Consider the following 144,179-nt stretch of genomic DNA (forward strand, 5'->3'; position numbering starts at 1 on the left):
TATCGGTACACTAATGCTTATCAACTGTCCATAATCACGAAGTAGCCACTAAAAAGCAAGGTGTCTATGACAAATGTAGACCCAGAACTTATTGTACATAAATCTGTACATACTCTAATTAAGCATATTTATAGTTATGTTGTATACCTTAAAATGCTTATCTAATAGGAGGGTGAGCTTCTATCCTGAGTTTGAGCCCACAAAACTGAGTTGAAGTTTATCACATGACTGCTTGTACAACTCAGTTTATATCGTTGCATATTCTTATTGTTTTTTGCAATGAGCTAAACCTACACTGTCTCTAGCAGGATATATGCAGGAGTTGCTTCGTTTATATCAAAGTGAAGGGACTGAAATGTTACACTAGTGGTGAGATCTCTTTTTCTTTTTGGTTTTTAATTGAGCTGTTGATGTCATCCTATTATCTCTATAATAAAATGTGCTAACACTCACTTGTGTCTTAATTTATTATTCTGCATAAACAAACACAACGAAAGATTTAAAGTTACGAAAATAACCCTTTTTTTCCAAACTTAAGTCATGCGAAAACTGAGCTCTGTTACCAGATTTAATTTGCAGAAATATGCCAGTGCTGCAAAAGCTGTCGTTTCCTTAGCAGAAAAGCTAGCTGCCATTATGCACTGCCCTGTTTTGTACATGCATTAAGAAATATTAAGTGAAGTTCTCATATTTACAGTACAATTCACATATAGTTACACACATACACGTGAGCCAAGAAAAATCACATTTAAACAGTTCCACAGCTTTTCGTCATGTGGACATGTCACTGAACAAAAATGGTGCAAAGCCAGCATGTAGTACCACTGCATTCCTGTCTGCAGCCGCAGTTCAAAAAACACACTACTGTCGAGGCTGATTTTCTGATACCCTTTTGACTGAACTATTAATAGCTGTCAGACCTATGTACAGTAGAATTCATATTACATGAACTTGATTACAAGTCTGGTTTATCTGCACGGGAAAGAACACATGAATTAGAAAGCTTTGAACTGTGCACAATACATGAATCATAAATCACAGCTGAAAAACTCATGAAAAGAGAGGAACAGATCAAAGTTTATTATTATGTTGTCATATGGCACAGAGGCAAAGCCTTGTGTCACGTGGAGCTGAGAGGTGAACTTTTCATCACAACAAATTCCATTTCCAACACAAAGCTTGTTTGTTCATAATTCCACATCACTGGGCTTCAGAGTCTTAACGTTACCATTGAGTAACAGGTAAGACGCGATTCCTGAAGTCTCTTCTTACCCCACACACAGTACATCACGAATAAACCACGACACAACAGTAAAAGAATGTGCAGCATTGGACTAATCCCCTAGTGTCCCATACTGCAGTAGGGTTATATCTCTAAACCAATGGCTCGGAGGATTGAGTATTGAGATATTCCTAAAACTGCTGGCATTATATATGTGCAACTGTTTCAATCAGAACGATAGGGATGAAACTCAGCAAAGAGTTTGAGTTTCTGTTCCTTTACATTTCAAAGTGTTTGTTCCATTCACTTTTGCACATAGTAAGAGGATTGACTCTCACATTATAAGACTCCAGGGTCTAGTGCTTTTCATGGATGAGCAAATTGTTTAGCTAAATGGCATACTGCTTTTTATTTAAGGCTGGGTTAACAATTCTTGAATCTGTTCATGGAATACTTACCATTTTTAAATATCTATATATTTTTTTATCTATACTATTAGCCACTTTTTCACTTGTCCCCCTTTTTCTGTGTTCTGGATTTGGTTTTGTATACAATACTTTCTGATATATTGTACAGACAACGCAGATTAAAAGAAACTGTTTCTTCCTGGTGTCTAATTACTTCCCATGTGGTTGAGCTGAGCTGCATCACAGGAAGTGATTTAATACCAGGAAGCAGCAAACCACCTCACCTCTATAGCGTTACATATACATAATCCAAACTGAAGAGGGCAGTGATATAGTAATACCGCTAATACTAATAAGAGTTACAAAATATACTTAACAATTATGGTAAGCACTCATTTAATAGCAGCTTATCCATAAATGTAAACACTTAAGCCTTGTTTGTGTGAACTGCAGCTAGAATTGGTATACATTGACACGGCATATATATATATATATATATATATATATATATATATATATATATATATATATATATATATACTGTATATATATATATATATATATATATATATATAATCTTAAAATAAAACCTTTGTTTTCAATCGATATAAAATGACTACTCACCCAAGGCAGCTTTCGTTGTCATCTGACTCATATGAAGAAATGATTTCTTCTTCTGGCTGTCTTCCTTCAACAAATAATCCACCAAAGAAAAAAAAAACTTTTAAATACACCCGTCCTGCTTCTCCTCCACATGACAATGCTGCTGCTTCAATCCCTGCTTATCCAGCTGTGCCCGCTGCCATTTATCTTCGCTGCGCTAAATCAACAAACTTCTGAAAGCCCTTTCAAAAAGGATTGCCCACTGAAGCAGGGTGTGATTGGGCTGCTTTATTTGTTTCATACTGCAATTCCATATCAGACGAGTCTGCTGTTCTCCTCAAACAACTCAGCAGAAATCCAAACTAGTCAGTTCACAAGCTGCCCCCGCTATATTGCAAGCTTCTCTCCCCTACGATTCAGCATATACAACCAGCTTTCAATTTCATCTGATCCTTCCTCCCATTTGCATTATCAGTTTTAATGATATCAACCAACTCATTCATCCTCTATCCACCTCCATTCCTATAGTATCTGATCGCTTGATGCTCTTGATAACAGGATCTCTCGCTTGGAACTGGCAGTCGTTACATCCTCATCAGTAGAGCACCAGCTGTAGCGCTCGCCTCTCCCGCTGCTTCAGCCACATCCACACCTGTTCTCAAGCAGCCAATCTTTGGTGACACCTCTACTTCAGGATCCTCTGCTGTTTCAGTAGTTAAATTCACTCTCTCTCTCCTCAACTGAGATGGTCTCAATTCTTATTGCAATTTTGGGATCACAGGGTAGTTGACTGTGGAGATCTGGGGATCTTCGGCTGTGTAAAAAACGCACTCTTGGAGAATGTGTTTGTTTTTTCTGTTTTTCGTGATCTCCTTTGTGAAGTTTATGCTCATCGATGACAGGAACTGGACTAATATTTATTTAATATTGTTGGTCTCTTGGTCAGATATAGCGGTACCATTTTTATGAGTATCATAAAGCCTTTTCAGCCAAAGCAGCTTCTCCGCTAACATTGGACAATACAGTGATTGACTGGTCTCAATCCGATCCTGATCCCTTTAATAGATTCTTCAGCAATCTCTATGCTAACGCTTTCAGTTTGTGCTTCCACCACCCTTTCTACCTCTGATGAGGAGACTGAAGAGGTGGTTGCTTTTGGACAAGGCCTCAAATTATCTTCACCTGCTCTTGACAACATTTGTATTTATTTATTTATTTATTTTTAGGACTCATGCGCCTACAGTTTCTCCTATTCATTCTTCAGCTCTGCCTGTTTTTTCAACAAGCAAATATTCTCATGGAAGACCCATCAAACATTCATGCGGCAGTCAGCTGTGCAATAATTTCAGTTTTGTGGCGATGCTCATTCAGGTTCCATCTGCCCTCTTTCATCCAAATGATGTTCACTTTCTCCTTATATCTCCTCCATCAGCCTCTCTAGCTGAAGCACTCCTAGAACTCAGGTCTCTCTTCTCAGCAGTCGGCATCCCCCTCTCACAGGGGAAAACCATCGGTCCAGTTCACTCTCGAGTTCCTAGGAATAACTTTGGATACTATTCGATTGAAGCCTGACTGCCTCCCAATTAATTTGGAACGCATTCGCTCCCTCATTCAATCCTTTCAGATCTCTCCCCTACAGCACTGGAACGGCCTTTCTCTGTGTTACGATAACTTCAATGCTGCCCCCCATGACCTCTCACTCCATACGGATGCTTCTTCTATTGGTTTGGTGGTATTCTCTTAATCAATGGTTCTCAGATGTCTGGCCCCAGAAATAAAAATAATAATAAAAAAATAAAAATAAAATAAATCTTCCTCCTGAGTTTAAATCCCAGTCTTACTTGAAGTATGCTCTATTGTCGTTGCAGCTTATCTTTGGGGTTCATTTTGGCAAATCTATCTTAATCTTTTGTGATAATCAATCTAGATCATATTAGTAACAAAGACTGTTCCTCTTCCCCTATAATTATGCAATTTCTCTGCTGGCTAGTCTGGATTTCAGTTATTAATAATTTTATTTTGAAGCCCAACACCTTCCAGGTATCGCTGATAACACTCTTTCTCATTACAGATCGCACAATTCAGATGTCCGGCTCCCTCAGCTCAACCCATTCCTCCATTTAGCAAACTGGCTTTCAACTTTTAACATTTGCAATCTTCTGTCTCAGCGCATTCTAAAGCTGTCCTTTCTCCCCCATTGTATTCTCCCATTCATTCCATATAGGTGCAGCAACATCAGCAGCCAAAGTTAAAATCAACCAGTCCTTCTTCAGCAGTGGATTCTTACATTCGATCTTCTCTCCTGGATATTATTTCCACTCAACAAGTATTGCTAGCATGCCCGGAGTGGGGACCGTCTCTCCGCCAGGACCACCAGAGGTTTCCTCATACAAATGCAGGGTTTTCCTCTTATATATAAATAGATATATAATTGCAATTAATCAAATTTGTAATTAATCACTAACTTTCTTTTCTAACTAACACTTTTCTCTCTTCTTTGCATTGGTGGTACAGTTGTGGGGAGCCGAGGGTCCTCTTTTGGGGGCAAGTGAAGCTCACTTCTAGACCTTAGAGGCCGACTACGTTGCCTCGCATTCCGAGAGGAAGGTTCCCGCTGGCCAGAGGCTGACCCCCAACCAAATAACTTTAACTATATTCGTTTTCCATTCTCCTGCTAATCTATTCATTTGCACCCATGCCCCTCAGAGATCAAGCTTCTCCCAACTTCCGTGCTAGTCATTGACTCACTTAGTGAATGTGGCTCTTACAGCTGGGGGTAGGAGACCCCTGGCCCTCTTTATGTGTTTATTTCTTATTCTCATTTCCAGCGCTTTTGTTCAGCCTGCGTGTAGATCGCAAGGCTCTCCATGCGGCCTCTCTCGACTAGATGACTCAGTTAGCCAGGGAGACCTTGGTTCGTCTTCCTATCCTTCCTTATTTTCCCTATGGGAGAAGTTCTCGCTTCCCGGCCTTGGAGGTCGATCGGTTCAGCCCCAGCGAGGGCGGTTCTCTAAGTAGTCAAGGGGAAACCCTATTCTGTTACTAAGTCACAAGCACACAGTCTTTATTCTAGTAGTCCCTTACGCAGGCCTGGCTCCTGCCTCATGAAATTATATATATATATATATATATATATATATATATATATATATATATATATATATATATATATATATATATATATATAGTACAGTGCAAAAGTTTTAGGCATGTGTGAAAAAATGCTGTAAAGTAAGAATGCTTTCAACAATAGACATGTTAATAGTTTATATTTATCAATTAACAAAATGCAAAGTGAGTGAACAGAAGAAAATTTTTGGTGTGACCACCCTTTGCCTTCAAAACAGCATCAATTCTTCTAGGTACACTTGCACACAGTTTTTGAAGGAACTCGGCAGGTAGGTTGGCCCAAACATCTTGGAGAACTAACCACAGTTCTTCTGTGGATTTAGGCAGCCTCAGTTGCTTCTCTCTCTTCATGTAATCCCAGACAGACTCGATGATGTTGAGATCAGGGCTATGTGGGGGCCATACCATCACTTCCAGGACTCCTTGTTCTTCTTTACGCTGAAGATAGTTCTTAATGACTTTCGCTGTATGTTTGGGGTCGTTGTCATGCTGCAGAATAAATTTGGGGCCAATCAGATGCCTCCCTGATGGTACTGCATGATGGATAAGTATCTGCCTGTACTTCTCAGCATTGAGGAGACCATTAATTCTGACCAAAACCCCAACTCCATTTGCAGAAATGCAGCCCCAAACTTGCAAGGAACCTCCACCATGCTTCACTGTTGCCTGCAGACACTCATTCGTGTACCGCTCTCCAGCCCTTCGGCGAACAAACTGCCTTCTGCTACAGCCAAATATTTCAAATTTTGACTCATCAGTCCAGAGCACCTGCTGCCATTTTTCTGCACCCCAGTTCCTGTGTTTTTGTGCATAGTTGAGTCGCTTGGCCTTGTTTCCACGTCGGAGGTATGGCTTTTTGGCCGCAAGTCTTCCATGAAGGCCACTTCTGACCAGACTTCTCCGGACAGTAGATGGGTGTACCAGGGTCCCACTGTTTTCTGCCAATTCTGAGCTGATGGCACTGCTGGACATCTTCTGATTGCGAAGGGAAGTAAGCATGATGTGTCTTTCATCTGCTGCAGTAAGTTTCCTTGGCCGACCACTGCGTCTACGGTCCTCAACGTTCCCCGTTTCTTTGTGCTTCTTCAAAAGAGCTTGGACAGCACATCTGGAAACCCCTGTCTGCCTTGAAATTTCTGCCTGGGAGAGACCTTGCTGATGCAGTATAAATACCTTCTGTCTTATTGCTGTGCTCAGTCTTGCCATGGTGTATGACTTTTGACAGTAAACTGTCTTCAGCAACCTCACCTTGTTAGCTGAGTTTGGCTGTTCCTCACCCAGTTTTATTCCTCCTACACAGCTGTTTCTGTTTCAGTTAATGATTGTGTTTCAACCTACATATTGAATTGATGATCATTAGCACCTGTTTGGTATAATTGTTTAATCATACACCTGACTATATGCCTACAAAATCCCTGACTTTGTGCAAGTGTACCTAGAAGAATTGATGCTGTTTTGAAGGCAAAGGGTGGTCACACCAAATATGGATTTGATTTAGATTTTTCTTCTGTTCACTCACTTTGCATTTAGTTAATTGATAAATATAATCTATTAACATGTCTATTTTTGAAAGCATTCTTACTTTACAGCATTTTTTCACACCTGCCTAAAACTTTTGCACAGTACTGTATATCCCACACAATCCTTACATTTAAGTTTCTTGATTAGCTGATACAACATATTTAATAAAGAAAGCCACTTTTAAATACAGATAAACAGTTCATCTAATGATGCCCCCCCATTTTTTAAAAATAAATAAATAGTAATATCAAATGCCCATTTTCTTCTTTCTGAATTACCCTTCCTTCTCACCTTGAATCTGTATTGTAATCCCTCTATTGGTAATTATAACCAGAATAGTCCTTTATTACATGTCTATCATATTGAGTAAATCGTTCTGCACTGTATCCTGGTATTTTAATTGAATATCTATGGAATGGATGATGCATTCCATCGATGTGTATAAAAACACATGGGTATGCTTCTGTTTGTGCGCAGGTAAACATGCAGATCAACAGCACCCTTGGGAAATAATTGATAGGAATGAAATAAAACATATTCATTCCTTTCTTAAATTGGAAAGTATTTTTGGTAGTCTGGATTGAGGAATAGTTTTAAGACACTTCATTATACTCCTCCGAAGAAAAGCTTCTGTTTTCTCATCAGTGTTGCCTCTTTACACCCTGTAAATGTTACTTTATTACTTTTACTTCCTTAATGTAAATCCTGCCTTTTATTTTCAAGTCGTATTAGTCGTTATTCTGATTACAGCAGTAGTTGGCTCCCTGGTTTACTTTAGACAATTGTTTAAAAGTGTTAACCAAACATCCATGGTTATTTTCTATGGTTTTTGCTCAAAATGTGGGCTTTTAACTAATGAACTTCAATTGTATTTAATACGATTCTGGGGAATACCAGCACTTTATATCATTTTTAAAATAGATACATATTTAGAGAGAGATTAAATCCCTCACTATTTTCATTTTTAGCACTACTCACAGAAAAATCATTTTTCTGTCCAAAACAAAACATCCAGAATGCATTTGTTCTCAACCCCTGCCCTGCCCTGTCATGGCATGTCACCCACAGCCAATCAGCAGCCTACATGATGACCAGGGAACCCACACAGGAGTCTATGCTGAATTCAGAGGTGAACCCAAGAACCAGGCTGAGGTATTTACCAGAACATACCATAAAACATGAGAATAAAGAAGCTGACATGATGCAAGAGATTAGTAACATTTACAGGAAAAATTACAGCACTAAAAACTAACACAATTTACTAGATCCAACATTCAAATGCAGGGGTCTTTTATTATGCCCTTTTGGCGAAAACAGAACAGATTAAAGAAAAAAACCTGTATTTGCTGAGAGTTTTAAGCTTTGATATTTAGCTTGCAGCTCTGATTCTTGGTAGTTTGCGAGAATCACAGTATCCCAAGGTTCATAGTCAACACAGTGTTTGGAAATTAAGTCATTGGGGACTCCATCTCCCATCAGCCTTTTAAAGCAATGAACAGTCACTGTGTCTTCAACAAGCCGTCATTCCAAAAAAACATAAATGAGAGCTGACAGCTAATTCCAAGGTGAAAACACTCACACAATATATAAAAAATGGAAACACCTGGGTAAATGTATCAAGTATATTGAAAGCAAGGGCTTCCACACAGGTGTGGCTCATGCGTTAATTAAGCAAATAACATCCCAGCATGCTTAGGGTCATGTATAAAAATGCTGGACAGGCCTGGTTGCCTATAATTATGGCTAGCATGGCTGCAAGAGGAGACCTCAGTGACTTTGAAAGAGAGGTGATTGTTGGGGTGCGTTTGGCAGGAGCTTCAGTGACCAAGACAGCTCAACTTGCTGATGTTTCACGAGCAACGGTGTCTAAGGTGGTGTCGGCATGGAACTCCGAGGGAAAGACATTATCAGCAAAGGGCAACAGTGGGCGGAAGAGCATACTCCAGGATCGTGATATCCGTGCATTAATTTGAAGTGCAAGGCAAAATAGGCGAGCAACTGCAGATCAAATTTCAACTTGGGGCGTGAGCAGCCAGTTTCATCAAAAACGGTCCGCCGAGAACTCCACAGAGCGGGATACCATAGTGGCCCAACGCCCTATTAAGTGACTTTACATTGGTGTTTCCATTTTCTTGTCCACTACCTGTATATATATATATAAAAGTAGTTGTCATGCCATCAAAAACCTATAAATACCTCCAATGTTTTGATTCAAACACAGGCTCCCTTGAGAAAGATATGTACAACATATCGAAACGTTGGGCAGCTGGCTCTTTGAGCTAAAATATATATATATATATATATATATATATATATATATATATATATATATATATATATAAACACACACACACACACAAATACAGGTTTCCAATGAAGTGGGGTTATTTCTTAATTACTGTAATGATTTAATATTTCCAGGAGTTAACCAAGTACAGTGGTATACATTATGCTACATCTGATAATTATATGCAGGGTTATATTTCAAACGTCAATAGAGGCTACTCCATGAATGTTCAAGGAATTATCCGGCGAATAAGAAAGGCCAGATAAACTGTTGTAATATTGTTTAAGGCGATCTTCATGAGTTAGATAAACACAGCAGCTCTCCATGTACGTTCATGGGCTATTCTGTTCATATAACAGAATAAGTACCATGTATGGAAAATAAGTTTGACCCTAAATTAATCTGCTGAATTCAGAAAATTCAAGCTCAGGATCAATTTGGCACAGTGCAATTTGCCCAGCTATTCTGCCGTTGGATTTTAATCAAGGTAGATTCTAAAAAGCTACTTCCTATATTTCACCCCTTGTATAATGATACTTCTTTCCCAAATGTAGTTGGTTTAACTCAAATGCTGGTCATGAGTTTCATCTCCAGTATCTATGAAATGTATGAAGATCTACACAGGTGGATTACTCAAAACCACTTCATAGAAATAATACAGAACCGCACTTGACAAAAAACATTCTCATGGTGATACAATTAATGAGTTTAGTGATTGAAAGAATATACATTACATGTTAAAGTCATTTTTTATACAAAGCAAGTATGTCTAAATGTGCCTCTCTACAAATCCTAGCGCTTGTGAAGGTGACAATCTCCCAAAACACTGCTTATTTTTAAAAGACAAAAGAAAAATACCCCAAGAAGTTGCTCCAAAACATTATGAGAAGAAAATCAACACATTTAGACTCTTGACACTATTTAACAATAACACACTGTTATTTATGTTTTACTGGATTAGTCTGAAATGTATTAAACTGTTCTAGGCTGCGTCTTTAACATTCTAGAAAAGTTTGATGCATTCAGAACACCATGTTATCCAAACAGTAAATAACTGCCAAGTTAATTCTTTGTAATATGGCCTGCTGTATCAGGTAGCATTGCTTGAGATGGGTACCAAACCTAGGCCATTCAAAGAGCCACGTGTCCAATGAAGAAAACCGAGGAAAAACACATATTCCAAAAAGTTATTATACAGAGTAAAAATAGAGGATTCTGTACTTCCATCCATGATAAGAGAAACCATTCATACACTGCTTGTGAGTCGTACAGCTGATTCCAGTTTCATGTGCTGCTGAAGATATGCTGACCAGAATATGTAGAAATGAGAACCAATCCAATGAGCTAGCTTGAAATGTCTCTGCTCAAGAACTCTCTATTTCTATTAGCAAAAATACCATGCAGGCTTGTCGAAATCCATCGTGGGATTATTATTAGTAGTATTATTATTATTATTATTATTATTTTTTTTTTTTTTTATACATTTTTTTTTTGAGAATTCTTTTAAACATTAAAGTCATTCTTTTTTTATTTTGTTTTGTTTTTTTTTACATCGGTAAGGTCTTTTACATTTCATTGTTTTTTTCTTAAATATGTTCAGTAGTCTCAAAAGCCAGATTTCTGTGCTCTCAAAGTATGGCCCAAGCCTCCTGGGAGACGCACATCAATTCACATAGTATAACCAATAGACTAAATTGAAAAATCCAAACATTATAGGAAATATGATTCTCGACCACTTGTCAATGGTGCTGACGTCAGCCAGGTCGGGTATTTTTAACTTCAGCTTGGACGAGCGCCTTCGCAGACGGCAGTTGGCACGAGTGCGGGCAGCGCTGCGATCGAGAGTGGCCTGTCCAAATCCATCCCGAGCGGCCAGCTGCTTCCTGAACTGGACCCCGGAGCTGTCCACGGACATGACCGAATTCCTGGAGTCACTCACACTGCTGGCCACTTCGGAGGGCAGCGCCTCATTGTTAATTTCCAGGGTAGTAAGAAGAATGTTTCCGTAAGGGTCAACCTGAAATACAGACACAGGAAAACATCAGCACACAAGCCTCTAGTCTAGTGGTGCACTACACTGTGCTGACTGCTTTAACAATCCAGTGTGGACTACACTGTGCTGACTGCTTTAACAATCCAGTGCTGCCTTACACTGTGCTGACTGCTTTAACAATCCAGTGTGGACTACACTGTGCTGACTGCATTAACAATCCAGTGTGGACTACACTGTGCTGACTGCATTAACAATCCAGTGCTGCCCTGCACTGTGCTGACTGCTTTAACAATCCAGTGTGGACTACACTGTGCTGACTGCATTAACAATCCAGTGCTGCCCTGCACTGTGCTGACTGCTTTAACAATCCAGTGTGGACTACACTGTGCTGACTGCATTAACAATCCAGTGTGGACTACACTGTGCTGACTGCTTTAACAATCCAGTGTGGACTACACTGTGCTGACTGCTTTAACAATCCAGTGCTGCCTTACACTGTGCTGACTGCTTTAACAATCCAGTGTGGACTACACTGTGCTGACTGCATTAACAATCCAGTGTGGACTACACTGTGCTGACTGCTTTAACAATCCAGTGTGGACTACACTGTGCTGACTGCTTTAACAATCCAGTGCTGCCCTGCACTGTGCTGACTGCTTTAACAATCCAGTGCTGCCCTACACTGTGCTGACTGCTTTAACAATCCAGTGCTGCCCTACACTGTGCTGACTGCTTTAACAATCCAGTGTGGACTACACTGTGCTGACTGCATTAACAATCCAGTGTGGACTACACTGTGCTGACTGCTTTAACAATCCAGTGCTGCCCTACACTGTGCTGACTGCTTTAACAATCCAGTGTGGACTACACTGTGCTGACTGCATTAACAATCCAGTGTGGACTACACTATGCTGACTGCTTTAACAATCCAGTGTGGACTACACTGTGCTGACTGCTTTAACAATCCAGTGTGGACTACACTGTGCTGACTGCTTTAACAATCCAGTGCTGCCCTGCACTGTGCTGACTGCTTTAACAATCCAGTGCTGCCCTACACTGTGCTGACTGCTTTAACAATCCAGTGCTGCCCTACACTGTGCTGACTGCTTTAACAATCCAGTGTGGACTACACTATGCTGACTGCTTTAACAATCCAGTGTGGACTACACTGTGCTGACTGCTTTAACAATCCAGTGCTGCCCTACACTGTGCTGACTGCTTTAACAATCCAGTGCTGCCCTGCACTGTGCTGACTGCTTTAACAATCCAGTGTGGACTACACTGTGCTGACTGCTTTAACAATCCAGTGTGGACTACACTGTGCTGACTGCTTTAACAATCCAGTATGGACTACACTGTGCTGACTGCTTTAACAATCCAGTGCTGCCCTACACTGTGCTGACTGCTTTAACAATCCAGTGTGGACTACACTGTGCTGACTGCTTTAACAATCCAGTGTGGACTACACTGTGCTGACTGCTTTAACAATCCAGTGCTGCACTACACTGTGCTGACTGCTTTAACAATCCAGTGCTGCACTACACTGTGCTGACTGCTTTAACAATCTAGTGTGGACTACACTGTGCTGACTGCTTTAACAATCCAGTGTGGACTACACTGTGCTGACTGCTTTAACAATCCAGTGTGGACTACACTGTGCTGACTGCTTTAACAATCCAGTGTGGACTACACTGTGCTGACTGCATTAACAATCCAGTGTGGACTACACTGTGCTGACTGCATTAACAATCCAGTGTGGACTACACTGTGCTGACTGCATTAACAATCCAGTGTGGACTATACTGTGCTGACTGCTTTAACAATCCAGTATGGACTACACTGTGTTGACTGCATTAACAATCCAGTGCTGCCCTGCACTGTGCTGACTGCTTTAACAATCCAGTGCGGCACTACACTGTGCTGACTGCTGTCAACAAAATTATATTTCTACTAAATGGTTGATCATTATTATACAGCTGTTTTGGCATCAAACCTTACATAGAGTACTTGTTACTTATAGTTCCATAATATTTAATACAATATTTTGCAGTAAGCTTGCTGTTTGTGTTGCATTTGAGATTATAATTTTTTTGTTCTGAAAAAAAAAAAATCATCACTCAGTTTCCCTCCAGTGACCCCCCCCCCCCCCCCCCCATCGCGGTGTGCACAGCATGGGGGTCCGCGTGGGGACAGGGTCTGCTGGGGCTGTGTAGTGTGACGGAGACCCTACAGCCCGAAGGAGCTCAGGCATGGGGTGTGGTGAATTAAGCAACATGGGAAATTAAAGCAAGGGGAAAATGTTGCCAGTTTTATTTCAATGGTAGATTTTTAAAAAAATGCTGTAAGTAAGTAACAGGTCCCTGCCCTTAATTATCTTCAGAACGTTTGCATTCTTAAGAGTTCAACTTTTCATTTCTTTTAAGTTTTCTTTTATCCTCTTTGGATAGTAACAGCCCTAATACTCTCTGACAGGCAGGAAATCTTTCCCACAATTTCAGTAGAGCCGGGTGCTGTGACGTGGGCTATTTGTAAAGTAAAACTACAACAAAAACCACTGGAGAAATGGAAAGTTCAACTGTGCAATGATACAGCGAACAACTGAAATGGTACTGAAGCTAATAATGGGAAGGGAGATGGGTTACACAATGCTGCTTCAGAACAATATGAAATACATTAAGGGCTTATTGACTAACAGACAGCACCCACTTTTTACAAGTTGTTGCTGTTTAACTATTTGCTGAATCTCAACCAGAACTACAGAAAGATTTCTTAATGTATATACCCCAACTTTTCTTTGTTCTTCGAGATACAGATTCCTTCGCTGTGAATATGACCTGATGGTGTTGGTTTGATACTGCGCTGAAATGGATTCCTTTCAATGTTGAAAAAAAACAATGAAAAAACATCAATATTAATATAGAGAAGCAATGAAAAATGCAATAAAAAAAAGCATACATGAATATCATTACTATTTAAAGAGAATTATTACAAGAAATAGTTTCGTAAGCATGTGCACATTTGTAGTGAAACGGAATCAATTAGAATTAAATACAAAATGCTTGGCTAAAACCACAGAACGGTGCTCCTCAAAGTTGTGTCTGTGACCACAGTATTGTGCCTGCAAGGGTTCCTAAAATAATACAGTAGAATCTCAGAATTACGAACACCAAACTTACGAACTAACCGCTCTGCTGAACAGTGTGCAGTGCAAACACAAAGGCACTCCTATACGCGGCGTGCTGCTCATGGAGAAGGCTAAACTACTGTACCAACAAATGTATCCAGACAAAGGTGAGGCAGATTTCAAAGCAAGTATGGGCAACTGTACTAGGAACATTTTAGTTTTAAACAAAGAACAGGTTTCTTTTTCAAGCCAAAGGAGGCTGAATGAGCAAGCTGCATGTTTAAAATAAAAACAAGCACTACATTAATGCATGTTTTCATTGACATTTAAATCTGTTTTTTTGCTACAATGATAACTTAAATTTAGCCTTTTTTTCCAGGTAATGTTTTAAAGACTTTAGAACTATAACAATATGTATTGCATTATTGTATTATTCTCCAGATTGAGGGTGTAGATAGCAGGTATACACATGTATTAAAACCGTTGAAAACTCATTTTCAGAGTTACGATCATTTCAGACTTACAAGCAACCTCCATTCCCAAGGGGTTCTACTGTACTGCAGTATGTATGTATTAGGAGGGGAACTAAAGTCATTACAATCTACCACTGTGCTCTCAATCTCTGCTTCTGTGCCATTTGATACATCTGTCATTTCATTTCCTTTTATTTTAGGATTTGAAATAAGCAGTTAGAAGAAGAAAAGAAATCCCCTCAACCTTATGAGAAACACACAAATGTGCCTGTGGTCAAAGAACTGTGAGGATCACTGCTATAGTGATGTCATACAAAATATGGCAATAAGGCAAAGCAATGGAGGATGAATTCAAGCGTGCCCATGGTGTGTTAGATATGCACTTAGAACTGCACTTTCACTACCCTTTGCATTAGAACCCTGTCTAACTCATTTGAAATGATGGATGCGTATTTTTAAGAAGTGCTAAACATATTACAGATATTTACTGTTAAAGCACAGCTAACAAAAGAATTCCAGTAACCAGTGAAACGATCTCACGTTTCCTACATGAAAGACAACCACATCAATAGTAAACTGTTATTCATTTAAAACTAACATTTACCAAAGCACTTGTAAACTTTCACTCTTGCACTTAGAAGTCACATGATTGGCGACTGAAAGAGTTGCATTCTGGGAGTGGACCTCAAATGTTGGCGATTCTTCTCAGTTACAAATCACTGCACTTTCTGTGTTTTCAATTTCTCTGTGTTCATTGTAAGTGAATTTACGAGAGCTTTGGGATGATTTTGTTATGGCAAACTCTTTCATATTGGAAATTAAGTTACCAACGAATTGATATTAATTCATATTAGGTTAGAATTATTGGAGCTATTTTCAAAGCTCTGTTTCATACAGTATGTGGTTTAAACCCCCACAAAATCTGCAAGCTTCACACTTTTTCCCTTTTGAGGGTCCTGCAAAAGTGCAGAATACCTCAGGACAGTATTTACTAAGCAGTTCATTTAATCAACACTTAGTGAAAAAGTGAGCTAGTGTAATAAAGCAGCAAACAAACAGACAGGCCTGCAGACCTGCTCTCGCAGGCGCTTCTCCTCATAACGAGGCCGCTCGTTGTTTGCCTTATTCAGCTTCTCGTTTAGTTTCTTCTGCTGCTGGGGGCCCCGGCCAAAGAAAACGTAGTTGACGAAGGCGTATTCGAGCAGGGCCAGGAACACGAACACGAAGCAGCCCATGAGGTAGACGTCGATGGCTTTCACGTAGGGGATCTTCGGGAGAGTCTCCCGCAGGTGGGTGTTGATGGTTGTCATGGTGAGCACCGTGGTAACACCTGAAATCATGAATGAGAATGAACCCCCCTTTACATACAGCAAAAACACAATCGCTAACGCTGCAGTTTAACGAAGAAAGAAGTCAGAATATTACTGCTGAAATTCAAGTCATCTATACAGTATTATATGGAAAGTGCTTTGGTCTTTTCAACACTTTAGGGTCCGCCTAATGTTAAAAATTCTGCCGGCGACCTGGCCCTTTAACTAATTTTACTCAGGCACTGTAAGAGACAGCCCTGCTGGTGATGCACCGTTCCAAAGAGCAGAGTGAGAGCTTCAAAACAAGGTCCTATTCGTGTATTTCCGGCATTGGACCATGTCAGGAGAAAGCCGTGAATGAGAGTGTTTTGCAATGTTACTGCTGCACTGTAAGACAGACCTACCTCAGTGCAGTAGACCAACATTTTCAGACAAAATCTTTACAAAAGATTTTCAATTGTTCATTTTTTTTGGTTGCTTTTGGTCCCTTTTATATATATGGCCATAATTCCTTTATTTATTATCCAATTTGTTCAATTTTTTCCCCCCATGTTCCCTACATGTTGAAGTTTCATTTTACACTGTCAAAGTTGAGCCATGCTAAAAGACATTTTATAAACAATAAATAATAGTTTATTTCTGTGGTTTTCGTTTTATGTACTAAACAGGGTGAGCCTAGTGTGTGCACATTCATTTCATGTATGACATGTACCTGTAACCTTTATAGTTAATGAGTTATAGGCACAAATCTAACAACAGTAAAAAAAAACAGGTGAAAATAGCTTGGACCCTAAAGTGAGCTTTGTGTAGCTTTAGCTCCGAGTCTGACAAGCAGAATCAGTCATTTGGCACACAAATAGTCTGAGCTTGTCTGGTGTTTGTTTATCCACACACTGTTGTGCTATCACTGAATAACACGATGTAGAATCCCAGTGAGAATGAATGACAGGAAGATTCCACTTGTCATAACATGTCGATATTCACACTGTAATTACACATGTCCGAATCCAAATTCTTATTTATATTCCTTCCTCACTTGGACTTTCTTTAAAGAAAAAAAAGAGATACTTAAATGATTACAATTAAATGATTAAATATATACAATTTAATTTTTTTAAAGCTGCAAATAAAGAGATTCTGAAGACTGAAGAGATTCATTCATCAGTGCCCTCTGTTCACAGCATGCAATCCTGGGGTTACAGTGTGCTCTCGAGTGAGGTAACCTTTGAGACAGGGCCACTGTTCATAGCATGCAGTCCTGGGGTTACAGTGTGCTCTCGAGTGACGTAACCTTTGAGACAGGGCCACTGTTCACAGCATGCAGTCCTGGGGTTACAGTGTGCTCTCGAGTGACGTAACCTTTGAGACAGGGCCATTGTTCACAGCATGCAGTCCTGGGGTTACAGTGTGCCCTCGAGTGAGGTAACCTTTGAGACAGGGTCACTGTTCACAGCATGCAGTCCTGGGGTTACAGTGTGCTCTCGTGTGAGGTAACCTTTGAGACAGGGCCACTGTTCACAGCATGCAGTCCAGGGGTAACAGTATGCTTTCGAGTGAGGTAAGCTTTGAGACTCACCCAGGGCCACTCGCGCAGCAGAGGCATCGTAGTTTATCCAAAAGGAAACCCAGGACAGGATAGTAATAAGGATAGAAGGCATATATGTCTGCAGAATGAAGTAACCAATATTTCTCTTTAACCTGAAACTAAGAGACAACCTTGGATAGGAACCTGCAACAGGGAGATAAGGCATGGTATTAGCAGGGCAGAGAAACATACAGCATGCACAAGTTTTTCATGTTAATGCTTGCATGTACACTGTACAACATTTCACTTAATTTTCTTATATCATTTACTGTTGTCTACCTGTGCATAAGCACAGTGTCTATTAAGATAATGAAGGTTTGTAGTTCATTTAATAAATAAACACTAATGAATGCATTTATTGTCAAAGTCTTGCAAACGTTACCTTAACATAAAAATAATTTGTCATATTTTGCTATCACAAAACAAGATGATTCTGTGTCACTGCAGTCAGAACATGCTATTCCCACTGTAGTGTAGGTAAATCAATCCTAGCCAGGGGGCGTGGTCTGGGACGTGAGCGCACAGGTGTAAGTTTAATGGAGCGCTAACTGCAGGCTGTACAAGGAGATAACCGCCTTGTGAGTGGATACGATGCCAGGCAGTCAAGTATTTTATACCAGTGAAGGAGGCTATTGTCTCCAAGTACAGTGCTACCCTGTTATAATGTGAAAAACTAAGAGGTTTTCTTGATAAGAATGACTCCAAAAAATGTGCTGTGCTAAAGAGTGAGACAAGCTGCTGTGTAAATGTGCTGCTGTGAGAGTGCAAGACTGTTTTTGGTGTGGCCCAGGCTAACAGGGGCCGGGAATAATCATCCCTATAAACTGTGGATTCGAGTAGCTACAAATTGTGTGTGTCTCCTTCCTTCATTAATTTGGTTTGTGGGCATTGAAAATAAATTTCGGGAACAAAAATGCCAATATTCGTTATCAGGCAAAACACAAATAACGCAGTCTCCTAATTATGGACCCAGACACCCGCATTATAACGAGGTAGCACTGTACATTCAAAGTGTCGTCTAGTTGTATCTATTGTCTTGGTCTCTCTGTCTTCTACAGTCCTGTTTAAATGACACTAGGCCATGTTGTTTTATCTTTGTGATGTTTGTCTATCCACACTATGCCATGTTGTTTTATCTTTGTGATGTTTGTCTATCCACACTGTCCATGTTGTTTTATCTTTGGGATGTTTGTCTATCCACACTGTGCCATGTTGTTTTATCTTTGGGATGTTTGTCTATCCAATTATCACAGGACAATAGGATTTGGAATCCCATGAGATTCCTTCCACTTGGTCCCCTTTGCAACTTTATACAACGTGAGGACTGTCTGGCAATATTTCCTGCAAAACCATCAAAATAATACAACAGTATTACATGGAATATGTTATTCTTAAGAATGTAAATGATTTATCTTTTGATTCTTTAAGCTTTTTTTTTTTTTTTTTAAATTTAGTCGTCGCCAATTATTTTACCCCGATTTTCACCCTAATTTAGCATGCCCAATTATTATCTGTATCCCCGGCTCACCGCTCACAACCCCCGCGCCGACTCGGGAAACGGAGGCTGGAACACGCATCCTCCGAAATGTGCTCCTGCCAAGCCGTCATTTTTCGCACTGCAGATCCACAGCAATGCCACCAGACCTATAGTACCGGAGGACAACACAGATCTGGCAGCTCCGCTGCAGAGCCACAGGCGCCCTATCGGCCACAGGGGTCGCTGATGCGCGGTGAGCCGTGGATTCCCCTGCCGACCTAAGCCCTCCCTACCCAGGCAGCGCTCAGCCAATTGTGCGCCGCCCCCTAGGAACTCCCGGTCACGGTCAGCTGTGACATAGCCTGGATTCGAACCTGCAATCTCCAGGCTATACGGCACATCCTGCACTCAGACTGCGTGTTGTTTGTGCGAACTGAGGCTGATGGGGAGGAATACAACAGTTTGATCCATGAAATAAAATTGTGACCAAAGCCAAACCTGTGCAGAGTAGCGAATAAATAATCCCACTCAACACGATCGAAAGCCTTCTCTGCACTAAGTGAAACAACAACCTCAGGCAAGGGGGAACTTGGAGCATACAGTATATAACATTAAAGAGTCTTCTTAAATTAAAATACAAATGTCTACCCTGTACAAACCCTGTCTGGGCAGAGGAGATTATAGAGGGGAGAACTGATTCAAGACGGTGTGCTAAAATCTTAGCAAGAATTTTAAAGTCTGCATTAAGCAGAGATATAGGACGGTACGAACCGCATTCAAGAGGGTCTTTATCCTGTTTCAATAGTAATGATATGAAGGCTTGGCGTAATGTTGGGGTTAAAGACAGAGACGAAAAAGATTCTGTAAACACATCACTCAACAAAACAGATAGACTATAGCTACATTTCATGGGAAACCCATCCGGGCCAGGAGATTTACCACTCTGCATTGATCAAACAGCCTGAGTTATTTCATCTGAAGATAATGGTTCCTCTAGGTAAGCTTTAGATTGTGGATCAACAGTCGGAATAGAAAGGTTCTCAATTAATAAAGGATCTGAGGACAATTCCGATCTGTAGAGAGCAGAGTAAAAATGTTTAAATTGATCATTAATCTCCTGCTGGTCTGTTGTAGGCTGGCCAGATGGTACATTAATTTGTGGGATCAGATGTGAGGCTGCCGACTGGCGTAACTGGTGTGCCAAAACTTTGCTGGCCTTGTCACCATGTTCATAAATTACAGATCGAGATTTAGTCATTAATTATTCAGCCTGCTTTGTGGACAGCAGGTCAAATTCAGTTTGCAAGGACAATCTTTGTTTATAGAGGTCTGGATTTGGAGAGTTAACATGGTGTTGATCTAACAGTAAAATAAGGTCAGTTATTTCAGACAGCCGACCTGTTCGGACTTTATTTGCTCTTGCACTGAACTGATTTGGCCACGTAAGTATGCCTTTAGGGTTTCCCATAGAGCAGTCGAGGATATTCCAGGAGTTGAGTTTGTAACCATGAAAAGGTCTATATGGGAGGAAATAAACTGGGCAAAGTTTGATCTGACAGCAGGAGGGGGTTAAACCTCCACGAGCGACAGGGTTTTGTCAAAGTCAAGGGGGCATGATCTGAAATTATAATGCTATGGTAAGTACACAAGTGGACCATGGGAAGCAAATTAGTATCTATAAAAAAAATCAATACAGGAATAAGTTTGATGGACTGGTGAAAAAAAGGAGTACTGCTGAGCTGATGGAAAAAGTAAGCGCCATTGGTCAGAGATACCACAGGTTTCAAGAAATGAACGAACAGCCAAGGCCGATTTAGAGGGAGGGGTTGGATTTGTGGAAGAGTCTAGGGTGTAATGCACAGTTCATACCCCCCCAAGCAAAAGGTGGTGTGTGTGCATGTCAGGTAGAGAAGATAGAAATGTGCTGAAAAACTGGCTGTCATCCCAGTTGGGAGCATAAACATTGGCTAAAATTAATGGGCGGTCAAAAAGAGTACCAGTAACAACAATACAACGGCCATTTGGGTCTGCAGTCACCTGTGAGGCAATAAATGGAATCGATTTGTGAATTCGTATTGCAGCTCCCTTAGTCTTGCCATTAAACTTGGAGTGAAAAAGCTGCCCCACCCAAGACTTACATATACGAAATTGGTCTGAGTTTTGGAGATGTGTTTCCTGCAGTTAAGCAATGCCCACTTTAAGTTTTTGAAGGTGAGAGAGGACTCTAGCGTTTTATTGGTTGATTAAGCCCCTTTACGTCCCAGCTTATAACATTAAGTGGGCACCCATTGCTGCCACTAGTTTAGGGATATAGAGAAAGCAAGAGACTGCACATGCATATATTCTGTAGAGTAAACATCCCAGAGCACCCTGTCCCTGACCAATACCAAAAAGCACAACAGAAGAGAGAAAGTACATTGAAATAGACAGAAAAGGAAAAGAAATGAGATTGTGGTTCTCTAGATTATCAATTTTAGCACAGAGCTTGAGGTTTTCAGAGAACAGCAAGGAGCAGGCCGTTTCAACTCCAGCAAGCCGGTGTCAAAAGGGTTAATGTAATCCTCCACCTCTCACACTTTCTCTGCGAACTCCGACAGTGTGGCTTGAATCGGGGCTATAGCCATTTGGATTTCAGACCTAAGGCTTGCGATCTCATCCCTTATGACCTCCTTTACGATCTGTCTGAAGTCTTCAAGCATGCATAGCTGCAACTGGGACCGGCAAGGCTTCCTTCTTCTGATGGCTTGTTTTGGTGGCATTACAGGATAAAAGTAATTGACAACAGCAGTAGATCAAATAAAATAAAATACTAAAAGTTATAGCTAACTTAAAATAAAATAGTAAACAGACAAAAAAAGATCGATAGCAACAGGATTGATATAGATTATGTTGGAGGTGCCTGTGTTTTACGACTACTCCATTTCTAGCCTCCCTAATGGTCCTCAAAGTTTTGATCATTTTAACCCTTTGCGGTCCTATTCGGACCTGGTCCGACATTGCAATTTTCCCTTTCCGGTCCAATGTCGGACCCTGTCTGACATCATCAAAAAGACGTAAAAAACAGGTCTCTAGTCGTTTTTTCTCCAGAAAAAGCTGAGAAAACCATTCAATGGTCGAGTGAGACCAATAGGAATCGAGGGAAGCCGGAAAAAAGGGGCAGATCTGAACAATACACGTAGCCCTGGCAACACAGAGGTAACACGGACATAAACAAACAAGATAGCTGCTTCTGCATCCAGCGTTCAAAGAATATCACAGACATTTGCAGAGCTTTTTGAGATGTTATAGTAATAAAATAATGACTCGGATCGCATTATTGAGGAGTTTAGTGATAAAACGAGTAATCAGGAGATGATTTATCGGTATGCACTACTATGAAGAGGTATGTGTAAAATAAAGTGAACAAGGGGTGGGGCGGGGCTGGAGATGCAGTCCTGTTGATATGCAGTGCCTTTTAAACCTGTTTTACTGTGAAAAAATAACTTTAAACAGCGCATCTAAAATAAACTGCCTGTGTGTGAAAATAGATTGTTTTACAGTGTATGACTTCCCTGCTAAAGTACATACTGTCTAATGGCATCCTTTTTGGAGCTGAATGTAGAATATTGCTGTGGCTGTACACCCCACCCCTGTGTGTATTTTGCGTTTGTATTGTCTATTGTTGTTTTATGATTTAAAAGTTTATTTGTGCACTGGTGTTTTAGGTCAGCAGGGAAGGGTCAATTGCCTTACCTGCCAAATCACTTCACATGCAAAATGTGCCTGTGCCCGACTGAATGATTTACAAGCAACTGAGCTCAGGCACAGCTGCATAAGAGGCAGGAACCTCTCAGTCTGGGTTGGGTGTTTAAGGAGAAAGAATGGGAGAGAGACGTGAGTGAAAAAGAGATATAAATAACTACAATTGCTACACGTGCTGGATTTTGACCAGCATGGTACTTGTTTGTTTATTGTCTGTTTTGTTTTGGCCAACGTGCCTTTTGTTTTGTCTGTGTTCTTTTGTTTTGTACAAACCTTTTATTTAAATAAACACACGCATCAGCGCTTCATACCCATAGTACTGTCAATTTCCTGGTCTGACATCACCACCAAGCCATCTGTGACAATTGCTTTAGGCTTCTATAGCACTTTCATGTCACATTATTTTCAGTCAGAACAGCTCTGCAGATTGAAAACCCTTGGAAGCTTGCAGTTTAGATAGACAAACTGAGAGACTGGCAGGGAGGCAGGTCGACTGCCAAACCCCAGAAGGAAACTCAAAGGCACAGCATAGACTGCACAGTGTGGTAGGTTTAAAATGGCTAGTTATTGATAACTACTTACTAGTGAAAGTTCACAAGCATGTGGGAGTAACCCTTTCTGATGTGACATTAGTTGACAGTTGTTAGGATTGAGAAAGATCCTGAGTTGTTTATGTCTTTACTAACAAATCACCTCACTTATGATGATACATTTAATCCATTATTTTTGTTTTACAGATTAAACATGTCCATTGCTATGGGGAGGTCTGAGTTCAAAGGCTGGCAAAGCCTTAGTTCTGACATCACTGTTACAAGCTGGCCATTCAAATATGAAATATCAGTTGTACTTTCAGTAGTTCTTACCTGTGGCAAACACCACTTCCTTGGAGACCAACCTCAGCTCCATGATTGAGAACTGAGGCAGCTCCAGACGGTCCACCCCAGTCACAGCGTTGTTCCCCCCTTGCCAGAAGAACACAATGTCGTCTGTGGTGTAGCCGTCTGCAAGGGAACAAATGAAAACAATAGCTTTAGCCAAACTCACACTCACATCAAGCAATGCAGTGTACAATCACAATGCTACCAGCTTTATTTATTTGTACTAACACGATGGGCCAGTCCTATAAACAAATGCAAACATGGTCAGTTTTGCACCACATACATTTCAATAAGTGTTTGAATATTTGCCCCGTCACTAAGGGTTATAAATCTCCAATTACAGCAATTACTGCAGATCTTACTTCACACACGTTGAACTGTAATATATTTATAATTACTTATGTGTACCACAGGTGGATTTATTGTTACTTTCCATTCTATATTTGTTCAATGCAAACAAAAAAAGAAGTAAAATACTAAAGTATTTAACATATTGTAACATCAAAGATGTGCATCAAACTGACAGCAGAAGGACTGCTCAACGAAAACCATGCCCTGCTGAGAAGTGCAGAACGCACAGCAGTCTGACCCGGGGCAAGCAAAACACATTTGTGTTTAAATAAAACTGCCTGTTAGATCTGCAGACTTTACTCTAGGCTCATTAACCAATCAGAAAAACACGGGCTATAATAAACAAGCATCTCTGTGAATCAGTCTCTTACTAGACATCATTATCAGAGATCCATCGACCCCACTGCATTGCTGCTCCTTTATCCCACAGCACCCCTGTCCAGCTGAGGCAGTGCTGATTCATCACAGGGCATCTTGTAATGGATGACTGGCTGATTCAATCTCAGCCGTGCGTTTGCTAGTTCTATGCTGTACTCGGCTCATTATGTTTTCAGCAATTGTGTGTTCCCTCAAACACTGAACTATTCTTTCGTATAGTTTTTTTTCATTCAAAGGAAAGACAAAACATGGTGCAGGGACATTGTGACGAAGTGCCCGCCCCTGTGTGTATTTTCTGTGTTATATGTTGTATGTTGCGTGTGTTAATGTTGGTGTATAGTCATTGGTACACGGGATATAAACGGGTCTGTGTTTCACGTGTGATTTAAATTGTATATTTGTATTTAGGCACGGGATTGCACATCACTGCACGTGCATTTAAAGTATAGTATGTGAGCACGGGGATGCACAGAATTAATTCACGTGCTGGGATTCAAGTGAATAATTAATTAGTAATTGAATCCCAGCACAACAGAATATATAGATGCACATTTCTTTCACTCTGGGTTGGGTGTTCGAGAGTGGAGAACGGGAGAGAGAGGAGTAAAAGAAAAACAACGTAAATAATAAGTGTTTATAGACTCACCGTGTTTGCTTGTGTGTCTGTCCGTGCACCGTTTGTAGTGTTAGTCCGTTTTTGTTCGTCTATTTATTTTGGCCTCAAGTGCCGTGTCCTGTTTTGTGTTTGTGTTTGTTTGTTCAACCTTTTTATTTTCTGTTCTGTTTATTAAATGCTGAGCGAAACCATTCGCTCAGCTCCACCAAACCACACTTCTCTGTCGTTTTATTTCCTGCTTCTGGTCTGACGCCACCCACTCCGGTCGTCTTTGTGACACGTGGTGTCAGCAGCGGGATAACAGCGCCTCCAAGCGTCAGACCAGAGCAGGAACCGCATTTTTTGGGGAAAAAAAAAAATTGGATTACAAAAATATATATATATATAAATAAATAAAATGGGATGGAAGGAGGATAAAGAGGTGAAGGACAGGGAGGAGAGTGCCGCCTAAGGGACAGACATCCACAGCGATTTAACAAGCCATCGCCGGGGTGCCTCCTCTGCGACCAGGATCATCTGTTCGCCAACTGTCCCTTCCGCTGCCCCTACCAAGAGGGAGAGGAGGAACTGGCCCAGGAGAGGAAGGGGAGGAGGAGGCAGAGAAGGGGAACGAAGAAGAGGGAGCCTGAGCATCCACAGCCCAAGCGAGAGGAGCCTGAGTGTCCACAGCCCAAGCTGGAGGAGTCCGAGCGTCCTATGCCTGAGTGGGAGGAGCCCGAGCGTCCTACGCCTGAGTGGGAGGAGCCCAAACGTCCTACACCTGAGTGGGAGGAGCCCGAACGTCCTACGCCTGAGTGAGAGGAGCCCGAACGTCCTACGCTTGAGTGGGGGGAGCCCGAACGTCCACAGCCCAAGAGGGGGGAGTCGGTGCGTCCACAGCCCAAAAGGGAGGAGTCGGTGCGTCCACAGCCCAAAAGGGAGGAGTCGGTGCGTCCACAGCCCAAAGAGAGGGAAGTCGGGGCTTCCATAGCCCTAGGACCCAAGCTGCCAGCAGATGGAGAATGCCTGCTGGTCCCACCTCCACCAGCAGAGGAAGAATGCCTGCTATCCCCATGTCCACCAGCAGAGGGAGAATGCCTGCTGTCCCCATCTCCACCAGCAGAGGGAAAATGCCTGCTGTCCCCATCTCCACCAGCAGAGGGAAAATGCCTGCTGTCCCCATCTCCACCAGCAGAGGAAGAATGCCTGCTGGTTTCCCCTTCCGAGGCAGAGCCGCACCAGTCCCCTGCAAGAGAGGCAGAGCCGCACCAGTCCCCTGCAAGAGAGGCAGAGCAGCACCAGTCCCCTGCAAAAGGGGGAGACTACACGCTGCTCCCACCTCTGTCGCCAGGAGACTACACGCTGCTCCCACCTTCGTCGCCAGGAGACTACACGCTGCTCTCACCTTCAACGGCAGGAGCAGAGCAGCAGGAGCTGCCTCTACCTCCACCACCTTCACCGGCAGGAGCAGAGCAGCAGGAGCTGCCTCTCCCTCCGCCACCTCCACCGCCAGGAGCAGAGCAGCAGGAGCTGCCTCTGCCTCCATCACCATCAGGGGAAGAGGAGCAGGGGCTGCCTCTCCCTTCACCAGAAGGACCAGGACGTGAAGCTGGCGGTCCTCAGCAGCCCTTGCATAGGCTGCTGAGGGAAGCATGGGGAAGCACCGCCCGGCCGCAGTGGCCGCGGAGAAGGCCAAAACCCGCACCCCAGCTTGTCCTGACTCCCTGCCTCGCTTCGCCCAAGGATGTCTGCCACGCTTCGCCCAAGGATGCCTGTCTGGCATCGCCTGGGGCTGCCTGTCGCGCCGCGTCGCCTGGGGTTGCCTGTCGCTCCGCATCGCCTGGAGCTGCCTGTTGCTCCGCATCGCAGCAGGAAGGACTGTGGCTGGAACCCCACCAAGGGGAGCTGTCGGCCACGAAGAAGGTGGGGGAGGTCAGGAGACCTGCTCCCACTGCAGCAGTTTCGCTGCCGGAGATCGTGGGGGAGGTCAGGAGACCTGCTCCCACTGCAGCAGTTTTGCTGCTGGAGATCGTGGGGGAGGTCAGGAGACCTGCTCCCACTGCAGCAGTTTCACTGCCGGAGATCGTGGGGGAGGTCCGGAGACCTGCTCCCACTGCAGCTTCTTCGCTGCCGGAAGTACTGTGGTCGGAGCCCCACCAAGGGGAGCTACCAGCTACGAAGAAAGGGGGAGAGGTCAGGAGACCAGCATCCCCCGCAGCAATTTCGCTACAGGAGTGGACCAGCATGCTGTCAGCCGTGCCACTACCGGCAGGGGTGCTGACAGCATTTCCAGCCATGGGCCCACTGAAGCCTCCCTTCCCAGCCCGAGACTTTGTTCTGGACTGCTGGGTTTTTAAGGGGGGAGGTGGCCATTGAGGCCATGTGTGCTTTGCACAGGGGGGGGTATATGTGACGAAGTGCCCGCCCCTGTGTGTATTTTCTGTGTTATATGTTGTATGTTGCGTGTGTTAATGTTGGTGTATAGTCATTGGTACACGGAATATAAATGGGTCTGTGTTTCACGTATGATTTAAATTGTATATTTGTATTTAGGCATGGGATTGCACATCACTGCACGTGCATTTAAAGTATAGTATGTGAGCACGGGGTTGCACAGAATTAATTCACGTGCTGGGATTCAAGTGAATAATTAATTAGTAATTGAATCCCAGCACAATAGTATATATAGATGCACATTTCTTTCACTCTGGGTTGGGTGTTCGAGAGTGGAGAACAGGAGAGAGAGGAGTAAAAGAAAAACAACGTAAATAATAAGTGTTTATAGACTCACCGTGTTTGTTTGTGTGTCTGTCCGTGCACCGTTTGTAGTGTTAGTCCGTTTTTGTTCGTCTATTTATTTTGGCCTCAAGTGCCGTGTCCTGTTTTGTGTTTGTGTTTGTTTGTTCAACCTTTTTATTTTCTGTTCTGTTTAATAAATGCTGAGCGAAACCATTCGCTCAGCTCCACCAAACCACACCTCTCTGTCGTTTTATTTCCTGCTTCTGGTCTGACGCCACCCACTCCGGTCGTCTTTGTGACAGACATACATTAAATTCATTTGCAAGTACGGTAATAACCATCACAGCCAGACCTTCAGTGACTCGACACAATTGCCTGTGAGGAATTCCTGGGGAGGTAAGCTGCCGTCCTTTACACAGCATAGAGCAGTGCGTGAGGATCGAACCCTGGTTTCCACAGTGTTATATTAATGAACTCAGTGAAGTAGCAGAAAGTTGCTTGCACTAAACCCAGACATACAGTACATATGAATGCCTGGACCAGGAAACTGCTCACAGCTGCTGCCAGCCAGCTCAGAGTTAGTGTTATGAAGGCCCACACGGAATGCGGGGCACAGGAGACACTTCACAAACCCCCCTTTGGGACACACCACGCTAGAGAAATCCATCATCCCCTTCCTTGCTGTAAGCACTATTTCCTATTTCTTTTTACAGAAGTTCTCTGTTCACCTTGCCTAATCTCTTTAGCTAATATTTCTTCTTGTCAGCCTTCGGGGACGGCTTGCTGTGCGGTTTCTATTGTACTGTCATGAAAATATGAATCGTTTTCCCCAAGCCAGCTGGCTGACTGCACTTACTGGAGGCATTGTGATACACCTGGAAACTCCAGCTACAGCATATTAAAGCCCATTGAAACATCTTGACACACGTAACCAACAACCCCAACTGGAATTCTTTGCAAATATTAGCCTGTATAACAGAGAGAAGGAATCTGAGCTGCAGGTCTCCCTCCCAAACAGAAGGGGTGCTGTGTTGTAAGGTGGGTGGTATGCTTTCCCATAGACGGGGCGACTTGATGGTAGGTGGGAACCGGAAATCGGACATTTTGGAGAAAGAGCAAAGCGTAGCTTTGTGATCAGCTGCAGATCATGCAGGGATTGGAGAGACCAGAGATTGGATACACCAGGGATTGGATGCACCAGGGACTGGAGAGACCAGGGATTGGAGAGACCAGGCATTGGAGAGACCAGGGATTGGAGAGACCACGGATTGGATACACCAATGATTGAAGAGACCAGGGATTGGATACACCAAGGATTGGATAGACCAAGGATTGAAGAAACCAGGGATTGGATACACCAGGGATTGGATACACAGACGATTGAAGAGACCAGGGATTGGATACACCAGGGATCGGATACACCAAGGGCTGGATAGACCAGGGATTGAAGAGACCACGGATTGGATACACCAGGGACCAGGGATTGGATACACCAGGGATTGGATACACCAGGGATTGTAGAGACCAGGGATTGGATACACCAGGGATTGGATACACCAGGGCACTGAGCTGATCACAAGGAGAATTCTGGCAGTACAAAGGGGATGCAGCTACGTGAGTATGGTCCCCTTACGCTAAATGAGTAACAAACCAGAGTGCTGTTTGTTTTGCCATGTTTTTGCAGATGAGAGGAGCCAAGGAGCTGCAGCCAGAGAGCCAGCACAGGGACAGGACTTTGCCGTGCACCGACCGCACTGCACTGCACTGCAGCACAGCGAGCACCACAGGGACAGCACTTTGCCATGCACTGACCGCACTGCACTGCACTGCAGCACAGCGAGCACCACAGGGACAGCACTTTGCCGTGCACCGACCGCACTGCACTGCACTGCACAGCACAGCGAGCACCACAGGGACAGCACTTTGCCATGCACCGACCGCACTGCACTGCACTGCACAGCACAGCGAGCACCACAGGGACAGCACTTTGCCATGCACCGACCGCACTGCACAGCACAGCGAGCACCACAGGGAAAGCACTTTGCCATGCACCGACCGCACTGCACTGCACTGCACAGCACAGCGAGCACCACAGGGACAGCACTTTGCCATGCACCAACCGCACTGCACTGCACCGCACAGGGAGCACCAGAGGGACAAGACTTTGCATGCACCAACCGCACTGCACTGCACTGCACAGCACAGCGAGCACCACAGGGACAGCACTTTGCCATGCACCGACCGCACTGCACAGCACAGCGAGCACCACAGGGACAGCACTTTGCCATGCACCGACCGCACTGCACTGCACTGCACAGCACAGCGAGCACCACAGGGACAGCACTTTGCCATGCACTGACTACAGTGCACTGCACTGCACAGCACAGCGAGCACCACAGGGACAGCACTTTGCCATGCACCAACCGCACTGCACTGCACCGCACAGGGAGCACCAGAGGGACAAGACTTTGCCGTGCACCAACCGCACTGCACTGCACTGCACAGCACAGCGAGCACCACAGGGACAGCACTTTGCCATGCACTGACTGCACTGCACTGCACAGCACAGCACAGCGAGCACCACAGGGACAGCACTTTGCCATGCACCGACCGCACTGCACTGCACTGCACAGCACAGCGAGCACCACAGGGACAGCACTTTGCCATGCACCGACCGCACTGCACTGCACTGCACAGCACAGCGAGCACCACAGGGACAGCACTTTGCCATGCACCGACCGCACTGCACAGCACAGCGAGCACCACAGGGACAGCACTTTGCCATGCACCGACCGCACAGCACAGCGAGCACCACAGGGACAGCACTTTGCCATGCACCGACCGCACTGCACAGCACAGCGAGCACCACAGGGACAGCACTTTGCCGTGCACCAACCGCACTGCACTGCACCGCACAGCACCGCACAGGGAGCACCAGAGGGACAAGACTTTGCCGTGCACCAACCGCACTGCACTGCACTGCACAGGGAGCACCACAGGGACAGCACCTTGCCGTGCACCAACGTGGATTATTGTACTTGTCTGTTATTATTATTTTGGGACTGCAATCCTGCCGCATACCCCCCCCCCCCCCCCCCCCCACTGCTGGTAGAGGGGCAGATTTAGTATTTAAATGCAGACTCTTATGAGAATTGAACTGTTGTCTGGAAATCATATTTTCACCCACGCCACTACCTCCTGGCAAACCAGCAGTGGTTTCGAAAGCACTTACACACCATTTAAAGCAGTGCTACCCAAAGCTTTGAAAACCATTTTCTTACTCTTCTTGAGCACCAGCTGCATCATGACTGGTCCCTTTTTCATCATGATGCATGTCTGTTTGTTCTTTGCAGGTTCTGTTTCTATGCTTTCTATGCTTGGGATGTGCACAAGTTTAAACGTCTGCTTCCTGATTCCCCTTACTATACTGTTGGTCAGGTCTCATTTACATGCTATGGGCTGCCTATCCCACATTCAATAAAAACATGACTTTTTGTTGGTATGCTTGCAGTTTTCCCATACTTATCCCATCCTTACACTAGGTATTTATCACGGTTCACCATGGTTTCCCATGCTTTTTAATATGCTTTGCCTGACCTCTCCAGGCTTTTCAATGCTTAGCTATGCTTTGTATTAGACATTGCTGTGCTTTTACAATGGTACTCTTTTCTAAAGGTAGACCTGCATGTTGGGATAGGATGAAAAGAATACACAATGCTCCATCCCCAGGTACCCCAGATGTCTGTCTACCTACAGCTCTCTATTTCAAGGGTGCAGTTCTGCTGATCCAGGGGGTATCTCCGCAGATCCATCATGCAGGCAGCTGTTGTAGTTATTCTGAAAGACAAGGAACAGAAAGAACTATAGTTACCGTGGTAACCTTTGGAGATTGCAGCTTAGCTTTGACAACAACACTTGGATTTTCTTTTTTTTTTTCTCTTCCCAGCAGCCTTGTCTTTTGCTAAAGGAATTGTAATCGCTGGCTCATCTTAGTGAACATAACCGCTGCCATGGGGCCATGTTAAATGTGCAGGATTATCTGGACTCTGTGCAAGCTCGGGGTCTGCACTGAAATCATATTTATTTACAGCATGAGAGACACACCTAGTACATTGGGTCACATCAATTTGTGACTTTTTCATTAAGTAATTCAATATGTTAATGTAACATTATTCAGCAGGTTTCATTCGATGAAGCAAAATTAGTTGATTATATATGGTGATCCAGAACTTTTGGCCATAGCTGTACAATAATAATAATAATAATAATAATAATAATAATAATAATAATAATAATAATAATAATAATAATAATAATAATAATAATAAGCAATCCTGATTATGTACTGGAGACAGAAACGCTAAGTAATCAGCCTATTTAAAACACTACCTCAGGTTCTGCAACACTTAGGGCTCTATTTTAATGATCAACACAGTGGAGGATCTTAATTTATGATGTAAGGGGTTTTGTTTGGGTGAGAGAAGGCTGTCACTTTAAAAAACCCTGAAAAAACTGTGTTTGCTTATATTTAAATAATCTCCTCCACGTTACTAACACCTGTTGGCTACCCATGACTGGGTATAGAGATGTAACTAACAGACAGGCTGCAATAAACACCTAAGTAAATGAAATGCTTCTTACAACTGACAAGCTAGATTTATTCTTCACTGTAATTATAATACACATCACTGAGATATGTAATTAAAAAACAATTGGATGCAACACAAGAAAGGACAGGAATGCATCGGCTATCACATGTCTATAAAATATAATGCTTCATTTGACGCTTTGTCCTTTCAGTTATAACGGGAGCTCTAGCTCAGCTCAGACTTTTTATTGTTGCCAGAAAATATAAATAGAATATGGGTAAGCTATTCCAAGAGGATGAGTCCTCATATAATATTGATCCATCATTCTGTTACTGCAATTCAAGAGCCTGAATGTAGAAAAGGGATGAAGCCAGCACGATCCCAGGAGCTGAACATGTATTTACTCAATGACTATTTTAGAAAACCGTCCTTGATAATATCCTACTAAAACAATAGGCTATGAGCCCCAGAGCTTTAGTCAGTTATTCAATATTTATATTTATTTATGAACAAATGTTGATATCCATTTGTGGCAGTGTGGCTGGAGCCGTGACTTGAATAATTGATTCAATAATGAATTAAGGCTCCAGCCACAGGTGTATAAATAGTGTGATCGCAGGTGCGAGATAGAATGATAAGTGTTAATGTTAGTGTAGGGATGTGTTCGGTGTTATCGTGAAAAAACAGCATCCAAACAGGAAGCAAAGAAACTAAAGGGGGTTGCTGCTGTTCAAAATCAACTCGAACTGTGTAATATTACTACTGAAAATACATGAGTAGTGTGTCTACTACTGAACAGAAACACCGCAGGTTTATCAATTGCTCACATGCTCAGTTCACTGTGTGCAGTTGCGGTCAACTCTTTCATATATGCAGCCTCTTCAATTGAAGCCCCTTTCACATTGGCATACTCTACTCGGGTCGGCTACGCGATTTCACACTGCTTTTGAAGAAGCAGGGTCCACCTGGGTAACAGAAGCAAATACACAACGTGTGCCTCAATGCCCCGGAAGCAGCTTGTTACGGACGCTTCCACCCAAGCTTCTCTGGATTGAATCGTCTGCCCAAATGTTGATTAGAGCAAATGTTTCTTCATCCCTGCTGCAACACAGCTCATCGTGTGTCTCAACAAAAAATATGGCTAAACAGAATAAACAGAAATGTTCCTTGTGGAAGTGAAACCTTCATGCAGGCGTGGCTGTTTGTTATTGCGTCGGCTCACGAGTGTCTGTCAAGCATTTTGTCTCGCTCGACCAGGGTCAAAGCATGTCGACCCGCACCCTGAGGTGGGTCGCTGCTGACCCGGGTAGGAGTGCCAGTGTGAAAGGGGCTTTAGACAGGGCTATGCAGTGAAATCAAAACAAAAAAAGAGTGTGACTGAGAGAGAAAAGGTCAGCATCCTCCATTACACCATTCTGGCCACCTGGTGTCGCCATTTATCCATATGAGTGGCAGCATTGTTTCTTCCACGGAAGTAAACCACTTAAAGGAAAGTGAAACTCCAACCCTTACTGGGCTGGTTTGGAATGACCTGAATAGAGGATAAGTCATGAATATCCATGCTGTACGCTAGCCCTGTCAGGTGCGGGGCACAGCAATAACAATGAGACTGCTATCTGTCCGCCACCACCCTAGGACAGGAATACCAGACGTCATGGCTCTTGCCACAAATATTGATATTTGCTATAAGATATTGGAACAAATAGAACGTAGCTACACCAGCTTGTGTGCTGGTAGATTGGAGCTCGTCCCTTCAGACAGGTGAGCTGGGTAGAAAGAAGTGCAATCTTTCTACCCGGTGTTTTGGAAAGTCTTTTTGATAATCCTCTACTAGAATATCCTCAGTTCAAATGTAAAATATGCTGTATTTTGCTCCTGTAAACAGTCTGGTGTGTATGATACGTAGTAAGGCTTCCTAATAGAATGCATGCATTGCAGTGTCACAGTAGAGAATGTGATACCTGAGACCATACAGGACCGTTCCATCCGGGTGGAGCCGGATCATGCGGTTCTTCACTGTCACTCCGTGGAGGAAGGATTTCTTGTCGTTTAGAAAGTAGGTGTCCGGGAGCCACAGCTGATCAGCCACACGGTTGTCCAGGGTGAGGTTGAGGGACAGTGCCGTGTATGCTAAGCGCTTGTCTCTCCAGCTCTGTTGGAAATACATTGTAATCGTGTAATCCTGGGGGATGAAGAACAAAGAAAGAACGTTGGGAGGGAAGGGGGCAAAGCAAAACCACTTCTAATTACCATCACACAATTCCCCAAAACAGATTTGTTTCTAAGATAAATGGTAGCCAGTATTTAAAACAGACCTTAATGCTGTATTTGAATGAAGTTCAAGTATTAGTGATTGGGGGTGGAGGTGGGGGGGGGAGTGTAATAGTGGATGAGGGTGGAGGTCAAAGCTCACAGTGGTTTGGTTCGATGATGTAATGGCAGGTGGGGGGTAGGTTATTATTATTATTTGTTTATTTAGCAGATGCCTTTATCCAAGGTGACTTACAGAGACTAGGGTGTGTGATCTATGCATCAGCTGCAGAGTCACTTACAATTACGTCTCACCCGAAAGACGGAGCACAAGGTTAAGTGACTTGCTCAGGGTCACACAATGAGTCAGTGGCTGAGGTGGGATTTGAACCGGGGACCTCCTGGTTACAAGCCCTTTTCTTTAATCACTGGACCACACAGCCTCCTATAAGCTTATGAACAGGAGAACTGCAGGGTAATTCTAGCATCTAAGGTACTGCTACTAGATATATTTTGCACTTGAAGAGTTTGAATACATAAACAATGAAACTCTGCACATCATTATTCAGACATTATGATCTGGTTTAAATAGGTGAAACTGCCCTTAAAAATCACAATTCAGAAGATAATTTAACCAAGTCAAGACAACAAGATTTAATAAAATAAAAGAACATTGTGTATCCATTTCACAATATTGATATTTCACGAATCATTTATCAAATGAAAATTGAGTAAACAGTAATTAAGAATAATATATTTCAGTGAAACTGATTATATTAGTTTGAAAAATATCCATTTTATCAGCCTACATTTTGACACAGAATGACTCACTTACCAGTCTGTTTCAGATAATATCCCGACCTGCCATGCTGCCTTTAACCATGTAGTATGTGTGTAATGTGTGGATACTCACCCTGGAGTGCTGCATATTAATGAAGCTGCCCCAGGTGGAGCTGCGAGCACTCCACAGCACTGTAGCTCTACGTGCAGTCCAGGTGATACAGAGCATATAGCCACTGTGAGCTCTTCATGCTGAGCAGCTGCCTGCTCTCTCATCCTGACCCCAATTACAATCACCAAGCTGGGCAGCACTGGACAGCTGTGCTGCGAGGACGATTCTTGCTTCTGTTCTCTAATATTCAGTGTGTACCCAAGCGGTTTGAACATGTTTAGTGCACATCGGCATGGTTTATTTGAATGATCCGAACAGCGGATTTGAACACTGTAGTTCATAAACTCACTCCGACAGGGACCAATTACATTTTACTAAAATATCACATTTCAATGCTGAATGAAGCCGACTGTCTTTGTAGAGATGGGAGAACAGTGTTGAGACGGTAGGGCCGTATTCTCAAAGCTCTTTGGTACCCTAAAGCGTCATTCACCCAGGTTTTTCAGAAAGGAAAAACACACCCAGTAAAGTTAACAAATCATAAATAAACAATTTACCAGTTTATTCTTGGGGCTTATAAGTCTCTTGTAAGTTGTTCCTTATTTGGTTTTGAATCAGTGTTTTGTGCTTTGAGAAAATGTATCTCTTTGAGAATGTAGCGCTCTGTGTTTCTTTGTATAAATAGTATCCATATATGAATAAAATACAGTTTGATAAGCATGTATTGGACTGTCCTTGAGAAGTCTAGAACAGTTGTATGCATATGAACTACAACTATTTCTTTAAATAACTTGATTATGCATAGCTTTTGCAGGAAAACACAGAAGATGCAGAGTTATTTCTGCAGGGGAATATGTTTTTAAAGCTGAAATGAAATGACTGATTAGTTTGAGGAGGGTGTTATTAGAAGATACTGACTCAACTCTAACCTCGTTCTTTGTCTGGCGCTTACTGTCACGTCTTTACTATCGCTAATGCTATCTGACTTAAACAAGGCATGTCTGACACAACACAGCTGGCACAAAGCACAATTGTCTAGCAGCAGTGGTTATAAAAAATGAAACTAGCTAATTAATTGTTCTATGCACATTCACAAACGCAGATGTTGCTGAAAAACATCCTGCTTTTTTTTTTCTTTATCGCTGTGTAAATATAACTCTCGTTGCCACTGACTGCACTATCCCTGCTGTGTGGATGGAGAGGAACCACAGTATCACTCCTCACCATGATTGTGGACAGGTCGTGATGTACAACAATGTCTCCAAAACTCCTTCGGCTGGCAATGAAAATTAGTTCAGCACGGTTTGGCAATGGTGCCATATACCAAGCATGGTCCGGTAACGGCTTACCATGGTATATAAAGATGCCTATAGGTTTAAAGGGGTGCTACCAAAAATATAATCAATGTATGACCTTTTAATAGCCCTAGCAACATTATCACTGGTCTCCTATTTACATATGCAACAATTACAACTTCAAGTAAAGTATTGATCAAAAGCAAACACTGACATTTTGTACACATATTAGTACAATATTTGGGTGAAACTTGCTGAACCCAACCATTGACATTTAAAGATAAAGGAAGCAAGTTTACAGATTTCAGGAGCCCCATACCCTGTGTCTGCTGCACTCACCATGTTAACTTCCGATATCGCATCGATGCTGGCGATGTTAATGCTCATTCCCACAGTAACAGGAGCACCTAAAGGAAATAAAAAAACAGTGTCTTTATAAATGACTGGGATTGTTTTAGACATTGCGATACTATACCCATGACATTGACTTTCTGAATTGAGCTGTCACAAAGATTATTGCTGTCTGCTGGCTCTCTGAAAGCTGCACAGAAGAGCCCCTGTATGCTACTATACCTACACTGCTGTACAGTATCTACATACACTTCCCATGCTAAACCCTAACCCTAACCCTAACCCTGTATACTACTGTACCTACACTGCCGTACAGTATCTACATACACTTCCCATGCTAAACCCTAACCCTAACCCTGTATACTACTGTACCAACACTGCTGTACAGTATCCACATACACTTCCCATGCTAAATGACCTGAATATAAAAACACTCATCAGTAACTACCCCTTTAAGACAATCCCTTGTTACACCTTTACTATAGAGCCAAGCAATGTGTAAACTGTGGTATCATTGTTTGCATGAATGGGATGACTGGTAGGTTTAACTGAGTGTCTGTGGTTCTGTATACCAGGCATGGTCTGGCAATGGGTAACCACAGGAAATCATGTCTCCCCATGCTGTTAGATCCTATCATATCAACCTGATACATATATCTGGGTATGGAGTCACAGAATCACTTAAAGGTCCACAGATAACGTTATACTATAGCTGGAGTAACAGAGCCATTCACAGTGATTACATAGTACTCACATACAACATGCAAGTTATAGAATAGGAAAAAAAAACATTAACAGGATCCACAATCAGATAGAATTGCATACCTACAGTAAATATATTTTCTTAGGGAGTGCTATCCAAATTTTACCTCTGGAATCACTACCACCAGTGAGTCTAATTTCTATAATCAGCACACCACATTCAGAATTCAAAATCGGTGTCCTTGTTTGCCTTGAACCTCTCCATTGCTTTTATAGTGGCCACTCACAACCAGGTGAAAGACAAACAGAAAGAAACAGGCAATCAGAATGCGCTTCCTGAAATCCTGCCGTAGGTGCATTGGCACTGAAATGCCCAGTTTCCATTGTATGGAGGCTGCTGCAGAAGACAGTCTAATGAAATGTAATGCAGCGTTTAGTGAAGTGAAATGGAAAGGAGAACGCCAGATGGAGTCCGGCGAGGACAGTTTATACATTAGGGGAATACGTACAAAGTGTAAAGTTTTACACACGCACAATAAAAGCTGCTGATGGGCTTGGAAACTGGGTCACCCACATTGAAGGCAAACAATCAAATGGCTGCTTTTGCTGCCAAGCTCAACAATGACCTCCAGAAAGGTCTTGATTTGCCTTTTGCTCTCATAAAAAAGCTGATTCTGGTTCTGCATCAGCAAATTAAATGAAACAAGTAAACAACATGTCAAGTGACCTTGAATATGTATGTTGGGGGAAGCACATGAAGACCTTACACTAAGCCAGCCAAACTAAGGGGGAGATTCAATGACATAAAACAGAGGCGCCTTATGACTCGCGTTATTGCCCTATTCAATCAAACCAGACTAGGTGGATAGCCCTGAATCTGTCACTGATATTTGCAAATCTGCTAAGCTCATCTGCTGACATACAAAAAGCCCATCATTTAAAAGACATATCAGGTGGTGTGCCTCTTAAAAACATTAATGTAACGTACAGAACTTCAATTCCCTGACATCATAGACTGATGGAGATTTTTCGACCAATCAGTGCAGCAGTTTTGTTTGCAGTATGCTACGACACATCTCAAAGAAACCCATTCATGACACTAACCGTACCATACTGAGTTTCTGTCGTGCTATGCACTCAGTATCGGAACAGCTGACGTCACCTGCTGTAAGAACAAACTGCATGGAGCACCCCTTGGTATTCTCTTCAACTGCGAAACCAATTCAACGGTGACATCACAATCGGCCATGAATTTCATCCATCCTTAATGAATAAAGATGTGTTATGCAAATATGATAGCTGGAAACTTGTATATGAATAGCAAAGCCCCAACAGATGTCTGTGCGTGGGTTATATGGACAGCACTAAACACACCACATGCCAGTATTCCCTCTTACACAGACGAACGGCATCCTATAACCCTATATGATTTTGCATATTTCTGGAAGAAGTTATTTAACCCTGATCCTCCCTTTTATCTCGTTGTGTTTTGTATTTCCCACCTCACAGCTGTCTCTCCTCTCTAGGTGAGTTGCTTCACTCACTCACAGGCTCTCAGGCTGCCTCATTCTGGCTGCAGGCAGTTGCTTTTGGGTCCAGAGCAGAGAGACAATTTCATTTATATTTCTGCAGCACTGCAGGCAGTTTTAAAACCAATAAATCATTTTGAGCACTTGTGATGGAGTGTACTGGTCATACAGCAAAATAAGGGATTTTGGGCCCTGGGGAACATGAAGGTGGTAAGGGGAATTCTGGCTTCAGGTTGAGGGCAGTTAGAAAGTCTGGCTTAGCTAATTAGTTAATTACTTTCAGGTTTGGTTGTTAGTGCTGCCAATCATCTCTGTCTGTCTTCAATAAACAAATTAAGTCAGCTCTATAAGAGAGAGAGGAGGTGACAACCCCTACAGGAAAGACTACCAGGGAATATGAATGACTGTGCTGGTTTGGATCATCTTGATAGTATACGAGGTCAGTTACAAGGTTTAAATATATGTTGAGGGTGAAAGGACGTAGCTTTCCCCACAGTATATATTGGAGTTAAGGAGAATTTACCTCCTTAGAAGTTTACACTAGTTCTCCCAGAAGGAGAGTTTTGTTTCGTAAAGGGCCAGAAGCCTGCTGTAAAGTTTGAGTTTCTTTTGAATAAAACTGCGCAGCCATCGTCTGATCCAGTGTGTGTATGACTTCTGTTCCACCTGACCTAAAAGGCACTACCTCACACCCATATTTCAGATTCTTTGCTGATTTTGTTATTTATTTGGATTAGTAAACATTAATTACAAATCAAATACGAAAACAACCTTCAAAGCTCTGCCACCTGGCTCCAATTGCAGCTTACTGCTCCACTTTACAAGTGATTACTTTGTAACTATTAATCCCCTGTGTTCTCCAGACCCCACTGGAGTATTTACTCTGGGTGCTTCTCACGAGGTAAGGACATTGCATTCGGTCAATGACATAGCAATAGACAGAGCTGCTTTGAAACGTGAAACTGTTCAGCCTTTGTCAGGTACTTCAGCGGAAAACAAATTGCTAAATCAGTACATTAGTAGCGAAACACCTTTATATAAAAGACAAGCACTCAAAGACAAGGAGCTGAACATTTCCTCTTACTCATACGCTTGATTAAGGTTTACTTCTGCATTTCTAAAAAGTGCTGTAGCTGCATCTTGGAAACTGTCAAGCACAATGTACAAAAGATGAATCTGTAATCAGTGAACCCACAACCACTTGATATTAAATTCCAATGACTTTCCCATTGATCCCTTGATAAACTGATCACACCTTGCAGACATCAGGTAAACCTGGTCCCACTGCTATTCGGCATTGTTCCAGGTCACTAAGGTGACTGGTTGTGATGTTCAACCAAGGACTGATCATGTAAATCTCTACAGTATATTACATGGTTTGGGCTGGCAATGGTGAATCATGGTAAAACAGACCGTGTTAATAGTTCATGGTTTAACTGTATAGTACATGTGTTTGCGGGCTCTGTATCATGACAACTGTGCAATATTCCCCCCCAAACCAATTGTGTTGCCATTGCTGGAGATGCAGATGGACATGTGACTGTATCTGAAATGTTGGTAATGAATTGTCTAACTGTACAACCCAACCCAGATCCCTTTCCCCCAAATCAATGTGTCTAGAACACCAACCCCTCTGCTTGCTTGCAAAAGCACAATCCATTCCATCAAGTTGTTCAGGAGTAATCACATGACAAAGAAAGCAAGAGGTCGAGAACAAGACTGACACAAGCAAAATGACCTTGAAATGCTAGACATAAACAAATGTGAAAGGAGAGGAAAGGTGCTTTGAAGCACAGGCAGCAAACGAAACCATTCACAGATTAATGCGGATCAGTCATGTAATAAAACTGTATTTGCAGCATTAATCCTGTGAGTGTCCAGGAAGTGTGAAGCTTCTGAATGAATGTAACCCTTCTATAACCCAGTGTAGCAGAGAGCAATACAGAGACGTCTCTTTCACTGATTGTGCTCCTGATTAATTATAGAGAGCAATACAGACGTCTCTTTCACTGATTGTGCTCCTAATTAATTAACACAAACACTCCACTTCAAGATTCATCACTGACAATGCACGGAAGCTCAGTCTGGAAAGGATATCTATGTGCACCGCAAGGTCAGCAAAGGAAAACAAATCTGTTTAAAAACACTTCCCTAAAAAAAAAAAGAAAAAACACTTCCCTAAGCAACGTATCTTCATTCACTGACAAACTGTACAGCTCTGGACACAAGTTTTGCATCACCCTCTATATAGAATGAACTCATTTTGCTTCATAAAGTCGAATGAAACCTGCTGAATAATGTTACGCTAACATACTGAATTACATACCGCCTTGTAGTTTTCCATATACTTAACAAAAAACAGACAAAAATGGAAAAATGTGGCATTTCAAAATCTAACATGAAATACTGTACTACTATTATGGCTTCCGGTAGGCTTATGTGATATCATTTTGTAGTTTTTTTGATTACATGATGTTAAATAAAAGATCTAAATTGTATCTCAATCCTAAAATTCTAGGTGATACAAAACTTTTGGCCAGAACTGCACATGATTGAGACAAAAAAAAAAAACTGTAAACACTTACAGTATGTAGAGGACACTTTTGTGCAAATTTGTTAGGCAAACGTAACCCCTGAAATGTATTTTGAAAGACATAGAGTCTCTTCACCCTATTGACAGTGTGCACACCCTGCTGGAATCAGAGTCTCTTCACCCTATTGACAGTGTGCACACCCTGCTGGAATCAGAGTCTCTTCATCCTATTGACAGTGTGCACACCCTGCTGGAATCAGAGTCTCTTCACCCTATTGACAGTGCACACACCCTGCTGGAATCAGAGTCTCTTCACCCTATTGACAGTGTGCACACCCTGCTGGAATCAGAGTCTCTTCACTCTATTGACAGTGCGCACACCCTGCTGGAATCAGAGTCTCTTCACCCTATTGACAGTGTGCACACCCTGCTGGAATCAGAGTCTCCTCACCCTATTGACAGTGTGCACACCCTGCTGGAATCAGAGTCTCTTCATCCTATTGACAGTGTGCACACCCTGCTGGAATCAGAGTCTCTTCATCCTATTGACAGTGTGCACACCCTGCTGGAATCAGAGTCTCTTCATCCTATTGACAGTGTGCACACCCTGCTGGAATCAGAGTCTCTTCATCCTATTGACAGTGTGCACACCCTGCTGGAATCAGAGTCTCTTCATCCTATTGACAGTGTGCACACCCTGCTGGAATCAGAGTCTCTTCATCCTATTGACAGTGTGCACACCCTGCTGGAATCAGAGTCTCTTCATCCTATTGACAGTGTGCACACCCTGCTGGAATCAGAGTCTCTTCACCCTATTGACAGTGTGCACACCCTGCTGGAATCAGAGTCTCTTCACCCTATTGACAGTGTGCACACCCTGCTGGAATCAGAGTCTCTTCACCCTATTGACAGTGTGCACACCCTGCTGGAATCAGAGTCTCTTCACTCTATTGACAGTGCGCACACCCTGCTGGAATCAGAGTCTCTTCATCCTATTGACAGTGTGCACACCCTGCTGGAATCAGAGTCTCTTCATCCTATTGAGAGTGTGCACACCCTGCTGGAATCAGAGTCTCTTCATCCTATTGACAGTGTGCACACCATGCTGGAATCAGAGTCTCTTCATCCTATTGAGAGTGTGCACACCCTGCTGGAATCAGAGTCTCTTCATCCTATTGACAGTGTGCACACCCTGCTGGAATCAGAGTCTCTTCACTCTATTGACAGTGCGCACACCCTGCTGGAATCAGAGTCTCTTCATCCTATTGACAGTGTGCACACCCTGCTGGAATCAGAGTCTCTTCATCCTATTGAGAGTGTGCACACCCTGCTGGAATCAGAGTCTCTTCATCCTATTGACAGTGTGCACACCATGCTGGAATCAGAGTCTCTTCATCCTATTGAGAGTGTGCACACCCTGCTGGAATAAGAGTCTCTTCATCCTATTGACAGTGTGCACACCCTGCTGGAATCAGAGTCTCTTCATCCTATTGACAGTGTGCACACCCTGCTGGAATCAGAGTCTCTTCATCCTATTGACAGTGTGCACACCCTGCTGGAATCAGAGTCTCTTCACCCTATTGACAGTGTGCACACCCTGCTGGAATCAGAGTCTCTTCACCCTATTGACAGTGTGCACACCCTGCTGGAATCAGAGTCTCTTCACCCTATTGACAGTGTGCACACCCTGCTGGAATCAGAGTCTCTTCACCCTATTGACAGTGTGCACACCCTGCTGGAATCAGAGTCTCTTCATCCTATTGACAGTGTGCACACCCTGCTGGAATCAGAGTCTCTTCATCCTATTGACAGTGTGCACACCCTGCTGGAATCAGAGTCTCTTCATCCTATTGACAGTGTGCACACCCTGCTGGAATCAGAGTCTCTTCACCCTATTGACAGTGTGCACATCCTGCTGGAATCAGAGTCTCTTCACCCTATTGACAGTGTGCACACCCTGCTGGAATCAGAGTCTCTTCATCCTATTGACAGTGTGCACACCCTGCTGGAATCAGAGTCTCTTCATCCTATTGACAGTGTGCACACCCTGCTGGAATCAGAGTCTCTTCATCCTATTGACAGTGTGCACACCCTGCTGGAATCAGAGTCTCTTCATCCTATTGACAGTGTGCACGCCCTGCTGGAATCAGAGTCTCTTCACCCTATTGACAGTGTTCTTCTGACAGCTGACTCTGTCCAACCTGCCATATCATCAGGCATACAGTACACACGCCAAAACATTACAAATCTCATTCCCAGATGTGACCTGACCAAGCATGGTCCAACTCTCTGTGTTGGGTATTATATTGTTCACCAGCCCCTATATAATGTATTGTGTCCAGATCTATGTTGAAACACAAATAAATCAAAATGTCTTGGTATGGAAACTTTGTTACAGTACGGCCTCAAAGTGGCTTTCAGCCAAAACACCCGAGACCTGAGCAAAAATCCTGGCAGTGTCAGCATATGAGAAAAACTGCAGCAACAGCAGAGAATACAAAGTGTGGCCACATGTTGCAGCTGAATACTTAACAGTAGCAGGTCTACAGGAAAGAAAATGGGCATGTCAAACAAGGAGCACCATAAACAGCACAGGGAACAAGCAAGCGTGCATCACGGGATTCCGTGGTAGTACAACCAAGACACCAGCCTATTTTGCACCATAAGTTTATAAAAAAATTTATATGTATATATGCTTTCAAAAATAGACATGTTAATAGATTATATTTATCAATTAACAAAACGCAAAGTGAGTGAACAGAAGAAAAATCTACATCAAATCAATATTTGGTGTGACCACCCTTTGCCTTCAAAACAGCATCAATTCTTCTAGGTACACTTGCACACAGTTTTTGAAGGAACTCGGCAGGTAGGTTGGCCCAAACATCTTGGAGAACTAACCACAGTTCTTCTGTGGATTTAGGCAGCCTCAGTTGCTTCTCTCTCTCTTCATGTAATCCCAGACAGACTCGATGATGTTGAGATCAGGGCTCTGTGGGCGCCATGCCATCACTTCCAGGACTCCTTGTTCTTCTTTACGCTGAAGATAGTTCTTAATGACTTTCGCTGTATGTTTGGGGTCGTTGTCATGCTGCAGAATAAATTTGGGGCCAATCACATGCCTCCCTGATGGTATTGCATGATGGATAAGTATCTGCCTGTACTTCTCAGCATTGAGGAGACCATTAATTCTGACCAAATCCCCAACTCCATTTGCAGAAATGCAGCCCCAAACTTGCAAGGAACCTCCACCATGCTTCACTGTTGCCTGCAGACACTCATTCGTGTACCGCTCTCCAGCCCTTCGGCGAACAAACTGCCTTCTGCTACAGCCAAATATTTCAAATTTTGACTAATCAGTCCAGAGCACCTGCTGCCATTTTTCTGCACCCCAGTTCCTGTGTTTTTGTGCATAGTTGAGTCGCTTGGCCTTGTTTCCACGTCGGAGGTATGGCTTTTTGGCCGCAAGTCTTCCATGAAGGCCACTTCTGACCAGACTTCTCCGGACAGTAGATGGGTTTACCAGGGTCCCACTGTTTTCTGCCAATTCTGAGCTGATGGCACTGCTGGACATCTTCCGATTGCGAAGGGAAGTAAGCATGATGTGTCTTTCATCTGCTGCAGTAAGTTTCCTTGGCCGACCACTGCGTCTACGGTCCTCAACGTTGCCCATTTATTTGTGCTTCTTCAAAAGAGCTTGGACAGCACATCTGGAAACTCCTGTCTGCCTTGAAATTTCTGCCTGGGAGAGACCTTGCTGATGCAGTATAAATACCTTGTGTCTTGTTGTCTTGCCATGGTGTATGACTTTTGACAGTAAACTGTCTTCAGCAACCTCACCTTGTCAGCTGAGTTTGGCTGTTCCTCACCCAGTTTTATTCCTCCTACACAGCTGTTTCTGTTTCAGTTAATGATTGTGTTTCAACCTACATATTGAATTGATGATCATTAGCACCTGTTTGGTATAATTGTTTAATCATACACCTGACTATATGCCTACAAAATCCCTGACTTTGTGCAAGTGTACCTAGAAGAATTGATGCTGTTTTGAAGGCAAAGGATGGTCACACCAAATATGGATTTGATTTAGATTTTTCTTCTGTTCACTCACTTTGCATTTAGTTAATTGATAAATATAATCTATTAACATGTCTATTTTTGAAAGCATTCTTACTTTACAGCATTTTTTCACACCTGCCTAAAACTTTTGCACAGTACTGTATATATGTATATGTATTTACAATTTGAATTTTGGATGCACATGTTGCAAAATGAATTTGATATGTTTGGCACTATTATGTGTTTAATGCTGTAGCTAAGCATGGAAATGCTGGTAGGGCTGTAACTTTGGGATAGTTAAAAAATGAATAACAAATAAGTCCCATCTACACTGCAGTGCAGATCAGGTTAAAGGCTTCCCTTATAAAGGTTTATCACAGCATAGTACATTATAATAGCATAATACAAAATGACTGTGCAGATTTAATGTGGTTAACTTTTCTAAGGAATAATTATACTCAATCTACTTGATAAATTTCCCTGGTGGGATTGCAACTCCCCAGAGGTGCAGACTTGAGCCCCCCAAGCAAGGACATGCTCTCCATTTTGCCATTTCAGCTGCTGACAGTTACTTTCTGGCACTGGGGAATTCTGTTGCACTTGCTGTTTTAGACTTGTTCTTCAGAGCTGTACTGTGCTAAAACACTGTACCATCGCTGACCATGATTGCTTCCTGGTCACTCATGGTATTGTAATGACTGGTTGTGATGTATGACCATGCTGAATTTCCATGGTCTAACAGTAAAAATGTGTAGGATTTTAAAATGTGTGCAATACACCAAGTATATGCTGGCAATGGTTAATCATATTCAGTGTTAGACTCGAGGGTGGACGCTGTCCACTCCACCCACTTTTTTTGGTGAAACACCATTATTAATTATCTTGATAGTAGCCTATTTTATTTCTCACCAATACTTCACAGTTTAATGTTCCCGACAGAACTTTTCCTTTTAGTGCGTCTGCGTGTGCTCTCTGGCTAAACAGTCACTTGAGTTTTGTACTGAAATTGATAAGCCTGCATCGAGAACTGAAATTGACATGACAACTGTTTTTTAGAGGGCGACTACACTTTTTTTTTTAAAATAAAGTTATCACAAAATCATAAGACATTTCTAAAATAAACTAAGTGAAAACTAGTATAATAGCTAATGTTGTTCTGTTTTCCTTCCAAAACTGACAAATGAAACACTATCGGACAACTCGATGAAAAACAGCACACAACAGGCAGGGCCGGATTAACCTTTCGTGGGCCTGGCGACAACCAGATTTGTGGGCCCCCATTTGTGGAACCATTGTAAAAGACACGAGATCGACACAGCAGTTGTCTTTGACACATTACGTTTTTGAGTGCCTTTAAATGTTTTTTTCATCATTTTCTTAGTCACTAGTTGTTCCTCTATGTTTACTCTCTCGCGCTGCCTCTCACCCGCACCTGCAGCAGTGCGTGCACAGGCAATACGCCGGTGTAGTAGTACACTCAAAACACTCACGCAAAAAAACACTCTGGGGAGTATTTTTAGTGTCCGTTCAAAACACTCAGGTCACGTTCATAACACTCTACTTCTATGTTCAAAACAACACAATATGTACTTTCAAGACACTCTACATTACGTTTAAAGCATTTACGTTGCTTTTTACAGTTATGGTATTACATTTGTATTTTCCCCAAACGTTTTTCAGCTAAAGCAAACTGAATTAACCAACACAACAATGTACTAATGTAAACAGTAACCGTACAGTACATCAAAATATGGAGTTGAAATACAAAGCAAACAAAAAATACCAAAACTAACTATATACACATTAAATATAAAAGCAGTACTACATCCTGAAACGCGCGCACACAGGAACACAGTAAACTGGAATCTATGGCTAATGGATTACTTTCTTTCAAGCATACTGGTTTGAGTTCTTTTGATCCAAAAACAAAAATCATTCTTGAGGGATTACAAATGTTTTCGCTATACAACATGTTATCTTGTTTAATGAACAAAAAATATGTTTAATTACTATTATAACAAATAATAACATGCCGAAGTATATGCTGATATAATGTGTCTATTTTGTGGCTCACCTTTGTTGTTTTTTTGTGTACCTTGTGTTTGTACATTAGTTGGCCACCGGTAATGAAAAAACGCTGGCATTGTCTCCGAAAATTAACCTTTTGCAACAGCTCTACCCATTGTGTTGAAACTCTCTGCACGAGGTTGGACTGTGATGTTGCACATAATATCAACAACAAACCTGAGGCAGAATAGCTAAATAGTAAATAGCGCTACACTCTTAGTCAAATACAAAATGACATTCATAATTAGTCTCGTTTAGACAAATTTAGATTAGCAGTATTACATACACGTTTTACGCATGTTTAGAAGAATATATAGACTGGTAACAACAAAATACATTAATGAAATAAAACAAATATGCTAAATGTATTAAATGTTACTTATTTAAGAAGTTATTAGAAAATATGGTATATGTACATATTAGTATTAAACTGTTTATTTGATTGTGTTACACAGGAGTGTTTTCGGCGTACGTAGTGTTTTGGTCCTGAAAGGGGCCGTTTTGAATGTGAATTCAAAGCGCAGCAGAGTGTTTTGAACATACGAACAAACGGCACAAGTGTTGTGTTTTATGCTTTCGTTTTTATTTGCGACCTGCAGTTACATGGGCTTTTTTTTTAATGGTTTAGCATGCAGCAATAATATTTCTTCGATTGGATGTATTTTATTAGTGTGTTTGCTATATTGTGGTCATTTTGAGGACCCGTCTTATTTGAAAGAACTGAAAGAGTTCCTTTACTATATTGTACTGTGACTGACAGTGCTGTGTCAAAGGATGACAGTGTGTCACTTTGAGAGATGTCCTGCAGTGTGTTGACACCAAGCCTTTGCTATTTTGTGGACGAAACAGCTTTGTTCTCCGGTTATAAATAATCATGGTCTAATCCTAACATTCTTTATACATTATACCAGACATTTAGTGTATGTAACATGACTGTTTTTTTATTTTAAATATTTAAACACATTTTTTGGGACCAGTTAGGAGAGGCGAATAGTCATACTGTTTTCCAAATGGTTTCATGTGGGTACACTGACATAAACATTTTTGAAAATCCAGTATTGCACTGAATATAGCTTTGCTGCCAAATAATATTTCTCAAGAGGAGACAAGTATAGCCCTCCTAGTTTAGAGAGTGAGAGTCTCCTTTTCTTTATTCTGGGCTGGGAACCTTCCACAGAAAATCAACCCAACACAGAAATTGGCAGCATTTTCTACTATTAATTATACTGATTATTGGTAGCCTAAAACTTAGTTCCAATCTTCACTACATATGCAAATATATATTGTTTTATTCCAACTAACAGACTTTTCATAGGTCAATTTTGTCTTTTTAGGTGTAAAATTGACTGCACCACCGGGGGTCTGAAGGGTCCCAAAACCCCTTATGCAAGAAAACATGCATTGTTGCTTCACATTGCGTAACCCTATAGAGTCCACTCACTATTTTCTGTAACCCTGACCACAGTAAATCACTGCTGACCATATTAATAGTGCATGGTTAAAAATACCTGGGTAATACGTTTTTCATGTTTTCAGAATTAACAAATCCTTTCATTGACAGTCAAGACATTTTTAATCTAACCAGCAGTGCACCATTATATGATGTGTAATAATTCATGGAAACTGAACATCACTCCATTTAGCTGTTCAGGAGAGCTCGTGGGGATGAGATTCCCTGAGCCAAGGGCCGCTGGGGATAGGAGGGTATTTGTTATAGGGCAGCAGTGTGGAGTAGTGGTTAGGTCTCTGGACTCTGACCGGAGGGTCGTGGGTTCAATCCCAGGTATGGGACACTGCTGCTGTACCCTTGAGCAAGGTACTTTACCTAGATTGCTCCAGTAAAAACCCAACTGTATAAATGGGTAATTGTATGTAAAAATAATCTGCAAAAAATAATGTAATTGTATGTAAAAAATAATGTGATATCTTGTAACAATTGTAAGTCGCCCTGGATAAGGGTGTCTGCTAAGAAATAAATAATAATAATAGTAATAATAATAATAATAATAATAATAATAATAATAATGTTTCAAATCAATACAAAGATAGAAACCATTCATTCTGTGGCAACAGTGCATGCACACACATTAAGGAGGTCCAGTGGTTAAAGTCCGGGGCTTGTAACCAGAAGGTCACCAGTTCAAATCCCACCTCTGCCACTGACTGACTCCTGAGCAAGTCACTTAACCTCCTTGTGCTCCATCCTGTGGATGAGATGTTAAATCAATGTCCTATTGTAAGTGACTCTGCATATAATGCACAGTTCACAACCTACCTCTGTAAAGCTCTTTGTGATGGTGGTCCACTGTGAAAGGCGCTATATAAAGATATTATTATTATGTTATTATTATTAGCAAATACCCAGGGCTTGCTTAACAGTTAATAGCTATGAACAAACATACAGGAACAGTAGTGCTCGTTTTACAATGGCCAACAAAACAAATCGGGCCAGACTGACGAAGGTCTTCACACCACAATTTATTGGGAGAAAAAAATAAAACCGCTAATGTTACAGTTCAAAACTAATATCCAACTTTTGAGTCCTTAGATTGTTTTTAAGGTTAATGGTGCACAGTCTCAATGCTGTGTCTCTGTCCTATACTGTCGTATGACTTCACACCCGGTAAGTTCTAATGCTTATTTTTTTACGATTTAAAAAAAAAAAAAAGTATTGTTCTGTGTGTCTTGCAAACACTGCAATGTACAGGACAAATTATTTCCCTTGTGTAAAGAAAAAGTAATGAATGCCTTTACTCGTCTGCAAATCCTGCTACCTTGTCAGGTATTACATATGGCTTATTGTGTGTATACGCAATCTCCTTTATTAAAAAAAAAAGAAAAGAACTTGGCATACAGCCAAAACCAGCATGCTTATTTTCTTCTTCGTAACTGAAATAAAGGGGAAGAAATTGTGAGAAGTTTGCACTTTCAGTACTTTATCCATAACTTGAAAACATCAGATATCTAATGTAAAACTATATTCAGGATGGAGAATCTGCAATGTGAATGAACTGAATTGCAATTGAACAGGCGAATTAATGAGGATGATGAATTGTCCTTGGGTGCTCACAGCTACCCACAATGCTGGCCGGCTAGCGCATACACGAACGATATCATGAAGGCTCGTGCTGCGTGGGCCACCTCCCCCCAAAAGACAACGCCGCTAAACCATGACTGGATAATGAATATGATGAACGGTTACACAAAACCCGCAGAGTCACACTGCCACCTACCCCCAAAAGATAGGAAAGGAAGTTGACTGGATAAAATGAAAATGATGAATGGTTAACACAACAGCTTAAAAAGTTTACAAACCGCTCGGCTAACCCTACTACCTGGTAGGAGGAAACCTTAAGGAATCCATGGCTGAGGGTAGCCCTTCCTCCAGGCTCTAAAGACAGCCGTCTCCCTGTTCGGCCTCACCGCGAACGATGGAGAGGTCAAACAAAACAAACGACATGAATGAAAGCCCCACAAAGCCTTTAAGCGCTTGGAGATGACATGGTGATTAGTGGGCAAATTCTCCTTCAAGAAATACAACCAAGTTTCCCATTGAAAAGTCAAGTAGGCAAACTTTCTGCTCGTGCCTTGGCTAGTACACCAAACTATCCGAAACATTTGTCTTCTTCACTTAGTTTCTTATAGTATTGCCTGAGTTTTTCATTCAATTTGTTGAAATGCTTCTAGTCACAAGAGGCTGGATAAGCTCAAACAGAAAGGAGGTTTGCATCGATTGTTATAACTCCTGCACTAGGATTTCTTCAAAGCCTTGTACAATATGAATTGTACAATACCCTACTTAGCTCAATCCAGACGGTTGTCATGCTGATGCGCTGGGGAGGCCGCACTTTGGTTGATCCCCGGAGCCAGCATCGCAGCCGTTGTGTGTGCTGATGCGCCAGGGAGGCAAAATAAGCTGATCCCTGGAGCCAGCATTACACTTCAGCCATTAACACCAGACAGAAGGATATCTACATCATCATATGGAAGGAAACGTAAATGGATGGAGACGCATATGGATCACATTAGTTTACTGTAAAGCTACGTCTTAGTTGGTGCTTATCTTGGCGAGAGCCGAGTTCAAATCAGCATGAAGTTTTAACATCTACTCTCGTGTAATGGAAATCTTAATGGTTTGCTCTTCAATCAAAAATACCCTTCTTTTTATTCCTCAACACTTTTTTAAAAGTTTTCATTTTAATAAGTTACAAAAACAAAGTGGTGACGTATAGCCACTGTTCACCCTTTCTACACTTTGAATAACGTTTGTTTGTGGGGGGTGGGACGGACATTATTCACTTCTCCTTTGTTTCCAGGCCATGCATTGCATGAGAGACTCCCGCAAACAGACCCTTACTGCAAACTCTTATGTAATAAACCCCACTGACACTTCTAATTTCTCTTCACCGCATGCTTCCCAATGCTTTTTTGCAGCCACCTCACTGCTGCACCAACATCACTCTGTATTCTGTTTACTGAACCATCTTTCTAAAAGCAAAGTGAAAGCTATTTTCTGAGACACTCAGGAAAGCAACAGCAGCGATTTCCCCAGAGAATTCAGAATACATTCGTGGCCATCTATTAATAGAAGGCACTGCAGAAAGGTTTCAAAACACCAGCCCCCTGATTCCCAAAAGGCACAATATTAGAAACACCAATATGTTTCATCGATTGGCTTTTAACGCTTTTAGTCAGGTGTACGCACCTCAAACTCTGTCTGTGTCTCTACGATGCTTACTTTGGGGCAGTGGTTTGCGCCTCAGGTAAAGCAAACTTTAAATCTGCTTTTAATAAACTAGAACAATTGAGGGAATTAATACATTGCCTTTATTAGTACTCATGAAGGAGTCGCTAACGAAAGCTGTGACAAGTACGTTAAATTATCAAGTTGTTTATTATATTTATACTTCATGACATTCCATAGCAAATAAAGGGCTATTTATCAGCTGTTTACACACATGGTAATGCTTTACCCCCTCTGAAATCTACCGCACCAAATTCTATTGAGGTTCATTTGATCAGGTTTTAGCAAAATGCAATGGGAGAGTAGAACGGTTAGGGTTTAGCTTAATACAGTATCAATTTGCTTAAATACACCCTTTGTTTCTTCTTATTAAATTAAACTGTGTGGTCTGGATTTTCCATTTTCTTTTATTAAGTTGTGCTGAATTGGTCCTTCATTTAAGTGAATTATCTGTTTAACAGACATGGACCTCAAATAAAAAAAAAAAACAGAAAAAGATCATATAAACACACACTGTCAACATCCCGGTCTGTATGTATGGGATGCCACCTCTGCTGTGAAGTCAACTTTTTTGTCTGCAACAAAGCTGGAAACTATATTGATCTTTTGAAAAAAAGAGTAACACAGGCATATCTCTCTTGTGAATATAGGTTGTCAGAAAGCACTCTGTTTTTTGGCTTGTTCGTAACCATGCGGCAAAGCAAAACTGATTAAAGAAAAAACAACAAAAAAAAAAACTTTAGGATCATGAACTTTTCATGTCAAACTTTCCATGTCGGGTTTTGTATATTTTAAAGTTATGTTAAGCATAGCCTGATTTAATATCACAAGTACATGGTGACTATATAAATATATTAACATAGCTGAAAGTGTTGCATATACACCTGCCTCGTAATCTTCATATATCCCGGACTGTCTGAGGATGTACAAGAACATTGGAACACTGGAACTCGATTGAAACAATCTTTAAAAATGAAACAAACTTTTTCTGGAAACAAGAGTAATTTAAAATGGTCTCTGTTGGCTGCAAAAAAAGTAACAAGCAGACAAAATAGATTTTTTAAAAACAAACTTGAATGACATATTCAGCAACATTTTCAAGTTTTGTAAACCTTTAAAACATATGTTGACACATTAATTACAATGACTGTGTAATTCCCATAGACTATTTTGCTGCGTTTAATCCCAAAATATTAAACTCATCAGTGTCCATGTCGCATAAAACGCAAACAAAATCGTTCATTTTTACATTGAAATACTCTTAGTGTGCTCCACAATGGGTAAAATGGGTAACAATTCATTGACCCGCCGTTGTATCGGTATGTTTGCTGCACAAAGGCTTCCACTAATTCAAACGTGCTGGCATTACGTGTTTCTCCACTTTCTGTGCTCTTTTTAAACAATCCTGTGATTGTGAGCTGCTTGTTCGGTAATTGTTTAGCCTGAACTTCAAGTATGACTTTCTTGTTTTTGTGTACTGCGCTGTCAAGATGCTTGTCATTTTCTCAGATGATCCAAAGACACATTACAAGTTGAGGAAAACAGAATCCCACCATCTGAATGCGATCTTCTGTTGAAATGAATTTAGCTTTTTTTGATTTGTCAGCTGTCTGCATTTTTAATGTTAACCATACACTGCAAGCTAATACATCAACAATATCTAAACAACCATTTTAAACTTCCCGCCACTGACTCGCATCTTACGTCATTGTACAGTATGAGGAATTGTGAATACAGCAGGTGTACAAAGCATGCAGTAAAGGGGCTTACTGCGTGCAAAACACGTTACTGCTGTTTAGTGAATGAGGCCCATAGAGAGGGTCCAGCTCCTGCAAGCTACTGTACATAAGTTGAACAAAGAAAACCCAAAACACTCTAAAACTCGGTGCGCATGTGAAAGAAGCTTAAGGCACCAATACATAATTCACATTGTGAATTTTATAGCAGCTGCGATTTCACAAATATTAAAAAAAACTAAAAAACATTTGTGTTTTGTTTAGCCAGCTTCTGAGTGATCTTATTAACATGCATCCAGCGTTAAGGCTGAGTACTGTCTGCGATCCACCATGTTACAGATTCCATCTCTTCATGTGATTTACAACAGGGACTGGGAGACAGAGTGCAGTATCATCTACAGTGCCTTGCGAAAGTATTCGGCCCCCTTGAACTTTGCGACCTTTTGCCACATTTCAGGCTTCAAACATAAAGATATGAAACTGTAATTTTTTGTGAAGAATCAACAACAAGTGGGACACAATCATGAAGTGGAACGAAATTTATTGGATATTTCAAACTTTTTTAACAAATAAAAAACTGAAAAATTGGGCGTGCAAAATTATTCAGCCCCTTTACTTTCAGTGCAGCAAACTCTCTCCAGAAGTTCAGTGAGGATCTCTGAATGATCCAATGTTGACCTAAATGACTAATGATGATAAATAGAATCCACCTGTGTGTAATCAAGTCTCCGTATAAATGCACCTGCACTGTGATAGTCTCAGAGGTCCGTTTAAAGCGCAGAGAGCATCATGAAGAACAAGGAACACACCAGGCAGGTCCGAGATACTGTTGTGGAGAAGTTTAAAGCCGGATTTGGATACAAAAAGATTTCCCAAGCTTTAAACATCCCAAGGAGCACTGTGCAAGCGATAATATTGAAATGGAAGGAGTATCAGACCACTGCAAATCTACCAAGACCTGGCCGTCCCTCTAAACTTTCAGCTCATACAAGGAGAAGACTGATCAGAGATGCAGCCAAGAGGCCCATGATCACTCTGGATGAACTGCAGAGATCTACAGCTGAGGTGGGAGACTCTGTCCATAGGACAACAATCAGTTGTATACTGCACAAATCTGGCCTTTATGGAAGAGTGGCAAGAAGAAAGCCATTTCTTAAAGATATCCATAAAAAGTGTCGTTTACAGTTTGCCACAAGCCACCTGGGAGACACACCAAACATGTGGAAGAAGGTGCTCTGGTCAGATGAAACCAAAATCGAACTTTTTGGCAACAATGCAAAACGTTATGTTTGGCGTAAAAGCAACACAGCTCATCACCCTGAACACACCATCCCCACTGTCAAACATGGTGGTGGCAGCATCATGGTTTGGGCCTGCTTTTCTTCAGCAGGGACAGGGAAGATGGTTAAAATTGATGGGAAGATGGATGGAGCCAAATACAGGACCATTCTGGAAGAAAACCTGATGGAGTCTGCAAAAGACCTGAGACTGGGACGGAGATTTGTCTTCCAACAAGACAATGATCCAAAACATAAAGCAAAATCTACAATGGAATGGTTCACAAATAAACATATCCAGGTGTTAGAATGGCCAAGTCAAAGTCCAGACCTGAATCCAATCGAGAATCTGTGGAAAGAACTGAAAACTGCTGTTCACAAATGCTCTCCATCCAACCTCACTGAGCTCGAGCTTTTTTGCAAGGAGGAATGGGCAAAAATTTCAGTCTCTCGATGTGCAAAACTGATAGAGACATACCCCAAGCGACTTACAGCTGTAATCGCAGCAAAAGGTGGCGCTACAAAGTATTAACTTAAGGGGGCTGAATAATTTTGCACGCCCAATTTTTCAGTTTTTTATTTGTTAAAAAAGTTTGAAATATCCAATAAATTTCGTTCCACTTCATGATTGTGTCCCACTTGTTGTTGATTCTTCACAAAAAATTACAGTTTCATATCTTTATGTTTGAAGCCTGAAATGTGGCAAAAGGTCGCAAAGTTCAAGGGGGCCGAATACTTTCGCAAGGCACTGTATGTACATATTTAGAGGTGTAGCCACTAGTGTGCGCTCACCACCCTGCATGAATGTACCATGGAGGTTTCTGTTGCACCAGACAGAAAAAGTAGCTAAAATTATTCATTTTTCACATCCAATGACTGTTATTGGCTTCTAGAACACTATCATGAATATATTTATTTTATTCATAAAAACAGTAAGTTAACCATGCTAGCACAACCTAGATGTCTTTAGCCTTCAAATGAATCAATACATTTTTGGAGTGCAAGGAAGGTAGACATTTATATCATGTTTAAGTCATGATTAAACTATGAAGCAGTAACATGGTCAGCCCTGATTTACCCTGTTATTCCACTAGTGCAAGTCCACTATTGGTATACCCCAGGGGTGAAATTCTCAACAAAAAAGTGCAGGTACTCATATGCACAGCTGGGTGTAAGCATTTAAAAAGTGAGACAATTTGACTGCCAATGAATAAATACTTTTAAAATGTATACATATTTCTACATGATGCATTTATAAATACTAAATAAGCCATAAAAAATAACTGATCAATTAAAACCAATTCACAATAAACAAGGAAGCTGAACATACTGAAAGCTTTGTATCCTCTGCATGATCATGGTGTAGATTAACTACCATGATCTATTCCAGAAAAAAAAGATTTTTCAGACAGAAACAGTATAAAAGTAGATCTTTTTTATCCCTGGTATTGTGGTTTCTGCACAAGAAACAAAGTGGCAAAAAGACACATTTTCATAAAGTAATATCATTACTGTGGTTTACTTCTGCCTTTTTTTTTAGATGTGCACGCAAGTGAAAACTCACATTTAAGTTAAATAAACTCTTCAAAATGTTTTAGAAAAGGGGGCATTGTACAAAGGAAAAACACCTCACCATTTTGGTTTTCATTTATTACAGTCCTCATAGCAGAACATCCTAGGATCACAACAAAACAAAACGTTGATCACGATGCTTAACATGTACCTTGCAAGCTGGGCCCGTGTTTGAAAAGCGTGAAGCACACCTCCATCTGTATCCCGATTCTGACTCGCTTGCCAAATCTGAAGCAGCACTTTGTTGATCCTGTTTTTTTAATGTTAATCCCTACTGTCCCACACATCACTTGCCATTTTAGAAAATTTTGTGCAAATTCTGGCAATGTGGTAAATCGGTACAAGGCAAAACGCGTTATGATAATTATTTCTAATAATTATCAGCTATGTAATTTATGGTGAACACTGGCATGTTTTGCCTTCAAATTCATGTGCAGCAATGGTTCGAATATTCAGATAGTTTCTCCGCCAGAGTAACGAAAATAATTATTACTTCATAATAATGATAATTATTCCACACCGCTGTTTTCACATTGCACTGCTTAGGTCTTCTCTCGTTGATCAACGAATGAGCACTGACACAAGCAGTGTGAGGAAACAGAATGCAAGCAGCATGAACTGTGCTGAATGAAAGCGCATTTGAGAAACGTTGCGCTAGTGGACTGTGTGAGTGGATGGAATGCATCTGCGTTGGATGAAAAGCAGATTAAATAAGTCCCGGTACCCAGTACCGGCATCAAAAGTAGTCCTGGTACTGAGTACCGGTGAGTACCGGCAGAATTTCACCCCGGTATACACATTACAGACAGATCACTGCTAAATATTCAGTACATCACACGAGGCATTTGCCATACCAAGAGTGACCGTGAAACTATCCTGCTAAGCAAGCCTACACTGGTTTGGAAGACATCAACAAAAATGTGGTTTTGTCCTATTTGAATGATTTGCCATTGATTTTATAATCTTATTTCTTGCCACCCAGGGAATTATGCACAGAAAAAAAATCAAAATTATGCAAAATAATGCAGGATACAAGTGTGTACAAAGTAACAAAAGTATTGTGCAGTTGTATTGGGTCCTTCACTCATACTGGATATCAAAATACTAGCATAAGTTAAAAAAAAAAAAAAAAAAAAAACTAAGTAGAGAACAATGGATTTTTTTTCACATAAAGTCTTTCCAAATTTCAAGACTGAAATAAAGGAGCACCAGCTCTTTCAGTTTGACTTCTGAAAGAGCATGCCTCCGATGTGACAGGACAAGATTATTCAGCGAGTTGCTGCGCTCAGCATCAGCTGTATTTGTTATTGCATTTATGTATCTGAAAGCTAATGTTTTCAAATTAGGAAAGCAGTCAGCTGTCGATGACCAAAACAAGTCGATGTCAATTTCCCCTGGCGGTAGAGTGCTCTGGATCCCACCTTCACAGTGTACAAAGCAAAGCAAAGAACATATTTTACTCTCTCTTTTACTGATATATTTGCAATATTTGCAACATGAGACCTTTGTCATGGCATTTTCTGGCAAAATCAATTAATGTTCCCTTTATCCTCGGTGTGATCCAACATGTTTCTCTATCCTTCTCTATTAACGGCGATATTATTTAATAGTACGCGCCTGTGCGTGGTGATATGTTTTCTATGCATAAAATGACGCAGGTGCGTAATTGCGTAATTCCCCTGGGTGTAATTTAGGAAATTAAACAGAATCCAGCATACCTAGTTGTGGTACTGCAGATTACTGGTGTGTATTGGTTCATATTGTGATCACTGTATTTCACAATATCAATGTGTTACCAGTGGTTCACACTGTTGCAGCTGCCTTTGTGCTATCAATGTCCTTTACTACAAAAAAACTGGATATGCTTCTGACTAGAATGCAAACAAACAGCAATGTGCTTGGTGGTTGCAACTCTTTTTGTAATAAAGACGTTATGAATGCAGGGTGGGTCATCGGCAGTGAGCAAATGACTTATTAGAGTATGTCGTTATGCAGCCTTGTGCAATGGTACAAAGGGAACTAAACGAGATTACCCCTGTCTAATAAATACAGACTGGGAGTGTTGCCTCGAGAGCAGAACACTGTGTTATTGATTAAATGGTGGAGGAGGTTAAGGAACAAACAAAGACACTGAAGGAGAGCATCCAAGGATGTGACCCGCCCCACCCCCTAAAACAACCGCCAAAAACAACATGTGAGATTTAATGGATTCTATGGCTTGTGCCGGGACCATCAATCTTCCCTGCTATGAATTTTTTACAGCTTTTATGCATTTAACATTTCACTACCCGCATCCTCTCCTTTGCTAGTTACCACATCCCTCATTTTCAAGGACGTCTTCTTTTTTTTTAAACCGTTTTAATTAAAGGTCTTGATACACATAAATTGCAGCCCGGTGTTTTAATACAATTATACGATTAACATCATTGACTCCTCACATCCATTCCAAGTGAAAAACGCACTAACTGGATTACTGCCTGCACACAAATGATTTGCTTATGGCCTATGCTATACCTCGTTCTTTATTTCCATTTCTTCCTGGGCTAGTATTTTATTTGAACCCATTTTCCACCACCAGTAATTTAAAGCCCCATGGCTGCATTTATTAGGTGTATTTGTATATCTAGTAGATGTATGTAAAATATTCACTCGCTTAAAGCCTTTGGTTATTTATTTTTTTAACCTGTATTCATAAACGGTCACCTAATATACAATGGAATGTTCAGCTCTTCCAATCACATGGATGCACTGCACATAGTTGTATTTGTTTAAGGAGTTTCATGAATACCACTTTTGTTGCAAGCCCTGAATCCAGACGTGCCTAACTCAAATCTAACGCTAAACACCTGATAAATGTTTTCTTTTTTTTTTTTTAAATATGAACTTCTGTTAGTTTTCAGTGTGTGGATTGCACATTATTTAGAGAATGTGAATGAGGTTTAATTCACCTCACTTTAACAAGCCACGGGTTTGTCTTATCAGAGGCATAAGAATTACTTAAACAAAGGAGGCATAACAGCAATAAATCAATTCACCTCTTAGAATCACAAGCTGTAACTACATCCAGCACATCTTTCAAAATCATCAGCAGAGCAACCATCGGCTGCAAGATGTGTACATCTCTCCATGATATTAAGGGGACCTGTGTCCTGCAGCCACAGCAATCTCTAGCAATCTCATCACAGCCACTGTGTTAACTAGCAAGATAAGGCTTGATCTAGTGCAGCTGACAATGGTAATGGAATTGTTTCTCTCAAAACTACCCACACCAGCTAAATAATGAGCCATCAACACATGTTAAACCAAGTGACTGCCATTCCCATTTACAAAACGGGACGATTGTGCATTATTTATATAGTGTGATTCATTACAGTGTACATATTTATGTTTGAACCCAGGTACTAAAAAGGGGATGAACAGCCCAATGTAAAGTCTATTGCAGTTTCTGGACAAAGCTGTCTTTGCTTTACATTCTCGTTCCGAGCTGTCAGGTTGTGAGGGAACATGGGGGCTGCAGACACTGGGAGAGTGCAATCCAGAGACGTGGTAATGTGCCGTGCTATTGTTATTCATGTTTGTGTCATGGCCATTGTGTATAACAACATCTGGTTGTGATGTGCAACCATGTTCTGAAACTCCACGAGTTGAACTTGATTTGGTTGCGGTTCTGAATACCAAGCATGGTACTGGCAATGGATAACCATGAGACATGAGTGCTGGCCGTGTCAAGCCTGACAGTTGCTGACTGGGAAATCAGCACCATTCTTCCAATCCTAAATACAGGAGCTTAAGACATATAGGAATACCCCTTGGTATTGCTCACCAGTATATACATGCATATTTTGATCGGTTAATTTATGGGTGTGGCAATGTGCCCCGCCCCTGTGTGCATTTGTGTGTTATGTGTTGTATGTTGCGTGTGTTAATGTTGGTGTATAGTCATTGGTACACAGGATATAAACGTGTCTGTGTTTCACGTGTGATTTAAATTGTATAATTGTATTTAGGCACGGGATTGCACATCACTGCACGTGCATTTAAAGTAAGTAATATGCGTGCACGAGGTTGCACATAATTAATTCACGTGCTGGGATTCAAGTGAATAATTAATTAGTAATTGAATCCCAGCACAACAGTATAAATAGATGCACGTTTCATTCACTCGGGGTTGGGTGTTCATGAGTGGAGAACGGGAGAGAGAGGAGGAGAACAAAAAAGAAAGTAAAGAATAACAATTGCTACAGCGTGCTGGAAGTGCCAGCACGGTACTTGTTTAAACGTTTGTCCGCTTGTTTTGTGTGTTAGTTCGTTTTGTTTACCTGTTTATTTTGGCTCCAGTGCCGTGTCCTGTTTTGTGTTTAAAACCCTTTTATTTTGTTTAATAAACGCTGAGTGCCACCATTGCACTCAGCATTACTCATCACCACCGTCTGTCTGTGTGTTTCTTCCGGGTCTGACGTGTCACCACTCAGCCAGCCTTGTGACAATGGGCATTAGTTGATTAATCGTTAGATTACTCGGTAGATGAATCTGTGCACATTTTTAATAAAGGTAACGATCTTATCCTGCACAAAAAAAAAATCAATACAATCTAAAGAAAAGCCCAATGGGGATTTGGTCTTTTTAAAAGCATTTTTATTATTATTTTTATTTTAGTAAATGTAATCACAGAACAACCGTTCTTTCGGGCCACTGTCAGTCACATACCTGAAAACACAAGACAGCTGAGCTGCGTTTCCATCGTCAGTTGTTTAATCTACCATTACAGATACCTGTACTTCTGTTTTTATTCGTTCTGAATCTTGTTAGAGGTACCTGAGAATACTGTGGATTGACAAGCAACTGTTAACATGCTGTCACAGTCCGAAATCAGAGAAAGTAATTCCACATAATGACCTCTGTTTGAGGAATTGGTGTCTCATCGTGCCCTCTGAACGCCAGTTCTTGCTTGCAAGGTAAACAACAGAATCAGTCAAGCGTTTAAGAACGTCACGATTTTTTATTGCTTGCTCATTGTGATGTATTGTATCCTTACGCTTCTGCTCATCCAGTTGAACATCAATCCAAAAGTTTTGAGTGTAACAGCGGCTCGCAAGTGACTTTGGGAACGCTCATGTTGTTGTGCTGACTTCGATAGACATCCTAGATTGCTGTAGCCAGTGCTGTTCCATATTGCCTTTTCTGTACTGAACAAAAGACAATTCCAGCAGTATAATTTTTTTATTTACAGCTACTGGTAAGCCACGGATAACTTTCATAATTTGAATGTTGTAAGTGGCACGTATATCCCTTCCCTTCCTGTGTCAGTTTGGGTATTTGTGATGTATACTTCCCTTTTTTAACAATCTCCAATTTTTCTGAGAAAGTTCTTCTTGAAAATTGATTCATACTACAATGTCTCCATTGTCTGATTACATTTTTTTATTTGTAAAAAACTATTCTAAATATAATTTTGAAGTTCTCAATATAATTCTCAATAACGGTCTCTAAGCTATTCTTACACCACGCACCCTAACATATTTATGTCCCACCTCTGCTCACTAATGATTTGACAACTGCAAAACCAGGACAGATCTTTGACTTTCCCATTGGTTAAACTCCCAAGACCTTCAGCTATTTATGTACCACCTCCGCTCACTTACGATTGGACCGCCGCAGAGAAAATGCAGGATCTTCTATTGGTTGATTTTATTTTATCTAAAAAATACAATTCTGCACAATTAAATAATAGGTGTTTTTTTTTTTTTTTTTTATCTGCGATCAACTCTTTAGTTGATTAATCGATTAATATATATATGAAAACAGCCATATGAATTACGTGTTTATGCAGTGATATATATATATATATATATATATATATATATATATATATATATATATATATATATTAACAATCTGCTTCTAATTATCATGGATTCTTTTTTGTTGCATGGTCTGTTTAGCGTTTGGAGCAGCATTTTTTTTTTTTCTAAACAAACCAAAAAACCCTGATTTAGCTGTGATTATTTAGCTGCTGCTTTTAAATGGACATGATCCAAGCTCAGGTTTACTGTGCACCTTCACGCGTGGGTCAGGTGATGTTTAACAGCCTGTACTAACTCAATATCATTATACTGCTAAGCATTGTCAGCCAATCAGAGCACACTTTTCGTCTGCTGTAAGCCACAACACATCACAAAGAATACTGACTTTCTACCGTGCTTTATTCTCTATATTGATACTGTTTCTTTCTTTAAAAACACTCAAGACGGGGGTTACATCACAACTGGCCACGTATCTCAGCCACTTAAAAGTTATTCTCTTCATGAACCTTTTCCCGTTTTCCAATGAAACTGCCAGTGGACTAAATAAAGGTCATGAATAGTATGTTATATTAACAATGTCAACAATAAAGCAGTATATAATATATTTATAGCAAAGCAGGTGTCCACACATACATAACCCTACAGTACAGAACTATTGTAGTGTCACTGCACTGCCCATTTGATAAGGACGGCTGCGATTGTTGTCTCTTTGTGAAATGCAGCAGATCTGTTGATAATGTGACCTATGCACTGAGGCACCACAGAGCTGCTCTCAGATGTGCAAGCAGCTCTGGCTATTCCAGGAAAAGAAGCATGAAGAGCAACGTCTATCCCTGTGAGAGGTATGACTGTCCACAAGCATTACTCCTCATTCCCTGGGTGCTGTTCCTGCACTCTGTAATGTACTTGCTTCAATGAGAGCCTGTTCAATCTTGTTACACTGAAGGAAATCATCTCTTTAAGGGAATCAAGTGAACTTGCATAGGAAGAGAATCCCAGAAGCATACTGTACTACTCTGAAGGATTTGAGAGTGACTGAGGAGGATGGTTCCAATGGTTAAACCGTGACTTTGACATTGGCTCTCGTCTACAGTAAATCTGGATGTCACATTTTAGAAATCATCTTTCTAACAATGCAGTTTTGCCTTTACCTCCTCTGCTCATTTGAAATTGCCCAGGCTACCATCAGCCAGAGAGCCCTCGGGTACGTACGTTCAGAATTTTGGGGTCCTAAATAATGGTCTCATGTAGTTTTTTTTCTTGTGTAAATCAAATAACGCGTTTCACAGCCAAATTTTGTTTTTTCTTCCAAACCTGGTCTCAGGACCGAGGAGGATATACTCATTAGTATCCGTTTGGGATTTAACAGTACTGTTTATGAAACTGAAGAAAAACTGCATCCTGTGAGAGGGTGTGGAGAATTCACTAGACACAAGAGTCAGAAAGTTTAATTGAAACACCACTGGGGTGCATGGATTTTTTTATCCCAGCAGAGGGCGCTCTTATGCTGTGGCCCAAATACCGACAACAGTAATTAGGTATTACACGGGGGTTACCAACAATGATAGGGGTGAACACAGCCCGGGTTGCACTCACAGGTGCAGAAAATAATATTCAAAAAACAAAAGGCGAAAACAAAAAGGAAAATAAAACACAATAACAAAACTACAAACAAAAGGTGCTGCTACAGGCAGCGTCTCGCAGCCTCCACTATCCGGGACGGCTCGGGTTCAGTCATGCTTTGCTATTTCCTCACTATCACTCATGGTATTGCCCAGACTTCCCCAGCTAAGCTAATAGCGTCCCACTAGGGGTACGTGGTAAAACACTAATTCTTCATAGCAGCTGTCTTCCTCAGCCGGGCTTGTTTGCCCCTTTCTCTCGCTCCAGACACTGGCGTTCTGTTATGTTTTTAATATAGGTTTGTGTCGTTTCTCCTAGAAGGGCAAGACCGAAGGAACAGCAAAGCAAACTTTTTATTGGTCGATCAACACCCCAAGACCTGCCTCCCGACCACTCAGAGAGAGGGAAATGGGACACACCCTCACCCAACCTCTCTGTCACTGCCATGAATGGCAGGCGGATCCCACAACGCTCCCGACCTCCCCCTGCAGGATCATGAATGCGCTTGATAGCCAGCACAGGTCTCCCCTAACACAGATCCGTATTGTGTATTTTTTCACTGCAGTGTTTTCTCTGTGTTGAAAAAGCCAGAGTGCCATACAATAACAGCTCAGTAAACCAAACGGAAAATGAAAGAGAGTGGTGATAGGGGGAAAGTGTGTTTTGTTGATATAACAGTTTCCACATTTAAGCAGATATTTTAAAATCAGATTTAAAATACAATACAATGGCTTAGTAGGCACTGCAAATATAATGTCGCAAACTACAGTAGAACAGGAAATGTTCTTCGTGATTGTACTGTGTAAATGACTTAGTAGAATTAATGAACATGCTGGGAAAGGTCAGCTGAAACTGCACACTAAAGAAAAGGATGCAACGCTGAAGACAGCTGAACACAGTCCAAGTGCAGTACGATCATGTAGTGATCACAGAAACAGACATGCAACAATGATGACTTTTGTTCTTACAGGTTGTGGCTCTAAACGTGTTACAAAACAGAGCATCGCAGGCTACAGCTGTAACAAATGGAGGGGCAGAACACATTGTGTTATTGTACTGGATACAGAACACTGCAAGAGCATCTTAGTGCAGGAACACAGGAAAACCACAAAAAGAGGGCTCTTACTGGACACATATAGCTAGGCATCGTTTACTGGGTATATGGGATGATACAGTTTAGAAAATCCATTCAATCTAAATGAACATCAAGCAGCTGACACGTTTCAATCATTAATCTCCCTTATTTGTGTTCAGATACATTTATTACTTTTAATGTTTCAGTCACTAATTATTAAAGTTGCAGAACTCTGCTACACTTGTAGCCTGATGGCATTGGCTACGATCAAAATGAAAGAGCTCCCACACTCTGTGCCAGCTGAGCTCCCACCCTCCATGCCAGCTGTGCAGAATGCTTTGAGGAGCATGGCTGACCAGCAAAGAAGGGCAACTTTGCATAGCCAGGGCATGAACCTGCGCTCCTGTCTGTACGACACCCTGCACACTACGTGGTCGTGCCTTTAACAGCGGAGCCTTCGGTCTGCTTTACATCTCTGAAGGAGATAGCTTTTCTATCTTAGTGTTCCGATTTTACAATCAAAACTGCATGTTCTTTTTGTCTTTTTTTAAATTCTAATTTTATTACATTTTTGTTTTCTGTCAAACTAGCTTTATTTTTTTTATTTTTTTTTACAATGAAAACCCAATGTTTTACCTTATTTTTTATTGAATCAAATTCTGTATTAGATTTAATGTAATGGTTTACTTGTTCATCCTTGCGATGAGAGGCGCTATAGAAATGTGAATTGTTGTTGCTGCTTTTGAAACTTAAACACGGTTCTTTCACTTGGGCCAGGCAGGGCCACAGTCCATGGGGAGACAGTGCTGTTCACAGTGTGGTAAACTGTTGCCACTACTTCAGGCTTTGTCAACAGGATAAGCAGAGACCAGAATGTCATTTCGCTTGTGATGACAGCTAGATTTAGACACAGGTCTCCAGGGGTAGCAGAGGCACTCACTGTATCAGTACCCAGACAGTCTCTCTATTTCTCATACTTCACACACCACCCTCGTGACGACAGGAACCCGTGAGCTGTGCAGTGAGTAACATGCTGCCTGGTTCCGCTTGCTTGTCCCTCATTCTCTTCCTTTTCCCCTGGGTATGAAGAACATAGCTGTGCCCTTCCTGACACCTTGTGCTGTCTCACTATCAACTTCTCTCATAATTAAACGCTTGGATGCAGTGCTGGAGCCTCAGCATGCACTTGCACCATTTCTGTGAAAGGAAGAACTCTGAACGGTCATTCTGCACACTCCCAATTAAACAGCAAGTCGCTCCACATGTTGCTTGAATTATTTGTTCACTTTTCCCTTGTCTTTTATGACGTGTCTGTTTCTCCAACATTGAGTCATGTTTCTGTATAAGGTATCTGTCTTTACCTGGCTTTTAGCTTGTCTGGAGAGCCTAACCAACCACTGGACAGCCTTCCTCATTCCATTAAAACTGTATGACTGTGATGGGCCAGCCTACTCCTCTCCCAGATAAAGACAGCAAAGATAAAGAATATATATATATATATATATAAATATATACACTCAAGATTGAATCAACAATCAACAGCACCTAGAAGCACTCAACATAATGGCAAACATCATAAAAAAGGTAAGTGAAATGAGATCTTAACTAAGATGTTATCATTAGTATTCTCACCTCCAATCAGCACTAGCAATTTTATAACTGCCCCCCCCCCCCCCCCCCATCATTCTTCTGTTAAAGGTCTGCTGGTTCTTCGCTTGTATTTTATACTCCGATTTGGAATAAGTAGATATTTCAAAGACATGCTACAATTTGCTGTTGCTTCCAAGAACCCACCCCAATGGGGAAGCTGTAATCATACGTGTAATCTACAGCAAGGATGGGCTAGTTTATGAATAGAGTTGTAGAAAAAAAATACAAACAACATATTTTCAGCGGGACCAGTAATGTTAATAAAGCTAAGAAGAGGTATAATTTTAAAGCAAGGCTTATCACTCCTTTAAGATGGTAATTCTCAAATCAGAAATTTAACTGAAGGCCATTAGAGAACACTGATTAATTTAGAGAACTGCCCCTTAATGGTCATTCATTTTAATACCTATGTTTAAAAATACTTTAGTGGAGGAAACGGTAATGTGATATGAGTCACAGGGCAACAGTTTAGTCATTTTTATTTAGCCCATAGAGGCCACAAGCGCAGCTAATTGCAGGCTACTGCGAGTGTTTGTTTGTTTGGGCTTTTTTCAATGAAAATGTAATTAGCAGCTGTCACTTTATGTATTCATTTACACACAGGTTCTGTGTTACACAGTGAGGCTTCTCTCACTATCCATCTTACTATTTATCAATTATTGACTGACGTGGCAACCTTAGCGTCCACAAGCACAATTCATATAATGAGTGTAACAGCATTAGCTTTCTTGATTCTTGAAAAACAAGCTCACTCCCATGCATTGCAGGTGTGAGTATCATGAAAACACAAGCTGCTTTTGGAATGGGATCTTGTACCAAATACTTATGCAATGTTTAATTTCATTTTGGTGAGTGGTCCCTAAATAATATAGCATGCTATGGACCCTGTTCACAAAGCTTTACTTAAAGACGTTATTTACTTAAAGAATCAAAGCTAGTTACTCCAAACTGTCATTAGCACAATTGTTCTGACAGGAAAAGAACACCATTTTCAATTCTAAAATTAATATGGAATCTCTTGGGACTATTTACAAGCCCCAAATGAAATGCCTGCATGGTTTATTTCTGGTTTGTTAATTTCTTTTTTTTTTTTTTCACTAATGATGATTTGAGGTAAACGGCTTTGAGAATATAGTCCTCAGTTTTGATTAAGTAAGTAACATTTAAAAAGAACAGTTTTCATAAGAATCCTAGGGCAGGAAATTAAAAAAAGATTACACAATGAAACAAATGCCACTGCAGAATCCCAAATCAAAACTTGAAACAGTGTTCAGTCAGCACTGAATAACAGCTTTTTCAGAGTTCAAAGATTTGCCTGACAATCTCAAACATCAACAGTGCTGACAGATAACTCAAACATGCTTTAATGCAAAGCAATACCCAGCATTCCCAGCTCAAACAATACAACCACAGGCTATTGTGATGTTTAGATCACAAAAACGAACCACATCTGGGAATGAATCTACCCCATTTGTTACAATATCTTATCTCGCCAATGCAGCTTTTGAGCTCACAATGTAACCCACACCTCCATGTGCAAGAGCAGCGCAATGCAGCAAGAGGTACTTCTTTCAGTCTGGAAAGTGATTCACATTCCAGTACAGAGGACCTTGTTTTATCTGTGCCTACTTCATTATTCTGTCAATATGCAGGTCGAAGATAAATGAGGATTAAGCCACAAGCCTTGGTACTTAAAGACATTTAGTAAGTACTTCAAATCTGTACTTTTTTATTGAAGACAACAATATGGAAAGCATTCACATCACACTGGAGGCAAAGTGCAAAAATAAAAATCTTGACACACACAAATCTATTTTAAACTATTTATTTCTCGGTAACATATTTCATAATGTCTTCCCTCTAACACGATCAGTGCTGTGGATTCAGTCTTTACACATGTGAATGATGTCAATACATTTTAACAGTATAATTATTCACTATCTAAAGCCACAGCAAAGTTGTAAATAACAGGTGGATATTTGTAATCTGTATAAAAATAACAGTTTATCAGATTATACCTGAATGCAATCCGAAAGGTCTACAGACGGCTAGGAGTCTGGATTGCCTGTCCACTGATATTTAATATTGAATTCAGAATCATAGACAAAGTATATTTTAACTATTACCATACATAACGTGCATACCCAGAAAGAGTGCTTCTCCCTACAGGTTGATTGATGTGTGTGCAGTAGAAACAGCTCCCTGGAACATGGTACTGCACGTCGCGTGTCTGAAATGAATGTGCACTGCAGTGCTGTGTCAGAATGTGGATGCAGATCACTGTGCAACGAACACATTATCCATTCATTCAAAACGCTATGATTTCCAGGCACGCTCAAAGCCAGGCAGCGCACAGAATTCACAGGTAAAACTCTGTGCCTGAAATTTGACTTAGTTTCTTATACTTTTACCTTAAAACAAACACTTAGTAATCCACATTTTAGGGGAAGTGTGCTGCCTTGTAGAACTCCTTATATGCTTATACATTACCAAATAATATAGATATTAGATTTAAAAAAAAGCACAAAGGCCCCTCTGTGATTAATTACCCTTCCAAAGCTCAGATACCTCTGGAGGCGGTACTGTTTTTGCATCTGTGACACCTTCAAATCTTCATTTAGAAAGTGACTCTGCTGCAGTACTAAACTGAGAGCCACAGGCGAAAGCAGCAGGAAGATTTCCCAAGCACTTCCACTTAAGAAAATGATCTTACACTTAGTCAGGTACTGTATACCCTGTGAACCTCTTCAAAGTACAAGGTAGATATCTATTTCAGCGATACAGCCCGTCGATGCGGGCTCTACCGTGTGGTAGATGACAGCGATTGGAGTTATGTGTCCCGAGCCGTAGGCAAGGGCGCTAACGAAAGTCAGGTCATATACCACACAGTAGAGCTCGCATCCAAAGGGCTCTATCACTATTAGAAAATGATTTATTTCTGTATTTTCTCTTTAAAAAAAACTTTAAAACCTATGTTTACCTTGAACTTCTGATATTTCGCCGGGTAACCTTCCGCTGAGGAAAATAGTCCCTAACTTTTTATGATAGCTTTTTTATGTTATCAGATTAGTTGTAGATTAGAATGTTAAGGTAAAAAGCCAGTATTTATGCACGGATTGATTTAAAATTAAATTCACACTTAAGCACTTCAACGTTCCAGCGGGCATCTATGCAAAATAGACACCCGCTAGATCTGGAAGCTGATTGGCTGTTCGCACTCAATTGCACCAGGGATGGAAGTGGAGACTGAACCTAGAACACAGTGAGAATTCCCCATACATTCAGTGAAACCGTCCTTCCATTGAACTGTAAGGTTTAAACATGATCCAGGTACTTGGGGCTCCACAAACGCACGTCAGCAGAGATTATTTTAACTGTCACCAGGAACTAGCCTTTCCAGAGCAGAGCCGGCCCACGTGGTCACACACCAGGGGCACATGCTGAATGCTCAATGTGACAACGTTTCAAAAGACCAGCGACTGATAGCCAACATATTTACATTGCTATATTTATTGTTTGTCAGTTTTTCATCCTATACATTAACACAAAATGTAGAATAACAGTTATTTCTGTTGTTCTTATTCATAAACTGCTGAAATAAGGCATAATTTCAAAGTATAAAAAATTGTAACCCCCTATCTGCACCCAGTGTATGTGTGAGGGAAACTGAGTGTCGGATTGCTGGCAGACTCGCTGTGCTGGGACGACACGGCTATGCAAGTGCGATATTGCTGACAAAACCATACTGGGTGAAATGATCACATGGGATGTTAGTGATGCACAGAAGTAATTTACACGGGGGATGTGGGGGACATGTCTTTACACGGGGGAAGTGGGGGACATGTCCCCCTCACTTTTTCAACAATGGGGAAATATCCCCCTCACATTGTAGGAGTAGTAAAACTTATTTCACGATAAGTTATTGATATAAATCGTGAGTCAGTATAGAAGTCAATGGGAAGAAAAATGGGATCGGGTCCGGGATCACTGGAGCCAGATCATGAGGTGGTGTTTTACTACGAGGATCTGGATCAGGCTCCATTCATCCGATCCTGGAGCTGCACACACCTTAACTGGGAAACTGACCAATGAGAAGTGAACATACATGGGGCCTCATTTACTAAAGGGCACTGTATTTGGAGTTAGTGCACATGTAGTGAGCCTAACGTGCGCAATAAATCAAAATTTAGTGCCCCATTTACTAACAGAGAACATTAATTTACGTGCACAGTGTTTGGCTAATTTACATACCATACCGTGCACACTACATGTATTGTGAGCGATAATTTAATGTGCACGTTAATGTCAGAGACTTACCCATGACCACCGTGATATCAAAAGCCCCAGCAGTCCAGGTGTATCTTTTGGTCAGTAGCTTATTGTGAAAGGTGGAGGTGGCTTACATTGACCGAAAATGAGTGATCAGCAGACACAGCACTCAGGGGACAGGCAGAGGCAACGTAAAGTGAAACTGCACTGCTTAACTTTTAATTTTAACATCTATTCCTTGTGTGATGTAAAAAAATAAATCCTTTCTCCTTTAATGCATATACAGTAATGTTGTGCATTTTTTTTTTGTTCTGCTTACTCGAGAAATATTGATTGATGAGACGTAGCTTCAATTCTCTTCCTTGTCGGCACTGTCACCCTGCAGAGCAGGCTCCATGGATCAGGGTGACAGTGCTGTGTGAGTACAATCAATAGCACATGTCCTATAAACCTGTACGCCGTGGGAAATGTAATATTATTCCCTGTGAGCTTTAGCAGGGCTTTTATTGGTGTAAATTGCAGTTTATTAAATAGGTTGCACTAAAAACTGAATTACATAGTTTAGAATAAACAGTTAATACTCTAAAGCAGGGGTGTTAAACATACGGCCCACGGGGCAATTTTTGGCGGCCCGCCCATTACTTTATAAAATTGCATTGATGTACTGTATCGTTTTGGAATTTTAACAACCCGCCTCTTTGATATAACACTCGTATTCAACAATTGTATGAGTGACATTCCCATTAAGCCAATCACAGCTCACAGAGGTAGTAAAATAGCCAATCAAATAGCACACAGGATCTGTTTCCCCATGCACATAATTTTGATTAGAATAGCAAAGCGAAGGCTTTTTAAACTATTTATTTTACTTTGTGTAAAATTTAAAATTGGTAGCGATTTGTTTGAGATTTTCTCTTCTATTTCCTCCGTTATATTACATTTGTGATATTGAGTTTTTTTGTCAGTGTTCTAAGAAAGCTGCTTCTAGTTCATATGTTTTGTGTAAAGTAGTATATTTGAGTATATTGGCCTACGTACAATTTATCTTTTTATTATTTTTATTATTTTCTCCCCAATTTGAAATGCCCAATTATTTTATTATGCTCAGCTCACCGCTACCACCCCTGCGCTGACTCGGGAGGGGCGAGGATGAACACACGCTGTCCTCCGAAGCGTGTGTCATCAGCCGCCCGCTTCTTTACACACTGCAAACTCACCGTGCAGCCGCCTCAGAGCTACAGCATCGGAGGACAACGCAGCTCTGGGCAGCTTACAGGCAAGCCCGCAGGCGCCCGGCCAGACTACAGGGGTCGCTGGTGCGTGGTGAGCCTAACCCTCCCTCCCCCCGGGCGACGCTCGGCCAATTGAACCGTCCCCTGGAAGCTCCCATCCACGGTCGGCTGTGGAATAGCCTCGACTCGAACTCGCGACGTCCAGGCTATACAGCGCATCCTGCACTCTAGCGAGTGCTTTTTTACTGGATGCGCCACTCGGGAGCCCCTAGGCCTACGTACAATTTATATAAACATTTTCATGTACGATGTATATATACGGTGTGGCTTAGCTTAAATGGCCCTTGCTGCCATATTTTTCCATACAAACAAATGTTCATAACCAAGTAATTCAGCAAGATGTACTTATTTGTGAATCAGTGATTCAAACTAACAAGTTGAATTGATTCACTAAACTGAATGAATCAAACAAATCGAGTCAGTAAAAAGAATTGAACTGCACATCAATAGTTTTCACGCCAGAAAAAATAGGTTTAAATAGCGCTTATCACTGGTTAAAGCCTGGTATCCAAACTAACTAATTATTACTCACTTTAATGTGCACAATACAGTTATCACCCTTTATTAAACACAGTGTGAATGAAGCTCATCTCATTATTTAGAGCAGGGTGCCTCATTTAAATACATTAGCATGCATTACCATACAAATCACATATTCATTCTGATTACCATAGTATAGCACAATAAAATTAGTGTGACCATAATATGCCCACTATTTTGCACGATAATTAATAAAACTTCAATATTAACCTTATGTGAGGTTCGGGGGTGGGAGCTAGGGCTCTCTTACTTTCTGCTCCTCAATCACCATCTACTGCCTATTTAAAGTCTAATCACCCCTATCTAACTTGTCAAGTGTTTTGTTTTTCTGCATATGCCGCGACCCGTTCTTTGCTTAAATTAAAATCTTAATTTTCAGCATGAACCAACTCCCTGACAACTCTGATTCAGACCAGGAAACCTCTCTGCTGGATTCTCCTCAAAACCTCTCCTTCAATTTCACCGATGGAAACCCGGTACCTGCTACTTCTTATGCCGACCTCTACCCAGCAACCAGACCTTCTGCCCCGGCACTACGGTGATCAAAACACCCTCCGCCAGCAGGCAGCCTCTTGGCCACTTGCCAAACTCTTAAAAACCCTGCATGATAACAGTAAGCCGGAAGCGATCGTCCGGAAGCGATTGTGTGGCGCTGTTCAATATTTACTGTGCCTTCATATCTGCTACACCCATGTTGCCTCTTTCTTGCAGGCATGCTTCAGCAATCATTCCTGCAGCTCATCCCGCCCAGAGTCCCAGGACAGGCAGTCGCCACCACCCTCCCTCTCCAGTTATAGTCGCCGCCTCCTACTCCAGCACAGCAGTTCAGCAACACAGAGAATGAAACAGATCCACTCCTTCAGCTTCACAACAGCATTTTCAAGGACATGAAATCTCTCATTCATCCCATCACTGCTTCAATTACTTTAATAAACACGGCTCAACGACATGGACAAACAGGTTGCTGCCAACTCTGCTGCAATCGCCATTCCTCCAGGCCCAGCACTCGTCTCCGCCCCGGCTACCGTCTCTTCTGTCCAGCACTTCCGGTCCCCGCAGCTGACGTCCCCACCTACAACCTGGCAACAGCACCCTCAATGTTCCACAGCAAGCTCCTGTTGTCAGAAATCACACTCTGGCTCCTCATCTCAGGTGTCAGATCATTGAAGACAAGGACATAAATCTAGTTTAAATTTTCATTGCTAATTCTGAATGTCTAGATCACAGTAGTCGACTGACCAGCATCTCATTAAAAGTCTGAGGCACTGGTCCTCTTCAGCAGTTAACTTGTACATTTGTTCTTCCATTTCTGACATTTCCACAGCTCAACAAAGTATTACTAGCTTGCCTGGAGTGGATCTCTTCGCCAGGACCAGAGGAGTCCTCCCAAGAGGGGGTTTTCCTCTCCACTGAGTGAGAGATATAGGTATAGTTATACATACACATAATCCATACATCTATCTAACCCGATTTTATCGTTGTCTTGTGTGTTTTTTCCTATGCGTTGGGACGTGGTCTTTTCCTTGTTTGTCGCATGATTTTGGGGAACTGCTATGGAGTTGAAGGTCCTTCTTTCGGGGGCAAGTGATTTCACTGCCCCGACCTTGGGTCCGGCTACGCCACCTCTGCCTTCAGATAAGCGGGGTTCTCATCATACGAGTCAGTGGGGACCCCCGGCCACACCTATACATTCGCAGCTCATGCGCTATTACTTATCTTAAATCAGAGGCTCAGTTCTCTCTTCCTATTTCTGCTCGGACCGTAGCCTGCTCTGTGTTTAGTGCTCAATGTCCTAACTAACCTACTTTCCATCTGTTTTCAGATTCCCTGAGGGAGGGTCTCCGCTCCCACCGCGAGCGGCTCTACAATAGCCAGGGAAACTACTTTTCTGTCCTTTCATTTTCGGTTTGCATCCGCTACCTATTCCATCCTCGAAGGAGTCAGGTTTGCATCCGCTACCTATTCCATCCTCGAAGGATTCAGGTTTGCATCCACTACCTATTCCATCCTCGAAGGATTCAGGTTTGCATCCCCTACCTATTCCATCCTCGAAGGATTCAGGTTTGCATCCACTACCTATTCCATCCTCGAAGGATTCAGGTTTGCATCCACTACCTATTCCATCCTCGAAGGATTCAGGTTTGCATCCGCTACCTATTCCATCCTCGAAGGATTCAGGTTTGCATCCGCTACCTATTCCATCCTCGAAGGATTCAGGTTTGCATCCACTACCTATTCCATCCTCGAAGGATTCAGGTTTGCATCCACTACCTATTCCATCCTCGAAGGATTCAGGTTTGCATCCACTACCTATTCCATCCTCGAAGGATTCAGGTTTGCATCCACTACCTATTCCATCCTCGAAGGATTCAGGTTTGCATCCACTACCTATTCCATCCTCGAAGGATTCAGGTTTGCATCCCCTACCTATTCCATCCTCGAAGGATTCAGGTTTGCATCCACTACCTATTCCATCCTCGAAGGATTCAGGTTTGCATCCACTACCTATTCCATCCTCGAAGGATTCAGGTTTGCATCCCCTACCTATTCCATCCTCGAAGGATTCAGGTTTGCATCCCCTACCTATTCCATCCTCGAAGGATTCAGGTTTGCATCCACTACCTATTCTATCCTCAGGGATGCTGTGCACGGTCTTGCAGGCCATGCCTCTCCTCAGAGCAAGACAACTCTTTTATATGTTTTCACTAGAGGTCTCTCCCATGCCAACCCAATCTATGATCTAACAAGCTATTCTTATAGCCCGGGCTCCAGTCCCGTGAAATAGTTCATATGGAAATCATTAACGTGCACAGAAATTGCAATTACCGTGCACCATAAAGTTTAACGCCCTTTCATAAATGAGGCCCATGGAGCGTAGTTTAAAGACCCCGGCTGACAAATTTGTATACAGCCTGAGATCACAGTAATGTTGGGGAAAAATGGCAAACGGATGGACAAAGATAGAGGAGGATGCAGTACACTTATGTATCCAAAACACAGGGAAATGGTTTAAGTTTGTAATTCACCATAGCTCGTGTTATTTACTAATGTTATCACACTGAGGTTTCTGTCTACTTACAGTTTAACTTTTCATTTTAAATTGAAACAGTAAACTTAAAACAGCAATATGACCTTTGTACAAATAAATATAGACATCAATAACAACTAAATACATTACCACTTTTTACACAATTATTATACCAAATTAATCACAATATATTACCAATTCTAAATTACTTTGCGTGTTTAAATACATGGCACAGACTCTCACATCTCTATTTATCAATGTTCCAAAAACTCTTGGTCACATTTTACTAAACATTTTTAAACTAATACATAAACAATTACTATAACAAACATTATCGTATTCATCATATTAAAGTTGAGTTCCTACCTGTAAACAGGAACACGTTTAAAATGTTAAACTCATTGTCAGGAGCTTGGTGTTATTTACATTATTGTCGATACACTGCAGTTTGAGGTTCAAGCTACATCTGCATATTTTAAGTGGATGGAAGCTGAACATACTTTCTAAAAACACCCTTTTCTTATACCAATACAGTACTAGCATAATTTTAATAGCAAAACTGTATTCATCTTAAGTATTTCAATTGTGGGGAAACCTCAGCGTTTCTAGAAATGTATTTCAAGGGCAATCTCATTAAATCTGCACTGTGCCACACTCGCTCTAGCGCTCAACGCTGCCTCAGGGGCCGGCTGTACTAAAGGGATCCGATCTGCGAGCCAGGCTCTGAGCTGAGTGGAGCTTCAGTGCTCTTTGAAGACTAAAGTCATGGTTTCGTAATTCCATGACCTCAGAAGTGACTGAATAATATAGCTATTTGCCACACGCATCACTCATGACAACATTGTGCCAACCATTTGAATGATTTCAATTTTGAATGATTGCCTCAGGAATGTCTTTGGATCTTTTAATTAGACATACAAGGGATGCAATGTTTTCTTATACTTGTTTGTAATATATTTTATTATTTCAGATAGAGTAATCTTCATGCATGCCCCAGCTACAGAAACTCCCCCCCCCCCCCCCCCCCCCCACTTCTGAAACCAAAGTTATGCCACTGAGTGATGGTAAACGAAAGGGGAGATTCTATTAAAACTCTGAGATAAACATGTGTTGTGTTATTTTATTTTTTTCTCCCACTCGTGCATTACTGCCCAAAACCAACTTCCAGCAAAATTTGCAGCACAGTTGAAGTCAATGCAACGTGCCATTTATTTAACCAGCCATTGCGACTAGAGGGCGCTACATGGCTAGAAACTGAAATTTCAAGAATTATAACTGAAATACATCTGTTCACCAGCAGATGTCACATGCTGGAAATTATTTTACAATGGAAGACAATCTATATATTCGGTCAGAGTAAAATCAAAATGTTTTAACACGTTTGAAATAAATTTAATACACAGGAAATTAAACCAAAACCAACAAAGTAGACGTGCACCACTATTGCAATGCACTAGCTGCACTGCGTTTCAAACCATCGTAATGCACTAGCTGCACTGCGTTTCAAACCATTGCAATGCACTAGCTGCACTGCGTTTCAAACCATTGCAATGCACTAGCTGCACTGTTTCAAACCATTGCAATGCACTAGCTGCACTGCGTTTCAAACCATTGCAATGCACTAGCTGCACTGCGTTTCAAACCATTGCAATGCAGTAGCTGCACTGCGTTTCAAACCATTGCAATGCACTAGCTGCACTGCTACATTAGCCTACATTTAACACTACTACTACTACTACTACTACTACTGCTACTAATAATAATAATAATAATAATAATAATAATAATAATATGGTTTATGCAGCATACAGCATGCAGTAGTTAGAGTAACATTAATGTATCAGTTTAATATTTAGGTCATAGTTTTGGTAGAAACATAAGCTACAGTAAGTTTGCTACAAATCAAAAAACAAGGCAGGCAGGCAGCAGTGGAGAGAATGCTTAATACAGCTTCCAGTTGTTAGCTGTGAGATCGGTAATAAATAAATACATCCATAAATGTCAGGGCTTCTATTAACTGATTGTACTGACCTGGATCAAAGGGGATCTCTTTTTTTGTTATCTGATGTTATATATTTTTTGCATGTACCTACGTATGTACATGAAGATTACAAGGACATCTTTTCTCGCAATATAACGTTCTGTTTTAATGGCAACACAGACTACATGACATTAGTATTAAATTAAAATGACTATATCAACATTATCAATTCCCGCGTGCCTCAAAAGAATAAAAGAGGTTTTCTTTGTGAGACATGGCCTGCAGTTTGACACTTGGTGTTCAGTACGAAGCACAGTATTTATAAAAACAGAAGCAAAATGCATGGTGCTTCTGTTGGGGGGGGGGGGGGGGGGGCAACATTGAGTTCAGAAAAAACAAGTGCACTGAATCATGGCGTATTGTTCAAGGCTCCTCCTCCAGATGTGAAAGGCTGGCACTGCACCATGTCTCCTCGCAGGCATCTGAGCCGGGACACGCGGATGCTCATTCTTTACACTTTCATGATTACTGTGCTCCCAAAGCCAAAATAAGTCCTAAATTGTGTGTGCGTGCATGGCGAGAGAACTCAAACCCAGAGCAACCTTCTATTCTTTCCTAGCGTGTGAATGACACCAGTGACTGGGACTCGGGCTAGGCTGTGGAAGGCTCGTCACAAGACAGGATTATTGCAGAGCATTTCTTGTATCTTTATTCTGTACAAGCTAATACAGAACATACATGCAGTAAGTCTTATGAAATCATACACAACATGTCTGTCAGCCTGTAAGTAGGGTTCCAGGAAGCTTGGGCTCATAGAGTAATCACATGACTAATACGGCACTCTGTGCTTGCATGGTATCATTGATGATGTACAAGCATGTTCTGAAACTCCATGGCCTGACAATGAAAATGTGTTGAACACGATTTCCCTGTATATAACATGAAATACTGTTATGGCTTCCAGGAGACTTTTGCGATATCATTTTGTAGTTTATTTAATTACATCATGTTAAAATTAAAGATCTAAATGATGTTCATGTAGCTTTTTTTACATATGATGTCTCAATCCTAAAATTCTAGGTGATGCAAAATATTTGGCCATACAGTAGGTGTACATATAATAGATACTGTTTAACAGTGCCACAAGTCCAGGAAATCTTTCTATTTTGTGTTTCGGTTCAGTTGTGCAGTACATTAATGTTAAAAGGTTGTGGCACACCAATTTTTCTACCCCATATGCCAATGAACATTCTAGGTAAGAGAATTGTTCATCACTGCCCACGGAAACCTAAATAAGTATATCCTTACCTGCCGAATGGCCTTCCAATTCATGTCTGTGTTAGGTTAGCCCTTCATCAAACTGGTCATTGACACTTAACCTTTTAGCTGTACAACTGCTACCCACAAAAGAGCCTGGAACTGGCTGAATCCTTTATTCTACCCTGTACGACAGCTGCATCTTGAGAACCACTCATACTGTTGAATATCTTCAGAACTGCTTCCTCAGATTTAATGAAACTTTGCTTGGACATTTTGTGGAGGCTTTGCAAGATAATATATTGTAGGCCTGTCCCATAGGAGCAAAACTTCAAAGTATTTTAACATTTTACAAAACCAGGAACAAACGACGATGTAATTCAATTCAGTTTTTCATGACATCTTTCCACAGCTCAGCCCTCTGTCTGCTCTACTTTATCAGAAAGGATGTCAGCAGTCCAGTCTACAGTATTATATTCCAAGGCAGTTTAAGATGTTTGGACACAACTTTCCTTGGCCTTTGAGTCAACAAAGGTCCACTGTTTTCTTATTTTTTTCTACACACATGCACTGGTTTGGAATTAGTAGTTATGTCCTTAACAAAAGAATATAGAACTACCTTTGTTTATGTTTTTGTTCATTTGTTGGCTGGGCAGTAATATTGAATAGCAAGTCAAAGAAGTTAGTATGGTAAACCTGCAATGTAGTCCCACAGATTGTGTGGCGGCGGTTGACAAACAAACACGAGAAATCCATATGAGCGCCTCCTTGTGCATAAAATCAGATAGCGGTGCAAAAACAGCAAATGCAGTTCCTTAAGCAGGTCTGTCACTCATATGTCAGACGGCCCTCCTCTTTCTGAACAATCAGCTGGTTTCACTTTTAATTTCAAAAGAACATGGATTTTCAGATTGTCCATGCCAAGTGAGATCACACTTTTATGAGAAGATAGAACCTGAAGGATTCTTCAATACTGCATGGGTTTCCAGGGTTTAGGTCATAAGCAAATATTTAGTGTTCATTGGAGGCTTTACAGTTCTGGCAAACAAAGTACACTGGAAGAACTTACCTATCATGGAGAGCTGTGAAGAAAGAATCAATAATGTAATAATGTCCTAAAGCAAAGAAATTAGACATACTTCCAAAATCTGGTCGCAGGCGGATGTCATATCCCTCCAGCAGCTTGTCCACCGTGTTTTTCACCACAGATATGTTCCCATTGGAGGAGCTAGTGAAAATAATGTGGTTAGCAAGCTGACAACATTTCCATAGTGTTGTATTAAAAGTGCATTATTTTGTCTTGACTATACAGCAGTGTGTTCCATCTTTATGACTGATTTGATGTAGTTGGTAAAATGGAAGACAGCATGATTAGATCCTGCTGTAACTATATTGTAAAATATCGGCAGTAACTCTCAACCTGACCCTTTGAAAAGAATGGTCCAAATCAAATCTATTATGCTGTCACAATTTGGAATGAGGCATTTTATATGTAAGCACAGAAGCGCCCGGATTCAAGAATAATGTCATTTCACGAAGGGTTTATGATTGAGAAGTGAAGCAGCAGAGTGTATATTATATTGAAACATACAAGATCTAGGCGTCTAAAATGTTTTTTTTTTTTTCTCCAGAAAGCCAACCCTTGGAAGCAGCCCATACAACCAGCATTTCGTTTATGTTATGTGAAGCTGTAAATCAATCAGTAAAAATTAATTAATTAGAGAAAATGACATGGCAATGATGTTTTACGACATGTGGAGAAACCCTGGTTGAATGAATAATGTATAAATTGCAATATATTTATATATGTATCGGTGAAGGAAGACAGACAAGCATCTATTGGTTTCACACACTTAAAAAAAATCTGTTATGGCTATTTATACTGTGGCCTTTCTAAACGGCTCCTTAGAATTACAGTATATATAATCATAATTAAACAATACCAACAAGCGCTTGACATTTAACTATATATTATATATTTAACTGAAATTTAATAGAAGCAACCAGTAAAACATCAAAATGGAAGACATATTGTTCCCGGTTTGGGTGTATTCTGTTGAGACTGCTCTTGGTGCGGTGTATTTACGATAATAACCCGTCGACTCAAGTAATAAAGTACTAATCCGATACCCAGCTGCCCAATCCCCTTGATAATTTGGTTGTTTGATATTCAGTTCTTTTTTATTGTATTGTTCCCCTTGCTCACTCCCGCGCTCAGAGTTGGCTCAGAACACCGCACTGTACAGCCTCAATACCGAATACTATTAATAACGCCGGCATTTTCGGGAGTTTAATCCAAGGAAAAGCGTATTGTTGTAGAAATAATGAGTAAAGCTAAATAATAATAAAAAAAAAAATGCCTTCCTACTGGTGCCTTCACAGAGGCAGATATGTAATCCCTGAATGTTTACAGGTTGGTTTTTGTTGTTGTAATATATATGAGTTGAAACTGAATAATCTGTATCGGTGTCATAGCTAACTAATATTAATAATTCAAGGAGCTAAATGAAATAGAACAATTTAATGCGAGAGCGAAGCGAGGACCGTCACCTCAAACTGTATCATTCACTCTTAAGCCTCCAAAGCCTTTCAGAACAGCACCAGTATTCTATCAAATACATATTCCTTAATTTATATGCGCGTTTAATGTACATCACCCCCTCTTTGTAAACGTGTTAAACACCTTCTTTTAACTAAATGTAACCCCCCGCAAACAGTTCTGGTTTAAGATGCAGCATCTAATCTTGGTATCGAAGACCTGGCTGTCACGTACACCCGTATGCCTGTCAATTTCCATTTCTGTGATTATAGCAGTCTTATTTCAAGATTTCAAAACGCAATAATATATATATATATATATATATATATATATATATATATATATATATATATATATATATATATATATATATATATATCACCAACTGCAAACTTTTTTTTTTTTTTAGAAAAGTGATATGATTGAATAAAGAAATAGATTTGTGTGATTGTGTGCGAGAGGTAATGGGGAAAACCTATAGATCCAACTACAATGAGAACCATATATATATATATATATATATATATATATATATATATATATATATAGATAGATAGATAGATAGATAGATAGATAGATAGATAGATAGCTGAATGAATGAATGAATGCATTATGTAGGCTATGTATCACAGTTTTATGTTCTTACCTTTGACTAGCACAGCAGACACAACACAAAGCTGCCAAAGCAGAAACAAATCCACACAATGTGTCTTCCTGAAGACCCAACATTTCCAACAGTCCTTTAGTTCCAGTAATCCAACTGCCTTTGGACCAAAAAAAAAAAAAATAGAAAAAAACCACAGAAAAGGCAATAAATAACAAACAAATAAATTAACCAAAATTGTCCAAGATTTCCCCTCAAGGAAATCCGTGCAAGTCACAGACCCTTTCTGCCAATACCATAAGACGGCCAGACATCCTCTACCAGCACAAATAAAATAAAAAATAAATGCACAGAAAAGACTTCAAAATTAAATAAATAAATAAATAAATAAATAAATAAATAAATAAATAAAGACAGAACTGCAGCAGCAGTTGGTTGTTTGTTATATTTGCTGCTGCAATGTTTCAGCCCAGGTCTGTAGATGCAGATACATTGTTCCTGGTCCTCTTCTCCTTCCTGAGATGGGAATCACCTCAATCTGTTTGGAGTTTTAAGGGTTTGTTTTTATTCAGATGCAAACGTTGAAAAAAAAAAAAGAATCTGCATCCCTTTTTATTGCTGGTGATGATGTAGATTTGCTTCTCTCTCATTGCAAAGTCACTAGGGGGAAAAAAATTTGCACATTGCAAAAAAAAAAATAAAAAAAAATGCACTGGGCAAATTGTGAGTCAGACGTCACAACAGCGTCTATTAACCCTTTACAGAGCTTGGGTGCGTATTGTTTTAGAACATACCAAATTCCATCAGGGAAACTAGCTTTTAAAATGATATTTTTTAAAAAAAATCATTTTTATCCTACCTCTAACCTACTTCAGCGACCCTCCCAGCACTACAAACTAGCAGCCATGGTATAATGTGAATACAGTACAGTACTACATTAAATTAATACAACACAAGCCATTTCAGTTACAAAATAACAGGCTATATCCCGATTTTAAAACCTTGAAAATGAAACAGAAAAGCAGAAAAAACTAAAATATATTCTGAAGAAAATATACGTTAAGAACAATATTATTGATAACAATGAAAGCAGGATACGATGTCCATTATAAATACACTGTGTGGCGAGATGAATGTTTGATGTATTTCAGAGACGGCTCTTCGTGCAATGCATTGAAATGTAGAAAATGTGTTCCTGTGCATTTTCATTATGCCCACTTTTGGGACTATCTTTGATGTCACTGAGGGAAAAAAAAATACTAACTGCTTATCCCCAAACACATAACCAAAAATAGCAAGACACGTTTCAAAATGAGATAAGGAAAAGCTGGATATGCATTTGTTGAAACACAATTCAAAACAATTACAGTGTGTTCTTTCTTAAAAGGATTTAAAAAAAATAAAAATAAAAAAAAATAAGAGAATTTCTGCAGGGCTCTGTGCGCTGCCTAGTTACCTAGCAACACACAGTGAGCAGTGATGCAGAGCAGCAAAACTAGTGTTTCCAAGGCTATGTGCGAAGAACGATTTAAAGGAACAAGGAGATTCTGTGAGACAGCAACTAGCAACAATCTAGCTGTACAATGGCCACAAATGGACACGCAAAATACATACATACATACATACATACACACACATACATATTGCACATACATACCTCAATATAATATTCAGTAAAGTTGTACATTTTTTTAATGAATAGAACATATATTTTAACGGAGTGACTTGAACCAGTAGACAATCTATTGGCAGTAGCCTTTTGTGGAGGCAAGAAACCCCAAAAAGACTGCTCCATAACTAGTTTCACAGCAGCTCTGAGAAAGATGAATACTTATATTTTAAGTATGTGTTTTTTTTGTGCAGCAACAACAAAATCAGCTGCCTTAATGCTTGAAAAAATCCAACTCCTGGGAGCCTCTGCCATATTGTATTTGTATTTTGCCTGTTTTTTGTGTTTGGTTATTGTTTTTATCAACACTGTTGGATTGAAGCTAAATAATAATTACAATAACAAAAATGAAACCCATGTAGTAATAATGACCACACAGTATCTCTTATTTCTAATGTGTTGTATGCTTCCAATGTCTTCCTATACGCCACTATATTTAGTGTTCTGTTTTTTGTGTTCTATTTTTGGTACCAGCAGGGAATAACAAGGCTCTTCTCAGGGCTAAGAAACAGACTGTCGCTGCAAAGAATTGGGGTTGAATTTCAGGTGAAAGCTTTTCCGCTCCTCCGTTAAGACAGAAACCCCCCAGGTGTTTGTTACTGGCGCCCTGTAACAATATAAGAGTAGTGTGGAATTGTGTGTGGAGTATTTTATGGGTGGGGAACTTTAAATATGCTCATCAGAGCACGCATTGATACAAAGCATGTTGAGCTCTATTTAATGCATTGAAGCCTGGGAACATGTGATTGACATTAAACTCATTTGTATTCCGCAGTAACCTGCATGTGATTAGAAAGCAGCAGGAGGAAAGGCTATTACAATACATAGTGGCTATCAAGTATCTACCTCTATTTGCACTGATGCTATAAAAAAAATTCGCGTCTATCTAAAATATAAGTTACCTTCCACCAAGAATGATTATGTCACCTTGAGTAAATACTGCATCCTGACCCTACAACTTCCAATTTATTTAAAGTCCCCTTGACAGATGGGGGTGGGGGTGGGGGGGAGGGCGTTACCAGGGCGTTATAATCAGTGTTCTGTGTTAAAGCATTACACAGGAGGAAGAGCCCTTTCTAGTAAAGCTCCTAAATTATGTCAGGGAAGCTGGGACCCTTACTGTTTATAAGTCAAGATTGAAAACTTATTTTTATAAAATAGCTTCTCTATCCTAGGTTTCCTATTTTACAATCAATTTCTTTTAGTCCTTTTTTTAAAATTCAAATTGTATAACATTTTTATTTTAAACATTTTTCATTGTTTTATTGATACAAACTATATATATATATATATATATATATATATATATATATATATATATATATATATATTACAATTAAAACCACTTTTTTTAAATCTCCTTAACTACTGTTTTCAAAATATTCTTTATCAGACTGGTTTTGAATGTAACGGTCTAATTGAGTTGCTTTGCCTTGTACTGTACAGTGCTTTGAGATGAAACGCAATATATAAATACAATTTGATTTGCTTTGACTTTAGTACAGCAAACAATAACCCACAGTATAGGTGCTGACTGTGTTCATTTTTTTTTTAATTTACAGGTTGACAAACTGCAGTTACTGCTATTGCTGTCGAAGACAAGAAAAAGAACTGATGCACAGCTGGTTTTGTAATTGGTGGATTTATTTAGGTGGTGTTATTTTGTCCCATAAGCAAATTTATCTTAACCTGCTCAATTGTAGGCGTGGCTAACCAATATTCAATAGAATAGGATGAGAGCTTGTTTAGTATTGATCTTAAGCAAGTGCATAACAAAAATGAAATGCTGTAATTATAAAGTTTATCGATCGAATAAGCTATGGGGCCTTAGTCACAAGACATGTACTCCTGAAGGTTTTTTTAAGTTGTTTTTGATGGACTAAACTATTCTAGACTAAGTCAGTTTAACCCCAAACCTTTAGCTAAATCCTCACCTTAAAATCTAAATCAGACCACATTTGATATTATGTTCTCCATAGAAATGACTGAAACAACATTCTCATTACAACATATACGGTTACAATTGAGCATCTAGTGCTGGACAAATGGACAGTCTGCCTGTCACAAAGACGGCCGGAGTGGGTGGTGTCAGACCAGAAGCAGGAAATAAACAGACAGAGAGGTGTGGTTTGGTGAAGCTGAGCGAATGCTTTCGCTCAGCATTTAATAAACAGAACATGAAATAAAAGGTTTGGACAGACAAAACACAGGGCACGGCACTTGAGGCCAAAATAAATAGACGAACAAAACGGACTAGACAGACAAACAAACACGGTGAGCAGATACTCTAACTATTTCACTTTTATACTTCACAATTACCTCCGTCTCCAATCCTGTTCTCCACTCACCGAACACCCAACCCCGAATGAATGCTACGTGTCTCTATATATACTGTTGTGCTGGGATTCAATTACTAATTAATTATTCACTTGAATCCCAGCACGTGAATTAATTCTGTGCAACCCCGTGCTCACATATTACATTTAACCAGCACGTGAAGTGATTTGTGCCCTCCTCGTGCCTAAATACAAATCTACCTTTTTAAATCACACGTGAAACACAGACCCGTTTATATCCCGTGTACCAATCTATACACCAACATTAACACACGCACGCAACATACAACACATAATATGCACACAGGGGCGGGGCACATTGCACACATGGCCTCAACGGCCACCTCCCCCTTAAAAATCCAGCAGTCCAGAACAAAGTCTCGGGCTGGGAAGGGAGGCTTCAGTGGGCCCATGGCTGGCCATGCTGTCAGCAGACGAGACAGCTCCTGCTGTTCTGCTTCTGACAGTGGCGGAGGCAGAGGCAGCTCCTGCTCCTCTGCTCCTGGAAGTGGCAGAGGCAGCTCCTGCTCCTCTGCTCCTGGCGGTGGTGGTGGCGGAGGCAGAGGCAGCTCCTGCTCCTCTGCTCCTGGCGGTGGTGGAGGCAGAGGCACCTCCTGCTCCTCTGCTCCTAGTGGAGGAAGCGGAAGAGGTGGCGGAGGCAGAGGCAGCTCCTGCTGCTCTGCTCCTTGCGGTGGAGGCAGAGGCCATGGGGCTGATGCTGGCCACTCAGAGGGAGGCTGTGGCGGTGCTGGCTCCCTCTGTTGTGACGGCTGGGCTGGTGTGTGCCGTGCTCCCTTCAGCAGCATAAATAGAGGCTGCTGGGGGACACCAGCATCCTGCCCTTCTCCCCCCCAGAAAAATTCAGGGGGTTGAGCCTGTAATTCCTCCCCTTCTGGCTCTTGGGACGGCAGCAATGGCTCCTCCCCCTTTAGCTCTCGGGATGGCAGCAGCAGGTGAACCAACAGGCATGCTTCCTCTCCTGGTGTAGATGGGGACAGCAGGCATTGTTCTTCTGCTGGTGGAGGTGGAACCAGCAGGTATTCTCCCTCTGCTGGCAGCTTGGGTCCTAGGGGTGTGGAAGCCCCGACTTCCCTCTCTTCATGCTGTGGACGCACCGACTCCTCCCTTTTGGGCTGTGGACGCACCGACTCCTCCCTTTTGGGCTGTGGACGCACCGACTCCTCCCTCTTGGGCTGTGGACGCACCAACTCCCCCCTCTTGGGCTGTGGACGTTCGGGCTCCCCCCACTCAGGCGTAGGACGTTCGGGCTCCTCCCACTCAGGCGTAAGACGTTCGGGCTCCCCCCACTCAGGCGTAGGACGTTCGGGCTCCTCCCACTCAGGCGTAGGACGTTCGGGCTCCCCCCACTCAGGCGTAGGACGTTCGGGCTCCTCCCACTCAGGCGTAGGACGTTCGGGCTCCTCCAGCTCAGGCGTAGGACGTTCGGGCTCCTCCCGCTTGGGCTGTGGACGCTCTGGCTCCTCCCGCTTGGGCTGTGGACGCTCAGGCTCTTCCCGCTTGGGCTGTGGACGCTCAGGCTCCTCCCGCTTGGGCTGTGGACGCTCTGGCTCCTCCCGCTCGGGCTGTGGACGCTCTGGCTCCTCCCGCTCGGGCTGTGGACGCTCTGGCTCCTCCCGCTTGGGCTGTGGAGGCAAAACCAGCAGGCATTCTTCCTCTGCTGGTGGAGACGGGGACAGCAGGCATTCTTCCTCTGCTGGTGGACCTGCTACCTGGGCTGTTGTAGTTATGACCGCCTCCAGGTAGCTGAGGACCAACTCCACACCTTCCTCTCAGGTGCTTACGGTCTGTTCCCTCTCGTAAGCCTCCCATCGTTCTCTGTCCATCAACCGCAGGAACCAGACGGCTACTGGTATAGACTCGGCCTCCAGCCCAGCATTTTCCAGGATCCAGTCCCGCACTTTGATGGCGTCTTCTGCCATTTTTTTTTTCCTCTTTTTTTTTTTTTAATCCAAAAATGCGGTTCCTGCTCTGGCCTGAGTCCTGGAGGCGCTGTAGATCCCACCTAGGACACCACGTGTCACAAAGATGGCCGGAGTGGGTGGCGTCAGACCAGAAGCAGGAAATAAACAGACAGAGAGGTGTGGTTTGGTGAAGCTGAGCGAATGCTTTCGCTCAGCATTTAATAAACAGAACAGGAAATAAAAGGTTTGGACAGACAAAACACAGGGCACGGCACTTGAGGCCAAAATAAATAGACGAACAAAACGGACTAGACAGACAAACAAACACGGTGAGCAGATACTCTAACTATTTCACTTTTATACTTCACAATTACCTCCGTCTCCAATCCTGTTCTCCACTCACCGAACACCCAACCCCGAATGAATGCTACGTGTCTCTATATATACTGTTGTGCTGGGATTCAATTACTAATTAATTATTCACTTGAATCCCAGCACGTGAATTAATTCTGTGCAACCCCGTGCTCACATATTACATTTAACCAGCATGTGAAGTGATTTGTGCCCTCCTCGTGCCTAAATACAAATCTACCTTTTTAAATACACGTGAAACACAGACCCGTTTATATCCCGTGTACCAATCTATACACCAACATTAACACACGCACGCAACACACAACACATAATATGCACACAGGGGCGGGGCACATAGCCACACTGCCCCATGCAGGTGTGTGTTCCTGCTAGATAGGTGTGGGTGTTCCTGCTAGATACGCACGTGCTACAACACCCGCCTTTAATATTCAGGAGTTTTTAGCACTCTTGCCATCATTTCAATAAGATGCTTTTAGCCACAGAGAAAAACTCAGATTTAATATGGCATCTGCATTACCCACGTAAGAGCTGATAATGAAAGTGTTTGCTGTAAAAGTGTAAAAACCGATCCATAACTGCAAAGCTGCAATCGTCAGATGTGTCAATACCAGCCTGGCCTCTTCATCAGTAGGGACCCGTTACTGCCTGTTAATTCACTGCAGTGTATCCAAGTCCACATTAATGAACTAAAATGCTTACCTTGTTCATTTTTTAATTCAGTCGTACTAGCATGTTCATTTAAATGATTCTAGTCTTAAAAGCATGGTAATCATGAAGTTATCAGTGTGCTGAAGTGGCACCGATTTGGGCCTATTTGTCTGCCTATTTATGTTTACTTACCTTCCCCGTTACTGAACAAAACTAAAAGCACATAGAGCTAGTAAAAACATTGCTGTCACCAATATTTCTAGAGGAAGCCCATCAGGCTCACCCCTTGCTAGCAGCTGTATTGAAAGTAATATATTCATAACCTCTATATACAGGTGATTAATACACAATAAATATATTAAAAAAACAGAACATATTTCACCTTCGCAGCCCTCCATCTGCCACAGCGAGTACCAGGGGATCAAGGGAAGACTCTCCTGTCTGCCAGAGCGAGTACCAGGGGACCAAGGGAAGACTCTCCTGTCTGCCAGAGCGAGTACCAGGGGATCAAGGGAAGACTCTCCTGTCTGCCAGAGCGAGTACCAGGGGACCAAGGGAAGACTCTCCTGTTTGCCAGAGCGAGTACCAGGGGACTGGAAAGACTCTCCTGTCTGCCAGAGCGAGTACCAGGGGATCAAGGGAAGACTCTCCTGTCTGCCAGAGCAAGTACCAGGGGACCAAGGGAAGACTCTCCTGTCTGCCAGAGCGAGTACCAGGGGATCAAGGGAAGAATCTCCTGTCTGCCAGAGCAAGTACCAGGGGACCAAGGGAAGGCTCTCCTGGGCTCTCCCCCCACTGTATCTGTGGTGCCTCTGTTACCTGGTGCACAAGCAAAGGGCTGTTCCTCTTTTATAAGTTAATGTCTACAGTTGACCCTATCTTATATCTTAAGGTATTAGACTGCTAAATGAGTGGCACTATCGGTGGGAAAGAGAGCTGTACCAACTGAGTGGTTCTGCAGTTCGAGCGCTAGCACACCACAGGAGATGAGTCAAATAATACGTATATAATGATCACACCTAACAAATCAACCAATCACCATTTAGGATTTGTCAAAGCAAATCGTTTCCTGTGTATAGATGTCAAGATGGTTCTAAACAACAACACATTTTATGTGTTATTATTATTATTATTATTATTATTATTATTATTTCTTAGCAGGCGCCCTTATCCAGGGCGATTTAAAATTGTTACAAGATATCACATTATTTTTACATACAATTACATTATTTTTTACATACAATTACCCATTTATACAGTTGGGTTTTTACTGGAGCAATCTAGGTAAAGTACCTTGCTCAAGGGTACAACAGCAGTGTCCCCCACCTGGGATTGAACCCACGACCTTCCGGTCAAGAGTCCAGAGCCCTAACCACTACTCCACATTGCTTAATAGTAGTTGATGAGTGCAATATTTGTTTTTGTGATTTATAACAAGTTAATATGTTGTGTGTGTGTTAATATAACAGCAACCTTTTGCACAGTAGGCAGACAGAACCCAGACTACATGAGAAGACATCTCTTCTAACAGTAAGAGGCACCTGACACACAGCATGATAACTGATACTGTGATTCAATATTTGGAGTGTCAAGGAGTGGGACTTGTGCCTCGTTTCCACTGCCGTGCGTCAAAGGTCTCTGGGGGATAGTGGGATGGTATTGTGTTTAGTTTTAAAGGAACCAGCGGTAACACTGCGCTTAGAAAGAAGCAGTCTGAGCAATGGAAGCTGAAATTAAAAGAACGTTCATTGCTGTTTTCACTATGGCACTACATACCATTTTTCTTTTAGCCTTCAGTTTGTGTGGGTAATCATTTAAAAATGAAAGCTTCACACTGCTAATCATAAAACAATAATACATTGTAAAGAAGTGCCTCAATAACCGATTGGTGTGTAGGAAAAAATTACTTTTTTTTGCTAACATAGCTTAGTTTTTCATATTCCATATGTTTCATCATGGCCGTAAACAAAGAGCTTAAACACCTCCTGGCAGATAGCTTTAGGGGTGACTGTCATCGTGAAATTCATGGGCAGCGAAAGGGGGGGGGGGTCTGGGTTCTGGGTTCACCCACGAGGGTATTGGTTTAGGAAGTGATGTTTGGGATGGGACTTGGTCATTAACTTCCATAGTAAATATATTTTTCATTGAAAATATTTTTCATGTTTTCCATTGCTTTATAGTGGAAAAAAATAGCATCCTCATATGAGGTCATCATGCATTTGCGACTTCCATATGTCACCAGAGAGAGTTTTTTTGTATCCGTCCCCATAGGAGGTCGTCATGCATGACAGGATTAAGGGGTAGAGATAGGAGAATATAAGTTAGGGAGCCAAGCAGGAGCCGTGTCAGAATTCAGAATGGACTGTAAAGAGGATCAACGTGAGCAGAACAAAAACTGTAGTATTAGCTAAGTCTTGAGCTCTTGAGTCTTGAGTTCTGCGGCTCGACTAAGGGGGGTGGGGTTTTCCAGCGTACGCCCAGATCATAAAGCAACAGCTGTTCCAGTGGATTCCAAGCTTAACAAACATCCCACTCTATTGACAGTTGTTACTAGATGATGTTTTCTAAATATTACATTTATCTGTGAATATGAAACCTCCTTTTATTCATTAAAACAAACTTGTATTAATAGGATGAAGGGTCACCATGGAACATATTTGATGTGACACGCCTGGGGACCTTAAGGTTTTCCAAAACGTTTACCACTAAAAAAACATCTGACATTCACCTCTCAGCTCTTTCTGCCTGTCAGTTTCTGCCAGTTAAGCTCAATCATTGCTAATTGAAATCAATGAGGTTCTTTCCATCTTGGGCACCTTCTGGCCTCTGTATGGCTGTTACAAGCACAGTTCACGTGACAAAGTCCCCAGATTTGCACTTTGCAGGAGCCTGTGCATACGCTGATGTTTCGTTTTCAAACATGTTGTGTAACATGTGTGAGTTTCTTACTAGGTCATCCAGCCTAATGCATCACTGTATCTTTGTCTCTCCAAAATCAGTGCCTGTGAAGTGCACATGCAATTCAGGTGGCATGCTTTATTTTTAAACATTTTAGGAGATAATACATGGCTCTTGTCAGTATGAGATGAGTGTGATATTAAGCTACTGACTTTAAAGTGAAACTCCCTTATACAGCCTGCTTCCTATGTCATCTAATGTGGTTAACAAGTACAGTAGCCATTGTTTTCAGCTATGTTATGGACATTTCTGCATTCCTTGTTGAACACATTTGCTGTATGGGTTTGCAGGTCTCATATCCAGAAGAAGAAGAAGAAGAAGAAGAAGAAGAAGAAGGAGAAGAAGAAGAAGAAGAAGAATATTGGGATCATGCATGTAATCAAAATATGCCCATTCGCAAGATCCTGATTTGTTTATACGGTACTTTGACTTTTCCCTGCAGCCTCCAGCCATTAAATATTGAAAGCAGTCCTGTTTCTTTAAGTGCCTTGTGTATGATGATTATTGCAAGACAGCCCCACTGCTTAAAGGGTTAATATATTCTCCTCACAGATAGATATTGCCATGGAAACAGCAGTGTGACTACTTCAAGACAGAGCCATTCAGCACACACAGAGAAAAACCAATAGAGCTGGAAGTATTTTAAAATTCAGAGAGCAGCTTTACATCACATACCTTCCTCAAAGAATCTGCAGAACACAGCCACTCCTAACAAAGACTCACAATTACCAGCCCTAACAACAGGTTTCCAACACATTCTCTGAGCAGTGAGCAATAGAGGAAAGACTATAAATGTCAAATACTGTATCATCAATTCAGGACAAATATGGTTATAGAACAACAGAGGTATTCCTGTGCCAAGCACAATGCACATGCAGTAACGAATATTTCAAAATATATTATGCCTTTTACAACATGGAGAACTGTATAAAGGAGTGATAAATAAATACATCTGATATATATTGCTAATATATCATATTATATTGCTGAACCAGCTGCAGTATACATTACATGCAGTTATACTGTGTCTGTAGAGGATACAGCATGCTCACGGAGTGTTCTATTTATATAATACTGTATGTAAATGTAAGTATGTTTAAATCTAAATTAAACAGCTGAATTGGGGATTTCTTTTAAATCAAGCTCTGCATGTGTTGAACAATGTGGCGTCGTTTGGAAGAGTGAGACTCTGCCAGTCATTCTGACATTGGATTTGAGTGAATGCAAGACAGATTCGAAAATGAGATCCCATAAAAAAAACAAAAACAATTATGTTTACTCTGTAGTAGGGGTAGAACGAGTCGAATAGCTGAGGTAAACATATGAATAAATCATGTACTTAATAATGTCTGGTGCGCTATGTGTAAACATACTGTTTTGTAATAGGTTGCTGTTTGTGCACTGCATTTTAAATCTGCTTAGACTTTTCTTCAAATGTATTTCAGACACTGTATCCAAGAAAGAGATTCTGGGGGGAGGAGTCAAACAGCTTGGAATTAGTTGATGTGGTAAAATACTGAAGTACAGTCTTTTCAATCTTTGGAAGGTAGAATATGACAAGCCAAATGATCATGTAGAGATATAGTGAAATATTAAGAGAGAGCTCTTTAAATCTTTTAGAAATATCTTGAAATATTTAAAGATATCTTCCAATAACTAGAGATGTCTTCAAATATCAGATATCTTAAATACATACAGAGAAATCTTCAAATGCTTTCCTGACCTTGAAATATACATTTAGATAAGATATCTGCAATACATTGAAGTTATATCTAAATGTATTGGACATATCTTAAAATGATTGAGGCATCTTCAAATACAATTGAGATATCTTACATAAAGATATCTTTAGTTGGACCACAGCTTCCTTTCACATGGAGGTATCTGTAATTCATGTTAAGATATTTTAAAATGTCTTCCTGTTGATTAGAGATATTTCAAATTCATTTTGATATATCACGAAAATTAAGTCTTCTAAATAGAATTTATTTGTAGATATCTGTAATTCATTTCAACATTGACTTCCTGTTCATTTCAAGATATATCTAAACAAAGTTATTTTAAAATATTAAAAAATGTATTAATGATATCTCAAAATTAAGTGGAAATAATGTAGCAAAGGTATATGAAAGTGATGATGTAGTAAAGATATCTGAAAGTGATAATGTAGTAAATATATCTGAAAGTGATAATTTAGTAAAGGTGTCTGAAAGTGATAATGTAGTAAAGGTATCTGAAAGTGATAATGTAGTAAAGGTATCTGAAAGTGATAATTTGGTAAAGGTATCTGAAAGTGATAATGTAGTAAAGGTATCTGAAAGTGATAATGTAATAAAGGTATCTGAAAGTGATAATGCAGTAAAGGTATCTAAAAGTGATAATGTAGTAAAGGTGTCTGAAAGTGATAATGTAGAAAAGGTATCTGAAAGTGATAATGTAGTAAAGGTGTCTGAAAGTGATAATGTAGTAAAGGTGTCTGAAAGTGATAATTTGGTAAAGGTATCTGAAAGTGATAATGTATTAAAGGTATCTGAAAGTGATAATGTAGTAAAGGTATCTGAAAGTGATAATGTATTAAAGGTATCTGAAAGAGACAGAAATGTGTGCGTGTCATTGTGTTGTGCTGCGTGTCTGATTCTGCTGTAAAACTCACGCCAAAATCTATAGGCAAGATGGAGTATGTTGCAGAGAGATTTTTTTAAAAAGGTGACAAAAAATATAAATTTTTATTATTATTAATCTAGGCGATTTATAAGTGTATCATAGCCTACAGCATATAACTCAGGTAACTAAAAAAAGGTTTTATAGCTCTTTCGTTTCATGTAAAATTAAATAAAGTTTTCATGTAAGCGTTTAATAAAGCTGATTAGCTTCTCGTTAATTTGTCTTTGCTGAATTGCTTTTAAAATTTAGATCATAAATTTCAGTAGGCTGATCAGAAGAGACTCACTCTGTGTGTGACACTGCATCTCTCCATTTGCCTGGTTCTAGCCCTTGTAAATGCTGCCATAAGCGCATAAGCAGAAGTGCTGCACTAGCAACTAACAAAATAGCATGCTGATTACACATTCTGTTGCTCAGCTAACTTTTTATTGTTTAAATTGAATAGAAATGTTCAAACTAACTTGACTATTAAAAAGTAAATGTAACTCAAATGGATTAAATTACATGAATATACATGATGCGTTTATTCATAATAAAAACTAAATGAATAGGTAAACTTAATTATATTAAGGCAATGAGTTTACTCAATTTTTCTGAGTAAACTTGACTTATCAGGGTTTATAGTGTATTAGTAAATAGAGCGAAGTCTGTTACTAATTTATGAAATTTATTTACCAACATACCCCTCAGCTGCACGTACAAATCGGATAATAATAAAAAATAAAATAATAATAATAATAATTGAAGAGGGAATAGAGTGATAAAGTGTGGGATAGCAAGATATACATTTAATGGTAGCGATGTGCATTTGAGGAGAATTTTGGAATCGGTTCCGAACCGGGTATCTGTCATTGGAACCGGTTCCTAAACTACTCGAAAAACATGTCCATATTTCAATGTGTGAGTGGAAGGGGGTCAATAATAGACTGCGAAAACTAGAGATGTATTTGACACTGTACATATAAGATATGATTTGAGCTGACTGCAGAATTAAAAGCACCAGAGAAGGGCGGACTGGGGAAATGAAAGCCTTGGAGCGAGCGGTTTCAAAGAGGAAGAGAGCGAGGAGCGGCGTTTATGAGCGCTCCACTCCGCTCACATGCTCTGGTTCAGAACAGTAATAGAAGAATTTAAGGATATGTTTACAAGGGAACATAAATGGAGAACAAAAAAAAATGCTGATACAGACCAAACCTCACAAATGCATTTGCTTTCAGTGGGAGAAACAAAGGGACTACTCAAGATACACAAGAAGGGCATGGAGAGATACAATGTCTTTGTTTTCAATCCATTTCATTGATGACGGTGGCGGACTATCAAAAGTGCCTTCAGACAGTCCAAAACAGACTGTCTCCGTCTGTTTTAACCCGACTCTTTCCAGAAAGTTGTTTCCATCATACAATGTAACCATTTTCTGCTTATTTTCCGACAGGAGGAATGGATGCAATTTACATAAAAGTGCTGGAATAACGATTCAGTATTTAAATGAGAAACCTATATGCTAATGACACAAATGATTTCAATCAATGGACAGGTGGGATTGAAAGTTAGTAAAGGCCGTGAAAAATAAAACAGACGTGTGGTTCAGGAGATAGAGAAACAAGAGAAGATACATTTCATAGAACACAATAATAAAGCAAATACATCAGGACAAAGAGAGCAAAGAGTAAAGTTAGAGAGCTCCTATTTTAATGAGCCTATTGTAGCCTAATGTATAGTTTTGGTTATGGAGGATATTTTATGCCAAAATGAAATATAAATTAATTAATGCATTAATAAATACAGAAATAAATAAATATATGTCAAAATAAATACAAAATGACATGTATTTATTTATTTCTATATTTGTTTTTATTCATTTATGTATTAGTTTATTTATTTGCTTTACACTTTGGCATAGCAGCTACATTATCCCTCTCATCCTCAGCAATCTCTAGCAGCACATTGTCACTGGGCTCCATCACCAAAGCAGTCAGAGTCACTGCACCCACACCAGAGCCTTTTTTAGAGAGAGACTGTTTTAAACAGGTTCCCATCTCCATTAGGACTTTTTGAAACAGGCAGAACCACTTTAGACGGATGATACTCAATCTGACCGTATCGACCCTTTTGATTTTTGGACGGGGGTATGTTAATTAGGTACCCACTTCATTTGCATAACATTCCTCATACTGTTGGAATTGAGTAACTTTTTGCTCGGAACATGAAAAACAGTCGGTAAGTTAAAACCCAGCCACAAAAGCCCTCCCCAGCGGTCAGAAAAGCTTTGATATTCAGGGCATGTATGTTATTATTCTGTTGCTCGAATAATATTATACATTGTGCACAAAGCCAATAATAAACTCTGTCCCATACATTATTCTATTAATAATATATTCCAGAACATGTGGCTATTGAATTGAATTGAATTCAATTCTGCAAAGCTGAGGAGGTGGAACACGCAGCTGCCATTTCTGTCCCCTCTGAAACTGTGATTTTGTATAAAGGTTTTCCATGTATTAATTCTCAGGTGCTAGTTTCAGAGGGGGCAATAATGACAGTTGCACACCCCTAATTCCCATTACGGAAATCACTTCAATTTAGAATGTGTAGGAGTCTTAACATTACATTAGTTAGTATTCCTGGTGAATTATCACGTTACTGTAGTAATAGAGCAACAGAGTTCTGCGCAACACATACATGTTAGGATATTAATCAGGAATGGGAATGGTATAAAGTATCTCTATAATATCAAGCCGGACCACGGCATCTATGAGTAATCAAACACATTTGAAGTGCATTTCATATATGCTACAGTACATTTCATTTCCTATGTGTGAAGCTCTGCCAGACTTCACTCTTTCTTCAGTCTGCACTCAGATGGGCAATGCAGAAGCTCAAGCAGCCTGGCTCAATCACAGAGCAACAAAAAAACCAACAGGAACACTGAGAACTGCTTGTTGCGCTAACACATTTCAACACCTTTCATTTTTTTTCCCCCTGTTAAATGTAGCACCAACAAGCATAACAACACTCTCACTATTTTTATCTACAAGTTCTGTCTCCTTGTCACAAATGAACACTTCTCAGCCCTCCCGTCCTCTGATTGGCCAATGGTGTGGGGGAGGAGCTTCAGCCCTCCCACACTCTCTGATTGGCCAGTGGTGTAGGGAGGAGCGAGGAGCTACAGCCCTCCCACACTCTCAGATTGGCCAATGGTGTGGAGGAGGAGCAAGCAGCTGCAGTCCTCCCGCACTCTCTGATTGGCCAGTGGTGTGGGGGAGGAGCGAGGAGCTGCCTTGGTGATCATGTGAGGCAGCTGTTTTCAGTGGGGTGCTCCTTGCCAGTCTTTGTTCAGTTCAGTGCTGTAGAAAAATAAAAAAGAAAGCAAGCTGGTTGGGGTTCTAGTTCAGCCAGGGTCCCCTCCTTTTCTGTATGGTATGAGCCTTGTGTTCATGCACACCCTCTCACCTCTGGGGTCAGTGCTCCAAAGTTTGGCTGCTTTTAGCCCTTTTTGGTTTCTGTGTAAATGTGATTTTGGTTATATACTGTAGCATTTCTGTTTCCAGTTGTCCCATAGATTTCAGTTGATACAAATCACCAATTGTACAACCAGTATGGGAACATTATATATAATGTACTGTACCCATTCTTTTGTATCTTCATCATTTGGAATTGTTAACCAGGCTCCTCTTGGTCTATTCAACTGATCTAAATCACTCTGGATCTAATTGCCACCACTGTTTTAACTAATAATATATGGCACAAGGTAAGGAAAGTACATATCTAAAAGTTCTGTAAAGATATGACAAAACCTCAGAAGAGTTAATACCTGTATTTTAATAATTTTACCATTCATTTTAGTGGTCTCCAGACATGACACCAGCGCTGTTGCTTGTCTTTCAATGAGTTAATCTGTAGAATTAATAGCCACAGGGGTGCCCATACTCTGTCTGACCACTTTATCAGGATATTTAGTTTGTCCACTGTTCACCCTGATCAAAGCCTTCACACGATGAGGCATAGAACTCGAAGGATCCATTCAGTTATTCATATATCACACAGGTTGAGGTAGGCAGAGGATCATGAGAGGTAGGCAGAGGATCATGATGCTGAATGCATTGTTCAAGTTCATCCCAAACATGCTCAATTAGATTGAGATCAGGGATTGTGGTGGCCATGGAAAATGCCTGAGGTCTTTGTGAAGCTGCTCAAACCATTTACAAGCTATTCTGGCACAGAGGATGGGTGCATTATCACCATCAGGGTACAGGATTAAATGTGAAACAGCAGGGGTAGCAATAAGACTCCTACTGCATAGCAGTTTGATGCATTCCTGGTTTTACTATGAGTTTAATCAGACACACCTGAGCTTGTTACCTACTATATATGCTGTGGCTAATCAAGGTTGTATTAAAACTTAATATTGGTGAAACTGCTTATTTCATCCCTGAACTGGTTGTTTGTACAGTATATTTAGTGCCTCCACCCTGAATCCCTTGACTTTAACGTTGTTTTAACTACAGATTTAAACCATTTAGCAATGGTGTGAAACCTGCTTAATTTTTTTTGCATCAATTCAAAGTATATGAAAACGAATTGCTGTCTGTCTTCTAGTGGACAGCATGAAAGGGCCAACTGCAGCTCATCAAAAGACCATTAATGGATTGAGTGCTGTACCTTATTTAGCAATAGCAGTCTATTTAAAAAAAGTGCAAGAGACGAAACACTAATGAGAACAGAACGGCAAAATGTGCTTGCCATGCCAAGCCAAGAGGACAGTTTAGTGCTGATGCACTTTAATGAGTAGAAGTGCTGCCTTGCTAAAAACTAATCAGCCACTCTTTCAAGTACTGAACCCTCCCATGATAATTTGAACACACCAATGTTGGGAATAATTCATTAATTTCCCCCCACATTAATTAGACACAGCTCACATATAGTATCCAAAATCAATAGTTTGCAGATTTGCCTCTTCTTTGTATAACTGATTTAAAGCTGCAGGGGCTCCACAATGAATTGTACATTCAGATGTAATACTGCGATTCACTGATCACAGCTTCACTGCATTCAGATGTAATACTGTGATTCACTGATCGCAGCTTCACTGCATTCAGATATAATACTGTGATTCACTGATCACAGCTTCACTGCATTCAGATATAATACTGCGATTCACTGATCGCAGCTTCACTGCATTCAGATGTAATACTGCGATTCACTGATCGCAGCTTCACTGCATTCAGATATAATACTGTGATTCACTGATCACAGCTTCACTGCATTCAGATGTAATACTGTGATTCACTGATCGCAGCTTCACTGCATTCAGATATAATACTGTGATTCACTGATCACAGCTTCACTGCATTCAGATATAATACTGCGATTCACTGATCGCAGCTTCACTGCATTCAGATGTAATACTGCGATTCACTGATATTAACACCCGCCATCGCTACACTTTCAAATGAAGGAGAGCTGGGCGATAGAGGCGCTGAGCTAAAATAGGTCTGAAACAACACAACCTCTGTGGACGGGGGTTGGTCAGATTAAACGTGATCCCTGTCTGGATAGTGATAGTCAATCATCCTGGAGACCCACTGAGTCTGCCATTTATCGTGGAGCTTTTACAATCGGCAGGAAGTCAGAAAAATGTATTTTCCAGTCAGGTCTTGGCGCCCCTCTAATAACCTTGAAAAACACTGTTCTGTGCTATGGCAAAATGTTGGGTATATCACCTGTAATCGGTTTGCCATGGTCTTTTGAAGTACTCCGCCATCTTCCTAGATGTCTTTCTCGCGCACTGCTTTTTCCTACAGCACGTGGGTAGACTAGATTAATCAATCAATTACTTTATAATCAATCAACACCCACAGGCATGATTCATCTTTAATCGATTAAAACCCCTAATATATATATTATGCCTCAGGCCTTATCACCACCCCAGGCGTGGTATATATCATGGGACCCGCACGGCCCGCCATGGTTTATACCTTACATATATGATAGTGGCACGGTAGCACCACTCCAAAACGGTTTTGAATTCTTGTTTGACAGCTTTAGGGTACAAGGGGAATAGTGCCGTATTCTGGTTTGGTCAAATCATATTAATCTGTTCCTGAGTTATGGGGATTTGAAATTTTGGTTCTGAGAATGCTCAGTTTGATTTCGAAAAAAGAAATTGGCCTCGCGACAAAATATCCTTTTTCACAAGGGTCTAATCTTCTTTCGTCAGAAAAAAATCTTTGTTCGTGCACCAGACATTTTTTTTGCAGTTTAAAAAAAAACTGAAATTGCCTGAAAATCATATATCTTTAGTAAACCATGACATGTCTGTACATAATTGGGACTATATAGCGAATTCTGCCAAGTCAACACCTCGGTTTGAACGATCGCCCCACCCCTACTTTTAGCTGAAAGTCACATTTTCACCATTAATTTCAAGTTTTTAATAACCATGTGCAAATAACGTCTGAGGGGACATATCGCGGGTCACGTGAATAGAAAAAAACTGCCTAGAAATAGTTGCTCTGTGCATTAATGATTCAGGGTTAGGGTTATCTTCGGTTCGGATAAAGAAGATGTGGAGTTCGGCGGTTTCAGACTACGCAGTCTGATTCATTAGGCTTTCCTATTACACTACAATCCATATTTTAGATAATAAAAATGTAGACACAGCAAGAACTTGTAACTTAGTGGACCGAAAAGTTCATGTGTGTTTATATATGTTTTAAATGTAACAACTTTTATTTTAGCGTTTTTCACTTACACATGTGTTTTTTCATGATGTGATTTTGCACTAGACACTGCGGGTCGATTGCAGCATACCAGTGATTTAGTCCGAATCAAGTGGACTAAAATGCTGTCTAGCAAATCCTGCAGCTCTGTACTAAATTAGTCCTGATTGCAGCGTACCAAACAGCTAATCCTGAAAATTGGTTTAGCTGACCTGAACAAGTGGAACAAGTTAGACTGATAATGAGGACTAACCCATAATAATCCATTACAAATGCTGATGGAAATTCACAATTTAAAGTGTAAACACAAACTCTTACATTTACGTGTACATTATCATTACTAGCGTTTGATAAACAAACAAACCAAAAAAAAAATTCCATTGAAGATATTGAACCGGCAAAAAAGTCAGAAATATGAAAAGGTAAGAAAAAAGCAAATAATTAATACAGACGTGCTCAAATTTGTTGGTACCCCTCCACAAAAATCGAAGAATGCACAATTTTCTCTGAAATAATTTGAAACTGACAAAAGTAATTGGCATCCACCATTGTTTATTCCATATTTAATAGAAATCAGACTTTGCTTTTGATTTTTTATTCAACATAATATTGTAAATAATAAAACAAATGAAAATGGCATGGACAAAAATGATGGGACCCTTAACCTAATATTTTGTTGCACAACCTTTAGAGGCAATCACTGCAATCAAACGTTTTCTGTAGCTCTCAATGAGACTTCTGCACCTGTTAACAGGTAGTTTGGCCCACTCTTCCTGAGCAAACTGCTCCAGCTGTCTCAGGTTTGATGGGTGCCTTCTCTAGACTGCAAGTTTCAGCTCTTTCCATAGATGTTTGATAGGATTCAGATCAGGACTCATAGAATGCCACTTCAGAATAGTCCAATGTTTTGTTCTTATCCATTCTTGGGTGCTTTTAGCTGTGTGTTTTGGGTCATTATCCTGTTGGAGGACCCATGACCTGCGACTGAGACAGAGCTTTCTGACACTGGGCAGTACGTTTCGCTCCAGAATGCCTTGATAGTCTTGAGATTTCATTGTGCCCTGCACAGATTCAAGGCACCCTGTGCCAGGCGCAGCAAAGCAGCCCCAAAACATAACCAAGCCTCCTCCATGTTTCACTGTAGGTATGGTGTTCTTTTCTTTGAACGCTTCATTTTTTTCATCTGTGAACATAGAGCTGATGTGACTTGCCAAAAAGCTCCAGTTTTGACTCATCTGTCCAAAGGACATTCTCCCAGAAGGATTGTGGCTTGTCAATATGCATTTTAGCAAATTCCAGTCTGGCTTTTTTATGTTTTTCTTTCAAAAGTGGAGTCCTCCTGGGTCTTCTTCCATGGAGCCCACTTTCGCTCAAAAAGCAATGGTGCGATCAGAAACTGACGTACCTTCACTTTGGAGTTCAGCTTGTATCTCTTTGGCAGTTATCCTTGGTTCTTTTTCTACCATTCGCACTATCCTTCTGTTCAATCTGGGGTCGATTTTCCTCTTGCGGCTGTGCCCAGGGAGGTTGGCTACAGTTCCATGGACCTTAAACTTCTTAATAATATTTGCAACTGTTGTCACAGGAACATCAAGCTGCTTGGAGATGGTCTTGTAGCCTTTACCTTTACCATGCTTGTCTATTATTTTCTTTCTGATCTCCTCAGACAACTCTCTTCTTTGCTTTCTCTGGTCCATGTTCAGTGTGGTGCACACAATGATACCAAACAGCACAGTGACTACTTTTCTCCATTTAAATAGGCTGAATGACTGATTACAAGATTGGAGACATGTGTGATACTAATTAAAGAAACTAATTAGTTTGAAATATCACTATAATCCAATTATTTATTATCTTTTCTAAGGGGTACCAACAAATGTGTCCAGGCCATTTTAGAATATCTTTGTAGAATCAGCAATAATTCATCTCTTTTCATAGCTTCTTTGCTTTATTCTATGACATATCAAAGGCATGCAAGTATACATGATAAAATAGCTTTTAATTTCATCACTTTTCAGGAGGAATTAAGCATTATTTCAATGAGCTGTAAGGGTACCAACAAATTTGAGCATGTCTGTATATAAATGATAAAATGGTCAAAGCGTTTTGATTACATTAGCTTGATTCGGGCAAACACATTTAAGTAAAAGTACACCTATATTCATAATATAATTATAGCCTACTACATGTCTTTTTATGCACATTCCGCACACGGATCATACTTGGATTTTAACTTACCGGTAGCCTATTGCTGCTTGACACTGAACATTAAGTTCTAAATGTGTTGTTTATATTTACAGTGCCGAGAACCCCTTAGGATTTTCACATATTTCAAACCTAAAATGTTATTGGATCTTAATCTAACTCCTAATAATAGATAAAGATAACCTGAATAAACAAATTACACAAAAACATGATACTTTTTCAACATTATTTATCCACAAATGATTCAACATTCAATATTCATGTGTGAAAAAGTATGTGAACCTTTAGATTCAGTAACTGATGGCACCCCCTTGAGCAGCCCTGACTTCAACTAAACGTTTCCTGTAACTGTTGATCAATCTCTCACATCAGTTTTGAGGAATTTTGGCTCATTCCTCCTTACAGAACTGCTTCAACTCGGTGACATTTGAGGGCTTCCTTGCATGGACAGCTTGCTTCAGGTCCTGCCACAACATTTCAATGGGGTTTAGGTCCGGACTTTGACTAGGCCATTCTAAAATGCGGAATTTCTTCTTCTGCAGCTATTCTTTTGTAGATCTGCTTGTATGTTTAGGATTATTGTCTTGCTGCATGACCCACTTTCGGTTCAGCTTCAGCTCACGGACGGATGGCCTAACATTCTCCTCTAGAATCTTCTGATACAATGCAGAATTCATGGTTGTGTTAATAACGGCAAGCCGTCCAGGTCCTGAGGCAGCAAAGCAGCCCCAAACTATCATACTCCCACCACCATGCTTGACTGCTGGGATGAGGGTCTTCTGTTCGAACGCAGTGTTTGGTTTTCACCAAACATAACGTTTCTTATTGAGGCCAAAAAGTTCTACCTTTGACTCATCTGTCCAGAGAACATTGTTCCAGAAGTCTTGTGGATCATCTGTGTGCTCTTTGGCAAACTTCAGACGGGCAGCAATGCTCTTTTTAGAGAGCAGTGGTTTCCTCCTGGCTATCCTTCTTTTTCTGATAGTTGAGTGATGAACACTCACATCAGCCAAGGCGAGAGTGGCCTGCAGATCCTTGGATGTTACTCTGGGGTTCTTTGTGACTTCCTTGATGATTTTCTAGTTTGTTCCTGGAGAGATTTTGGTAGGATGACCGCTCCTGGGTAGAGTGACTGTGGTCTTGAACTTTCTCAATTTGTAGATCTGTCTGACAGTGGATTGTTGGAGCCCCAAATCTGATGAGCATCAATAACTGTTTTTCTGAGGTCCTCAGAGATTTCTTTTGATTGTGGCATGATGTGTTTCCACACACTTGTATGGTGAAGACCATACTCACACATTTTCTGATTTTTATATAGGGTGGGGCCTCCCAAACTCACCCCTGAAGATCTACCTAATTATTTAAACACCTGATTCTAATTATCCCCTTAATTGAGCTGATAAAACCAGGGGTTCACTTACTTTTTCACATACCCTGAATCTTAATTACTCGTTGTTTATCTAATTCATACATTATTTTGTTTCAAAAGACATGGAATTGGTTAATGTAAACACCTATTGGATATTTAAGAAAAGACTGGTTTTGATTCAAGAAGGCTAGCATGGTAAAACTATGGAATTTCCATAATTATCATTGGGGTTCACAAACTTTTTCTTGGCACTGTAATACACATTACACTGTCATTTCAGTTTAAGTTGAATACATCAAACATGCATGCTTATTATTTACATACACCGTACCTTATTGTGCAGCACTTCATTAAAGTTGGTACAATATTTTAATGAAAAAACAAAACCAATATATCTTTAGAACACTTTGTTCCTCAACCATAATAATTTAGACAAACAGGAAAAGGGTGCCACATTGCTATAGTAGTTTATTTAAACTACCGGATACATTCGCTGTCTACCTAAGAAAATGAATAATTGCTTAATATAGTGTATCAGCAACATATTAAGGTACATTATATCATTACATAGTGTAATTGTCAATTTATTAAGGATATTTCTGCGACTCGGTGAGCGAACCTTACTGAACTAAAAGCTTCAAAGGGTTCAGACTGAGGTTCAAAAGGCTTCACTTTTCACTTCACTTGTTTTTAGACGTCATTTCAGACAATAATGGCGCTGTCTTCGTGTTAAAATGTGCTGTACAAACGTAGGACGTTAGTCTTATACTTCATAGTACTAGTCAATCCTCCTCAACAGGATCATCTCACGTCCGATTTGGTACGCTGCAATCAGGATCATGTTTAGTCTGATTTAGTGGATGATCCACCTGTGGTGATTATCTTCTGGTACGCTGCAATCAGGGTTAACAAGTGTACTAACTATAGTCTAAGCAAGTGCTTAATCCGCTAGTAAGACGCATCAAGTGGACTAACTTTGGAACTGCAATCGACCTTGTAAATTTTAAGCTCAATGTTTGTTTTGTGAAAACATTTGAAATGACAAAACAGTGGACATACTGCAGCAGTTTTGAATTCTTTAGAGTGCTGTCCTCTACCTTTGAATTTTACACATTGTAAACGTAATCTACTTAATGTTAACGTGACAAACCGGGTTGTGCTTGCCACGTGCAGGAGCGTCTTCACTTAGCTTTTTGTGTAAAATAACAGGAGTGCTAACTACACTTTTCAGTTCTAAACTAATAAACTGGATGGCTAAGCCATTTACCAGCATCAAACATGTATACTCTTGAAATATAAACACAGCACCTTTTCTTTGTTCCAGCTACCTGGTTGTCTCTCTCTGATGGAGCTCTGCGCTCTCCTTTTATAGAATGTGGCTGTTCCCAATTAGCACCAATTATTCCATTTGGGAGCAGCCAAATTCTCGCATGATAGGAATTAACTCTATCCCTGCCAACCACCACCAAAACAACACAAACACCAACACTAATTACAGGCAGAGCTCTTGCTGTGCCACAGTTAAAAATACTCCTGCAATAATGCCTGTAATTTCACCCCTGCCTGAGTCAACACCCCCACCCCATCACAGTATATTATATTGCTCCTGTATTCTTTCAACAGGTATATTGACACATGCTCCATGTGGGATATTATCAGTGTGTTTTCCATTGGTTGGTTCTTTGGACAGATTGCGTATCTATTTTAATTTTTCTTTTTTTTACCATCCCGTTTGGGTATCATTCAGCTGAGTTCCCGATAGAGCTCAGTTCCTATTTTAGTCGTGTTTCTGCTGAACATATTTTGGCTGCCCGGTCTACTGAGCTTCTCAGCACAGATGTTTTGATGCTGTTCGGGAGTCCCATCATTTCATCATTTATGCATCAGGGAGCCTCGCCTGCAAAGCATGCCGTGTGTGTTTGTGTGTGGCGGGGGTGTAAATACACTATATGGCTACTAGTAGGAATGCACCTATAGAGCTTGCTTTAAGATAAATATTGAAATACTCACTGTGCTATAAGGATGAATACAGGAGACTCCATGAACGTTCACGGTGTACTGTAGGCATGGCTTCAATAAGGATGGCCAGGTAATCCACGAGCCCCCAAAAGAATGGTGAAGAAACACAATGCACTCGTTAAATATGTATCCTGTTTATATAACAAGTCTAATGTAGGAAATACTTGTTAGTGACCTTGCTATTAAAGACCCAGCATGGAGACATGTTGAAATCATTACTGAATTCCTCTTTCATATAAAATATTTCAGCTTCATTTCGGTATGAAGTTGAGTACGATGCAGTGCAGTGTGGAGATGCAGTTTGACCTGGTCTGAGGTGTAACACAACTACATACACATGTCATCAGGGCATCCATGTTTAATAATATAAAACAATGCCTTGTAATACATTGCATGAACATTAGCAAAAAAACAAACAAACATTTCATAACTACAGTAATGTTGCAGGCAGGACAAAAAGATCACATACAAAATCATACATCTACAGCTATGGCCATCTAGAACATTACATCATTACAGAATTAAAAAACACTATATGAACATAATTTTATTTAACATCATGTAATCAATGAAACGACAATTAGATTGCAAAAGTCTACCGGAAGCCATAATAATAGTACAGTGTCACATTTTTCAGTTTTTGCTGGTTTTTCATTATGTATATAGAAAACTACAATGCGGTATATAATTCAATCTCTTAACGTAACATTATTCAGTTGGTTTCATTCAACTTTATGAATCAAAATTAGTTCATTCTATAGGGTGTTGCAAAACTTTTGTCTATAGTTGCATATAGAAAAAGCACATTTTCCATGAGTAACTTTTGTGTATTGTGTGCTTTTAAAGAGAGACCTAATTTAGAACAGCTTAATGAAGCAACACTTAAAACAATAAAAAAAATGAAAAAAGTGAAATTCAACAGAGCTTAAAGAGTAAGTAGCGGGGTTCTGAAAAATATAGCGTTACACATCCCCACGTGTTACTGCACCTGCTTAAATATAGCGTTACACATCCCCACGTGTTGCTGCACCTGTTTAAATATAGCGTTACACATCCCCACGTGTTGCTGCACCTGTTTAAATATAGCGTTACACATCCCCACGTGTTGCTGCACCTGTTTAAATATAGCGTTACACATCCCCACGTGTTGCTGCACCTGTTTAAATATAGCGTTACACATCCCCACGTGTTGCTGCACCTGTTTAAATATAGCGTTACACATCCCCACGTGTTGCTGCACCTGTTTAAATATAGCGTTACACATCCCCACGTGTTGCTGCACCTGTTTAAATATAGCGTTACACATCCCCACGTGTTGCTGCACCTGTTTAAATATAGCGTTACACATCCCCACGTGTTACTGCACCTGTTTAAATATAGCGTTACACATCCCCACGTGTTGCTGCACCTGTTTAAATATAGCGTTACACATCCCCACGTGTTGCTGCACCTGTTTAAATATAGCGTTACACATCCCCACGTGTTGCTGTACCTGTTTAAATATAGCGTTACACATCCCCACGTGTTGCTGCACCTGTTTAAATATAGCGTTACACATCCCCACGTGTTGCTGCACCTGTTTAAATATAGCGTTACACATCCCCACGTGTTGCTGCACCTGTTTAAATATAGCGTTACACATCCCCACGTGTTACTGCACCTGTTTAAATATAGCGTTACACATCCCCACGTGTTGCTGCACCTGTTTAAATATAGCGTTACACATCCCCACGTGTTGCTCCCACACAGCACAAACTAAAGCCTAAAGCCTGTGCTGTGGAGCGAGATTCTGGAAGCACGCTGACGGCTTGTACTGTGAACATGTATACTTGAGATGGCATCAATTGGTTAATTGCACCGTGTAACAATTTTTTTTTTTTTTTTTGGTTCCTGGGTAGTAAGTGTTATTTCCTAATTGATTATGCCTCAAAAGTATAGAAAATGGCTATTATTCCCCACAAACTTTGCTTTTGTGACCAGGACAGTGATATTTTGAAATTTACCTATTTCCAATGAGAAAACAGGCGAATTTGTGTCTTTTCGTTCACATAAAGTCAGAAAAAAACAACATATGAATCCAAATTAACATGTATTTATACTAAAGAAATACAAAAATGACTACAAAAGATTTAGAAGTGAGTAGTTTTTCGAGATTTACAATTATACTGTAAATCACTTTCACGAATCAGCCCCCAAATGTAGTCTCCCATCATGTTCTCGTTATACTGTCCTTGGTAGCGGCGTTCAAAGTCCAGTATATCCTGGTGGAAGCGCTCGCCTTGCTCCTCCGAGTACGCTCCCATGTTCTCCTTGAATTTATCAAGATGAGCATCAAGGATATGGACTTTGAGGGACATCGTGCAGCCCATTGTGCCGTAGTTCTTCACCAGAGTCTCAACCAGCTCCACATAATTTTCGGCCTTGTGATTGCCCAGGACGCCCCGAACCACTGCGACAAAGCTGTTCCAAGCCGCTTTCTCCTTACTAGTGAGCTTCTTGGGGAATTCATTGCACTCCAGGATCTTCTTTATCTGTGGTCCGACAAAGACACCGGCTTTGACCTTTGCCTCAGACAGCTTAGGGAAGAAGTCTTGAAGGTACTTGAAGGCTGCCGACTCCTTATCTAGAGCTCTGACAAATTGTTTCATAAGGTCCAATTTGATGTGCAGTGGTGGCATCAGCACCTTCCGGGGGTCCCAGCCGTACTCATCATACTTCAAGGCGTCCAGCAAGGTCTTGATGCTGTTGTAATCCTCTTTGAGGTGCACCGAGTGAGCCTGGGGAAGAGACGGGTACTTGTTACCATTATGGAGCAGCACGGCTTGGAGGCTCCTGGATGAGCTGTCAATGAAGGACAGTATAACGAGAACATGATGGGAGACTACATTTGGGGGCTGATTCGTGAAAGTGATTTACAGTATAATCGTAAATCTCGAAAAACTACTCACTTCTAAATCTTTTGTACTGGCCTCGATGAATGTAACTCGTATCCAACTATCCAGTCAGCTAAACACTCATTCAAATGATTCTCCAAGAGACAGGGTGTATCTTTAGAGGCTTTACTTGAATAAAAGTGTGAAACTGCAAATACAAATCACAAATGCATACTCATGTAAGTATTCATTCTCACAACAATATAAGTAATATTCACATGACACTGCCTAAGTGCAGTAAAATAACAGCATGAACTACACATAAAACAGATGAGTATAAGGTAAGTATTGCAGTAGCTACGAATAACTAGTACTAAATAGCTAGTTAGCTAACTAGCTGCTTATCCGATGCAGCTTACATGCTAAATAACATCAATGAAAAACATCTTAAAAACATGTCAAAAATAATGACTTAATTCAGTAATAATATGTTAATATCAATGATATCTGTGTAAATAATAAACGTACTTACAGATATTGCTCTCTTAAGAACTATGCAGTGAGGATGACGCAGGATTGTTGCCAAGCATTGCACAACACTAGCCTCATGTATAAACTGTAAGTCTCCAAACCTCTAGGTTCTCACTTCCTATAACCTAACATAACACAGGAAGTAATTGCTTTACTGGAGAATAATGAGAATTACCACTAGGTGGCACTAAACATAAAGCGAGTCCAGAACACTCCCCGTCTGGAATTGCTAAAATTCCACTATTAACTAAAACATACATATCTCAGTTATCTTCTGGAGACAAGAGAAGGACTACTTCTGAGATGGGTCTTGAGAAGGTCTTTGTTGTCCCTTGCCTGACAACCTTCACCTCCACTTTCCTGACCATTCCGTCCTTGCTGGGGAAAGTCTTCACAATGATTCCCATTGGCCAGTCGTTCCTCCTCGTCTGACTTTCTTTCATCAAGACAATGTCGCCTTCCTTAAGGTTGGGCCTTTTAAACTGCCATTTCCTGCGGCCTTGCAGAGTACTGAGGTACTCACTCCGCCATCTATCCCAGAAGGTATTGGCCAGGTATTGCACCCGTTTCCACTGATTCTTGAACAGGTCTCCTTTGACAAAGTCAACCTGTGGGGAAGGTGGTGCACCAATCTTCTGTGTCAGAAGCATAGATGGGGTCAAGATGAGAGGCGATTCAGAGTCCGACGACACGGGAACTAAAGGTCTTGCGTTTACTATGGCAGTGACCTCTGCCATAAGCGTGATTAGTACCTCGTGCGTTAGCTGAGGACGTCCGACCTGAAGGAGCATGGAATCCAGGATGCGCCGTGCAATCCCAATCATCCGTTCCCATGTGCCACCCATATGCGATGAGTGTGGGGGATTGAACACCCAGGTACATCTCCGATCGCGGAGAAACTTCTCCACTCTTGTCTGGTCCAGGCTTGGAGAATCCAGCTTCATTTCCTTACAAGCACCGACGAAATTGGTACCGCAGTCTGATCGTAGCTGTTTGGCGGGACCTCTGATGGAGAAGAATCTTCGTAATGCATTTATGAAACTCGAAGAGCTCATTGATTCCACTACTTCAATGTGGATAGCCCTGGTGCACATGCAGGTGAAAAGTACTGCCCACCTTTTGCTATTAGCTTGGCCACCCCTAGTACGTCTTGAGGTGACTTCCCATGGCCCGAAAACATCAAGCCCCACATAAGAGAAGGGAGGTTCCGTTTGCAGACGTTCAGCAGGTAGGTCAGCCATTTGTTGCTCTTCTCTTCTTCCTCGCAGTTTCCGGCAAGATACACATCTATGGATAACGCTGCTGATGCACCTCTTGGCTCCGATTATCCATAATCCGCTAGCTCGGATAGCACCTTCTGTAAAATGCCTGCCCTGGTGTTTCACTTCTTCGTGGTGATAGCGTACAAGCAAGGTAGCAACGTGATTGTGGCTTGGGATGATGAGAGGGTTTGTTTCAGTCTTTTCCAGACCTGACTGTACTATGCGTCCTCCTACACGTAGCAGGCCGTCGCTGTCGATGATGGGATGAAGCTTCAGGAGTGGACTCTGTGTGGGAAGATCGCGCTGAGCGGCGATACATTTTAATTCTTTAAGGTAGACTTCACGCTGAATGTTCTGAATAATAATGTTCTTAGCCTTTAAAAGCTCAACCTCTGACAGGCCTTTCTTGCAGATGTGCCAACCAACACAGTTGCTGTCAGGTGATGGACGAGTAAAGCAGTGAGCAATGTGATGAAGTCTGGCAATTGCTTGCGTGAGAGATTTCCAGTTGGAGAAACGCTCAAAGCGTTTTGACCTCAGCTGATTCTCATAAACTTCAGTGACAAGGGCAGTCACCTGAGAGCGGATCTCGGTGTCAGACTCAGGATCGATGAGGTCAAATGAAGCTTCTTCAGAGACCTGTCTTGATGAATCGTACAGGAATGCTGGTCCTGTTAGCCATGTGGTGCTGGCGAGCTGGTCTGCAGGAACAGACCGTGAGCCGTGGTCAGCAGGATTAAGTTCCGTGGGAACGTAGCTCCATTGTCCCGGCTGGGTGGACTGTCTGATGCGTTGGATCCTATTACTCACATATACGTAAAATCGTCTAGTTTGGTTGTAGATATAGCCAAGCACTACCTTGCTGTCAGTGTAAAATCTGATGTTGTCTGGTTTCAGATCTATTTCTTCAACAATTAGTTCGGCAATCTCAACGGCTAACACCGCGGCGCAGAGCTCCAATCTGGGTACAGTCAGCTCAGGCTGTGGAGCTAGTTTAGCCTTTCCAAGGACGAAGCCAACCTCATGCTTTCCATTTCGATCTGTGACTTTAAGGTAAGCTACCGCAGCAATAGCTTCCACGGAAGCATCTGAGAAGACGCAGAGTTCTACCTGGTGGGCCTTGGAAGGGGAGGTAGTGGTGTAAGTGCGTGGGATGTGCAGGTGCCTTAAATCCTGCAGGGAATCGTGCCACCTCTTCCAATTTTCGCGTCTGTTCTCAGAGAGTGGAGTGTCCCATTCACTTGCTTCTGAAGAGAGTTCTCGGAGGAGCAGTCTTCCTCGTATGGTTACTGGGGCTAGAAACCCGAGAGGGTCGAACAAGCTATTCACCGTTGAAAGCACACCTCGGCGTGTGAAAGGCTTTTGGCCGTCTGGGACTTCGAATGTAAACGTGTCAAGCATGATGTTCCACTTCACTCCAAGGCTCCGCTGAGCGGGCAGGTCGTCCACAGAGAGATCCAGGTCTTGGATGTCTTTGGCCCGGTCCTCTGCAGGAAATGCGTCCATTACTTCTGTTTTGTTCGAAGCTATCTTGTGGAGCCGGAGATTAGAAACCGCCAGCATCTCTTGTGCTCGTCTTAGAACGTTGATGGCCTCTGCCTCAGAAGGGAAGGATTTCAGTGCGTCGTCCACGTAGAAATCTCTTTCTACCAAACGTCGCACGTCAGAGCCATATTCTTTTTCTTCATCTCTGGCTGCCCTTCTTAGACCATAGATGGCCACTGCTGGTGACGGACTGTTTCCAAAAACGTGAACCCTCATACGGTAGTCTACGACGTCGTTGCTGAGGTCATTGTTGCGATACCAGAGGAAGCGCAAAACATCTCTGTGGTCTTCTCGCACCACAAAACAGTGAAACATTTGCTGAATGTCAGCAGTGATGGCGACTGGGTCTTGTCTAAATCTCATGAGTACTCCCAGGAGACTGTTGTTAAGATCTGGCCCGGTAAGCAGTACATCATTGAGGGAGACGCCGTCAAACTGTGCACTGGAATCGAACACCACACGGATTTGCCCAGGCTTCCGTGGGTGGTACACTCCGAAGGTAGGGAGATACCAACATTCTTTGCCTTCCTGAAGAGTAGGTGCAAGCTCTGCATGCTGGTTATCGAGTATCTTCTGCATGAACTCAATAAAGTGCTCTTTCATTTCTGGTCGCTTCTCCAGTGTGCGACGGAGTGATTTAAATCGACTTACAGCATACTCTCTGTTGTTAGGAAGCAATCTCCTTGGTTTGCGAAACGGCAGTGGAGCAACCCAGCTGTTTGTTTCATTTTTGAAGAATTCTTCTTCCATTACCTGGAGAAACGTCAAATCTTCCATAGACGGCGCAATCTTGTTGTCATCTTTGGTTTGACAAAAGACTGATTGTCCCAGGTTTTCGTCACTCGTGGTGGCAGATGAGCTTCGCATGGGAGTTTGTGAGAAGCTTTGGTGCTGACCGCGGAGACTGAAATTCTCTTTCACTTTGATGTGGTTCTCACACGGGCTAAAAAGACTTGGGCGTCCGTTCTCCAAGACGCAGGTTTTCATAGTGCTCACCTCCGTAGGTCTGTGGGCACTGCCAAGGCATACGTCACCTATGATCACCCACCCTAAGTCCAGTTTCTGGGCATATGGGGCATTATGAGGGCCATTGAACTGCCTTCTGACTTTGTGCACCCTCAGAATGTCTCTTCCTAGAAGCAGAAGAATGTCTGCATCTGGGTCCAAAGGTGGTATCTCATCAGCTATGGCTTTCAAATGACGATGGTGATAGGCAGCCTCAGGAGTGGGAATCTCTGCTCTGTTGTTTGGGACTTGATTGCACTCTATTAGGGTAGGGAGTGAGAGGTTGGTCTTCCTATCGGCAGACTCTACTGTGTAACCAATAGCTCTTCTGCCAGCTGTTTCGGCTACCCCAGCACACGTTTTCAGGGTGTATGGTACGGTGGTTCCCTTGATGTCAAACATGTTGAAAAACTCTGACCGTGCTAACGACTTGTTACTCTGATCGTCCAGGATAGCATACATCTTCCTGGTTTCCTGGTGGCGGCCATTAGGATAGACATTGACCAGACATATCTTGGCGCATGACCTTGCACTAAAGCCTTCTCCACATACCTCTGTGCATTTGGATGTAACAGCTGGAGGGAACGGATCTTCTTCCTCCCCGCCATGCTCTGAGGGAGGAAGAGGAGGTTTTGAAACCCATGGAGCTGGTCCAGGATGTAGAGCTGCAGGGTGCCTGTCACTGTTGCACTCAGAGCACGTGACAGTTACTTTGCAGTTTCTTGCTTGGTGTTCAGTTGAACCACAGCAGCGGTAGCAGATAGATCTCTCTTTCAGGAATTGCTTGCGATCTTCTAACGACATACTTCTGAAGCCCCTGCATTTCTTCAACGGGTGAGGTTTTCCGTGGATTGGACACTGTCTATCAGGATCTCCTTTTGTTTTTCCTCCATTGTCTGTGTTCGGAAGTGTACGTGGAGAAGACACATCGGTTTTGTGGACGGACACAGGCGCGAGTGCATTGCTGTGACTTCTGGGTAACTGCTCTCGCTTACCAGGGGGAGTAGGGGGTGAGGAGAAGTCGAAGCTGGGGTCATTTCGTGCTTTAGCCTCGCTGCGCACAAAACTTGAGAAGAAGGAGAAGGGTGGAAAGGCGACGAGGTGTTCCTGCTTATACCTTGACCCTTGTGTCCTCCACTTTTCCTGTAGGCTATAAGGCAACTTTTCCACAATGGGATTCACTCCTCTGGCTGTGTCCAGATACGTTAGGCCGGGTAGGTACCCATCCTGCTTCGCCGCCTCTAGCTCCAGCAACATGTCTCCGAGCTCGCGAAGCCTCCGGTGGTCTTTATTGGATATCTTAGGGAAGTTTTCTATCTTTGTGAACAGGGCTTTCTCGATAGCTTCTGGTGAACCGTAAGACTCCTCTAACCTCTCCCAAATCATCTTCAGTCCAGTAGGTGGATATCTAACGTTGACTGACTTAATCCTTCGTGCATGTTCTGCCGACTCCTTTCCAAGCCACTTGATGAGCAAGTCAAGCTCTTCTCCCGCGGTCAGCTCCAAATCTTCAATGGCGTTGAGAAAAGATGACTTCCAAGCTTGGTAGTTCTCCGGCTGATCGTCAAATTTGGTAAGCCCTGAAGACACGAGCTGGCTCCGAGCTAGATATTTGGCGAGCTCAGATGTGGCTGAATTGTCCCTTAAATGAGCCCGATCGGTGGCTCTGTATGGCGATTGGTCGTTAGGGTAGGGAGAGCTACGCTGCAATTCTGGCTTCACTCTCCAACTGTGCCGCGTGGCATCGTTTGCTGGATGCGGTAGTGATGACGTGGCCTTTCCTAGACTGTCTGGTACATGGGGGACTGTGTCTACCTGTGAGGTGTTGCTTGGATCCCCGTCTCTCTCTTGAGGTGCCTGATTGCTGGCACTGACGTCAGGGTGACGCCTCACGTACTCACGGGTGCGCTGTTGTGGGGTCTGTGATGGAAGCTTGAAGATGACTTTATTTTCCTCTTCTGCCATTTCAAATTCTGCAGCTGCTGCCTCCATCACCGTTGCTTCGACTTGTGCGGCTTCAGCTTCTTTCTCTTGCTGCAATGCTTCCAGAGTTGCTTCGAGACGAGCCTTCTCTACTTTCATTTCAATCTCTCTTCTAGAATAAGCGGCTCTTGCTCGAGCTGCTGCAGCCCTAGCGCGCGTCTTAATTACTTCTACGCTGGTCCTTGACACAGCTGATGACAGGGATGACTTGGAAGAAACAGACCGAGTTTCCATCTCCTGTTGTGCTTCCATTTTGGCTGCTTTGTTAACGCCTTCCATCTTAGTGGCTAAACTTGACCGGAGGAGAGCGTAGTATTGTCTGTCTGGCGTGCTTGTCTGAGGATGACGTTATAGGCCTTGGTGTCATAAATGACGTTGCAGTCAGAATCCAGCATCTGTTTTGACAGCTCTTGCTCAGAAGTTATCTTTTCACTGTACTGGCCTCGATGAATGTAACTCGTATCCAACTATCCAGTCAGCTAAACACTCATTCAAATGATTCTCCAAGAGACAGGGTGTATCTTTAGAGGCTTTACTTGAATAAAAGTGTGAAACTGCAAATACAAATCACAAATGCATACTCATGTAAGTATTCATTCTCACAACAATATAAGTAATATTCACATGACACTGCCTAAGTGCAGTAAAATAACAGCATGAACTACACATAAAACAGATGAGTATAAGGTAAGTATTGCAGTAGCTACGAATAACTAGTACTAAATAGCTAGTTAGCTAACTAGCTGCTTATCCGATGCAGCTTACATGCTAAATAACATCAATGAAAAACATCTTAAAAACATGTCAAAAATAATGACTTAATTCAGTAATAATATGTTAATATCAATGATATCTGTGTAAATAATAAACGTACTTACAGATATTGCTCTCTTAAGAACTATGCAGTGAGGATGACGCAGGATTGTTGCCAAGCATTGCACAACACTAGCCTCATGTATAAACTGTAAGTCTCCAAACCTCTAGGTTCTCACTTCCTATAACCTAACATAACACAGGAAGTAATTGCTTTACTGGAGAATAATGAGAATTACCACTAGGTGGCACTAAACATAAAGCGAGTCCAGAACATCTTTTATAGTCATTTTTGTATTACTTTAGTATAAATACATGTTAATTTGGATTCATATGTTGTTTTTTTTCTGACCTTATGTGAACGAAAAGAAACAAATTCGCCCGTTTTCTCATTGGAAATAGGTAAATTTCAAAATATCACTCCTGGTCACAAAAGCAAAGTTTGTGGGGAATAATAGCCATTTTCCATACTTTTGAGGCATAAGCAATTAGGAAATAACACTTACTACCCAGGAACAAAAATTGTGTTACATAGTGTTGTCAAGGGTGGACAACAGACCACTGGCTTGGTTTACATGCACAAATAACAATAAGCCTCACCTTTCTGTCATGCTATTTTGGTCGTACCTTTTGGGCAATTTGTTTTTTGTTTGTTTTGTTTTGTGTTTTGGTCAAAGAAGCTTGCCAGGGCTACTTTCAGCAGATCTCAGTTGTTAATAAAGAATTATTTGGTATGTCCTTCAGTTATAGTAGAAAGTTAGGTGAGGTTATGTCAAAAAATGGGTCTTCATGGACATACATCTGTTGGTATCTCCGGCACTTGTCTGTCGGACAGGAAGCAGTTTGTTTTGATGGGGGGTTATTCGTCCAATTCCAGTCCATTTTCCACAGGTGACGGGCTTGAAATTAGAGCGAGTTCTGAAATGAGAAATCTCTGTGTTATCTTTGATCCTCGTCTAACTTTTGAAGCGCATGTTCGAAATGTCACCAAGGTGTCCTTTTTTCACCTGCGTAACATAGCCTGCTTAAGACCTATCATCTCTCTGTCTGATGCTGAGAGACTCGTGCATGCCTTTGTTTCCTCTCCACTTGAATACTGCAATGCCTTGTTGCTGGTGTTTTAAAACATGCTCTCAATAGGCTATAGTATGTTCAGAACTCGGCTACTTGAGTCCTAACTAGATCTAAATCCTTTGAACATATAACACCTGTTCTGGCATCCCTGCATTGGCTACCAGTTAAGTTCAGGATTGATTTAAAAATATTACTCTTAAAATATAAGGCCTTGAATGGTTTGACACCAAGTTACATCCCATATATGTTAATTGAATATACTCCTGTGTGAAACCTGCAATCTGCTGATGCTGGGCTCTTAAAAGTTCCAAAAACCAGGCTCCGGTCTATGGGAGATAGGGCTTTCTTTTGCTATGCACCTAAGTTATGGAATGCTCTTCCACAGATAATCAAGGATTCAAAGAATGTGGATATTATTATTATTATTATTATTATTATTATTATTATTATTATTATTATTATTATTATTATTATACTGTATGGTACTGTAAAACCTGTAAAATCCAGCGTCACTTTTGATAGAGTGTGAAAAAAGTACATATTGCCTTTGCTGAGCAAAAGATGTTGTCAGAACCTTTATTAAAACCACATTTTATGTGAAAACATATTTCGCTAATGTGTGCTACAGACATAAATCACATCGTTTTAATAATAACACTTTTTAATAAGACATACTGTTAAATAGACTGTGTTTTTTGTTATTATCTATTGTTATCACTTACTCATAATGGTTAACTTTACCTTACTACACTGTTTTTAAACACCGGGAACTGTATTGTATTATTTTTCATTGTACAAATAATAAAACAAAATTAATAAATGCTTTATTTTGTATATGTGACTAATCATGCATTTATCGTTCCATTTATAATTATAATTATGTTACATAAGAACATAAGAAAGTTTACAAACGAGAGGAGGCCATTCGGCCCATCTTGCTCGTTTGGTTGTTAGTATTGATCCCAGAATCTCATCAAGCAGCTTCTTGAAGGATCCCAGGATGTCAGCTTCAACAACATTACTGGGGAGTTGGTTCTAGACCCTCACAATTCTCTGTGTAAAAAAGTGCCACCTATTTTCTGTTCTGAATGCCCCTTTATCTAATCTCCATTTGTGACCCCTGGTCCTTGTTTCTTTTTTCAGGTCGAAAAAGTCCCCTGGGTCGACATTGTCTATACCTTTTAGGATTTTGAATGTTTGAATCAGATCACCGCGTAGTCTTCTTTGTTCAAGACTGAATAGATTCAATTCTTTTAGCCTGTCTGCATACCACATGCCTTTTAAACCCGGGATAATTCTGGTTGCTCTTCTTTGCACTCTTTCTAGAGCAGCAATATCCTTTTTGTAACAAGGTGACCAGAACTGAACACAATATTCTAGGTGAGGTCTTACTAATGCATTGTAAAGTTTTAACATTACTTCCCTTGATTTAAATTCAGCACTTCTCACAATATATCCGAGCATCTTGTTGGCCTTTTTTTTATAGCTTCCCCACATTGTCTAGATGAAGACATTTCTGAGTCAACATAAACTCCTAGGTCTTTTTCATAGATCCCTTCTTCAATTTCAGTATCTCCCATATGATATTTATAATGCACATTTTTATTGCCTGCATGCAATATTTCACACTTTTCTCTATTAAATGTCATTTGCCATGTGTCTGCCCAGTTCTGAATGCTGTCTAGATCATTTTGAATGACCATTGCTGCTGCAACAGTGTTTGCCACTCCTCCTATTTTTGTGTCGTCTGCAAATTTAACAAGTTTGCTTACTATACCTTACTATACACTCCCTTTAAGCTCTGTTATGCTAAAGTTATTTAAAACTGGATAGGAACAGGTCAACATGTGGGGCATGTTGTCCATGTCCTCTTTTGTAAAAACCTGTGAAAAGTAATCATTTAATATATTTGCTATTTTTTTTTCTTCGTCTATGATTTTACCATTTGTGTCTCTTAGACATTTAACCTCCTCTTTGAATGTTCTCTTGCTGTTATAATATTGGAAAAACATTTTGGAATTGGTTTTAGCCATCTTAGCAATATCGATTTCTATCTCTCTCTTGGCTTTTCTAACTTCCTTTTTGACTTGTGTTTGCAGTTCCAAATACTCTTTCTGTGTGCTTTGTTTTTGGTCCCTTTTAAACACTCTGTAAAGAGCATTTTTCATTTTATAAAAATGGAACAGGGATTTGTATGATCCTGTCTCAATACAGTTCAGTGGAAATGATCTCTGCTATTTTGTTAAGTTGTAATATAGCCTATATATCAATATTGAAATCATATTAATTATTTTTGTTAATAATTACGCCTATTGTATGCCAATCAAATTAGCTGATTGTTATCGTGGATTTAAACAAATACGCATGCAAAATAAATAAAATCACATTTACCATAGAAAAATTCATTGCAAACTTAATGCTGCATATTGAAGCAGTGAGGTATGGTGCAGCATATATAATGGAAGCACTGCACAGAGTGTGCTTGAGAGAGACCGAGGACTGATAGGTAAGGGGGTTTCAGGACAGGACTGAAGTGTGCTCTCTCCCTCCCCCTCTGTCTCCCCCCTCCCCTTCCTCTCTCCTCCTTTCTCCCTCTCCATTCTCTGTCTCTCTCACATGTCATTGTCTTGAATGTCATTGTAACTCAACCTAAATTCATAAGTTTAAAACATAAATAATTAATATATAGAATTAACTACTATTCATTTTTTCTGAATATATATATATATATATATATATATATATATATATATATATATATATATATATCAATATCATTTGTAAAATTTTACAATGAAACAGGAACACCAACCATTTCAGAAGTAAGCCTCTGAAGTGCACCTGCTGTAGTGCTCTTTAAATAACCCCCTGACAGCCCCTAGTGGCAATCCCTGGGAATTAGCCACATGTTTGTTTGCAGTGAGGCGAAGGCTCTACTCTACCTGTTGATTTATTTAGAAATGACAGAACTTGTGTCACAAAATGGAATAAATCAGCAGTTTAACAATTGGCAGTTTGTCTATTTTGGCATACAAATCCCTACAAAAGTATCACCTACAGTATATTGTTTAATTGCACAGAATATGCTTGACTGGTCCATAGCTGTATGACTTAGTTTGAAATATATTGTAGCCCTGAAGGGCCTTATTGCATTTATTCAAACAGTGGATTTAAAAAAAAAAAAAAAAAAAAAAAAAGCAGAAGTGATTTTTAGGGGAAAAAAATGCAGTTTTTTATTAAAAGCAGCCCATTTATAACTTTGAACTACACACTAAATTAAGCGGAGTAAATTGATTTAATTGAAACGTGCAAGTAAGTCAATATTATTTTTGATGTGTTGAATTGCACAGTGTCATTGAAAAGAGCCACCAGGAGGCGCAGTTGAGACGGCATTGATTCTTTGTTTTTCTGCGATTGCAAGACGCTGTTATTTCAGCAGAACGGGGAGTAAAAAATAATAATAATGACGTCTCGGTTTTGTCGTCTGTGTCAGAAAGGGGTGGATAATGTGCAGAAGTGTCTTTTTGTGTTTTTCCGTATCGTTTACAAACCACTAAAAATACATTATCAGAAGTGACAAAATCGGGGTGAGTGAGCATAAAGATTTTTTTTAGGGTTTTTTTCTGTTTTGCTATCTTCCAGTTCATTTAATTGTTCTTCATCCAAATCAGCATGTCTACTTACTACTTTTTGGCTTTTTTTGCTGGTAATTGGTCACTCAGTTTTATAGTTACTGTACATCTGTAGCTGTAAACAAGATGGCTACCGGTACTTTAAATTCTGTAAGGCAGCGCAGTGATTTAGAATATGTGACAAGGCTCCAACTGTCCGTATCCATCTAATATATGGACAGCTGGAACCTTGCTCGACCAATCGCATTGCTTGTTTCACGTTCCATTGCCAGCCCTGGATTATAAATACTGTATATGTAACAAGGGGGCCAGCGCGAGACGGAGCCCGTCCTGCTACCAAAAGACGACACACATACTACCTACTGTATCAATTGACTTATTTCATCACTACTATTACAGTTACCGGCAGGTAATAATTGTAGTCCCAACTACGCCACTCTCTTTAGTTTTTATATAGAGGTGAGAGATCCCCTAGACTGTTTTAATTAATTTCCACCCCAACTATAAAGGCAAACCAGAATAAAGTCGTTCCACACACAAAGGTTCTTTAATTTGGAAGAGCAGATGGACACTCGGCACACATGCAAAAAGAGTTTAAAATGAAACAATTTATTGTTGTCACAGTACCATCCTATTTAAAAAAGTAAACCAGTTCTAACTGGTCAGTGTTTCTCAGCAATTATACACAGAAATACGGATATATGAACAGGTCATAATTAGCAGCCTTAAATAATACTTCAGCAGGTATCAACAATTAACAAAAAGTCTTTCAATAGATATCAATTAATCATTAAAACACATTTCAATAGATATCAAAAATCATTAACACCACATAGTATTTAAAATAGGTAGTAACAGTCACTAGCAATAAATAGTAGCAGTCTATTGTAAATTAGTACATTGGAGGAAAAGCACCAATCACTACCCACCCCAATGGCTAGGGCCCTGATACCCTGAGGGGACACACAAGCACTTGTAGCTGGGATGGCCCTAGGCAGCCAAGCACAGCACCACCAGTTCCCCCTTACCTGAATGGCTCCATTTCATTAAGGTTTTTGCCTACATGAGCAGCCAATCACCACCAAACCCTCTGTTGTACAGAGGATGGTACATTGAAAAGCTCTACTCCCCTCCAGGTAGCAGCACTCAGGACACCAGGAATACAATTGAGCCCAAATAACCTCCCTCCTCAATCAGGCTGGGACTGTGATCATCTTGTCAATTTACATACAACATTCATTCAAAAATCACAAACCTAAAACTGGTAACATAAAATACAAAAAAGGACTACCCATAAAACACAGCACACTCTCAAAACTAGTATGTTCAGTTCCGTTTCATTCTTATTATAGTTTTGAAGTTGATTGTATAATTAATTCAAGTACCTCCAGTTTCGTTTTTAACACATTCTAAATTCATCTACATTGTTCATTAGATAACGTGCAAACCTCAGTTTTACCATACAAAGCAGAATAATCATAGTCGCTTTAAAACATAATTCGTGCATCATTACAATTTCAAATCATTTTCTTTAACGCAAGACCTTTATAGATCATAATGTATATTCTAAGAGTTACAGACAATACCCCTTTCACGTAACAAGGTCCAGTAATATAATACTGAATGTGCTTTCTCGTTATCGGAGACACATAGTCTGCAACCTGTTCAATTTACAAAAACAAAACCAGAATTAAAAAAGACAAAAGACCGAGGGTAGCTCATATTTCACACAAACCACACAACAACAACAAACACCAGCGAACACAAGGCACAGGAGTGCTTTTCTTTCTGCCCTCTCTGTTCTCTCTCCCTTCTTTTCCAACCTGGTTTGTTGGTTTTAAGTAAGCTGCTCAAGGCACGTGCAGGGGTAGGAACACAAAACAAATTAAATATTCACACACACTTTATGCCGTGATCAAACAATAATTCAATAGTGAATAAACAAAACCAACACTCCTAATAAATCATACTAATCTAAGTGATACTAAATGACAAACCAGATTGTGAACGTGCAAATAAAAATACATTAAAATAACATCCTCCCCTACTGAAACCCAGTCATGTCCCCATGACTGCCTAAAACCCATATTATGGTACAACTACTGAGACATACTACATATTTCAATATTCAGACACCATACCATATCTCTCAATATCTTTTGTGGTCTTCAGCCGGTTACTATCAGGAGGTTGTGGCAGGGTGCCCCACCCCTGTGTGTAGTTTGTGTTATATGTTGTATGTGGCGTGTTAATGTTGTCTATTATATGTATTATTGAAGTGGTACACAGAGTGTGGGTTATGTAGCACAGGTGATGTAGAATGTATATTTGTATTTAGGCACGGGGAAATGCACAATCACTCCACGTGCAGATTAAAGTGGGTATTAGTATGGAAGCACAAGGAGCACAATTAGTTCACGTGCAGGTGTACCGGGATTCCAATTGAATGATTGATTAGCAATCGAGTCTCGCTACAGCTGCATAAAAAGAGTCAGTTTCACTCACTCGGGGGTTGAGTGTTCGAGAGTGGAGAATGGGAGAAAGTAGGGAGTAAACTTTAACGCTAACAATAGCATTAATTGTATTAATACTTGTACTGTGATTCTTGAAATGTATTTTTTGTTTACGACTGTAAGTCACCCTGGGTAAGGGCGTCTGCTAAGAAATAAATAATAATAATAATAATAATAATAATAATAATAATAATAATAATAATAATAATAATAATTGCTACTCGTATTGGAAGCACCAGCACGGTACTTGTTGTTTATCTGTTTTTGTTTGTCTATTTGTTTTGGCCACCATGACGTTTGGTTTGCAAAATTGTTCATTTTGTTCAACCTTTTTATTTTCTGTTTATTAATAATAAAAACGTTGCAGCACATTCATTACCCCAATCTGCTGTGGATTTCCATTCATTTCACTCGCAGTGCTGTGTTTCTTCCGACTGATGTCACCACTACAGCCAGCCTGTTCACAGAGGTGTACAATCTTCTGCCTGTCCATATCAAGAAGCATCACCTGCACAATAAAACAAAAGAAACAAAAACACAACCCATCCCTTACAATATTTGCCCTTTTAAATTCTTCCACTATAAACTCCCCTACTGTTTGATAAGCACCCTCTACTAATGTATCACCAACATCTATAGCTCCAATTATAAACCAACAGGTGGCAGAGATGCTTTAATATGCCCATGTAACCGATCTTCTCTTCTGGCCTCTTTAATCAACAGTAACTAGGGTATAACTCTGTAGTGGTGTCCCCCACACTGGGGTATAACTCTGTAGTGGTGTCCCCCTGTGACAGAGCGGTTGCAGTACTGACGTCCCGGACCAGGAAGAAGCAATACAAAAACAAAGGCAAAGGTAGGTAGGGGAAACGAGACGCGTTTGCGCTCGGGTTTTAATAATAAATCAAACAATAAACAAAACACTCTATAACAAACAAAAGGGCTCGATGGCCAACCAAAAAGACAAACACAAAACAGGCTTTAAACAAACCAAAAAGAACCACTCACACTCTCTCTCACACACACACGTCGTCTCACAGTTTCAAACACTCTCCTCCTTACAAACACTCACCTCTAACAAACACTCACCTCCTAACAAACCCAACCACTCCCTTTTATACAGGTGCCTGGGCTAATTGGGCAATTCGCACCTCATTAGCCCAGGCACATTCCACACATTCCTCACACATAAATTCACTGAACCACACCCCAAACTCACTCACATCCACTCTAAACAATACAAAAAACACAGAACCACCACAAAATAGGCTGCACCCCATCACACACCTCCCCTCCTTGTGTGCAGCACAACATGGCCTAAATGGCCACCTCCCCCCTCAGTCTCAAAGTCCCGGAAGAGGGGGAAGCACAGTGTCCATGGGGGTGGCCATGGTGGGAGGTCAGGCACCCCCCAACTCTTCGTGGCCGGCAGCTCCCTCTTCCGGGGCTCCTGCCACACACTATCCTGCCGCAAACGTGCGGCTGGGGGAGCTGGTCTCCTGACCTCCCCCCCCTTCTTCACGGCCGGCATTTCCCCTCCGTGGGGCTCCGACCACACGATCTCCGGCAGCGAAACTGCTGCGAGGGGAACTGGTCTCCTGATCTCCCCCCCTTTCTGCATGGCCGGCAGCTCCCCTCCGTGGGGCTCCGGCCACAGTGTAGCGACCCCAGGCGAAGCAGGACCCTCAACGACCCCAGGCGAAGCAGGATCCCTGGCGACCCCAGGCGAAGCAGGATCCCTGGCGACCCCAGGCGAAGCAGGATCCCTGGCGACCCCAGGCGAAGCAGGATCCCTGGCGACCCCAGGCGACGGCAGCAGCAGCGGACCCTCGGGAGGCGACGGCAGCAGCAGCGGACCCTCGGGAGGCGACGGCAGCAGCAGCGGACCCTCGGGAGGCGACGGCAGCAGCAGCGGACCCTCGGGAGGCGACGGCAGCAGCAGCGGACCCTCGGGAGGTGGAGCCAGAGGCAGCTCCTGCTCCTCTCCCTCAGGTGGTGGAGGCAGAGGCAGCTCCTGCTCCTCTCCCTCGGGTGGTGGTGGTGGAGGCAGAGGCAGCTCCTGCTCCTCTCCCTCGGGTGGTGGTGGTGGAGGCAGAGGCAGCTCCTGCTCCTCTCCCTCGGGTGGTGGTGGTGGAGGCAGAGTTAGCTCCTGCTCCTCTCCCTCGGGTGGTGGTGGTGGAGGCAGAGGCAGCTCCTGCTCCTCTCCCTCGGGTGGTGGTGGTGGTGGAGGCAGAGGCAGCTCCTGCTCCTCTCCCTCGGGTGGTGGTGGTGGAGGCAGAGGCAGCTCTTGCTCCTCTCCCTCGGGTGGTGGTGGTGGAGGCAGAGGCAGCTCCTGCTCCTCTCCCTCGGGTGGTGGAGGCAGAGGCAGCTCCTGTTCCTCTCCCTCGGGTGGTGGCGGTGGAGGCAGAGGCAGCTCCTGCTCCTCTCCCTCGGGTGGTGGCGGTGGAGGCAGAGGCAGCTCCTGCTCCTCTCCCTCGGGTGGTGGCGGTGGAGGCAGAGGCAGCTCCTGCTCCTCTCCCTCGGGTGGTGGAGGGAACAGCAGCTCATCTCCCTCCGGTGGCACTGGTGGCTCCTTCGCCAGCGGGGTTAGAGCTGTTGGCGCTGCCGGCTCCTCCGACAGCAGGGTTAGGGCTGGTGGCGCTGCCGGCTCCTCCGACAGCGGGGTTAGGGCTGGTGGCGGGCGTCTCCGCTGGGCTCCCTTCAGCAGCAAAAACAGCGGCTGCTGTGGAGCCTGAGCTTCATGCCCTCGTCCCTCCCAAAAAAAAATAGGGGTTTGGGCCTTCAGCTCCTCCCCTCCGGACACAGGACGCACCGGCTCCTCCCTCTCGGACCGTGGACGCACCGACTCCTCCCTCTCGGGCCGTGGACGCACCGACTCCTCCCTCTCGGGCCGTGGACGCACCGACTCCTCCCTTTTGGGCCGTGGACGCACCGACTCCTCCCTCTTGGGCCGTGGACGCACCGACTCCTCCCTCTTGGGCCGTGGACGCACCGACTCCTCCCTCTTGGGCTGTGGACGTTCGGGCTCCTCCCACTCGGGCTGTGGACGTTCAGGCTCCTCCCACTCGGGCTGTGGACGTTCGGGCTCCTCCCACTCGGGCTGTGGACGTTCGGGCTCCTCCCACTCAGGCGCAGGACGTCCGGGCTCCTCCCACTCAGGCGCAGGACGTTCGGGCTCCTCCCACTCAGGCGCAGGACGTTCGGGCTCCTCCCACTCAGGCGCAGGACGTTCGGGCTCCTCCCACTCAGGCGCAGGACGTTCGGGCTCCTCCGCCCCTGGCTCCTGCTCTGGGCAGTCCTCGTCCTCATGCCCATAAGCAATGCACATGGTGCACCACCTTGGCTCCCTCTGCTTCCTCCTCACTTTTCCCCCTCTCTGCCTCCTTCTGCTCACCTTCCTCCTTTGGGCTGGTTCCTCCTCCTCTTCCTGGAAGGGGCAGACAGCCACCGTGTGCCCATACACCCCGCAGGCAAGGCACCAACCTTGGTCCTCCAACCTGCCGAGGAGATCCTCCAGCTCACTGCAGCCGTCTCTCCAGTTCCAGCCTTCCATTTTTTTTTATTTATTTATTTATTTTTTTTATTTACTTTTCCACAAAAAACAATTTTCGAAAAAAATAAAAAAACGCTCTTTGTATTCCTGGTCCGGCTCCTGGAGGCGTTTATCCCACCGCTGCCACCATATGTGACAGAGCGGTTGCAGTACTGACGTCCCGGACCAGGAAGAAGCATACAAAAACAAAGGCAAAGGTAGGTAGGGGAAACGAGACGCGTTTGCGCTCGGGTTTTAATAATAAATCAAACAATAAACAAAACACTCTATAACAAACAAAAGGGCTCGATGGCCAACCAAAAAGACAAACACAAAACAGGCTTTAAACAAACCAAAAAGAACCACTCACACTCTCTCTCACACACTCTCCTCCTTACAAACACTCACCTCTAACAAACACTCTCCTCCTAACAAACCCAACCACTCCCTTTTATACAGGTGCCTGGGCTAATTGGGCAATTCGCACCTCATTAGCCCAGGCACATTCCACACATTCCTCACACATAAATTCACTGAACCACACCCCAAACTCACTCACATCCACTCTAAACAATACAAAAAACACAGAACCACCACAAAATAGGCTGCACCCCATCACACCCCCACACTGGGGTATAGATCTGCAGTGGTGTCCCCCACACTGGGGTATAGATCTGCAGTGGTGTCCCCCACACTGGGGTATAGATCTGCAGTGGTGTCCCCCACACTGGGGTATAGATTTGTACTGGTGTCCCCCACACTAGTTCTGTGGCAGGCTCTCTCTTTCTCCCTTAGGGAGCAGCATCCATAGCCTTACCACCTATATCTAGCAAGGACCCCTCACCAAGCATCTCGTAACCAGCCATAGTCCACTGAGGGAGGGCGGATCTCCACTGCCCCTTCTCCCTCCAGTTCCATTCAGGAAGTGGCTCACCATGTCAAAGTCAGCTCCATTCTCAGAACAGTTTCCCTTTGCAGTGCTCATCCAGGACTTCAGGCCGTCTCCCTGACAACAGAAGGGCACCATTATTAAAACAACTTTGTCATCATTCACTCGGTAGCCAAACACTCATTCAATGTAACACCTCCCCTGTACGGATGTTGTGTGTGTTTAGACATTTAGAACGTGGTAGTTTGCGTTTTTCATTGCTGTTACTGTGCTCTGTAAAAATGTATATCCCCTCTTTGACCTGTTTTCTGAATAAAAAGAACCTAGAGGTATCCTATAATTTGTTCTGTGCCTTATCACACAGAACTGGCATCGTTCTACATTTTGTGATATTGAAGGCATGTATCCGCAATTCTGTAAGTTGTGTGGTGTTTACAATGCTAAGTGCTTTTTTTAATTGATGGGGGGTATATTTTACACAGCGACTGCAGTCTATTTGAATGCATTAAACGCTCTCAGTGGAGGCATATATGAAATCAGCTGAACAAAGTCCATTTACTTTTAATATGTTAGCCATTGAGTGGGGGTGCTAATAACTATTTAGTGATTTGTGCCTCACCTGTCAAAAAAATCACGAGCCGTCACTGGAACTATCCAGTGACCACATCTCCTTATTTATATTATAGTGATTTGTGAATTTAGAAACACTCAAAGGAACCCAATTCAATGAAAAACGTTTTGACTAGAAGTCCTGTGATATTCTGTTTGTATTGCCCCCCCCTCACCCAGTAATGTACTTCATAACCTCCAGATTGAAATCCCACAGATGACAGAATGTTTGTCTTTTTTTAATTAGGCAAAGTAACATAAGTAGTGATGTGTTCTCTGCACTCAGGTTCTTCGTTAAGCCACAAGCCTAACGAGGCAGGGCCATCAGGGTCTTAGCTGATGAATTTTAATGATTTTGTCAGGAAAGCCAACCTCTCATTAAATGAGAAATTCCCTCATTAATGTTTCATTTCAATCTGTATCTTTCATGAATATTTATAGACATACCTTGAAATAACTGCTCTTTTTATTTTTATGCTGTATATTGGCAAAATGTACTGCTAAAGACATCGATGGCACTCGAGAAGGTACAGAAAAGGTCAGTTTGGCTAATCCCAGGACTTAATGACATGAACTGTGAGGACGGGTTAAAATGATTAAATCTCTTCATTTTAGAAACAAGAAAAGATAAAGTTAACCCAAGACTACTTCAAATTTAGCAAAGAGAGAACAAGAGTGCATAAGTGGAAGCCGAGTAAAAGTAAGTTTAGAACAGAAGGTAGGAAGCACTTTTTTACACAGAATTATAAAGGCACATAATAGCCTACCAGGTGAAGTAGTGGGATCTAAAACACTGGAAACATTAAAAAAAATAGATTCTGTGCTTTTAAATTAGTTCCACCCAGTAGGGGAGAATGGTGTGCTAACAAGGGATGAGTCTTGATGGGCCAAATGGCCTTTTCTCTCTCAAACTTTTCTAATGTTCGTAATCTGAGTGAAATCCGGTCATCAGATATTTCATTTTTTTTTTAAATGTTCTATGAAGGGCCTGGTTTTCAGTAATGAGTGATGCCCAGCTTGCTACAATTTAAAAAGAAAAGACCATATTCTATGGTCTATGGTGCATTAAAGGTGGGGTTTTGCAAATGTTTGCATTATAATGTAGAAGCATTCTTGTATTTACACTGGATGTTTACCATGTGGAGGCCAGTCGTTCTGTTGTTACTCAATAATGAACCTCAGATAAAGCACACATGCTCAAAAACAAAACAAACATTATATAAGCTTGTGGCGGAGTGTCCCGCCCCTATGTATTTATTTATTATTATTTGTATTTTTGTTTGTGGCGCGGATAAAAACGCCACGTCTTTTGTTATTGTTTTTTATATTTAAAAACCCCGTGAGGATGCGTGGCTGATCAGCTACTGATTATTTAACTAGCTGACAGTCAGGAATCCTTACCAAACGCGTGCAGACTGTGGCCGAGGGGTAATAAGATCATTAACAGCTAGTTAACCCCTCAGCCAGAATATAAAATACCTGCAGCTGTCCGTGCTGCGAGGGAGTGAGTGTACAGAGAAGAGTACAGGAGAACACAGGAGAGCGAGCGAAAACAATTGCTATATTTAAAATATACTTTATTATTTATTTCTTAGCAGAGATTAAAGGACTGTAGTAACACAAATAATATTTGGAGGGCTGTAACGGATTGCTCTTGAGTCTTATGTGCTTCATCGAGTTCCAAACTAGGGCTCTTCTGATTTACAGGTGCAGTGACAATGGGCTTCACAAGAATACTGAAGTATGGGCTTCAACTAAACCTATTTAGCTGCCTCTTGTAGTTGGAAAGGAGGTAAATGAAAAAAATATATTGTTATACAAACAAAAAAAACAATATGGATATATTGAGTGATTTGGAATGACTGTTGTTGTGCACAAAAGACAAATTCTACGGCCCTGTTTATGAACTAAAGCACCATAATTCCTAAGGAGTTAAAGCAGTCTGTTACAGGAGAGCATGTGCAAGCCCAAATTAACACATGGCATGCACAGCGAGCCTGCGAGGCTGGGAGTATGGATGACCTTGCTGCCAGTGATCTGTCCTCCTCTGCCCCTGCAGCTGGGGATGTTCCTGCAGGGCTGCTCTGGCCCCCGTCTCTATCCAGCCACCCCCCCCCCCCCCTTCTCCCCCCCGTCTCCACAGGGCAGGCAGCTCCACATGAAGTGGCAGCTGTGCTCATTCCAGTGACTTCTCATTAACCCTTATAGTGTTTATTTACTCAAACTACTGGGCTGAGGCATCCCTTCAGATGCAGGCGATCCCATTTTCAACAGCACTATACTTCTTTAACCTAAACTATTGGACTTGCCCCATTGTCCAGATATCTTGTCATAACACTATTTCTTCAGAAAAAAAAAAAAAAAACGTTGCCAAGCTAGAAATAAACCCCATTGAATTTAAAGGCTTGTGAGCAGACTGCAGTGTTTTTCGTGTTCATTTAGAATGGTAATTGTAACAGTGTGTTATATATGATTCTCTGATGTTGTTTCTGATCTGATCAGTATGTGCTTTCTAAGTGTTCCAGCAAAGCCTGCTTCTGAAAAGACTCCCTGTAGCTGATTGTGGGGAAGCATGATAGCGTGTTTCTTTTACGCTTTGTTAAATGATCACGGGTAAAGTGCATTGAGAATGGGCCCATCTGTTCAGGTAGATTTCTTATCTTTGGGTCAGTAAGCCAGTGCCAAGCTCAGCCATTGTGGAGCTACAGTTTGGGATCAAGTACAGAACCCATTTAGTTAAAGAGAACATGATTTAAAATGTTGCTATAGTTCTGCTATCCTCAGCACCACAAAGCAGGACACAGCAGACGTTTACCTGTGGCTTCAGAATGTTTGAGACAGTCCAGACAGATTCTTTCTTTTCTGCTATCCAGTAATAGCGCTGAATGTTTTGTTGGGGTTTTCTCAGTGCATCTGCTCTCTTTTCTCATCAGGTAGAGGGCATCAGAATCCACTAAATCATTTCTGAACCAAACCACTAAAAGAGAGAGTTACATCTGGAGTCTTAAAGCTTGCACCAAAAACATTGTTACAAGAGTCAAAATGGAGATCAAGAAAGTTATATATGCAGAGACCTTTACATGTTGTGACTAGTTCAGCAAATCTGTAGTAGACATGTTCCCAGACTCACACACTGCAGAGTATTCTGCAGAAAGTCTAAGTCACACAATAGTGAAAGGTGTTTCTGTTACAGTTTCAGCATCAACATTGCTTTAGAAATTCAGATTGATTGATAACATGTGTTTATATACAGCAATAGTGTGCTCATTTAAAATTGAAGATAGTTGGCAATTAAATGTTACTGACAGGGGTATTATTGATCCGCCACATACGTGCAGTGTAATGATGGAGTTAATAAAGTGTCTTGTTATAAAGTAGGTTCCATAGCTTGTCCTTCAGTGCAGCACTAAACTAAGCCTTCAGATCTGTCGTGTGATGAAAGTAACAACGCCTACTGTGTATGCGTTGCTGTCGTGCAAAATCAACTACAGTGGACCTGTTTACAAAGTACTGGCTGCTCCCAAATCAGCCACCTACAACTACAGCACAATAAGAACCACAGGGGCCAAGAGAGAATTGGATTGGGAAGCATGGCATGGTTGTTTTGCTGTTTGATATGTTTCCTTTTTAAAAGCAATAAGAAGGAGACCGTATCACAGTCTAATAAAGTGGAACAGTATGCCTTTGTCTTATGTAGGTATTCAGTTCAATCCAGGCTACTAAGATTTCAGTTTACAAAAGCTCTCTTATTTTGAGAACTCAATGTTGACAGGTACGACTGAAGGCCACAGATAAAGCATTGAGCACGCAGCCTGTGCAGCGCTGATATTCTTCCCTGCCTCGCTTCTAACCACAATCAGCGCAGAGGAGTCTTTTCAGAAGCATTTTACTGGAATGGTTAATAAGCATGCAACTAATTATCACAGCCAAGGACACATATCATAGGAAAGAAACCAGATGTTAGGAAAATTGATGTAATATAAATATTCAGATATTGTTTTTGGTTCTGTCAAAATCATAGGGCGACTTACATAACTCAATTATTCAATAAGAATAAATATTTGGTCATTTTGTATATATATATACACAGTACTGTGCAAAAGTTTTAGGCAGGTGTGAAAAAATGCTGTAAAGTAAGAATGCTTTCAAAAATAGACATGTTAATAGTTTATATTTATCAATTAACAAAATGCAAAGTGAGTGAACAGAAGAAAAATCTACATCAAATCAATTTGGTGACTACCCTTTGTCTTCAAAACAGCATCAATTCTTCTAGGTACACTTGCACACAGTTTTTGAAGGAACTCGGCAGGTAGGTTGGCCCAAACATCTTGGAGAACTAACCACAGTTCTTCTGTGGATTTAGGCAGCCTCAGTTGCTTCTCTCTCTTCATGTAATCCCAGACAGACTCGATGATGTTGAGATCAGGACTCTGTGGGGGCCATACCATCACTTCCAGGACTCCTTGTTCTTCTTTACGCTGAAGATAGTTCTTAATGACTTTCGCTGTATGTTTGGGGTCGTTGTCATGCTGCAGAATAAATTTGGGACCAATCACATGCCTCCCTGATGGTACTGCATGATGGATAAGTATCTGCCTGTACTTCTCAGCATTGAGGAGACCATTAATTCTGACCAAATCCCCAACTCCATTTGCAGAAATGCAGCCCCAAACTTGCAAGGAACCTCCACCATGCTTCACTGTTGCCTGCAGACACTCATTCGTGTACCACTCTTGTGTACCGCTCTCGGCGAACAAACTGCCTTCTGCTAAGCCAAATATTTCAAATTTTGACTCATCAGTCCAGAGCACCTGCTGCCATTTTTCTGCACCCCAGTTCCTGTGTTTTCGTGCATAGTTGAGTCACTTGGCCTTGTTTCCACATTGGAGGTATGGCTTTTTGGCCGCAAGTCTTCCATGAAGGCCACTTCTGACCAGACTTCTCCGGACAGTAGATGGGTGTACCAGGGTCCCACTGTTTTCTGCCAATTTCTGCCTGGGAGAGACTTTGCTGATGCAGTATAACTACCTTGTGTCTTGTTGCTGTGCTCAGTCTTGCCATGGTGTATGACTTTTGACAGTAAACTGTCTTCAGCAACCTCACCTTGTTAGCTGAGTTTGGCTGTTCCTCACCCAGTTTTATTCCTCCTACACAGCTGTTTCTGTTTCAGTTAATGATTGTGTTTCAACCTACATATTGAATTGATGATCATTAGCACCTGTTTGGTATAATTGTTTAATCATACACCTGACTATATGCCTACAAAATCCCTGACTTTGTGCAAGTGTACCTAGAAGAATTGATGCTGTTTTGAAGGCAAAGGGTGGTCACACCAAATATGGATTTGATTTAGATTTTTCTTCTGTTCACTCACTTTGCATTTAGTTAATTGATAAATATAATCTATTAACACGTCTATTTTTGAAAGCATTCTTACTTTACAGCATTTTTTCACACCTGCCTAGAACTTTTGCACAGTACTGTATATATATATATATATATATATATATATATATATATATATATATATATATATATATATATATACACATATATACAGTGCCTTGCGAAAGCATTCGGCCCCCTTGAACTTTGCGACCTTTTGCCACATTTCAGGCTTCAAACATAAAGATATGAAACTGTAATTTTTTGTGAAGAATCAACAACAAGTGGGACACAATCATGAAGTGGAACGAAATTTGGGCGTGCAAAATTATTCAGCCCCTTTACTTTCAGTGCAGCAAACTCTCTCCAGAAGTTCAGTGAGGATCTCTGAATGATCCAATGTTGACCTAAATGACTAATGATGATAAATAGAATCCACCTGTGTGTAATCAAGTCTCCGTATAAATGCACCTGCACTCTGATAGTCTCAGAGGTCCGTTTAAAGCGCAGAGAGCATCATGAAGAACAAGGAACACACCAGGCAGGTCCGAGATACTGTTGTGGAGAAGTTTAAAGCCGGATTTGGATACAAAAAGATTTCCCAAGCTTTAAACATCCCAAGGAGCACTGTGCAAGCGATAATATTGAAATGGAAGGAGTATCAGACCACTGCAAATCTACCAAGACCTGGCCGTCCCTCTAAACTTTCAGCTCATACATGGAGAAGACTGATCAGAGATGCAGCCAAGAGGCCCATGATCACTCTGGATGAACTGCAGAGATCTACAGCTGAGATGGGAGACTCTGTCCATAGGACAACAATCAGTCGTATACTGCACAAATCTGGCCTTTATGGAAGAGTGGCAAGAAGAAAGCCATTTCTTAAAGATATCCATAAAAAGTGTCGTTTACAGTTTGCCACAAGCCACCTGGGAGACACACCAAACATGTGGAAGAAGGTGCTCTGGTCAGATGAAACCAAAATCGAACTTTTTGGCAACAATGCAAAACGTTATGTTTGGCGTAAAAGCAACACAGCTCATCACCCTGAACACACCATCCCCACTGTCAAACATGGTGGTGGCAGCATCATGGTTTGGGCCTGCTTTTCTTCAGCAGGGACAGGGAAGATGGTTAAAATTGATGGGAAGATGGATGGAGCCAAATACAGGACCATTCTGGAAGAAAACCTGACGGAGTCTGCAAAAGACCTGAGACTGGGATGGAGATTTGTCTTCCAACAAGACAATGATCCAAAACATAAAGCAAAATCTACAATGGAATGGTTCACAAATAAACATATCCAGGTGTTAGAATGGCCAAGTCAAAGTCCAGACCTGAATCCAATCGAGAATCTGTGGAAAGAACTGAAAACTGCTGTTCACAAATGCTCTCCATCCAACCTCACTGAGCTCGAGCTGTTTTGCAAGGAGGAATGGGCAAAAATTTCAGTCTCTCGATGTGCAAAACTGATAGAGACATACCCCAAGCGACTTACAGCTGTAATCGCAGCAAAAGGTGGCGCTACAAAGTATTAACTTAAGGGGGCTGAATAATTTTGCACGCCCAATTTTTCAGTTTTTTATTTGTTAAAAAAGTTTGAAATGTCCAATAAATTTCGTTCCACTTCATGATTGTATCCCACTTGTTGTTGATTCTTCACAAAAAATTACAGTTTCATATCTTTATGTTTGAAGCCTGAAATGTGGCAAAAGGTCGCAAAGTTCAAGGGGGCCGAATACTTTCGCAAGGCACTGTATATATATATATATATATATATATATATATATATATAGTTGCTTTCACCCTATTTCATTAGTTTTGTTGTTTGCTCCTGTTTGGCAGAGCAAAGAGAATGTAAAAGTCCTTCATTACCATAAGAATGAATACACGAATATTTGATTGTGTGCTCCGGAGCAAAACCAGACAGAGATCAATTACAAATAGTCATTTTTTGCACAAGAATAAGCGAAGAGCATATTAGCATACACAAATGGAGTACAACAAAATCTTTTAAAAAACCGTCTGGTCAGTGAGGAAGTTAATTGCCACTGATTGGTACTCAATTGTAAATGTGAGGGAAGGACAACTTTTCTTGTTCTGAAATCAACATGGATTTATTTAGTAGCTGCCAATTAAATGCTTCTTAAAGGCAATTAGGACTACAAGGATGAATATCAGTACACCCCTAGTAGCTGTGTGTGGGGGGGGGGGGGGTATGGGGATAGGAGTCAGGGTGGAAATGTTGTTGTGTGTGTGTGTGGGGGGGGGGGGGTAATGGGGAAAGGAGTCAAGGTGGAAATGTTGCTGTGTGTGTGTGTGTGTGTGTGTGTGTGTTTGTGGGTATGGGGAGAGGAGTCAGGGTGGAAATGTTGCTGTGTGTGTGTGTGTGTGTGTGTGTGTGTTTGTGGGTATGGGGAGAGGAGTCAGGGTGGAAATGTTGCTGTGTGTGTGTGTGTGTGTGTGTTTGTGGGTATGGGGAGAGGAGTCAGGGTGGAAATGTTGCTCTGTGTGTGTGTGTGTGTGTGTTTGTGGGTATGGGGAGAGGAGTCAGGGTGGAAATGTTGCTCTGTGTGTGTGTGGGTGTGTGTTGTGGGTATGGGGATAGGAGTCAGGGTGGAAATGTTGGGGTGTGTGTGTGTGTGTGTGTATGTTTGTGGGTATGGGGAGAGGAGTCAGGGTGGAAATGTTGCTGTGTGTGTATGGGGGGGTATGGGGATAGGAGTCAGAGTGAAAATGTTGCTGTGTGTGTATGGGAGGGGGTATGGGGATAGGAGTCAGAGTGGAAATGTTGCTGTGTGTGTGTGTGGGGGGGGGGGGGGGGGGGGGTATGGGGATAGGAGTCAGGGTGGAAATGTTTCTCCGGGCCTTGATCTTGCTGTAACCAAGAATGTTGGAGCTCCACATAAAATAATTCACTACCCCTGCTCCAGTTTGTGAAGTGTGACGGCAGTCTTGGCACTGGGGACCCATATTCAAAAGAATTGTCCACCTAAAGGAGCCATGTACCTGTCTTGATTTAAGCACAGAGTTTTCCAGTTGCTGTATTTAACCAAGCCCAATTAAACACTTAACAGGACTCTTAACGTTCCTGTGGGAGTTATGCGTGTAGATCATTAACATGTTAAGTTTTGAGGATACCAAAATTGCCATGTACTTAACCTAAAAGCACTGTGGGTACTTAAGCCACAAGTATATATTGGCAGGTGGTTTGCTCAAGGTTCTTTTCAGTGAATGGTTGTTGGTCCTGGGTGATGTCGTTGATTGAAAAAGCAACAGGTATTGAAATCTATCAGACATTTCATCCTCACTGTTCCATGGCGCCGTGGATAGAGCAAAGCACCAGAATCTTTTGGGTTGTTAGTTCACATCCCACTCTCGTTTATTCATATTTTTATGATTTTAATATGAGCAACGGAATGTCTGCTTTTCACTGTGAATCACAAATCATAGCATTATTTTCTATGGAGATTTGTTCATGTTCTGCCTAATTTTAAGAACGTGGCGTGTACATTTTCATATTCCTAGTCTGAATGATGCTTTAAGTTTTTATTTATTTTTTATTGGCATTGGAATGTTTTTTTGTTTTTTTTTGCTTTTCAAATATTAACCCTTATTCTTTTAAATATCTCACAGATAGTATTATTATTATTATTATTATTATTATTATTATTATTATTATTATTATTAGTTGTAGTAGTAGTACTAGTAGTAGTAGTACAATAGTAAAAAAAATAAAAATAAATCATAACTGTGAAATATTAAATAATAGTAATTCAAACAGTAATATGTATGATTCCCAACTCCACAGCTGTGAAAGCTCACATAATAATGTGATTATTGATTGACAGAGTAATGTCTAAAAACCAGAGTAACATTCCTAATATAAGATGGTGCTGGTGAGTGATCAGATTTGAATTGTTATTTTTTTTAAACTATCTCCGCTGCACTATACAAGATGGTATTTTTTGAATACTTGGCCTAGGCCAGTTACATTTCACCAAGGGATCGTGGTGACGCCCCAGGTTTGTGTATTGCCATTGGTCTGGGGCTGTGGCTCAGTTTCAATAGACAACATCACCCAGGAGTTTACCCAAGTCCTCAAATCATATCAGTTAAAGGGCTGCTTCGTAATTATAGAATATAAAACACAAAGATATATTAAATAAATGATACAACACAAAATAGTGTGGAGTATTGGTTAGGGCTCTGGACTCGTGACCGGAGGGTCGTGGGTTCAATCCCCAGTGTGGGACACTGCTGCTGTACCCTTGAGCACTTTACCTAGATTGCTCTAGTAAAAACCCAACTGTATAAATGGGTAATTGTATGTAAAAATAATGTGATATCTTGTAACAATTGTATGGATAAGGGTGTCTGCTAAGAAATAAATAATAAATATTTTGAAATACCACCACATGCTTCTGTATGAAGTAAGAAACAAAATGTGACCTGGCAATGATTTTATTAACCTCAGAAAAGAAACAATTTGGGCGTGAAGCGATATAGAAACCTGAAACTCTGCAAAGTGCAGCTGCATATACTTTGTAGCCTACATTCAAAAGTTCCAATTTCCATTTTTCATTCATTTATTTATTGTTTATCCTGACAACTTAACACACTGTACCTCTATTAGTATTATTTATGCACTTTGTTCTAGACAGCTATATTCAGAACGCACAAGCACGCAGACAATTTCAATATGCTGCCAAAATGTCGTGTGTGTAAAACTACCCGTTTAGTTTGCAGTTAGGCGCACTTCAGATTTTTATTTTTTATTTTGGGGCCCTGGGTGTGCAATATGACAGTTAAATAGTTCATAGTAATGTAATGTACAGTAATACTGTACATTATTTAAAAAAAAATGTAAGCAGAACAATGCCATTGCATACAGTATGTTGAACCATTAGCACATATGCTTTAGAGTTCAAAAGCTACTGTTTATTGTGCAGTGAAACAGTCTATGGAGTAAAGCATACATATTTAAAAGCAAGTGCAAAGGAATAAAACGATTGCAGCAAGGAACAAACCAGCAGCTCAATAATTGTTGTTCTGAGTGTTAATGATGTGCCTTTGCACTTCCTTCAAAATACAGCAGGACCCATAGCAATACCGCACAGGTGCATACAGTAGTTTATCATGTTCCTATAACCCCCAAGACTGAAGGGTTAGGGAGAGTCAGGGTTACAGTCTGACAGGCTGAAAACATGAACCTCACAAGGCTTTACTTAACCCCGACCATGTGGATAGTCCTCCTGGAGAGGCGTCAGTGGGGATGGGGTGGCATAGACAGGACAAGGTGGGTCAGTGGTTCTGATCATTCTGATCTGAGACACCTATGTGGGTGATGTGATCTCCAGGTCACAGTCCAGCTCCTCAGCCAACAATCATTTGGGAGAAAAAAAGAAAATGATGCTACGGAGAGGTGTGCAGGTGCAAAACAGCAGCCACGTTTCCTTCAGCTGCTGCGAAATGTCCCAGTTGTTTGTAAAGTGCTTTGAGACCCTGTGTGGTTCAAATACGCTAAATGCAAGTTCCAGCCCCTTGTCTTACAGACGTGCTAAATAAGGTTTTAAAATCCATTTAATACCACCAGCAGTGTTATCAGTTCAGAATGCAGATATTTCAAATTGCAATGCTATAGATTAGGGTACCTAATCACTCCCTGTGCTATAGGTGACTTATCTGATTATAGCTAGACCTAAACAGTGCACTGAAAGTAATTATGCAGCAGATTTGGATCTGTAGTGCAGCAGCACAAGCAAAGGGGGCCAGTAATACTCTTGCTAGAGGTACCACCAGGCAATTGATTTTAAATTCTTGGTTACCACTCCTTTAACCATGTAACGCATCCCAGTGGCATCACAGATGATCCAATCTTTGCTATGAGTACAATCCCACATTAAACACAACATTCCAAATGCTGGAATTCCAAAGGTTAATGACCTTTTCATTAGACCTGCTAATTAGTGGTGCAACAATGAATCGATGCATCGATTATTGATCACCTGTCCTTAAATTTCCCGAGCTTCGATTACATATTGGTAAATCGTTGCATCAAATTAGAACCGTTTGAAGTCTCCTGATGCCGGTTTGCATTAACCTTGAGTGTGTGAGAGTGCGCTTCTTTTAGTGCTAGTATGGTAGATTAACAACATCAGCACGTTGCTAGGATACGCACTTTAGGCCTCTACATTCGCATTGGACAAGCCAAATCAGAACTAGGCCTATTGTATTCACATTTTCTTGATTTAAAAATTAAGGCAATACATTTTTTTTTTGTTTGTTTAAATCTATTAAATCTACCGATTTACCTTTTTTTCTTTCAAAGCATGTTGTGTTTGGATTATATGTCAATATTATATAAAAAAAATAAGATGAATTTAGTATGGTAGTTAAATTACTCAGGATTTGTGAGATTAATTAAAATGTTTTGCTTTGGACATAAAATGTTAACAGTAATGAACAACCATAGTTCAGATAGAAATGACTTCTGTTGAAATATAGTATTTTTATTATTATTACAATGTTAAAGGAACATCTGATACGGACGCACGCATATTCTTTTCAGTTGTTAAAATCTCAAGTCCTTTGTATTTTGTGTTTTTAGTAATTGGATCTTCTGTTAAAAAAAACCGAATGTTCTTTATTTTGAAAAAGAAAACGTCAATGCATTGATTACACCGTGTAACAATTTTTTTTTTTTTTTTGTTCCTGGGTAGTAAGTGTTATTTCCTAATTGCTTATGCCTCAAAAGTATAGAAAATGGCTATTATTCCCCACAAACTTTGCTTTTGTGACCAGGACAGTGATATTTTGAAATTTACCTATTTTCCAGAACATTCCAGATAGATTCAGTGCTGAGTAAACTTGGAGTAACTTCTAGAACTTTCTAGAACTTTCCAGTAATATAAATAGTAGTATAAATACAGGGGCCTTAAGCCCACCAGTTCAGTTTAGTTCCAGCTGCCTAAGTGGATACATATCTGCATTTTTCTGAGATGGCATCAAGGTCATAGGAGACTTCAAAATGGTGGCATTCCTGATGGGTCTCCAAGGCGGTTTTACCAAGTTTCCCTGCTATCTTTGCCTTTGGGACAGCAGGGACACCAAGGCGCACTACCACAGGCGGGACTGGCCACAGCGGACTGAGTTCTGTGTGGGGAGGAACAACGTCAAGTGGGAGCCACTGGTGGACCCCCGGAAGGTGCTGATGCCACCACTGCACATTAAATTGGGCATTATGAAACAATTTGTCAGAGCTCTAGATAAGGAGTCGGCAGCCTTCAAGTACCTTCAAGACTTCTTCCCTAAGCTGTCTGAGATAAAGACAGACCACAGATAAAGAAGATCCTGGAGTGCAATGAATTCCCCAAGAAGCTCACTAGTAAGGAGAAAGCGGCTTGGAACAGCTTTGTCGCAGTGGTTCGGGGCTTCCTGGGCAATCACAAGGCCAAAAACTATGTGGAGCTGGTTGAGACTCTGGTGAAGAACTACGGCACAATGGGCTGTAGGATGTCCCTCAAAGTCCATATCCTTGATGCTCATCTTGATAAATTCAAGGAGAACATGGGAGCATACTCGGAGGAGCAAGGCGAGTGCTTCCACCAGGATATACTGGACTTTGAACGCCGCTACCAAGGACAGTATAACGAGAACATGATGGGAGACTACATTTGGGGGCTGATTCGTGAAAGTGATTTACAGTATAATTGTAAATCTCGAAAAACTACTCACTTCTAAATCTTTTGTAGTCATTTTTGTATTACTTTAGTATGAATACATGTTAATTTGGATTCATATGTTGTTTTTTTCTGACTTTATGTGAACGAAAAGACACAAATTTGCCCGTTTTCTCATTGGAAATAGGTAAATTTCAAAATATCACTGTCCTGGTCACAAAAGCAAAGTTTGTGGGGAATAATAGCCATTTTCTATACTTTTGAGGCATAAGCAATTAGGAAATAACACTTACTACCCAGGAACAAAAATTGTGTTACATAGTGTTATCGTTGGTAAATGCCTATACAATAATTGAATAAGAAATTAGGTTGCCGATTACACCACTACTGCTAATAACTGCTGCTAAACGCTGACAAAAGAAGACCAACACACTTTGTTACACCTTGTGGCAAAGTGCCCCGCCCCTGTGTGCATTTGTGTGTTCTGTGTATGTATGGGTGCGTATGTTAATGTTGGTGTATAGATTGGTACACGGGATATAAACGGGTCTGTGTTTCACGTGTGTTTAAAGTGTATAATTATATTTATACCACTTCACGTGCAGATAAAATGTGTATAATGTGTGGCACGGGGTTGCACGTAATGAATTCACGTGCTGGGATTCAAGTGAGTAATTAATTAGTAATTGAATCCCAGCACAACAGTATATATAGATGCACGTTTTAGTCACTTGTGGTTGGGTGTTCGGAAGAGGAGAACGGGTGAGAGAGAGAGGAGTAATTAAGATCGTAAAAGTAAAGATAAGTTTGTTTGTACTCACCGTGTCTGTCTGTCTGTCCGTGCACCGTTTGTTTAGTGTTAGTCGTTTTGTATGTCTGTTTATTTTGGCTAC

The 144,179-nt window shown here is 41.3% G+C and overlaps 2 protein-coding genes across 4 annotated transcripts; both read right to left on the reverse strand.

Annotated features, from left to right (window-relative positions):
• Positions 1 to 9,207: 9,207 nt before the first annotated feature.
• On the reverse strand, positions 9,208 to 84,353 carry LOC117430263 (gamma-aminobutyric acid receptor subunit beta-4). Of its 3 annotated transcripts, XM_059001200.1 has the most exons (11): positions 84,170 to 84,267; positions 83,114 to 83,609; positions 81,068 to 81,156; positions 37,179 to 37,246; positions 34,364 to 34,584; positions 31,568 to 31,650; positions 23,736 to 23,873; positions 17,646 to 17,798; positions 15,833 to 16,089; positions 13,945 to 14,034; positions 9,208 to 11,186 (listed from the first exon to the last, which is right to left on the reverse strand). In XM_059001200.1, exons 2-11 carry the CDS (start codon positions 83,194 to 83,196, stop codon positions 10,833 to 10,835), a joined length of 1,536 nt encoding a protein of 511 aa, XP_058857183.1. In that variant the 5' UTR covers positions 83,197 to 83,609; positions 84,170 to 84,267; the 3' UTR covers positions 9,208 to 10,832. The 3 variants fall into 3 exon arrangements, with proteins under 3 accessions (XP_058857183.1, XP_058857182.1, XP_058857185.1); XM_059001199.1 differs by having other exon boundaries at positions 83,114 to 84,290; XM_059001202.1 differs by lacking the exon at positions 13,945 to 14,034 and having other exon boundaries at positions 83,114 to 84,353.
• Positions 84,354 to 110,928: 26,575 nt separating this feature from the next.
• Positions 110,929 to 117,253, reverse strand: LOC131701797 (uncharacterized). Its single transcript, XM_059001730.1, has one exon. It carries the CDS (start codon positions 117,251 to 117,253, stop codon positions 111,623 to 111,625), a length of 5,631 nt encoding a protein of 1,876 aa, XP_058857713.1. The 3' UTR covers positions 110,929 to 111,622.
• Positions 117,254 to 144,179: the final 26,926 nt, after the last annotated feature.

This window comes from Acipenser ruthenus, chromosome 26, assembly GCF_902713425.1.
Source record: "Acipenser ruthenus chromosome 26, fAciRut3.2 maternal haplotype, whole genome shotgun sequence".
Lineage (NCBI taxonomy): Eukaryota > Metazoa > Chordata > Actinopteri > Acipenseriformes > Acipenseridae > Acipenser > Acipenser ruthenus.

Bases quoted from the DNA above. Each gene is read 5' to 3' on its own strand.
- LOC117430263 (XM_059001199.1), bottom strand. From the start codon at position 83,196: ATGTTGGGTCTTCAGGAAGACACATTGTGTGGATTTGTTTCTGCTTTG. The intron at 23,874-31,567 runs GTAGGTAGACAG...GTTCCCTTGCAG, and splicing joins CACCCTTGAAATAGAGAGCT to ACGGCTACACCACAGACGAC. The intron at 14,035-15,832 runs GTCTGCAGGCCT...CAACATTGAAAG, and splicing joins AGAAGCGCCTGCGAGAGCAG to GAATCCATTTCAGCGCAGTA.
- LOC131701797 (XM_059001730.1), bottom strand. From the start codon at position 117,253: ATGAAAGTAGAGAAGGCTCGTCTCGAAGCAACTCTGGAAGCATTGCAG.